Here is a 144,179-nt window from a genome sequence, read left to right as displayed (position 1 = left end):
CCCCCTCCTGTCATACATCGTCACAAAAGTCTGACAACCCCCCCCCCCAGGTGCGTGACGTCATTTATGGACGGCCCCTTTGAGCATTTAAATCACTTAATGACCACTCAGCGATTGATGAGAGGGGGGGGGGCTTCCTGATAATCCCCAAGGGGCTTAGTGCCGTTCGCGTGCACCTATAGAGGCCGGCACGGCACACATGGTGGTCTGGCCCGCACCACGCCTGCCTGCCGTTGTTTCCCCAACACTGATGTTTACACTTCAGTGTGACCCATGTCCTGGTTTAAATAATCGTTGCTGGTATTGGCCGTTGAGTGGACATTTCCCAGTTTGCAGCTTAGTGTGCGAACCACACCGCCACCATTCTCCCATTAAACTCCTCTTCCCAGACTGCGCTAACCACTACACTATCGCAACACACACACACTTACTCAAAACACCAGTGTGTCTGCACGGCCGCCGCTGGCTCTGTAAGATGCAATATTATATGCAAACACGGTTACGTTTCTGCAATAGAAGTCACCGAGCCTCAATGGGGCCTGTTGTGACCGCTGGGAGGCCCCATTACCAACACGTTGGATCGAGTTTCAGTGCGGCCCTTTAAGGGCCACAGCGACACACACACACATACATATATCTCGGGCACACAAGAGAGCCCTGTTAGCCCAACAGTGATGGGGTTACAAGTCAGTGGGCGGTAGAGGCATAATTCAATCTCCATTCATTGGTCCCAACGTTTCATTTTGCCATTTTAAAGATAGCTTGTGCATGGAAGCAAAACAAAAAAGTTACGTAGAGACAAGATTACTATTTATTTTATTTTTTTTGGGGGGGGGGCAGATAACTTGGTGGACTTATTGGAGTATGAATTGGGATGATTCCACAGTCTCTGATGTTTGCTTTAATAAGGCTTACGTTGGCATCAACGGGCAGTGCAGCTAAATCTATTGTTGTCCTGTACTATGGGTCCGTCCATAAATTACGTCACGCGATTTTGGACGATTTTGGATGATTTTTGACCCCCCCCCCCTCGTCACACGGCGTCACAAAAAGTCAGACCCCCCCTCAAATATGACGTCACAAAGCTCTCCCCCCACCCCATAAAACATGCTTCAAATCGCATTAAACGATTGTCATTGTAGTGCGTATTTAATGTGGCGCTGCACTCTGATATTGTAGGAATTTTTTTATTATTAAAAAGTGTATTTAATTAAGTAGAACGTGTTGTCTATATTTATTTAAAGCTGCGCATTTTGATGTGACGTCACATTTCTCAAACCCCCCCCCCCCCTCGTCACACATCGTCACAAATGTCTGACCCCCCCACCCCCCTAGGGGCGTGACGTCATTTATGGACTGCCCCTAAGGCCCACTGAGCTACAGGGCTCTTTTTCAGAAGCGAACTGGCCACAAACGACAGCTAAACGAAGTGGCTTATCGTGTGGACATTTATAGCAGCCAAATACTCAAAACACGTGATGTTGATTTTAAATGCAGAGGAGAAAAAAAAGTAGAACGTGTCTGACCCCATCCCCCCCCCCCTAGGTGCGTGACGTCATTTATGGACGGCCCCCATGCTACAACGTTCTACGCCTCCCCTGCCTTCGACAACCTGCACAGACAATCGTAGTGAAGTGTTGTCATATAACCTCAAGGACCTGCACAGGTCCTCATCCAGCGGTGGATTTCCTCGTGGGATTCTGGGATTCATCGGGCCTTGTATTATTTGACTGTCAATTTTACTCTTCATTGTTGTTGCCAAAAAAATAATCATTTTACAATTTGCACAAATTCATCCGCGCGCTATGATATCCACAGGATACTTTGATTAGCTCCACATTACAAAGCCCCAGAGGTGGGACAAAGTCATTGTTATGCAAGTCCAAGTCGAGTCTGAAGTCATCAAATTCATGACTCGAGTCTGACTCGAGTCCAAGTCACATGACTCGAGTCCACACCTCAGAGGTGGGACAAAGTCATTGTTATGCAAGTCCAAGTCGAGTCTGAAGTCATCAAATTCATGACTCGAGTCTGACTCGAGTCCAAGTCACATGACTCGAGTCCACACCTCAGAGGTGGGACAAAGTCATTGTTATGCAAGTCCAAGTCGAGTCTGAAGTCATCAAATTCATGACTCGAGTCTGACTCGAGTCCAAGTCACATGACTCGAGTCCACACCTCTGCAAAGCCCTCACTGAAATGTCACGTGCAATGTCTAGCCCGTTTGTCAATCCACTGTAAGGATGAAGGCTGCCCGCTTCGTGTCAATCGTCGGGTTTTATTTGACCATACTTCACCACGCTGGTCGTCGGTAGCTGGGAGTGATTCGCTGGAGGAACGTCGTGGACTTTAGCTGCACCGCTCTCTGCTGCCCACAAAGCCTCGTGGTTGTTGTTGGTTGTTTGACTTGCATCCCACTGGGATTTTTGCACACAGCGTTGTTGTACGGTGATTTTTTTCTTTTCTCGGATTTTCTGTTTGCACTTAGTCACATATTCACTTTGAGATGTTTTTTGTTCATGCTTTAGTTTTTTGTTTGTTGCGGTTGCACCCGATTCAAGAGCCGAATGGCTCACAGGGCTATACCTAATTAATTAACTTGAACTTGAGTTGTTTTTATTGTCGCTTTGGTGGGTCGCTCGCTCGTTCGAGCACAGTCTGGGCTCAACTCGGCTAAAGCAGAGTGATATTCTTCTTGGTTCTTTCGGTAAAGTCACGTAGAAGGGAAATAATCAAATAATAAAAATACAATTATTCTCACGACGTTTCGACCACAACGCAAGCAGCCGTCCTCAGGTGAAGAACAGGTCTGTCGGAGAGACAGAGTCTGATATTGTGAACACGGACATTAAAGTGTCACGCGAATGGCAATGTATCAGGGCTATTAACGTGACATTGTGACAATATCGCAGATGGTGATTGAAGTGGCTTTGTTGCGCGTGAAAGCTGCACGTTCATTAAAGAAGACGCGACGACTATCTCGTCTGCCATCTCGTGGCCCAGGGAGAGAATGTGGTCAATTCATAATAATAATAAAGGCGGTTTTATAGGGGGTTAGGTCGCGTAAATGTGTCGTTAACGACACATTTATATTTACGCGATCTAACCTAAAAAAATAAACATTTTATTACGAATTATATTGGTTGCGAAAACCTACATGGAAAATGTGGTTCATGAAGATCATTAAAAAAGACGTGAGAACAATTTGCGTCCAGTGCTCTGTGTCGTGACCTCGTGGGTGTGGGGAGGGGAGGAAAGAAAGAAAGCCAAGTTCATTACCACGAAGGGCCAGATGCACGTGATACGAATTCCGTGCAATTCGTTTGAATGCCGCGTGCGAGTCATTCGATTTAATTGTGCAATCGATTTGACAACGTGACAAAATAGATGTTGGCCACAAGTGGTTTTAAAAATTATGATTTAAAGCTTTCGTGACTGCAGGGATTCATCTTCTTGATTCTTTCGGTAAAGTCACGTAGAAGGGAAATAATAAAATAATAAAAATAAAACATAATAAAATACTATTCTCACGACGTTTCGGCCACAAGGCAAGCAGCCGTCCTCAGGTGAAGAACAGGTCTGTCGGAAAGACAGCGTCTTTATGATTATTATTATTTCCCTTCTACGTGACTTTACCGAAAGAACCAAGAAGAAGGTTTTAAAAACTTTACTAAAGCACCCACCATTCGTTTGACAAAATCTTATCTGGCCCATATTTTAAAGCACACAGCACGATAATATATCACTTCCCATAGGTCCGCGTAATGCACTACTGGATTAGCACAAAAGATTGTTTTAGCTCTGCAGACAAAGCAAACGGTCGCTGGGCGTTTGGTGGCTGTGTCCACACAACATCCGTGCTTAAACAGGGCATGAAAACAAACCATAAGCTCTGATATTTGAGAGTCCAAAGTATAACTTTAAGTACAGTAGGTTGAATCTGAATCACACATCAATTTCCCACTATATTAGCACAAGGTATTTTTTTTTACACGAAATAGAATAAGATTGTATATATGTATATATTAAACAACGATTGTGTAACAAATTTCCGAAATGTGCATGATCAAAGCAACATTTGCTCCTCAGTATACATTATTCACAGTCCATATGCGTGTTTTGTGAAGTTGCCGACTGCAATTTAGGTACCGTATTTAAATGCTTTCTTATTGCGTGATTAAAGTACTCAACCTTGGCACTGTCGCAACTCAAGATAAATACGAGCGTCGTTGTGGAGAACATAAGTAACACATTCATTAAGCGGACAATTTGCCTCCTTAATTCGCATATCTGTCCCTTCGCGTATCATAAAAAACATATTTTTGTTACACATCACATCAACCACACTGTCTTCTGGGAGCGCATCATTTCAACACAAGCAACTCCACCCCCCGGACCGATTTCGATATTCAGTGTCTCATCGACAGTCAAGACAACCATTATTGCACCCCAAGGGATAACAACTGATAATGCAGTCCCATTGGACACAAAAAGAAAATCCACAGCCAGGAAAATCATCCCCCCCCCCCGTCTCCCCTTAATAATAATGGCACCCTGATCAAAGCAGTCCACCTCGGTGGACATGTGCCTGTAGAGGGCCCAAGTAAAACGTGGAATGTTGGGCCAACGTAGGGCCAACGTTGGTTCAAGGGTCCCAACCACATGCCAATATTAGCTCAACGTTGGCAGGTTTACTGGTAGGTTCGTGCTGTTATTAGCCACGCTGTAATCAAAAATGAAAACCAGAGACACGTATTACCCAATCAACATTCCGACGTTGGCCCAACATTGGCATTTGGTTGGAACCATAGGTCCATTGTGGTCCAAAGGTTTCATATTCACCCAATATATACAGTATATATATCTTATTTTAAGGCTACGGTTTTATTGACACGGAATGTATTGTGGAGGGTTTTTTTTGTTGTTACACAAATAATTTGTGTTTGTACACCACTGCGAACGAAGCAGCAGCAGCGGCAACAGCAAGGCCCTCAATGGGTTAGCCCCACAATATTTACAGGAACTGATCCATCCTTAAACTCCAACGTGGTCCCTGAGATCTTAGGATCACCCATTTCTAAGTACTCCGAGGAGTACGTCTAAGCACTACTGTGGTGATCGGGATTTGCCACTGAACAGCTCCCAATCTTTCGAACGCTGTGCCTTTCCTAATAAGACGATCATAATCGTTAGAGAGATATTCAAGTCTGTCTTGAAATCTCACATGCTTAAACTGGCCTTTATCCCCCACCTATTTCTGGCTGTTTACCCAGCTGCTTCTGAGCGAGGGGGAGAGTGAGCGGGGAAAGTGAATTGGAGAGTGGATGAGTGAGTGGATGAGTGAATGGGTGGATAAATTGGTGAATGGGTGAGCGAATGGGTCGGTGGGTAAATTGGTGAGTGGATGAGTGAGCAAGTGTGTGAGTGAGTGAGAGAGTGGGTGAGTGAGTGGGTGGGTAAATTGGTGAGTGAGTGAGCGAGTGCGTGAGTGGATCGGTAAATTGGTGAGTGGATGAGTGAGCAAGTGGGTGAGTGAGTGGGTGGGTAAATTGGTGAGTGAGTGAGCGAGTGCGTGAGTGGATCGGTAAATTGGTAAGTGGATGAGTGAGCAAGTGGGTGAGTGAGTGGGTGGGTAAATTGGTGAGTGAGTGAGCGAGTGAGTGCGTGAGTGGTTGGGTAAATTGGTGAGTGGATGAGTGAGCAAGTGGGTGAGTGAGTGGGTGGGTAAATTGGTGAGTGAGTGAGCGAGTGCGTGAGTGGATCGGTAAATTGGTGAGTGGATGAGTGAGCAAGTGGGTGAGTGAGTGGGTGGGTAAATTGGTGAGTGAGTGAGCGAGTGCGTGAGTGGATCGGTAAATTGGTGAGTGGATGAGTGAGCAAGTGGGTGAGTGAGTGGGTGGGTAAATTGGTGAGTGAGTGAGCGAGTGAGTGCGTGAGTGGTTGGGTAAATTGGTGAGTGGATGAGTGAGCAAGTGGGTGAGTGAGTGGGTGGGTAAATTGGTGAGTGAGTGAGCGAGTGAGTGCGTAATTGGGTGGGTAAATTGGTGAGTGGATGAGTGAGCAAGTGGGTGAGTGAGTGGGTAAATTGGTGAGTGAGTGAGCGAGTGAGTGCGTAATTGGGTGGGTAAATTGGTGAGTGGATGAGTGAGCAAGTGGGTGGGTAAATTGGTGAGTGGGTGAGCGAGCGAGTGAGAGGGAGGGTAAATTGATTATTGTTTTATATATAAAAAATATATAAAACAATAATCAATTCTCACGTGATAATTGTTATTTTTATTATTTTATTATTTCCCTTCTACGTGACTTTACCGAAAGAACCAAGAATATGAATCCCTGCAGTCACGAAAGCTTCAAATAAAAAAAAAATTAACCCATAAAAACAAAGTTTTTCACTATAAATCCTTTATATGCGTGGCATCGGTTTTATTTTATTATTCATTTCTGTTTTTCTTGGGTAAGAGTTTCATTTTTATCACATTGGTATTTTAAATTAAATATGAAAATTTTTTTTCCTAAAAAGTAACACATTTTGGAAAAAATTTTTCACGAAAATAAATTGTCACGCACAACGAGTCTGTGTGCAAAATGTCAGCTCGATCGGATCACGGGAAGTGGGTTAAAAAACGACCGAAAGATTTGCACGGTCCTAAGCAAGCAAGCAAGCACGCAAGTGAACTTAATATAAAGGATTAAAAAAATAAAAATTAAGGTTTGTAACCCGTTAAAGGGCCGGCGCCGTTGCTATGGCTGCCGCCGCCGCGTCGTCGCCATGGCAACGACGCGGCGGCGGCCCCGTCCGCTGCGCAATGGCGGCGGAGGAGGTGGCGGTGGTGCGTGCGGGCGAGCCCCGAGCAGCGACTTTGTTGACGGTTCTTCAAGAGCGGCTCAGACCATTGAACCAGGTCCGTGAAGGTCAACTCGAACTGTACAGGATACACACACACACACGCGCACCACTCTCACTCACACCCGGTCGATCAGATCGCACGAACACACGCACACACACACACAACGCACACGCACGCGGCCCCCAACAAGATACACACATCTTCTTGGTTCTTTCGGTAAAGTCACGTAGAATGGAAATAATAAAATAATAAAAATAAAACATAATTAAAATAATAGAATGGAAATAATAAAATAATAAAAATAAAACATAATAAAATAATACATTTATTATTTTATAATGTTTTATTATTATTTTATTATTTCCATTCTACGTGACTTTACCGAAAGAACCAAGAAGATGAATCCCTGCAGTCACGAAAGCTTTAAAGCAAAAGATACACACACACACATCGATGATTGCTACGCATCAATGTCCTCTATTCTCTTTCCCGTAGTTCTCGTGCCGGGAAGCAAACACCGCCGTCGTCTCGTGTTCACCATCACTGCATTTCGGCTTCATGAACTATTTAAAGCTTTCGTGACTGCAGGGATTCATCTTCTTGGTTCTTTCGGTAAAGTCACGTAGAATGGAAAGAATAAAAGAATACAATTTTATTGTTTTCTTTTTATTATTTTATTATTTTCATTCTTCTTCTTGGTTCTTTCGGTAAAGTCACGTAGAGTGGAAATAATAATAAAATAATAATAAAATAATGATATTTTATTATGTTTTCTTTTTATTACTGTATTATTTTCATTCTACGTGACTTTACCGGAAAGAGCCAAGAAGATGAACTATTGAGTGTTTTTTTTATCACCGAATTCGCATTCCGGTCAGCCTAACTGAGCTGTGTACATCGGTCCACGAGGGGAGGGGGGGGGGATGTGGGTGTCTTACTCTTTGTTTTAAATCGCGTCTTTAAAATATAACTCGCCCGGTTTGACAACAGGCTTGCTAACCCTCACTTAAGGGGCTTGCGTGTTAAGCGCTCCGAGGCTTTGTGCGAATTCCGAGATTGAACACCGAGTTTATGCAAACCTGTCATTGCCTTATCAGTGCCCTACTTTATTACAGACCAATTCAGACCTTATTGGTCATCCCGTGCCCCTTATACATCTCAACGTGTATCCTACAAAGTCCCATCACAAGGGAGAAACACAAACAAATAGACAATGTTTTTTTGCCCGTATTAAAACGGCCGTATGGACTTGAAAACTAAATTTCCCTGTACAAGAATACGGCTAAACCGTATGGGTTGACAGGTTTTAATTCGGAATAACAAAAATGTCTCTTCTTGTTATTTTGGTGTCAACCCCTGACCGAGGCTTATTGAGAAATATGTCCCGGTTGGTTTGTGGGAAAAGTGTCAACCCTAGCACTCTCTCACCCACTCATCCACTCCATGCATCCACTGATTCACTCACCCACTCAATCATCCACCACGAAAGGTTGCCACCCGTCCGGGATTGACCCGGATAGCTGGCCATTGATTTTATCTGTGGCCGGTATTTGAAACTCAGGTCACCGCGTCCATTATTATTATTGTTACTCTGATCCTTTAAACAGGAAAGCCTCACTGAGTCTCATTGATTTCTTTCTGGTGAGTCCTGTCAGGTCTTAGCAGGAGGGGACAACGATTATTGCTCTTTAATCCCAATTCAGTAACCTGCGGCTATTTTTTTTACTAAGCAAATTTGAACCATGACTCCGACATACAAAGGCCTACTCTTGCGAACGACGCCATTAGGATCATTAATGTCCACTGTGAAACAGACGGCTCCTATACTGCACGAGAAATATATATTCTCTGGTCACCTAATAAAGCCGCAGTATTAACCAGGGGGGCCGCTGGAAGAAAAACCGTGAGCCCCTGTGAACCAGCGGCCAATGCACTATCTCTGTTCCACGTGACCACCCACATTTGCGGTGCGCTAACCACGGCGCCACCGCTCTACCCCTCAACGCTGTTCTGCATTTGGAGAAAATGGACCAAAATTGCCTTTCTCTAAACTTGGCCGGTGATGATTATTATCAAGCCCTATTAATCCACCGGGCTATCTTGAGTCGCCGTTGAACAACGTGTTTACTCTGGGGAGGTCGCGTGTAAACACACATCAGCGGGAGGGAAAGAAAACGAAGAGTAGGAAAAACAAACCACGCATGTGAGTCACGTACTCCACGCACGTAATGACCGTACCGTTCTCTCTGATGTGCGTGACCGACGTTTCGCTCGTCTTCCGAGATCTGTTGACGAGATAGGGGGCACGTTCAGGGTGGTGGGAGGTGGGGTGCAGCGAAACGTCAGACATCACGCCGAACACAACTTTGGTACAAGCCAAAATAACACATGGATGGGTTAGTTGCAAGGACTGCAAAAACGCCAACACATACGCAGTGATAATGCCCTTAACCAAGAATCAGGATCAGAATATGTATTTATACTGGAGGAATCGATGAGCAATAAAAATCTCTTTTTCACAGACGTTCAGTATTTCACAGATGTCCAGGAAAGCCTCATGGAGTCCTGCGACTTTATCTCAGGTGTCTCCTGCTGCTGCTACCCCTGTAAACGTGGAACGTTGGGCCAACGTCAGGCCCAACGTTGCACGTTTCGTGGCACATTTGCATGTTTTCCCAATTACGTGAATTGTAGTTTGGTTTCACGTGGCAGGAAACTGGAGGGCTTGGGAGAAAACCCACCGCACACAACACGCACTGAAAGTTCCGCACAGATCAATTCACTAATTTTCTCTATTAACATCTGCCCATCTTGCAGTCCAAGCCTACAATCCCTGTTCTAATCAGGCGAGATCTCCCTTGGAAGTAATTAAGCAGGCTCAACTTTTGCTCGTGTTCCAAGTTATGGCAAGGCATGGAGAGCGCATTGAGGATTATCTGGGCGCAGGCCAAATATAATAATTGAGCGGTTAGTTAATAAAGGCTAAAGAAGGGAGGCGATGGGAGTATTAGCACTGGTTTATACGCATGCCAGACCATCTGTGCCAGCAAATATACACACAAAGACAAAGTTTCCCCCTATAGCCTTAACATACTGTTGGGGTAATTGCTGTGAGCGAGCGCCTATGAACGACGGAATGGTACACAAGAGGATGGTGTAGCCAGCACTACATCTGACCGCCTTTTTCTCCCCAGTGGTGATGTTTAGATTTCGCACCAGATACTCATTTGAGGCTGAGTCGACCTAGGGGAGGCCCAGGACCGGTTCAGATAATCGCCACTGATGTTGGCCGTGAGCAGGATCGAATTCGGGTCCCCTGGGTTTGTAGCGCATTGCGCTAACCGCTGCACTACCACTCACATACACACTACATATAGTTTGTTTAACACGGTTTTTGAGTTAGATCGTGTACATATAAATGTGTCGTTAAACCTGCCACCACCATACACATCCAATTAAGGTTTGTCACGTAAACAAAGGGTGATAATTAGTTACTACTTCAGCACACCGGTGTGTTGGAGAGTAAACCCACAACATTTACAATTTGAGTTTGGCGTTTCACTTGTTACAACCAGCTTCATCTGATTGGCAAATCGCTTAAATGTTGTGGGTTTACTTTCCAACACACCGGTGTGCTGTAATCGTATCGAATTGTCACGTTTTATTTACGTGACAAACCTTATTAATTGAACGTGTCGGGTGGTGGCGGGTTTAACGACACATTTATATTCACGCGATCTAACCCCTAAAAAATAATCTCTTATTGACACTACAAATATACACAACACACCTGCACAGTCAAGAGCACACCGGCAGGCACTCGAGGTAGTCCGCTCTTCTGTGTGACCGTTGTGCCGCATGAAAGCCCAAGCTCAACCCACACAAGCCCTGCCAAGCGGTCACTATGTACCACAGACACACACACACACAGGTGGTGGCGGCGGCCTTTGTTTGCACGGTTAACGAAACAAAAAACGGGGGCTGCTGGTCCCCAACTCAGTCAGGTCTCATTACACGAAAGTCGGCGACTTGGAATTGACACGCACGGCAGTGTTAAGTTGAAGTTACACGATCCAACTTCCCCCCCCCCCCCGCATCCCGATAAGGCGATAGGGTTTTTTGTTGTTGTTGCTTTAATCCGCATTGCTCCATTCATTTTGAGGGTGCAACACCCGTGGGAATAAAGTTGTGCGTGGGTCGGGCAACTCGAAGCAACTGTTTTCGGAGTCAACAAACCCTCATTGAAGAGTTTGTGGTCGGCTGTACGGTTGGAAGCGACTTCAGTTCTGCATGCACGCACGCTTACAAGAAGGACTTTACAAAAACGAGCCTTCCTCCTGCTGATCATCATCATCATCCTCCTGCTCCTCCACTGTCACCGTCCGTCACATGCCGGCCACCGCCATGGCTCACAAGCCGACGAAGCCGCCACAGCGGGACCACCACGCCGCCCCTGTGGCCCCAGCGGCGCCCAGGGGTAACCTGTACGAGCGACTATTGGAACGGCGTGCCCTCCGGGCTCAAGGCAACGAGGCGGTGTGCGAGCAGCCTGCCCCAACACCACCACCGCCGCCGCCACCACCACCACCACCACCGCCCGCTTTGTAAAACTTCTCTATAGTTCAGCTTGAGTTCTCTGCTCATTGGCAGAGAACTAAAGATCTTTGGCTCGGTTTACCTCCTTGTCACTCTTCTAAGGCTACTGCCACGGCGACTCTGCTTCTATTCACCCGTTTTGATGAAGTTTGTCTGCCAGACTTGCTCCCTGTCACCTCGAGCGAAGTCGACCACCGCACTGCCCTTCTCTTCCTGCCTCTTCCCCTCGCGCTGCTCGACGTTGGAGTTCCCTTCCCATCGTCTCTGCTTCGCCAGTTCTTATAGCAACATCGCTCGAATCAAGGAACGTATGAAGACTTGTCTCTTGCAACTTCAAGAGTGACGTTTGCTGTTGGCCACGTGGCATTTTAGGGAACTGCGCTCAGCAACTGTGATATAAGAAAAAACTCACTCGACGCTGTCCGATCTTGAGCCTCCTCCTTCATTTCACTGTACGTCTCCCTTCTTTCAAGTCTTTAAACGGCCTCAAACTTTCTCTGCCTATGGCCTCCTTCCCAACCGCCTCCCTTCCAGAACGTCCTTCGTCGAGCTTCCCTCTCAGACAATGTCGTCCAGTCCACATATTCAGATTTTTTTTCCATTCTAAATGAAGCATTTCTCCTCCCCAACCTGCTCTCCATCTCTAACACCGCGACGGTTTTCAATTTCTCGCTAAGCGTTCGCCGTGGAAAGTCGTGACGTGTAGCCACAGTCGTAAGGAGAGGTATGTGTATGCGGTGTGATGTCTTGGGTGTGGAATTATTTTCCCAAGTCGTTAACCCGGCTGAAATGATGCCCTGGTACCACAGTACGAGTACTGAGAGTCGCGCGTGTCTTTTCGGCTGAGTGTTGTCAGTAGCACTTAGATTTCCAAATCACCTTTGGAATGCGCCCAATCTCGACGGATCTTGGAAGCAAGTAGGGTTTAAGCCTAGTTATCACTCGGCTGTGAGATATTCCTGGGAATGCTAGGTGTTGTAGGTTTAGGGTGGTCATGTACAACAATGGGATTTTGAATCTGTGGAAAGCTTTTAAAAGTGTTACCTCCCCATATGTGTGTGCGTGCGCTGCGAACCCGGCGACCCGAGTTCCATTTCCACTCACGACCAACACCAGTGACGATTACCTGAACCTGTTCTGGACCTCCCCTAGGTCGACTGACTTAAATTAGCACCTGGTTCGGTGTGTGTAAACATCATCACTGGGCAGACAAAGGCGGTCAGGCGTGGTGCTGCCCCCCCCCCCCTCCCGTGTGCCATTCCGGCTTTAATAGGTGCTCGCTAACACCACTTTCCCCAACAGTCTGTTAAACGCTATATGGGGGATTTTTATCTACGTAATTGTCTCGGGATACTCCTCCCACACAACGTCAAACACTCATTAATGGGATTATACAAACTTTGCGATGTGGCTGGACCCTCCTGAGAAAAACTTTGGAGTCTTTAAGGATTTCCTGCACACATATACTTCAATGTATTGTACAGCTATAGTACATTCTCATCTTATGATTCGGAAATATTATAGTTAAACACTTTCACTCTTGATGGATTAATCCGGCTTTGTTCACATAAGGAAGAGCATTTGCACGTTATACTGCCACGCTTTTCCTTAAAAGCCATCATCTACGGCCGACAATTCCCGATCAGCGTAACAAGTGGCGCCACAGTGGCAAGATGTTCACTACCTCACCTGGTATGCAGGAGGTCGTGGGTTCGATCCGAACCCTGACACCTGCACATTTAGAAACATACGTTTAGAGTGTTTGGCTGTTACACGTTTCCACGTGATAAGCCAATTCGTTGAGCTATCATTTGTGGCCGAGTCACTACTGAGAAAGAGCTACGTATCTCATTGGGCCTTACCTGGTAAAATAAAAATTGTTTTCAGTTTTAAGTGGCTTTTGGAATCACACTTTTAATACTTTAATGGCCATTATTTGAAACAGATGTGCAATTCAAATGCCAGTGTAATTGCAGGGCCCACACACATTTTTTCACAAAGCATCGTCTGTGTGTCCGTGTTTTAATCGTAGATCATAAATAAAAATCGTGATTTTTATTTTGTATCTTCACCCTGTTTGTTTTGGCAGAAGTCGCTGCTGCACCGCTTGATATATGTGGGACAGCTCCACCCAGATCTGGCGGACAAGCGGGAGCTTGCAGGTACACTCAGCGCCCTGCTCACGGTGGGCAGGCAGCAAGTGGGGAGGAAATTGGGGGGGGGGTCGGAGAGGAAAGCCGGGGGCACGCAGGCTGCGGTATGGATATCGTGCAGGAGAAATGTATGCATGTTGAACTTCTTTCGCACAGTACGTAGCCAACCGTGCTAATCGGAGGTGCACGGGGGGAGGGGTTAACGTCCGTTGCGATGACAAAACTAATACACATTGTGACGCAAATGCCTTGCGAACACCACACGCAAATACACAACATGGCACAAATGCCGAACACAAAACACCGATACATGACATTGCCCACACGATTTACTAACACCACATAGACCTGAGGAGTGGAAGTTTGATCTCTCTCTGTATTGTGACCTCTGGAGGGGGTGGAGGGGGGGGAGAGGAATGGGGGGGGGGGACCAGTGGCCTTGCTTGAGAGGCCGCGATACTAAATGTGTTGAGAACCACTGGATTACGTAAGTACGTATATATGTTGAACTTCTTTCGCACCGTACGTAGCCAACTGTGCTAATCAGAGGTGCGGGATTAAACAAAGGTCAAGAGGTCATGATGGCCAGGTGCCAGTGACGTCACCTTTGCAATTGCTTCTTTGTGCGGCATCCCGCAGCTGTTACAAAACCCGGCTGCAAATGAAGATGCCACCCGGCAGACAAAGTAGCCCTCGTAGGCACGTGCCTGGTCTGGGTGTCACGAATTGTGCGGCACGAGTTTGATTCGGAAGTGAAAAGCCATGCGGGAGGCCGCGTGGCACAGTTTGGCGCCAGCTATCACAGAGTGCGGCGGTCGTGTCACCACGGTTCTCTGCGGTGAGCACGGCGTCTTTAAAAACAGCGGCGCTACGCCTCTCTAAACAAAATTTACGCTGAGCCGTTTGCGCATTCCGAGATTCAGGGGTGAACGGGACACCCACCCTGCAACTTACAGGCGTCTCGGAACGGTGAAGGGTTAATGTTTTGCTTAGTCTGGCCTACATAGAGTCGTAGGGACAGTGCTACTGGATCATGTACTACTTCCCGCACCTCCGATTAGCACGGTTGGCTACGTATAGTGTGAAAGATATTCAACATACATACATTAATTATTAGAGTCCGCCCGAATTTTTTGCTTAAGAAACTTGGAGAATACAGTCAGAGTACTTTAAACTTGACATGGGCTTCGCCTATTTGAACTTAATCTTAAATTAATGCCCGGTCTTATAGCACCGGGAATATGGTAACCGTTCAAGTTTCAACACACACACACAAAACACCAACAACAACAACCGCTTGCGAAATTGAACAAAACTTTGGAGACTTAAATTTGCAGCGTTTGTAAAAGAAACACAATTCTCAAAAAGTGCCTCACTTTATGGTCGTCGTTAAACCGCCGTAAACACGCTCCGCCTCGGAGGTGACCTGAAAGAGGGCATTGCCTCAAACAGTCGGCTCACAACTCGTATCAAGGCATTTTTTACTAATACGGTAATCGCGATGCAAGTAAATCACTCTCAAATGTTGGATCTTCTGCAGGGAAATATTTGGCAGCGCTGAAGCAAACACCCAGATGTCCTGTAAAAAAATACATTATGTTCATAAAACTCGATATTGTAAAATAGGAATGTAGACAATTGTGCGCACAAAACATTATATTAATCCATTGGAAGATGTCCACCAACATTGTGATGAAATATGAAATGTTCAGAAAACAATGCCTTTAGAAATTGGCAGTAAAGGATTTTATGGTTAAACTGCAACTTACAAACCCAATACAACATGGAACCTGCATTCCCCATGGTATAATTACCATGCATTGACCTTAACAGGGAGTATGCTGTGTGCCTGCCTACGATGCAGACTGTTATTAATATTAATAGGTTGCTTATGTTGGAGTTCGCTAAGGCGGTATTCACTCATGCGGTGGTGTTAATTACAATGTCTGGGACCAGTTTCCAGACATTCATGGCAAGTTTGCGTGCTAATTATTTTGACAGTGCATTGCGAAAGCCATGCTCGTACTTATGAAACATAAAATAATAACTCACAGCCCTTTGTCAATCTGCTGTTGGATGAAGCCTCCCTTACACCATGTCAGTCATAGGGGTGGTTTGACCATACGTCACCACGCTGGTCATCGTGTGTTCGTGAAGGGGGAGCTGCAGGACTGGTTCAGATGTAACTCTCCTCTGTTGTGCGTCGTGGCCTTGAAATCGAACGCCGATCGCCGGGTTCACAGTGCAGTGCGCGAACCACTGCGCCCACCGCTCCCCCATGCTTCGAATTATCTGTCACCAGTTGGAGCTCTTTGCGCTAAAGAACAACGGAGCGACACCCTCTGTTGACGGCTCTGAGACGGTGGTGGAAATTCCATCGGTAGACACAACGTTATCCATAGGGCAGCCACTGTTTATACAATTTTGGGAGGAAATCGCCGACGCACCAATGTGAGGGGCCAACGCTCTATCCCACACAGAAGGGACGGATAATATTGATCCCCACTTTGCTGCACGGCCTTCTCCCGGCGAGCCAGGGTACGTACGGCGCGTCCCCGACGTCCACAGGGAGTTTCACAACATTTGTTACCTTGATCCACCAACGCACGCTGCTGCCTCCACCGTGCTGGATAGCAGGGCACGTGCAGCAGCACAGCCAACACCGCCCCCCGGGATGATCATAAGGCAGTTTTTTTTTGTGGCATAACCATCTCCGCCCGATTTTAGTCTTTTTGGACCACTCGATGAGCCTCTGGCTGGTATCAAGTTTCAAAGTGGTGAGGATGCAAAATTGATGTCCTTAAATGGTGGCATAAAACGTTCTCTCAGAATTCTGTGCTTCAGGCATTCAGTTGGTGCAACAGAACCCATGAGACAAATACATTATGAACATAAAACAAGAGAAATATCTTGGAAAAATAGGATTCGCGTGACATCATAGAGTTTGTGTGTATCTAAGTTGAACTTAATTCGCACCGTATGTAGCCAACCGTGCAAATCGGTGTTGCGGGAGAAGGACAATAAACTAAACACAAAAATCAGTTCTAAAGAAGGTATTTTTCATTTCGATTATTTAAAAGTGCATAGCTCCAGCGACTTCCTATTATCGGAAGGAAGAGCGTTCCAGACGGCCGCAGAAACGCATCTGAAAGCGCGTGATGCAGTGGCCGTCTTTATTCGAGTTTGCGAACGCAGTCTGGGCCGTGCATCGATGCATTCCTCTCCCTGGCCGTTTAACATCCCGTCGACTATGACTGCGCACATGTTTGTTTACATTTTATTACTATTATGATTTGTAAATGCATTGTACATGTGCACAAAGTGATCGCAGCGCGCTAAATTGCGATAACCCAATACGTCTCCGCGATCTTAAGCCGAAGTCTGCACCGAGAGCCTTCGAGAGAGGTGGAATACCTCAACGCAAATGCGCGTTTTGGCCAGATTGAAGCATTTAACTTGCGTGAAGACAAAGAGCCCCCGTATAGCCTGAACAGACTGTCGGAGCAAGTGGTGCTAGTGAGCCGGAACAGCACATGAGGGTATGGGAGTGGATTTCCAGCATCACGCTCAGCCGCCTTTGTCTCTGGAGGGGTGATGTTTACACACCAGACCAGGTACTTATTTAAGGCTGAGTCGACCTAAGGAAGGCCCAGGAACCGGTTCAGATAATCGTCACTTGATTTCGCCGTGAGCGGGAATCAAACTCGGGTCGCCGGGTTCGTAGCGCAGCGCGCTAACCGCTACACCACTTTTACCACCACCACCCACAACTCTGAAAGGTTAACGCACCATGGAACTCGATGACAATTACGCTGTGCCGAGAGCGAGCTGTTTCTCTCTTTCTGCGTGTACCGCAATGGCCTCCCTCCCTCCCGTGTGTCTCTCCTTCTCTGGGGCCAGAGTATTACGAGCGGCTGTTTGCTCGACTGCACAAGCACCACCAGGGCGAGGCGGCCTATGGCCTGCTTCTCATCTACCCGACGGCCGTCATCCACACCGTCGAGGTCAGAGCCCCTTGCGGCGCCGTGAGAAAAATATTTGTCCCGGGCCGTGCGGCGAGCGCTCACGAGGCCGACAAAATTGTGAGCGGGGGGGGGGGGGGGAGTAGTGAGAGTGCTGGGATGGGGGGCCTCTAGCAAGCGGGTGATGATTCAGCACTACGCTGACTGCCCCTGTGCGGCTCTTTCCTGCAATATTAGATGAAGACGCAACTCCCCTCCGAATACTGCTCCCCTCTCGCCCAGGGCATTCCAGTGTTGTCTGTCGCAAGATTGACCGCCGCATAAAATGCTTTAAAGTCAGAATTGGCCACGCGGATCTAGCGCTACAGTAGTGGCACTGCAATGTTACTACCGTGCGTTTTAAACTGCCCGCTTACGAGAGCACTGCGATGGGGTAACTGATTGTGAATTGAGAGTCGGTTCATTTCCCTTGTTAACAAAGATTACATTTGCACAGCCCCGGACACATGGCCTTCGGTGTGCACCTAGAAGACGCGGGCGATGTATTTTGCTGCGTTGCGCCTTCCTTTTAAGGAATAAAACCAGAGGCGGGTAAGCCCCCGGAAGGCTGCCGCATCGTTAAGGAAAAAAACAATTGCTCACCGATGTCTTTTCGTGTCGTGCCACGGGTTCTTCGGCACAAGCTCCGACCTTTTGCTCCAAGTGCTGGGAGCTACTTTAAGAAACCGAATGGAGCAGCTCAATTTCTCCCGACGATACGAGCGTTGCTTGCTTGCTGCTGTTGGTGTTGGCGTTGCCGGTTCAGCTCGAACGCGGGCTGCTCATTGCTACTGCTGAAGAAGCTCACAGTGCATGGAGTAAAACGTCGGACGTCTTGCCGAACAACGCACCGTACGACCCAAAGACGCATCGGCGAGCCGTGCAGGGCAACCACAATAAAAAAAAATCCTGCTTACGCAATAATTAAGGTTAACGATTGCTTCTTAAAGCAGGACCCTAAATCGTAACGATTAATCGACTCGCCGTTGGGCTTAATCATTCCGCTCTCACACAGCATACAGCTTGCTCCCCCCCCGCTATTCTATACGTTGACAGTAATTGACGGCAGCTTCCTGCACTGTCCTCAATGGTCCCATGCCAATTTAGGGGGGAATTGTTGGGAGTAGAACATTCGGGGAACAAAACACAGGGAAATGCTGGCGGTGTGCGTGACCGGCCGTGGCCGTGGGCATCCCGGCCCTCTGCTGATCTTGCTGCTCGTGTTTTTTGCGTGTTTTGATTTGGTTTTCAAATCGTCCTCCGTCTGTCGAGCGGTGCAGTGTGGGAGCGAGTCCATCTACGCCATCCTCAGGGACCTCAGGGACATGGAGCAGAGAGAGGAGAGGTAGGGGACGGGGCAGCGACGGAGAGAGAGAGTGCACGGCGCGCGGGCATCGACGCGGCGGCGGCGGTGGTGGCAGTGGAGCCGACTTCACGGCCTCACGGCCTCAACGTCCGCAGAATTAAATGCACGCCGGGTTTGCACTCCGAGCGGATGAAGTTGCCTTCCCCCCCCCCTCCCACTTTGACTAACCGCGTCACTGGCTTTTGTGAAACATGAATGAATAAGATGGGTTACAATGTTGAGTGAAGAAAAAAATATAAATATTTTGAATGCCTCTGCGCTGAAGTGAGAATTGGGCAACGCTCTTCTCTGTTGGTGATCCCCAAGAGGTGGCAGAGCCTCAGCATTCCTCACACGGGGAGCAGCAGTCTCTCCGTTCGATGACTGTTTCTTTTACAGAGCGGTACTCGCAGCAACCCACCTCAGACGGATGATATGGCTGGGTATTCTCCTGGCCAGGATTTGAACATGCTGAGGTGTTTTTTCCTACGATTGTGTAACCAAATGCGCCGACTGCAATCACTGGCGCCGAAAAGTAAAGTGTTGAAGCAGCTGGCGGGGGCAGTGGCGTCATGATATTTGGTTCCCGACCATGGCTAGCCTTGGTGACTTCTGAAACTGGCCATGTAGCCCCCCCCCCCCCCCCCCCCCCACTTATCGGCAACCTGTGCCAACCACCGCAGGTCGTGAAGTACTGCACGCTCAAACAACACAGCTTGGGGGAGGCTTTCATCCAGCAGTGGATTGACAATGGAGCCTTACTTATATACATAAATAACCATTGTGATTTACTGTTCTTGGTTCTTTCGGTAAAGTCACGTAGAAGGGAAGTAATAAAATAATAAAAGTAAAAAACATAATAAAATATTATTTTTTATTATTTTATTATTTCCCTTCTACGTGACTTTACCGAAAGAACCAAGAAGATGAATCCCTGCAATCACGAAAGCTTTAAATCGAAATTTACTGTTCTGTTTTAATAACGTGTCGATTAATGCGTCGCTTTCCGATGGAGGGTAGCACTGCCAAATTCTCGTTTGGGAGCGCATGGGCACTTCGGCTCCGCCGGTTCTGCCGCTGACTTTGACCGTCTGGCTTCGTGTCACGTCCGTCAGGAGCGTTGCAATGCATTACTGTTGCGCAACCCCCCTTCACTTCTCATCCAGGGCATTGCTGCAAGGAGTCAAGATTGTGGTGGTGTCACATGACCTCCCCAACAGGCTCTTTCAGCAGTGGTTCTGGCAGGTATGGGCGTTACGTACGGTGCGAAAGAAGTTCAACATACATACATACATACGCTTGTGTGAGCAGGGAGAAATTGGCTTGAATGTCTAAAAGGTCAATAGCCCCCCCTCTCCCCCCCAATCAAGACCACTGGTCCCAGCGCCCCCCTTTCCCCACCTCTGCGCTACCCCCCCCAAGGTTAGTAATCAATTTAACACGTAGTAGGTTTTCGCGACCAATATTATTCATAATATAGGTTTTTTGGTGAGATCGCGTTATTTATAAATGTGTCGTAACCCTCCTCACGTTTTTCAAAGGACAAAATAATTCACTTTTTTAGCCCACCGGTGTGTTGAAGAGAGAATCAACAGCACTTTTAAATTTGAGTACGACGTTTCGCTGATAATTACAATCAGCTTCATCGGGCAAGAATGGTGAAGCTCTCCTGTTGCTTCCGGTCTTAAATAGCAGCAGGGTGACATCATCATTTAATTCAATTATCAGCGAAACGTCGTACTACTCAAATTTTAAAATGCTGTTGATTCTCTCTTCAACACACCGGTGGGCTAAAGAAGTTAATTATTTTGTCCTTTGAAAAACGTGACACATTTTTTACTGTTTGGCCGTGTCGGGTGGTGGAGGGTTACGACACATTTATAAATAACGCGATCTGACCCAAAAACCTTTATTATGAAAGGTTAGTCATGCAAGGATACACATATCACATGGTCATGCCTCTTGTCGACACTGTTTTACCTGCCGTGCCATGAGATCAAAACGACAACATTTGAATTGCAAGTGTGCTGTGCTAAACATTAACAGCACTGTGGTAGCATACCTGAAAATTGGAACCGATGGATTCTTAAGCGTGTCAAAATTAACATCATTACAACTTATTTATCCAGAGAAGCCCCACTTGAATTTAAAGACTTCTTTTCAGGAGGGTTCTACATTGGGATCCTTGGCCAATTCCAATTCAAAGAGAGCGTTTGCTTTTGAGAGGAACCTGGAATGCGCAGAGATATCTCACACGTTCGAGGAAATAGCGCACAAAGATCCGCACAGATGCGTTCGTAAATCCACCTGATGTGCTGCCGTCTGTTGGCCACCGTGTTGTCCAGTGGCTTTTGCGAGTTTCTCATATCCCTGTGGTCAACTTACCCTCCTCGCCTCCGCACCGCTGGTTCACAGGCGAGCGCTAACATTCCTGGCTTATTAATAAATTAACGAATTAATAAAAGGACATTCAGTGTACGGAGAGATTGATGTAGCAGTGATGTAGGAAAATACTAGCCTACTCGTGACATTGGTGAGGTTCACTGCTGGGTTCCACCGTCCGCTTCATATATTTATAGAGAGCACGTACGGAAAGAAAAACACATCTGCAGTGAACTTATACACACGTCCGTACAATTTTTTCAAAGTCAATGAATGGAAAAGAAAATGTTTCCAGTTGGAGACCTGCTGTCAGAATACGGCGTTCACAATGGGGGCTCAGAATTCCCTCGGGCTACCTGCACGAGCCCATGATCGAATCACCCGGAATGCGCCCGATTGCATTGCCTCTCGGCAGCGAAGCAACGCTCCGGCCTGGATAGGCCTTGGACGGGCGACAACCACGCATAAAATAGCTGTTGCAGGCTGCGGGCCTACGTGATGGGCAGCGGAGGGCGGTGCGGCGAAAAGCCATAGTTGTACCGTACTTATATGCCCTCGCATCTATGCGCGCTGTCTTCACCAACTCGCTGGCGCCAAACTGTTCCGCACGCCCTCCCGCTAGGCCTTGTGGAAGCCTCGGTACGTCTTCCAACCTGAAGATGGACCGATAAAGTTATTTTAGTTTTTATTCCGATTCCCTTCCGGTGACGTAAGTGTACGTCCGTTCCGATGATGTAAGTGTACGTCATCGGAACGGAATCGGAAGGATTAAAACTGACGACGTACACGTACGTCCTCGGAATGGGAAAGGGTTAATAGGTCCTCACCGACAGTGCTTGTGCCCCTGACAGCCTGGGACACTAAACGGGGAGATGGTGTCCCTGTGCTCGCGTGAAGGTGCTGAATCTCCCTGCCACGCGACTGGAGGGAGACGGGGGAGCCACTGAGTCCACCGTGAATTTGGCGTCGGAGGCCATCACTCACGTGCTCAAGCTGGGACTGCACTTGCTCCATTCCCCTAAGGTTTGTGGTGGTTTCTAAGGCTGGGTGGGGGGGGGGGGGGGGTGCAGGGGGGGGGGGGTAAGAAAAGCAAACTTCAAAGCTAAAATACACAACACCAAAATAATACCGTGGGGACGCAGAGAGAGAGGGGGGGGGGGAGCGACAGGGAGGAAGAGGACAAACGTATTAAAAATTGGAAGTTGGAGAAGGTTCAAGGGTAAAGTTTGTAGGGGAGATTAGAGACTTGAGGCAGCTGCTTGGGAAACTGGACATGATGGAGGGGAAGTCTTTCAAACGACGCTGTGAAAAATGGTGACGGCTCGGTCAGCGCCTCGGTTCCCACGATCTTGCGCGTTCCCGTTTTGAAATCGTCAGTGACATGCGGACCATCGGGTACTTTGTGTAATTTGCAGAAAAAATGTTCACGACGGTGCTTGCAGCTTCTGAGGGCTTTTTAAGCAAGAGTTACATTTTCCCCCTCAACGACCGTGACTTAGAGGGCAATACATGCGTGTGTGTGTGTATAGTGCACCGGTTCACGCGGTGTCCTACAAACCCAGGACGCCGATTTCCACTCACGACCAACACCAGTGACGATTATCTGAACGGGTTCTGGGCCTGCCCTAGGTCGACTAAGCTTCAAATGGTGCGGTCTGTAAACATCACCACTCGGGAGACAAAGGCGGCCAAGCGGTGGTGCTGGCCACACACCCACTTGTGTGCCGTGCCGGCCTTCATAGGTGCTGCTCGCTAACAGCACTTGTCCCCAAAAGCCTGTTAAAGGCTGTGCGGGGGATCTCTGTCTTTTATATGTGTCGTGTATTTATATTTCGCGTAGCCGTATGTGCACAGCCGTTATTGCCAGGCCGTAAGCAAGCGCTGTTGATGGAGGGCAGGTTTTCCGAAGTCGATAACAAAAACACACGTGGCATCGAGAAAAAAAAATCGTATTTTCACAATCACGCGTTGACATTTCGGGTGGACAGATCGCTTCCCTGTGCGTTTGCCTCGTCATGTCGCCGGCTGTTTTATTTGTTTGCGGCTTTCGGTGGAGCTTCATGATGCGAGGAATGAGCAGGAGCCAGAGCTAAAGTCGGTACAGTTTGGCGTGACTTCGACAGGAAGCAGTGGCCCGGGTCTTCCAAAAATATGTTAAACTTTGCCAAAAACATGTCAGCGACAAAAAATTCGTCCGTAAAAAAAAAAGATGAAATCTTTGCAAAAATTATGCGGACCCCAGTATTTAAAGCACGCGTTACTAAATTTTCGGTTTCCTCTGCATCATTGAGACAGTGTGACTTCTAAAACAACTCGTAAAAAGACTAAAAATCGCTTCGCGAAAAGAGCATGAGACACCTTAGTTGTCATTTTTTCCGACGACTTAAACAAAACTCCCGAGTAATAAAACAAGACTCAGTTCATCACCATCATCGGCTGTCATCTATCCACTGCTGGATGAAGAAGGCCTCTTTCCATGACTATTGCAGTCGCCAACCCCTCGGAGTGTCACGACGACTGTCTCCTGCTCACGAGCCTGATCTAGAAAAAATATTCTAGAACTCACTTTGTGCACCACATTGTTCCCTCTTTCCCGCGAAAATAACTGACGTCGTCCACTGACCACTGTGACGCTGAAACGGCCAATGGCAAGTGCTCATACCCACTTGTGAAAAACACTTCGAGCCCATCGGGAATGACCTCTCTCCTGCTCCTGGCACGCGGAGGCAAACCAATCACCTTTGTTTTGCGTGCGCCAAATGTTACGTGGAAATCTTGGCACGTGCGCGTGTGTAACGTCGGTGGCGAAAAGACGGCTGGCTTTTCGACTTGCCCATTCGTTTTTCGCCGTGAGGCAATTTTGGACGACTCATTATCATCTTCTCACGAAAGTCATCGCCGGCCCGTCACATTGGCAGCCGCTACGTCTTCACCCGTCTAGCTAATTCTTCTGTGCGCAGTTCTGGCCCGCAGACTTTTGCTGGGCAGTGTAATTTGTGCACACTTTCCCGGTGCACAGCGGTGATTCCCCCATCATTCATCTCTCGTCTCCAGGCCGTGAGAGCCCGGCTCGTGTTTTGGCAGGGGGCCAAATTGTGTCCAAATAGTCAACGAATATCGGTTGAGAGCTTTGACGTCACGTCGCGGTCAAATCGCACGAACGCCTTACTCGTGTATGTACGCATGTTGAACTTCTTTCGCACCGTACATAGCCAACCGTGCTAATCGGAGGTGCAGGAGGCATGGATGTGATCTGTGTATCCTTGCATTACTAACCTTGGGGGTGAGGGGGGGGCACCAGGAGCAGCAGTAGGAGGAGGGAGGGCTGCTCTAACAAAAATGTCGAGCCAATTTCTCCCTGCTCACACAAGCATATGTATGTTGAACTTTTTTCGCACCGTGCCTAGCCAACCACGCTTTTCACAGGTGCTGAGTGGTGCTGTAGTGCACAATACCCCCAATTGAAAGACCCAACCCTATCACTAACCCCAATCATATCTGGCCCCAATTCCAGAGTTATGACTACGCCGATCTCCACGTTAATTACCGCCCTGTAAACTCCAACGCGAATTCTGATCGTCCGCAGCAGTGATATTGATAACGCATCCACTTATGGTTTGCTACATTAATAGTTTTAATTTCACCAACCTCACGGGGATGATGGGCGGATTTGACCCCTGACCGATATTTTAAACTCGTGACCTTCCACTGCTGGGTTGAGGGGTCTGCCACTGCACCGGTGATTTTGGCCGAGCGTTGTCAAGATTGGCACGGGCATCCCAACTCCCCCCTCCGCAGACACGTCGCATTCTGTCGAGAGGGTCGGAATTCTGCCGTGCGTATCAGACAGCGTGCCTCGGCTTATGACGCTTCACCACCACCACCACAACCATTACAACAACAGAGCAGATTGTATCCCAGACGCTCAGAGTTGAGTTAAAAAGTAAGGCAACTGCAAAGTATTGTGCAGACTTGACAAATGAGCGTGGAGCGCACCGATGAAAGAATGTTAATTCTAAACTTGGTGCCGCTAATGAGAGCACTCAAGTCGTTTTATTTAGATTTTGATATATATCTTACTGTCCAAATCTTTGAAACTTCAACGTAAATTAGGGCAGGATGGGTCCCAAGTTAAAATCCAAGTTTGAGTGGGGAGGGACAAACTCAGCCCATCATCATCATCATCAACACCATCATCATCATCAACACCATCATCATCATCATTAACACCATCATCATCATCATTAACACCATCATCATCATCAACACCATCATCATCATCAACACCATCTTCATCATCAACACCATCATCATCATCAACACCATCATCATCATCAACACCATCATCATCATCAACACCATCATCATCCGTCCCAGACCGATAAAATTGATCACTGCTTTTTTTTTTGGAAGCCCCATATCCACAGCGATTGTCTCCTGCCCCCCAGAAGTAGAAATTCTGACATTTTCACCACGGGCTCAGGGTCCCCCAATGGGGGAGAAGCAGCAGCGCTTTCCTCTCGATGGAGCGAGCAAGGGCAGGGGTAAGAGACGGCGCTTCAACTCAGAAGGCCGCACTCGCCCCCCCGGCCCGCGCGACCGCTCGCGATAAACTTTCTTCTCGGGAAAGGCAGGGGGGGGGGGGGTTGTGTGATGAATCGGCCGCCGAAATGAAATCTGCCGCGCTTGTGAATGTGGACGTGGCGCGAGAACCTCTCGCTCCCACGGGACGGACTCACTGCGCCACATCTGTTGGACGTAACGAAACGAGCGGGGCGGAGCGACATCGAACCGCGGGGTTCCGCTGGTGCTATGCATCCGGTCGGTCGGTCGGTCGCACGGACGAACGGACGGCCGCTCATTAAGCTCAAGCGCCGCATGTGGCAGCAATTACTATTTTCGCCGATCGTTAATATTCGTACAGACGAATGGGGGATGGGGCCATTGCCCGAAACGTTGCACAGGTTATAAAGGGTTAATTTTTATTTTTTATTTATCTTTTTGAGGCAATGCTCAATAGTGTTGTTGTTGATGGCATAGAGTTTATTCTTGTGTTATTCGTACTTGCGAGCCGCTACCAACGCGGCAGCAGCGTCAACAAATACATTATTAATACGAATATCATCGTTCCGTGACGCTCGCTCTAAGGTTTCACTTCGGGAGCCAGGATCCTTTATTTAACTCGGAGATAGAAGAAAAATACACCGATTGAGATGCCGCGTAAAACAAAGCCTCCTTAGCAAAGGCGACCCGGGTTACATGCCGCGTCGTTTTAGGTGCACAACATACTTTTAAAACATTCCTAAATTCAAGATCTAACTTAGGGGACGTTACTGAGTAGAGGCTGGTGAAATCCACAATTCTCAAGTGAGCATAAGCTAGCAAACAAGTGATTGCATGCTCGAAATTATATATATAAATAAAGACTTTAGCAACCCTTCCAAAATTGGCTGGAGCCCAGCATGTGGTGGTGGCGGTGGTGGGGTCTGTGACAAAATAAGGAACGCATATTACGTTGCTCTCGCAAATTAAAATCATTAATACGAGCCAAACGAGATTACACCACTTAAGAGTGAATTTGTGAAATAAGCACATTTAATTTTCGATTTAAAGCTTTTGTGACTGCAGGGATTAATCTTCTTGGTTCTTTCGGTAAAGTCACGTAGAAGGGAAATAATAAAATAATACAAATAAAACATAATAAAAAAACAATTCTAACGACGTTTCGGCCACAACGCAAGCAGCCGTCCTCAGGTGAAGAACAGGTCTGTCGGCTGTCGGACGCTGTCTTTCCGACAGACCTGTTCGTCACCTGAGGACGGCTGCTTGCGTTGTGGCCGAAACGTCGTTAGAATTATTTTATTATGTTTTATTTCAATTATTTTATTATTTCCCTTATACGTGACTTTACCGAAAGAACCAAGAAGAAGCACATTTAAGTTATATATACACACACCATCAAACGTGACTAATATGTACGTTTTGTGTAAAATGCGTCGTGGAGGAGAACGGCACCAAGATGCACACGGGACCCAGCGTGCTCATTTGGGGCATTGTCTGCCGTCTGCTTTGCGTGCGTTCGCGTGTGCGTGCGTTCGCGTGCACGTGCGTGCGTTGGCGTGCGTTCGCGTGCAAGCGAGCGCGCGTGCGAGCGTGCGTGCGTGCGAGCGCGCTTTGCGGTCGGGTGGAGGGGTACGGTTACGGAGACCACGTTGGCATTGTTGGCAAACACGGGCACCGTAGCCCCGACGACGGCGCTGCTTACGCGGTGCCTCGCACCGCGGGCTCATAGCCGCCCTGCGATCGTAGCGATTGACCCGGCGTCAAGAACGTTCGTCCCGTGGCATAGCTGTCGGGCGTCCCGGCGGTCAAACTGCACCGGGGGTGGCGTTCAAGTAACTGCTTTTAAATTGCTCACAGAATCATAATAATGTAAAATTTTTCCTGGAGGAATCTGATGAGCTATAAAGCTCTTTTTCACACATGTCCAGTTGGTGCTCACGGCTTTTTAAATTCAATTATAATAGCCTGGTTGCGCACTGGAACAGTGTCCCATTGATGAGATTTTAAGTAAAAAAAGTTCTTTGAATTATTATTTTTTATAGTATGTATGTTGTTTGTCTCTTCAGTGTGGTTCTGTAATATGTGAGCGTTAGTTTTAATGTTATGTCAGAAACACTTAGTTTGTGCTCTTCAGTTGCCAGGGTGAAAAGTGGGATATTCCTGGCCAGCTGGATCCAAAACGTGATAAACAAACACACGCCGCTGAATTCGCGCGGTATTCGTGACGGGTCACACTTTGTTCAATGCCAACAGTGGTTGATCTATGGATAAACTGGGCCCCTGCCATGAAAACGTGGAATTGCTTGCATCGGCATTCCGACCAGAATCTCGTTTGAGCAAGAAGAAGACACCCTGATGTAACGTTGAATTCCTTCGAAGTAGTACCAATTTTATCCATCCCCGAAGGGAAGATGGGCTAAGTCGATGCTCCAAGCGGGAGTTGAGCAGTCTGCCTGCCACAGCATCGTGTGGCCGAATTGCTCGTGTTTCGTGTCGTTCGTATTTTATTTCGGATTGTTATAAAACCTGATAGGCTGGAGCGGTTCGTAGAGAGTGCGCGACTTTGCGATCGAAAGGTTCGGAAATTAAATCCCATTCAGGGGGTCAATTCAGCTCCTCTTCCCTCGGGGTTGATAAAAATGATTACCGCGTTGTGGGAAGCGAATCGTAATTATCCTGCAGAGAGACTGGCCCCTTACCCTCAAGAATGTGGGCCCCGGGGCGACTAACGGAATTGGAGCACCGCTCCAATTCTCATTCAAGCAGCCGGCGCTGACTTTGAATTTAACGGTTCTCCTGCAGTTTAAGAGCAGAATGCTGCAAGCGGAGTGTTTTCCCCTGCTCCCCCTCCCCATTATAATGGCGCAATGTGAATGTAGCAACAAGAATACTGACCCTGACATTGATATTACTCTCGTCCAATCTGAGCTATTCCACGGATTGCGTTGGCCCCCGGTGTGATTTCACCGACACGCTCACCGCACGCTCAGCCACATCTGCACACACTCACCCGTGTTCTAACCGATGCACTCACCCACAACATTGCATGTACGCTCACCTCCGCAAACTTACACTGAGCCCATGACGTAACTTATGTACTCGACGATTACAACAACAAAATCCATTCATTCGCCACTGAGTGACGGTGACATCACCGCAGTGCACGTGCCAGGCTAGGTGCAGTCTAGACTGGCACAGTGAAGTGTCGGAGGCCCGCTGGCAGATGATGGGACAAGCGCAGGTAATATGGGTTGATTGACAGAGATGACTGGCAGATGCGCCACCTGTGCTCCCCACTGTGCTAACTCGCTGTGTTTCAGTCACCCGGTGCCCCACTCGTTGTTGTGTGCGTCACTCCTCCGCCCTCCGTTGTGGCTGGAGGGTGATCGACTTTCAACTACACACTCACTCCAAGCGCACACTCACCCATGCGCTCAGTCACTCATCATTGTTCATTTCATACGGCGAGAGTGCACTCACTCTTTGGCTGACCCGGGACTCTATCGGCAACTATGTGCTGATGTGCATTGTGTACGTGCCAGTGGTAGTGCAGGAGTTAAGCACAACCGCACTACGAACCCGGCGACCCGAGTTCGATTCCCGCTCACGATCAACAACAGCGGCGAACATTTGAACCAGACCTGGGCCTCCTCTAGGTCGACTCACCCACCGTCTTCGTGTGCCGTGTCGGCCTTCATAAGTGCTCGCTAACGGCAGTTTGTGGGCGGGGGCGGTACTTTGTTTTTTGCCTCTGTGCACGTGCCAGGTGAGCATGCGTCAGGCACTGGAGAGCGTGCGGGAGAGACACCCGGATCTTCTGCTGCCGCAAGACACGCTGGCACACCTACTCAGCTGTCACGGGCTGCTCACCCCAGCGGAATTCCTCACCGCCTACGATCGCCCCTTCCATCTCACCCTGGACTCTGGTAACAGTCCATGCCACGCTCTCGCTCTCCGTTTCTCTCTCTCTGGCTGCTACGGACTCCTCACCTCGACCGAATTCCTCACCATCTACGATTGGCCCTTACACCACTCCACGCTCTCTCCGACTCTCCGCTGTCTCCGTCTCCAACTCTCTCTGTCTGCACCAACAGGGAATTAATGGATGAGATTTATCAAAGTTGAGAAGTCACCCAAAGTTTACTCAATCGAGATTGTACGTGGCAATCATCGCGCACCCCGCTACTGCGAGAACAGGGCAGGACTCTCCGGAAAAAGAGTCATAAGACTCAGTGAGGCTTTCCTGGACAAACAAGTGGACTTACTTAATAATCATCATGACAGTTCGGCAATTGGCTGATATACAGGAATAAAGAAACGCAGATGGTATGTATGTAATTTAAACATCTTTCGCACCGTACGTAGCCAACCGTGATAATAGGAGGTACAGATGTCCAGTTGTCGTCGCTGTAAACGCGCTGGTGGTCAATTAACGACACATCTCTCTTGATCCATTGCCCTGTCCTTGGCCCACTCAGTAGCTCAGTCTAATTCCCCACCCCACTCAGTCCTCCATTGCCCCCGTGTACCAGAAGGTGACGACCAGGCATGTAACAATTAGTAAATTAAATCAACACAAAATGGGATTGTTGTGCCGTATCAGACTGTGAGTGGCGTGGCAACTGGGCAGTGGTGGATCTGCACGTTGCCTGTAAACCAGCACCGTGGAGGCAGCGAGGGTTGGTAGATCGCACGAAAGTTGTGAAACTCCCTTCCCGTGGGCGTCGAGGAGGAGCCGTACCCTGACTCACCAGGAAAAGGCGGGACAGCAAGTGGACTAATCGCCACCTGTTTACATCTGTACGGGGATCGAGTGTTGCACCCTTGCACGTGTGGGTTTTCATCGGGGGCGGGCCTCTGATTTCCTCCCACTTGGATAAACACTCATCGTTAATTGGCTGAAAACGTCTTGAAAGTGTAAAAGACCCAATGCGAGGACCCGCATGAAAAACATTCCTACGACTTGGTGTAGACTCTCCCGGACAGCCAGTGAATGGGTACGAAACAATTTCGTTCATATTTACACGTTGACATTGTGAAACTCATAATGCGTGCTTGTCCATCAGGCGAACCGTCTGAATGAACGAGACCAGCCGAGAGGGTTACAAACGAGGCAAAGCAGACGGTGCAACTTGAACGGACACCATAGAGTGGACACGCGATACACACAGCATGGGGCCCCAGGCAGTGCAGAACGAATCGGTGGACAGAACAGAAACGCGGATAGTACGAATTAGACGGAACAAACGAGGCGAATTTATGATTAAATTCAATTCAAAATCCGATTGGGACAGTTCATGATGCCGCATCAGGAATCACTTATTGTGCGCCTTTCAGCGAGCGGGGGGTGGCTCATGTGCCAAGCGGAGAGCCCCTTTCCCGTTTACTCGCTACTGGGGGACGACGTGGCGGTGATGCCGGCGTGGTGGTGGGGACGGGGTGGCGGTGGTGGCGGTGGTGGCGGTGGGGATGGGGTGGCGGTGGTGGCGGTGGTGGTGGTGATGCCGGCGTGGCGGTGGGGACGGGGTGGCGGTGGTGGCGGTGGTGGTGGTGATGCCGGCGTGGTGGTGGGGATGGGGTGGCGGTGGTGGCGGTGGTGGTGGTGATGCCGGCGTGGTGGTGGGGACGGGGTGGCGGTGGTGGCGGTGGTGGCGGTGGGGATGGGGTGGCGGTGGTGGCGGTGGTGGTGGTGATGCCGGCGTGGCGGTGGGGACGGGGTGGCGGTGGTGGCGGTGGTGGTGGTGATGCCGGCGTGGTGGTGGGGACGGGGTGGCGGTGGTGGCGGTGGTGGTGGTGATGCCGGCGTGGTGGTGGGGACGGGGTGGCGGTGGTGGCGGTGGTGGCGGTGGGGATGGGGTGGCGGTGGTGGCGGTGGTGGTGGTGATGCCGGCGTGGCGGTGGGGACGGGGTGGCGGTGGTGGCGGTGGTGGCGGTGGGGATGGGGTGGCGGTGGTGGCGGTGGTGGTGGTGATGCCGGCGTGGCGGTGGGGACGGGGTGGCGGTGGTGGCGGTGGTGGCGGTGGGGATGGGGTGGCGGTGGTGGCGGTGGTGGTGGTGATGCCGGCGTGGTGGTGGGGACGGGGTGGCGGTGGTGGCGGTGGTGGCGGTGGGGATGGGGTGGCGGTGGTGGCGGTGGTGGTGGTGATGCCGGCGTGGTGGTGGGGACGGGGTGGCGGTGGTGGCGGTGGTGGCGGTGGGGATGGGGTGGCGGTGGTGGCGGTGGTGGTGGTGATGCCGGCGTGGCGGTGGGGACGGGGTGGCGGTGGGGGCGACCTCTCTTATACAAACACGAGCTGGGGGCGTTGTTAAACTGTGAAATGCTTCACAAAGTTTCGGGCTCATTTCTCTAAATGTAAAAAAAAAAATTACACGTATATATGTGAACTATAATTTGTTTTTTTACGGAAAAAGCCCAATTTTTTTTAAGTTTAAAAATATATAGTTGATATGATTGGCCGGGCTAAGAGCAGTGACGGGTGCAGTCGTCCGTGCGCTTTGCTGTGAACCCGTTGACTTGAGTTTGATTCTTGGCCATGGCTAACATCAGTGACGCACGATATCCGATCCGCTTCTTGGCACCCTTCTCTCTTCTGGCGGAATGGGCCACATTCACCGAGTAAAGGAAAAATAATTGGCCGCAAGTTACTCGATTGCAAAAAAATTATTAATCCTCCTGATGAAGAGTCAGTGAATTATGATGCGGCGGTGGCATCACCGCCACAACGATGTCACTGGAGTGCTACGGCCGCGCGCTTGACAATGATTTTAAAGTTCTTCTTTTCTTTCGTCTCATCCTTCGTCTTCTCCTTCATCCTTCATCTTCTTCGTCTTCTCCTTCATTCCCTCCTTCGTCTCCTCCTTCGTCTCCTCCTTCGTCTCCTTCAGCAGCCCAGAGCACGCAGCCTGTGCGCATGTCTACGAGAAAAGGGCCACTTGATTTTTCTTCAGGATCACGTTTTCTTTTTAAACGGATAGAGGTGGCGTATCGGGGAGCAGCGCACTCACCTGCTGACCCGGCCCCCTCACTGGAGGTCTGTGAAAAAGAGCTTCATAGCTCATCGGATTCCTCCTGCAGTCTGAGTAAAGATTCTGATCCTGGACTTAAATCTCCCTGCGTGCCAGTTGAAACGATGGGGGGCAGGCGTCTTAAACCCCCCCTCCCCACATTCCCCACTCCCCCTCCATCCCCCATCCACCGCCCCTCCCACAGAGTTGGTGTGGCCGGCGCCACAGAGCATGACATCGACGATGGAAATCAACGAGGGCCAGGAAGGAGAAACTTTAAACAGCTGAGCGAGCCGTGCGGTGGTTTGCACCTGCCCCCACCAACCCCGCCGGTGTGAAACGCGCGCACGCACACTCGCGCACACGTGCACACGCACCCAACCCACGCATTACACAAAAAGATCCCCTGTGTAGCCTTAACAGACTGTTGGGGCAAGTGCTGTTAGCGAGCACCTATGAAGACCGGCACGGCACACGAGGGGGTGGCTGGCCAGCACCACGCCCGACCGCCTTTGTCTCCCCAGTGGCGATGTTTACACACCGCACCAGGTGCTCATTTGAGGCTGAGTCGACCGAGGGGGGGGCCCAGGACCGGTTCAGATAATCGTCACCGGTGTCGGCCGTGAGCGGAAATCAAACTCGGGTCGTCGGGTTCGTCGCGCAGCGCGCTAACCGTTACACTGCCGCTTCCCACGCGCACGCACACTTACACACGTGCGCACGCACACACACCCAACCCACGCATAACGCACACAGACACACACACACACACTTGGCCTAATTTTTCCAGGCTTCAGACTGAGCAAGTGAGGTTCCAAAAAAAAGAAATACTTTATTTCCGTCGCTGGGAATGCACGCAAAGGAATTTTTTGATGTCAATGTTTGTGCGCCTCTTCGAATCTTTTTTTCTTGTTTTCCCCGCCAACGTGCGAGGCAAATAAAAAGCGGCCCACATTCCTTCTTCGGGCTTCATTAGAAGCAGCCCAACGTGAATTGATGGCTTCACAGTGTCAAATTGCGATATCTCATTTCGCATCGAGTCGCCGGGGCAGATTAATTGGAGTGTTTTCATTCATTTAGATTTTAAGCGGGAGGGGTGGCTCATGAGCCGGGGGGGGGGGGGGAGTCGTGGGGGGGAATGGTGAGAGGAGGGGGGGCCACTGGACCGCTGCGTCGCTTTCTCAGAGCGAACGTCGATGGCCTGAGCAGGAGCACGGCACTCTGGGAGACCGGCTTCGCCGTCGCGTTGGCATTTCGCCGCGCAGACATTTCGGGCGTGATGTAGGATCGTCGTGAACAGGCTGTGGATGGGAGGATAAGATGCTGAGGTGGGGGGAGGGGGGGTGCAGTGTAGCGTTGTGACATCAGCCAGGATGCGAGTGTCGGGAGGGCTGAAGCAAGGCGAGTGCTGGGAGGGGAGATTCAATGAAGCGTATAGAAACATAGAAACGTTGCCACCCGCACAGAGAGACGTCGACACAGAGAAGCGTGTCTCTATAGGTAAACGCGTACAGAGAAACGGTGAGAAGGACGCAAAGGAACATAGATGGATAGATACGCGCGGAGAAACGGAGCGGTAAGAATCACAGAGAAACATAGACGGAGCCAAAAAGACACGCGCAGAGAATGCGCCGGCATGCGCGTAGGAGACAGACACAGACAGAGTCGTGGTTGAACGTCCAGCGGACGTCGGGGCCGGCCCAACTGGGCGGGCGGCGTAGACGAACCGAGCAGCACCATTGCCGCTGACGATCTCCAAACGAGGCCGAGCTCGGCAGGGCATCACCACGATGTCACGTGTGTTGTGTGCTTGTTTTGTGTTGTCGTCTCATCTGCTGCGTGCATCGTAGGGTGGATGCTTCCAGCACCCGCGCCACCACCAGCAGCACCGGAGGTCTCTGCAGCTGGGATTTCCCTCTTCAGTCACCGGCCAGCCAAACCCTGCCCTCAGCCTCCCCACAGCCTACCCTCAGCCTAACCAAATCTTGCCCTTAGTCTGCCCATAGCCTACCCTCAGTCTGGCGATGGATCTTGCATGGTTCATAGAGGCTGGGTGCTCTGTACACGTGTCCATGTTGTTGGAAACTAACGTTTTTTTTCCGGCCTGCGGTCTTATTCCGTTACAGGGGTGGTTGGGGGGTCCTCTCATTGTTTGACGACTGCCCTCAGCCTGCCCCCCCACGTGATAGCGTGACATCACAGACCCCGCCAGCCTGGGAACAGGCGCCCACTCTCCCAGAGGAGTGACCACCCAGAGGCGGCTGTCTGCTCCACGTGTGGGGGGGGTTGGTTTGGCAGAGATGGGCAGTGTCTCTGAATTACGTGTGACTCAAACAATGTCACTTTAATTATACTTGTAATTTTTCAATCGCTTTCGAAATTACCTCAGAGTAATTTGTAATCTGCATCTAAACTAATTGGTAATTTGTATTACGTGAACATTTAATGACATTTCCTCTGGTAATGTGTAATTTGAATGTATTCTGCCCATCTAAGGGTTATGTGAACATGGCTATAGGGACAGAAACCAACCGTGCCCCCTCCCTTCCTGCTGGAGATGCCGAGAGTCCATGGGCCAGAGCAGAAATTGGTACCACCTCAAGTAGCGGAACGCACGTAGTCGCGATGCGATTGGACAGCGAGCGGTTGGAACCTGCGAAAGCTACGCCACATCGGGTGGTCACCACATGGAACATGACCAGGGCTGTGGCTCATGGACGAGAAGGGGCACACAAACTAGAGATGATTTGTATTGCACCAGGTAAAGCCCACTGAGCTGCATAGCTGTTGTTCAGATGCGACCTGGCCACAAATGATAGTTCAACGGAGTGGAAATGTATAGCCGCCAAATGCGCTAACCCCGTATGTCTAAATGTGGAGGGGAAAACTAGAGGAAAACCCGAAGAGAAAAACATCCAGGCGACCACGGCGAGAGAGAAATGCAAACTCCAAAAGTGTCGGGGTTGGGATCAAACCCACGACCTCCTGTATACCGGGTGAAGTAGTTAACATCTCGCCACCACGGCACCCCAAACGCTTGCCCTGTGCACCGTGTACGTGCATGCTGGTACCACTGCACACACGCACACACGCGTTGTAGTAAAGAGTTATAATTGAATAACAACAGAGCTATAACTTAGAGGGGGGCGGTAGCTGGCCAACAAAAACAATGTGGGGGTGGTTGGGGGGGGGGTCCAGGAAGGGCAGAGGGGGGTCCTATTGTGGGTTCAACTATTTTACGCTCCGTCGCCTTTGCTCCTTAATGACTTTAAAAACAATAAAAGTACGTAAATTTACAAAAGTATAATAGTCCTCTGTTTCCAGACGAAAGCCTCGCTGAGTCCCAAGACTGTTTTTTGGAGAGTTCTTGAATTTTCTGCACGAACAAATTAATGTTTAAGACTGAACATACATGATGCACACATTGCTTTTCTAACCCCTATACGCATGCGTACGTACAAACTAAAAATATGTATGAATACCCACCACATTTATATAAACGGGAAATGTTATCGTATTCATAAGAGACACAGACCACTGACAGTCCGTTTTTTTACAATTCTAAAAGAACTTTACATCATATTGGTTATCAATGAACATCAGGCACTCATCCATTTTCGGGTCATTAAAATGAATACCATATTTTGGAAAGATAACAGTGGCCGTCCTACGTATAAACTGGTTCCCGTCGTGGGCACGTGGCGTTTCCACCGCATGGCAACCACCCTCTGCCCACGTTCTTGCTTTTTGTTAAATTACTAATCGACGGCCACGTACCGGCGGACACTTTGAGTGGGCCGAACGCCAGCGGGAAAATCACGCCGAGCCCTTGAACTATGGCTATTGGTCGCGAAAACCTACAGCGTGTTAAACTGACGTGTTCGTATTTCAAACAAACAAAAAACACACCAACCAACCCCACGTATTATCCGTGATTCGCCATCTCGAGCCGTTCACTCTCTCGTCTTCTGGGTCGTAAGTTTCCGCAATCAAACGCCGTTTCCACAGGTCCGCCCTTTAAACAAAACCAAATCGGCGGAACGTGCGACGCGATGTGTGTCCGCCACGAGGGCTTGATGTCGTCCCCCGGCGCGTGGCGAGCCGGCGCGTGATGCTCCCTTTCATGTTGGTCTACAAGCCTCCGGCGAAGTGGCGCAGAGACCGCCTTGCCGTCCTTTCAACTTAGCAGGGCAACGTTCATTCACCACACCACCACCACACCACCACCACCCCCCTAACAGCGAGGATAAAGGAGCGGCCCTGCAATGGCGCATCCCGCGCCACTTGTTGGCGGAAGATGGGTCTTCCACTCGGGGGCAGCCTTCTTCAAAGAGAGCACATTTCTAGCAGAAAACTTGGCCTACCTTGAACTCGCTGGCCAGATGCCTAGCCGGGCGGTGATGGCTATTGCACCTGGCCCGTAATCCGGCACGGGTGGAGGTGAGGGTTGGTGGACCGGACAGATGGTTGTGAAACTCCCTTCCCGTGGGCTGGAGAGGGGGTGACGGGGCCCTCATCCACGTGGTGGTTTTCTGCGCGCTGCTTCGGTTTCCTCCCACGTGAATAATGAGCGCACGTTCAACAACTGCTGAGAAAGAGTCGCGCGACTCAGCGTGGCGTTCCTCGGTGGGGGTGGATTTAAGAAACCCGCAAGCCCAATGTGTCGTCTGTCACGCCGGGAGTTCGAATTGAATGCGGCCGACCTCTGGATCGGAGGCCACAGTCGCTGCTGCTGTTGCTCTTCGCCGTCCGCTCCCGACAGGGAGAGCGGACGGCGCGTGGGTGGAGTGCGCTGCCCTGCGCGTGGCCGTGCCGACACCGTCACTCCATGGGATTACGATTCACACGCAGACACGCAGAGAGAAACAAAGAAACAAGCATCCGTGGGGAGAGTGCGGAGAGATGTACGCCCGGGATTACGCTGAGAGACGGAGAGAGTAACACCGGTTCGAGAAGTCAAACACAACGAACTCTATCTGCCGGGTTCATAGCGCAGCGCGCTAACCGCTACACTACCACTCCCCGAGGTCAAACACACACACACACTTACCCTGTTATACATACACTCACTTGAAACTCTTGAGAAACGTGAGTGGGCTTGGGCAGGACAAGTCGCTGGAAACGATGATGGCCAAGGAATGGAATGTGTCCAAGAGGGCATCCACCGAGGAGATGGAGCGATGAAATCAGCTCTTGTACAGGTGCCGAGCGGCTTGTTAGATCACAGGGCCCTGAGATGTGATGCTGACTTAGAGGGGCCTTCATCCAGCAGTGAGTTGACCATGGCTGACGACGTCAAGGACAGTGTCTCCTTGCTTAAACGAGCATTGAGTGGCGCTCGTTGTCATTTGTGACCCTGAGCCGTTGGTGGCATTCCGCATTCCTGTGGCAGAGGCCAGGCCCTCCATAGAACAACCACTGATGAGGATCCCACAAAGTGGTAGCCTATTTTATGGCCTCTGGAGAGATGATGGGTTGATTCAACCCCCGACCAAGGGTAGAACTTGTAACGTTCTGACAGGTAGATTGAAAACTCATTTCTTAACAATTATTTTTGTGTTCAGCCGATTAGCGCGGTTGGTGACGTACGGTGCGAAATAAGTCCACCGTACGTACATATTCTTAGGTTTTTTAGGTAAAGTCACGTAGGTAAAAAAATTTAAATGAAAATTAATAAAAGTTAAAATTCATTTATTTTTTATTTTACTTTTACTAATTTTAATTTTTTTTACCTACGTGACTTTACCGAAAAAAACCTAAGAATATGAATCTTTGCAGTCACGAAAGCTTCAAATCTAGAAATACGTACGTACATAGTCAATTGCTCAGCCACTGTGCATATACAGCTGTGGTATTGTTGGTATTATTGTGCAGCCCTTAGTCAATCCACGGTAATGGCAGCGCAGAGCCGGACCCACGCAACTTTTAACACGGACATCATTTAGACTTTTATAGTCTCCAAGCATTCCAGAATGGCAATGAAACCCAGTTCATTGCCGTGGTTCATATACCTGCATTAAAGCCATCCGCGTTTTATCAGCCGTGATCTATCCACTGCTGGACGAATGCCTCTCCCCCCCCCTCTCCACTTTGCGCCAGAGCGCAGAAGCGTGGTCACCACATCTACGCCTCTATGTAAGGAACGACACAGGTGGACTTCTCTACAAATTTGGCTGTCGCCTGATGAAGCTGGTTGTAATTACTGGCGAAACGTCGTACTCCTCAGAGTGTAAACGTTGTGGCTTGGCTCTCCAACACACCGGTGATGCTGTACTAGTATACTACACTATACACTACACTACTATACACTACACTATACACTACACTACTATGCACTACACTACTATACACTACTATACACTACACTATACACTACTATACACTACACTATACACTACACTACTATACACTATACATTAGTGCTGTACTAGTAACGAATTGGCCACGTTCTGTTTACGTGACAACCCTTACTAGTTGGCTGTGTCGGGTGGTGGCGGGTTTAACGACACATTTATATATTTACGCGATCGAACCCCCAAAAATACCTCTATTATGGATGGTGGGTTGCTTGACTATACTTCCCCAAGCTGGTTGGTGAACGGGGACACACGACCGGTCCAGATATGACTTGCCACGAGAGTTGCCACCTGTGCTGGTCTTTACGGGATCGTCCTCTCTTTGAGGTTAGCCGTTCCGGGAAATCTGTAAGTCCTCCCTGGATATTAAAAGTCATGGTGTTTGTGAGTTTATTAATAATAATAATGACGACAAATTACCACTCAAGACGAAGCATCTCCATGCAAGATTCTCCTGTATTCCAGTATTGTGACGATATTCTCCGTATTCTAAGGTTTTCGGTAAAGTCACGTAGGTAAAAATTTTAAATTAATAAAAGTAAAATAAAAATAAAAATCACGACGTTTCGGAGGCAACACAAGCTTCCGTCTTCAGGTGAAACCGTCACAGCACGATAGCTGTATCAAGTAAGAGAAATTCCAAGAAAACAGTCCTTGTATATATACTGGTTGATTAATTTTTATTTTATTTTTTATTTTACTTTTATTAATTTAACATTTTTACCTACGTGACTTTACCGAAAAACTTATAATATGAATCCTTGCAGTCACGAAAGCTTCAAATCTAGAATTAATATTCTCCGTAGTGGCAACCCTCTCTCTCTCTCTCTACTCGACGCGAGCGATGGCTTGGAATCCAACTCAAGGAAGTCGGTATTCATAGCCCAGCAAGCTATATCGACGGCACCACCCCAAATATTATTATTACATGCAGTATAAACACATACACACACACAAATATATAAACAAGCACATTCATCTTTAGGGAGCTCATTAAGTGCCTTATTCCACGCACTTTGGCTTTGTTTGGGAAATGTAAAAGCTGATCTTCTCAGTCTGCCACTGTTCGTACGGTGCCATTAAATCAGCCCAAGTGATTTTTACGACCTCGTTTGGTTTCAGTGCTTTTCCTTTTTTCCCTGCGCCGGAGGCAATGACAAACCAAACGATAACAAAAAATATAACAACTGAAACTTTGTTCGAATATTGCTGCCAGCGAGAATGACAACGTTGGAATATTTAAGTGATCGTGGAATAGGTCACTCCACCCCCCCCCCCCTCTATGGTGTAGAGGGATATTCACAACTGGTGTTGGCCGTGGCTCGGAATCGAACCCAGGTCACCATGAATAGGAAGATTCCCCGTATAGCCTGAACAGACTGTTGGGGCAAGTGCTGTTAGCGAAAACCTTTTCACGCCGAAACAGCACACGAGGGGCTGGGTGGCCATCACCACGCCCGGCCGGATTTGTCTCCCCAGTGGTGATGTTTACACACCGCAACAGATACTCATTTTAAGGCTGAGTCGACCTAGAGGAGGCCCAGAACCGGTATAGACATTCGTCACAGGTGTTTGCTTCGGCGGTAATAGAACTCGGGTTCTCCGGGTTCGTAAACCATTGTGCCACCGCTCCCCATCGAAGACACGCACTCGCAGGCAAATACGTGCACACACGTGACGAAACACGTGAGCACGCGTACGCGAATGCACACACGTGACAACACACGTGATCACAGGTTCACCCCACCGTCCGTCACGTCCACCCAGGGCCAGATTTAGATTGTGTAGGCCCCTGGAATACAGGTACTGTTGAGGCAACCCCCCAGTAATATTTTCAAAAGGAAAACAAAGTTAAAGAAAAAATAAAATTTGATTTTTTTTACAAGGCTAACAACAAATAAAATTCAACATTCGCAAATGAAATAACTTTTCACTTCATCTCTGGAGGCACTCCAGCTGGCTGAGGCCCTCTGTGCTGTAGCCCCTAAAGCCCCCGTGCCTTAATACGGCCCTGTGCACACCGTGTATCGTTTCGTTGCAAGGAGAGCCCTGCCTGCATTCCTCTGGAACACCGGCGGTGTGCCGGTCAAGCTGTCTATAGCTTGACCTGATCCTTCTTGAGTTCACGTGAACTCCGCACAAACACAGCAAGCACAACAACACCACAGCTCGTCGCGCCATCCTCATCACCAAACACCATCATCATCATCAGCGTCCTCATAGAAGTCGGGTCAACATTCCAGGCGGGCAACGGCACTTTTCTTGACAGCGGGAAGATGAAATTCGTCAGCCGCACGAGGTGGTTCCGAGTATGGGACGCTAAAGATCATAACATCATCATCGTCGTCATCATCGTCATCATCATCATCGTCGTCATCATCATCATCGTCATCATTGTCATCATCATCGTCGTCATCATCCTCATTGTCATCATCCTCATCATCATCATCGTCGCCATCATCATCGTCGTCATCATCATCATCGTCATCATCATCATCATCGTCGTCATTATCGTCATCATTATCATCGTCATCATCATTATCATCGCCGTCATCATCCTCATTGTCATCATCCTCATCATCATCGTCATCATTATCATCGTCATCATCGTCGTCATCATCCCCTGTTAACAAAGAGACACCCGCGCGGCGTGGCTCTCCCCCGAGCCGTCTCCTCTACCACCCGGCGAGATGCACACAGAGATAGCAACAGCAACAGCAAGTCGGAGATCCTTCATCTTTTGGGGGGGGGGGCAGGTGGCACACGCTGAATCGGGACGACAAGACGCTGGCTGAATGAAACACGGAGATGAAATCATTGTAGCCGCCACCACCCCCACCCCTCACCACCACCACTCCACCGCGGGCAATTGTTGCGGTGAAAGAAGGAAAGAAAGAAACAAATAATGAAGCCTGCAACAACGAAAAAAGAGGAAAGAACACTGAGAGTATGTGCGTGCAGATCCTAATAGGGAACACTTGTGTTGGATGTGCGTTGGTCTGAAACGGTACAGGCAACGGCTTCTCGACCTCCGTGCCAGCTGGTGAAGAAAACAGCGATAAAAGAAAATAAAAATATTTAAGATGAAAAAAATGTGCCCGGCCCGTGTTGGCCAAGCGGTTGGGGGTCATCCTCCTCTCAGGTAGGGTGGAGGCAGTGGCCGGATCGAGGCGTGGGGGCTTCAGCCAGCTGGGAGGCCTCCAGAGATTGAAGTGGAAAGTTGTTTCATTTGTGGATGCTGAATTTAATTTGTTGTTAGCCTTGAATTTTTTTTTTTCACTTTGTTTTCTATTTTGAAAATATTACTGGGGGACTCAACATTACCTGTAGCCCCAGGGGCATACAACATCTGAATCCGGCCCTGGTGGTGCTGAGTGGAGGGCATGCGAGCAGCAGCAGCAGCATCAGCAGCGAGACTGAGCGCAGAGGGAGATACAGACGGACAGAAATCAATCTTAATTTTGGAGCTTTCGTGACTGCAGGAATTATTCTTTGGTTCTTTCGGTAAAGTCACGTATAAAGATAAAATAATAAATGAGATAATAGCATACTACGACGTTTCGATTGCAACACAAGCAATCATCATCAGGTATTAAAGAAATAGCAACAAAAATCTAACCAGAAAACTATAGACAGACATATAAGCAGACAGACAGCACAAAGACACACAGAGAGAGAACACGTATCGGCACAAAGAGAGAGGTCGTCTCTGTGACGAGGCCTTAAATATAGAGACAGAAATCACTGCCACTGAACCTCACCCCGGCGGCGGCGCAAAGAATTCCGCCAGAGGCACCGACCACGTGAATTTAGCGCTCGGAAGAGGCTCGTGATTTTGTAGCAGAGGTGGGACAAAGTCATTGTTATGCAAGTCCAAGTCGAGTTGCAAGTCTTTGTACATTTTGCCGAGTCGAGTCTGAAATCATCAAATTCATGACTCGAGTCTGACTCGAGTCCAAGTCACATGACTCGAGTCCACACCTCAGAGGTGGGACAAAGTCATTGTTATGCAAGTCCAAGTCGAGTTGCAAGTCTTTGTACATTTTGCCGAGTCGAGTCTGAAGTCATCAAATTCATGACTCGAGTCTGACTCGAGTCCAAGTCACATGACTCGAGTCCACACCTCTAGTTTGTAGTGATAATAACAACAACAAGAACAACACAACAATGGAGACATGTATTCATTGAGAATGTTGGACGCCCATAAAATGTCGAGGACGAGGTGGGGGGGGGGGCCTTTCTAATTGCGACGGAGAAGCCAAATGTAGTCGCGCCTCTACAAATTCTGCAGTGCGATGCATGAAAGTTCTTCGCCGCTTCTGTCCCTGCAACGCGCCAACGCACGCGAGGCAACCCGCGCAATCTGTAGAAGAACATTAAAAACTAAACTACGTTTCATTTCTATAATATAGGGGGCGGTGGGGGGGAGTGGTTTGGGGGGTTAGATCGCGTAAATATATTAATGTTGTTTCGTTAAACCCGCCACCACCCGACACGGCCAATCGGTAAGGTTTGTCGCGTAAGCAGAACAGGCCGTCCATAAATGATGTCACGCACCTAGGGGGGGGGGGGGGGGTCAGACATTTGTGACGATGTGTGACGAGGGGGGGGGGGTTTGAGAAATGTGACGTCACATCAAAATGCGCAACTTTAAATAAATATAGACAACACGTTCTACTTAATTAAATAGACTTTTAATAAATGTTTTCTCCTACAACATCAGAGTGCAGCGCCACATTAAATACGCACTACAATGACAATAGTTGAAAGCGATTTGAAGCATGTTTTATTTGGGGGGGGGGGGGGCAGAGCTTTGTGACGTCATATATTAAGGGGGGGGGGGGGAATCTGACTTTTTGTGACGCCGTGTGACGAGGGGGGAGAGGGGGGGGGGGTCAAAAATCGTCCAAAATCGCGTGACGTCATTTATGGACGGCCCCTAAGCCACACTGGCGGGGCCCGTGGGGTGGCTACGCTGCTGCACGTGGCTTGGGGTAGGGCTCCCTCCTCGTCGATCACGGCAAGGGAGTTCCACACACCGCGTGTGTGGTGATACACCAACCCCTCGCTGCTGCTGCTGCTGTCTCCGCGGTCCTGGACTGCAGCCGTGCGTGGCGGTGCCATGCTTAGTACCCTCGACGTGCGGATCCATTCAAAGGGTTCGATCTCCCGGCGTGGCAGTTGAGACGCCAAGGGACGTTCAGTGCCTTTGAAGTCCACCTGCCACAGACGATCGGCAGAATCGCGTGCGGTGGCGTAAACGCGCGGGGGAAGAACAGCACCTCTGCCAAGACGCGTGGTCAGCGTGGAAGAGTAGGCCAAAAACAAACACCCCTCTCAGAGAGGATCTCTAGTGCTCCCTGGAGATGTGGAGACTATTCCCCCAGACAGAGGCATGAGCATGCAAATAGGACGATGGCTGCTTGTTCCAAAGCGTTATAAAAGTCACTGCGAGACTCACCACACGCGTATCAGCGACACCGCTGTCAATGTTTTTCGAGTTACCGGCTCCATATTTTGAGTGGAAATGCTTTCTGAGAAGGAATTTTTTTTTTCCGTCGTAAAATCAGCTTGGTCTTGTTGCGCTTGCGCGCAAGATGCACGTTGGCGAGTCAACGTGCAAGTTGGCGAAGACCCCCACTACGCGAAACGAACCCAGCGACCCGAGTTCGATTCCAGCTCACGACCCAACAACGGTGAATAATTGAACCGGTCTTGGTCCTCCCTCCTCCTCCGTGAGCTTCGATTCGCGTGGGTGGCTACGTACGGTGCGAAAGAAGTTCCACGCACAAAGACAAAGATCCCCCGTGAGGCCTTAACAGACTGTTGGGGCAAGTGCTGTTAGTGAGCAGCTATGAAGGCCGGAACAGCGCACGAGGGGGTGGGTTGCCAGCACCACGCCCGGCCGCCTTTGTCTCCCCAGTGGCGATGTTTACTACACACCGCACCGGATACTCATTTTATGGCTGAGTCGACCTCGGGGAGGCCCAGGACCGGTTCGGATAATCGTCACCGGTGTTGGCCGCGAGCGGGAATCTAACTCGGGTCGCCTGGTTCCGTAGCGCGGCACGCTCACCGCTACACCACCGCTCCCCAACATACACACAACAACAACCGCTATTCGCCACTAAGTGGCGGTGACGTCACCACGACGCTTGTGCCAGGCCATGTGCACCTTGAGGCCACGTGAAGTGTCGAACGCCCGCTGGCAGGAGGTCACGGGGCAGACCCAGGTGCCAAGGGTCGACTGACCGAGATGACCGAGATGACTGGCTGATGCACCACCTGTGCCCCCTACTGTGCCAACTTGCTGTGCTTTAGCCACCCGGCGCTCCGCTCGTTGTTGTGAGCGTCGCTCCTCCGCCCTCCGTTGTTGTTGGAGGGCGACTGCCTCCAACTGCCCAGTAGCGTCCTTCACGAGCCTCCTCCACTGAGGCCGATCTTGACACCGCTGGTACCATGCACACACACACGTACACACACACACACACTTCACACACGTGTACACACATGTGTACACTCACACACACGGACGAGCATTCCGGTGCAGTGTTTGTTTCATAATACGCCGCTCCTTTCGGAAGTTAAAGCATATTTCGTAAACAAACAAAAAATGTTGTTTTAGCAAATCTGCTTTATATTCGCTGCGATAGAATCTATCGATGAATTATGAGAAATGTAGCAATGATTGCTGATAGCGTGGGGGGGGTAGTGAAAATTCGTTGCATTCAAGTTCAGCAAAAACATTTTTTTTAAAGAGTTGGGGCCGCGTTGGGCAGAGACAATCAGATTTTAACAACGAATGGAAAACTGATGTGCGGTTGAGTTGTATCCAAAATTTGTTCTGTGTATGGCAACAACCACCCCCCCCCCCATCTTCTTGGTTCTTTCGGTAAAGTCACGTAGAAGAGAAGTAATAAAATAATAAAAATAAAACATAATATATTATTATTTTATTTTTATTATTTTATTACTTCTCTTCTACGTGACTTTACCGAAAGAACCAAGAAGATGAAATATATTATTATTTTTATTAAAACATAATATATTATTATATTATTTTTTATTTTATTACTTCCCTTCTACGTGACTTTACCGAAAGAACCAAGAAGATGAAATAAAATAATAAAAATAAAACATAATATATTATTATGTTTTATTTTTATAATTGTATTACTTCCCTTCTACGTGACTTTACCGAAAGAACCAAGAAGATGAATCCCTGCAGTCACGAAAGCTTTAAATCGAAACCAACCCCACTCTCAATCTTCAGATGCCTGCCCGGGACGTGACGATTGCATCAGACGGTCGTCAGCAGCTGGGGGGCGTTTACCTGTAGAGGGCCTCCACTGCGATCCAGCAGTGGATGGACCACGGCTGACGAACACATAGTCCGTGAATCTTGACCTAAAGCTTTCGTGACTTCAGGAATTAATTTCCTTTGGTTCATATTCTTTAGGAATGTATAGTGTAGTAGTGTACAGTGTCGCGGTGTAGTAGTATATGGTGTAGCAGTGTATAGTGTAGTAGTGTTTAGTGTAGTAGTGTATAGTAGTGTATAGTGTAGTAGTGTATAGTAGTGTATAGTGTAGTATAGTAGTGTATAGTAGTGTATAGTGTAGTATAGTAGTGTATAGTGTAGTGTATAGTGTAGTAGTATATAGTGTAGTCGTGTATAGTAGTGTATTGTGTAGTGTAGTAGTCTTCTTGGTTCTTTCGGTAAAGTCACGTAGAAGGGAAGTAATAAAATAATAAAAATAAAACATAATAAAACAATTCTCACGACGTTTCGGCCACAACGCAAGCAGCCGTCCTCAGGTGAAAACCAGGTCCGTCGAGGCGACAGAGTCTGAATGAAACAGCACACGGGCTTAGAGCATATATATAAGCTGGGCGCATTGACAAAGGAATTTGCATATCAACAGGAATTTAGCATATTTATGGGAAATGCAGGAATGTAATTAGTACTGCATATGCATGTGCATTATGCAGGATTAACAGCATCAAAGGGAGCTGCAGTTACTGCTGCTGTAGAAGTTGCTGCTGCTGCTGCAGTTTCTGCTGCTGCTGTAGTTACTGCTGCTGCTGCAGTTGCTGCTGCTGCTGCACTTGCTGCTGCTGCTGCACTTGCTGCTGCTGCTGCACTTGCTGCTGCTGCTGCAGTTGCTGCCTTATCCATTTTAATATAACACTATGTATTATTCTACCCACCCTAATGTGTATCATACTGCTATATGTTTACTGTACAATTACGACACCATACATTACTCTGCACACTGCACCATGCCAGTGAGTGGAACGCGGTCTGAAAGTCACCGTTAACGTGAACACAATCAGTTAAGATCCGAAATGGTTTATTACGTCCTTCCAATGATTGCTAAGCCAGAATCCATCTTCTCGGTTGAAATTGTCTCTGTGTTTGTATATGTGGATCGCCTCATGAACGAATCTCTCATGATAGCCAGATGGCTTGCAGAGAACCTCTGTCTTGGAGAAGTCAATGTCATGTGAGCCCACTGAATTGTAACAGTGATCTGCCACGGCTGAGGTGTTTGTCCTACCGTGTTTCAGGTCTGCCTTATGTTCACGGATGCGGTCCGAGACATGTCGTTTGGTTTCTCCAATGTAACTGCTACCACAGAGGCAACTTAGTTTGTAGACGCCAGGGTACTGTATGTCTGGAACCACATCTTTTACAGACGGGACCAGATCACGGATTTTATGTACTGTGTTGAATCGGACCTGGATCTTGTGTTTAATCAGGATTTTGGAGATCTTTTTTGTGACCCCAGCAATGTAGGGTAAGGTGATGGTCTTGAAAGGCTCCTCAACAGGATCCTTCTTGATGGTTGGAGTGATGGCTTTGCGGATTGTGTAGTCGGAGTAACCATTAGCCTTAAGAGCTTGGCGTACGTGTTTGAGTTCACTGGAAATGTGTTCATGGTCGGAGATGCATTGGGCTCTATGATATAGAGTCTTGATGAGGGAATTCTTCTGGGATGGATGGTGGTGGGAATCCGGTTTTAGATAAGCATCCGTGTGGGTGGCTTTCCTGTAGACAGAGTGGCTCATTGAACCATCAGGTCTCCTTTTGATTAGGACATCCAAAAAGGGTAGCTTGCCATCATTTTCGACTTCCATGGTGAATCTGATGGCTGGGTGTATGGAATTGATGTGGTCGAGAAATTGGTCTAGAGCAGGCCGGCCATGTGGCCAGATGACAAAAGTGTCGTCTACGTACCTCGTCCCCAGACGCCCTGTCCCCAGACGACCTGCTTGTCAGTTTTGATGTGGTTTCCTTGTTCACCAAGGTGCCTGTGCCTGACACCATCGCAATCATTGAAGACTTGGTTCATCAAGGACTGAATGCTGGGGTACTCCCCCTGCTGAGACACTGCTTAACCAATACATACTTCACCTGGAATGGAACCTTCTACAAGCAAATTGAGGGCACCCCAATGGGCTCCCCCCTATCTCCGGTTGTAGCCAACATCTTCATGGAGAAATTTGAGACGGACGCCATCCAGACTGCCACTCTACGCCCGACCTTATGGAAGAGGTACGTAGACGACACTTTTGTCATCTGGCCACATGGCCGGCCTGCTCTAGACCAATTTCTCGACCACATCAATTCCATACACCCAGCCATCAGATTCACCATGGAAGTCGAAAATGATGGCAAGCTACCCTTTTTGGATGTCCTAATCAAAAGGAGACCTGATGGTTCAATGAGCCACTCTGTCTACAGGAAAGCCACCCACACGGATGCTTATCTAAAACCGGATTCCCACCACCATCCATCCCAGAAGAATTCCCTCATCAAGACTCTATATCATAGAGCCCAATGCATCTCCGACCATGAACACATTTCCAGTGAACTCAAACACGTACGCCAAGCTCTTAAGGCTAATGGTTACTCCGACTACACAATCCGCAAAGCCATCACTCCAACCATCAAGAAGGATCCTGTTGAGGAGCCTTTCAAGACCATCACCTTACCCTACATTGCTGGGGTCACAAAAAAGATCTCCAAAATCCTGATTAAACACAAGATCCAGGTCCGATTCAACACAGTACATAAAATCCGTGATCTGGTCCCGTCTGTAAAAGATGTGGTTCCAGACATACAGTACCCTGGCGTCTACAAACTAAGTTGCCTCTGTGGTAGCAGTTACATTGGAGAAACCAAACGACATGTCTCGGACCGCATCCGTGAACATAAGGCAGACCTGAAACACGGTAGGACAAACACCTCAGCCGTGGCAGATCACTGTTACAATTCAGTGGGCTCACATGACATTGACTTCTCCAAGACAGAGGTTCTCTGCAAGCCATCTGGCTATCATGAGAGATTCGTTCATGAGGCGATCCACATATACAAACACAGAGACAATTTCAACCGAGAAGATGGATTCTGGCTTAGCAATCATTGGAAGGACGTAATAAACCATTTCGGATCTTAACTGATTGTGTTCACGTTAACGGTGACTTTCAGACCGCGTTCCACTCACTGGCATGGTGCAGTGTGCAGAGTAATGTATGGTGTCGTAATTGTACAGTAAACATATAGCAGTATGATACACATTAGGGTGGGTAGAATAATACATAGTGTTATATTAAAATGGATAAGGCAGCAACTGCAGCAGCAGCAGCAAGTGCAGCAGCAGCAGCAAGTGCAGCAGCAGCAGCAAGTGCAGCAGCAGCAGCAACTGCAGCAGCAGCAGTAACTACAGCAGCAGCAGAAACTGCAGCAGCAGCAGCAACTTCTACAGCAGCAGTAACTGCAGCTCCCTTTGATGCTGTTAATCCTGCATAATGCACATGCATATGCAGTACTAATTACATTCCTGCATTTCCCATACATATGCTAAATTCCTGTTGATATGCAAATTCCTTTGTCAATGCGCCCAGCTTATATATATGCTCTAAGCCCGTGTGCTGTTTCATTCAGACTCTGTCGCCTCGACGGACCTGGTTTTCACCTGAGGACGGCTGCTTGCGTTGTGGCCGAAACGTCGTGAGAATTGTTTTATTATGTTTTATTTTTATTATTTTATTACTTCCCTTCTACGTGACTTTACCGAAAGAACCAAGAAGATGAATCCCTGCAGTCACGAAAGCTTTAAATCGAAATTTAGTGTAGTAGTGTATATTATAGTGTAGTATAGTAGTGTATAGTGTAGTGTAATAGTGTATAGTGTAGTAGTGCTGGAGTCTGTCGCCAGGGAGAGGGAGGTGTGGACCGCTACGACTCAACACGCTGCCGCCGCGACCCTCACCAGGACAAGCGGATTGCGAAACGAACAGACTAAGGCACATGTATTTACATCTATTGTATCGTGCTCTGTGTTTCCCCGCTTAGCCCACTGCACGGTGCGGCCAGCGATGAAATATTTGATGACGCTAGGTCACTCCCCCCCTCCTTCTAGCACCAGCCACCCCCCCCCCTCAAATAAATAAACAAACAGACAAAAAACATCTCAACTCGTGCCTTGAAATGGTTTGATATCGTAAGAGGAAATGTTTCCGGTAACCGGCAAATTTTTATTAAACATTCTGAACGAAGATAACAAAATTTTTTTGCCAATCCTAATCATGAACACGAGTTTGTAGCACGCGCAGATTTCGCAAACCGGATGCTGTGTTCGATCGAGGTCTCGGAGGCGCGAAGGCAGAGGTCAAACTTCCTCGTATTTCGGCCTGGACAGGTGAGAGACTGAACCAGGTGAGAGTCTAGACAGGTGAGAGACTGGACAGGTCAGAGACAGAACCAGGTGAGAGTCTGGACAGGTGAGAGACTGGACCCGGTGAGGGTCTGAACCAGGTGAGAGACTGAACCAGGTGAGAGACTGAACCAGGTGAGAGACTGAACCAGGTGAGAGTCTGGATAGGTGAGAGACTGAACCAGGTGAGAGTCTGGGTAGGTGAGAGACTGAACCAGGTGAGACACTGAACAGGTGAGAGTCTGAACCAGGTGAGAGACTGAACCAGGTGAGAGTCTGAACCAGGTGAGAGACTGAACCAGGTGAGAGAGTGAACAGGTGAGAGTCTGAACCAGGTGAGAGCCTGAACCAGGTGAGAGACTGAACCAGGTGAAAGACTGAACCAAGTGAGAGACTAAACCAGGTGAGAGGCTGAACCAGGTGAGAGACTGAATCAGGTGAGAGACTGAACCAGGTGAGAGACTGAACCAGGTGAGAGTCTGAACCAGTTGAGAGACTGAACCAGGTGAGAGACTGAACCAGGTGAGAAACTGAACCAGGTGAGAGCCTGAACCAGGTGAGAGTCTGAACCAGGTGAGAGACTGAACCAGGTGAGAGTTTGGACAGGTGAGAGACTGAACCAGGTGAGAGTTTGGACAGGTGAGAGACTGAGCCAGGTGAGTGTCTTGACAGGTGAGCCAAATACTAAATGTGCGATCACGGGGAGAGAGACACACAATCTCAAAATATACAGCAGGCGTCAGGGTTGGGATCGAACCCACGACCTCCTGTATACCAGGCAAGGTAGTTAATGTCTCTCCACCGTGGCGCATGATGATACGTCAGGGACTGGAACCACCACGTGGGACACGTGCTGCTCTGGTGGTACACCCGCTTCGTGCTGCGGGGAGAGAAGGCGATGCGCGTCTGTGTGTGCGTTAGGTCGACTCAGCCTCAAATGAGTACCTGGTGCGGTGTGCAAACATCACCGCCAGAGATTCAAAGGTGGTGATTGCTGGTCACCCATCCGCTGCACGTGCGTTACCGGCCTTCATAGGTGCTACTCGCTAACAGCACTTACCCCAACAGTCTGTTAAGGCCATACGGGGGGTCTTTGTTTTTGGGGAGCAGTGGCGCAGTGGTTAGCGCACTGCTGGAGGATTCTGCGGTAACACTGCAAGGTGTTGACGCGCATTCCCGCTCACCGATAACTTTAAGCCGGGGGTGTCGGAAACCAAAATAACAACGAGAGACATTTTTTAATAATTCGGTAACAAAAATCCCTCAGTATTTCAAGAGGCCGCAATGCACTGTGTGGTGAATATGAGACACGGTGGTGGTCCTTGATGAATGACATCACGAAGTGGTCCTTAAAGTATCACGTGGTGGCTCCGGAGCCGCGGATTGCCGACTCCTTCCCATGGTAAACTGGATTCCCATGGTAAACCGGACTTCCATGATGAACTGGATTCCTATGGTAAACTGAATTTCCATGATGAACTGGACTTCCATGGTAAACTGAATTTCCATGATGAACTGGACTTCCATGGTGAACTTGAACCACATGGTAAACTGGACTCCCATGGTAAACTGGACTCCCATAGCAAACTGGACTTCCATGGTGAACTGAATTTCCATGATGAACTGGACTTCCATGGTGAACTTGAACCACATGGTAAACTGGACTCCCATGGTAAACTGGACTCCCATGGTAAACTGGACTCCCATGGTGAACTGGATTCCCATGGTAAACGTGATTTACATGCTGAACTAGACTTCCATGGTAAACTGGACTTCCATGGTGAACTGGACTCCCATGGTGAACTGGATTCCATGGTGAACTGAACTCCCATGGTCAGGCGTCTGCAACCAAAATAACAAGAAAAGCCATTTTTGTTTCTAATTTGTAAAAAAAGAAAAGCCTTTCAATATTTCAAGAGCCGCAATGCAGTCCTTAAAGAGCCGCCACTGATTGCCGACTCCTGCTCCAAGCGAATGTCGTCTGACTTTGCTTACAACCATGGGATTTCCATAAACATTCATCCTCACCACGGAGAAAGATAAACCCTGGGATTATTATATATATTTTTTCCAACTGTTTATTTTATAAGTTCATGATTTATACCGGTGCCAATGTTCTCCTTTTAATTCGTGTTTATTTTAGTTTTTTGAAGCACATTCGCAAAATGAATTGCACCGGTTGGCAAATCGCTCATCTAACGATGCAAATCGATGTTCATCACTCTTGCTAATGAATGCCGAGGAGATGGAGCAGTGAAACCAGCTCACGTGCAGGTGCTATGTAAATAATAACCTCACAGGATCGTGAGATGATGAACAAGGCTGCTGCTGCTGATGATGATGATGTTGATCAATCATCATAATTATCAGGGTCAGTAAAATACGTATCACATAAGCGATAATACATCGCTTGCTGGGAAAGTCCAGACCCGCCATAGGAATATGGAATTTCCAGAGATCACCGATTAAAACATGAGCACGTGTCTCAATTCCTGCCCCCGCCTCTGTCCACCCGGCCGCCGCCTTATAAACAGCAGTCGCCTTATAAACGGGGTCCATTGACGTTGGCAGATGGGCGTCAAGGTCACGTGTGGTGGAGTAAAATATGGGTAACTCCCGCCTCTTGCAAGACGTCTGGACAGCGTGAATCAGAAAATGTATTCATACTGGGAGAAATCCGATTAGCTACAGAGCTCTTTACCCACAGATCAATAGGCCGTCAAGAAGGGTTTCTCTCGACGCGTCTTAGGGCTTCCTCTTCGCCCGCAGTGGCCGCGAGCAAGCACTTGCAAGGCTGCCCTGTTTTTTTGCCGACAAAGATGAGCAGCGGCCAACGTTGGGACAGACTTCCCACGCCACGTGGTCAACACACGTGGTAACCCGAGCTCGCGAGCGGGAGAGGCGCGCAGGGATGAGAGAGGATGCCTGGGGCCCATGAGATGGTTTGTTAACGCTACCCCGTGCATCTTTGTGGCGTGGCTCCAAACCTTACGAAACTATTTTTGGAGTCAGAAATTTCACAGATTTCGTGCGAGTTTATTAGAAATTACTTCACCAATCCTGGTTGAGCGGTCAGAGGGGGGGTTGACTCAGCCCATCATCCTTCCGGGGTCGATACAATGAGTACCACTTTGTCGGGGAAGTCAACAAGCGGACGTCCTATAGAGAAACTCTCCTCCCCCTCCTCCCGCCATAGGAACGTGGAAATGCCACGACTGGCTCAGGATGGCTGGTAACACAGTGAATGAGCACCAACAATGCCTCAATGCTCATTCGAGCAGGACGTCACTTTAGCACGTTTGATTGTGCGCCACTGTGGCTAGAAGATGTTAACTACCTCGCCTGATATACAGGAGGTCGTGGGTTCGATCCCGACCCTGCCGATGCCTGCTGCTGTATGTTTGTAGTTTGCGTGTCTCTCTCATCATCATCATCACGGTGGCTAGGAGATGTTAACTACCTCGCCTGGTATGCAGGAAGTCGTGGGTTCGATTCCGACCCTGATGGCTGTATATTTCGAGTTTGTATCTCTCTCTCCCTGTGGCCTCTGGGTCCTCCGGTTTTTCCCTCCACATCTCGAATCAACCTGTGTTTAGAGCATTTGACTGCTGAAAAAGAGCGATATAGTTCAGTGGTAAAAAAATATATTCGTTTATTTAGCTCCTCGTACTGACCAGCGTGGTGAAGGGAAGATCTCAACGATGGGGCATGCTTGTGTCCAGCCCTTTAAAGGATCTCCTCATCACAATCCAGGCTGGTTGAACCCAGCCAGCATGGATCGTAGACGGATCAGCCGGAATGTTTCAAAACCGCGCCGATCTTCCTTTTAAGGGCAATCCACGTTTCGCAAGCATCGATGAGGGAGGGCGTAACTCTTGGTCGAGAAGACCCGAAGCTTTGTACGGAGCGATAGAGCAGGTCGCTTCCACACGGCGTTACACAACCGATGGAATGGTAATCCCACTCGACCGATTCGGAGTGAGACCTCTGCTTGCCAAAACCGGCACTCGTTGTGAGCACATTGCCCAAGTATGGGAACTCCTCCACTCTCTCCATAACTGCCCCGTCACTCGTGGGGAGGTGAGTGTTGGATGACATCAAATACCCAGGCAGGTACTTTTTTTTTGCAAACATAGTACCCTACTCACAACCCCACTAAGTGGCGGTGATGTCTGGCAAAAACAACCCCCTACCTCCTCGTAGTGCCGGACGGCAACGCTGTGGTGGGCAGTGCCGTGGGGGGAGGGCCAATTTAGATTGACCATTCCCCCAACACACACACACACTATTGGACAAACAGCGAAGCGATGTCAGGCCGAATGTTGTACGGACAGCTTGCCCAAGGCTGCTTGACGACAATTACATTTGCCCAGTAATCGTGCCGAGTTTACACCCCTTTGTGAATCCACTGATAGAGGACGACCTCCTCTCGCCGTGTCGGCCATGAAGTTCCCTTGGCCATGCTCGAAATCATCATTCGGGTCGTTGTAGACAATATAAATAACGAGATAAACAAGCTTGCACTAACGCATCCTTTGGAGTTAACATCTCGCCACGGTGGCGAGGAGATGTTAACTACCTCGCCTGGTATACAGGAGGTCCGTGGGTTCGATCCCGACCCTGACGCCTGTTGATTATTTGGAGTGTCCGTGTCTCTCTTTCCCCGTGGTCGCGTGGATTTTTCTCCAGGTCCTCCGGGTTTCCCCTCCACGTTTAGAAACAACATCACCACGCGTTCGGAGTGTTTGGCCGCTGCTATAAATGTGCACGTGATAAGCCTCTTTCGTTGAGCTGTCATTTGTGGCCCAACCGCTTCTGAAAAGGAGCTCCACATCTCAGTGGGGCCTTACCTGATAAAATACAGAAAAAAGCATAGCTTACAGTGTTCAAAGAGTGTGTAGTTTATTGTGTCAATTCCTCTACACATCGGCCCCACGGCCTTCTCCGAGTGAATAATTTCAGCAACATTGATTCAGTACAAGCAAAACGCCTGGAGCGATTTCAACATTCGAGTGTGGAAACATTGCGGGCCGGTGCAATGACGTTAGCCCAATCTTCACGTTCTTGGTTCTCCAATGAAGAAGAAGTAACGAACAACACAAACCTCAACGCATTCGCGAATAACACCGTGGCTCTGCAAAGTAAACGCCATGGCCCTTTTGTGTTAAGGGTAGATGATGTTGATGATAATGGTGATGATGATCGTGATGATGATCATGGTGGTGATGATGATAATGGTGATGATAATGATGGTGATGATGCTGATGATAATGGTGATGATGGTGGTGATGATGATCATGGTGGTGATAATGATAATGGTGGTGATGATGCTGATGATAATGGTGATGATGGTGGTGATGATAATGGTGATCGTGATTATGATAATGGTGATGATGGTCAAGGTTGATGATCGTGGTGATGAGGAAAATGGTGATGATGATGGTGATGATCGTGATGATGATAATGGTGGTGATGATGATAATGATGGTAGTGATAATGGTGGTGATGATGATGGTGATGATAATGGTGATGATGATAATGGTGATGATGATGGTGATTAATGATGATGATAATCGTGATTATTGATTGAAATCAGGCTCGCAATGAAAAACAAAAGATAAATTGCCCGAAACGTCGCCTGTTAAAAAAAGAAACTCTTCTAGATTTGAAGCTTTCGTGACTGCAAGGATTCATACTCTTAGTTCTTTCGGTAAAGTCACGTAGGTAAAAAATGAAATTAAAATTAATAAAAATAAACCAATAAAAATCACGACGTTTCGGAGGCAACACAAGTCTCCGTCATCTAGCTGTGACGGTCCCACCTGATGACGGAGACTTGTGTTGCCTCCGAAACGTCGTGATTTTTATTGGTTTACCGAAAGAACTAAGAGTAAGAAACTCTTCCTTTAAAAGTCGCGGCGGCAATGCTGTTTGCTGCGAGGTTTTTGTCGCTGTTTTGCGCTCATGGCACTACCGACTCCGAACACGAATCTTCACCAGCAGCAGCTTCCACTGACTACATCCCGACTGGCCTTGCTCGCCTGGCAGAGAGTGATCATTGCGCGAGCATGGCTTTATTTTGGTGATTTCGAAAAGTGTATTGGTTTAGCCATGTTTGTTGTAGTACAGAGACTGGTGGCTTTAATCTAAGTTGTCTTATGGTTGTTGTTGTTGTTGTTTGACTTGCATCCCACTGGGATTTTTGCACACAGCGTTGTTGTACGGTGTTTTTTTCTGCAATATTTTGCTGTCTTTTCTTGGATTTTCTGTTTGCACTTAGTCACATATTCACTTTAAGATGTTTTTTGTTCATGTTTTTTTGTTTGTTGCGGTTGCACCCGATTCAAGAGCCGAATGGCTCACAGGGCTATACCTAATACATGAACTTGAACTTGATCATTGCGTGAGCATGGCAGAGAGTGAGCGGGCGAGCGAGAAGACTCCACGGACTTCGGTGGCGATGCGGCGTTACAAAGGCCACACGCTGCATCGCACTATTTTAGTGGGACGTCTACAAATGGATCGCCCTGTACATCTGCTGAAATGACTACTTACAGTAGTTTAAAAAAAAAAATCAGATGTATATGCACACACACGTATATAAATACAGCGCGTGCTTTCTTTACACACGTTTTAGCAATTACTCTCTGACAAGTCAGTGTACTCTGTGATTTATAGTGTGAGGATGGTCTTGTGCCTGCAATCATCGTCGTGGTCAGTCGCAAGCGTGCACACCCTAACTCGTATGATCGTGCCCGAGTCTGTACGCACGCACACGCGTGCAATGTACACGCAGCGCATCCGTACACGTGCGTCACGTCTACGCACGCGCACGCACACGCGCCTGCATATCCACGTTCATTACAGACACTGCATGTACCCTGACACTCATAACAAAAACACACAGAGACAAAGGTCTCCCGCATAGCCTTGAACAAGTGTTGGGGCAAGTGCTGTTAGCGAGTAGCGCCTATGAAGGCCGGCACGGCACACGAGGGGGTAGGTGGCCAGCAACCAACGCCCGGCCGCCTTTGTCTCCCCAGTGGCGATGTTTACTACACACCGCAACCAGGTACTAATTTGCGGCTGAGTCGACCTAGGGGGAGGCCCATGACCGGTTCAGAGAACCGTAGCTCGCGTTGGTAGTGGCCGTGAGCTGTGAATCGAACTCGGGTCGCCGGGTTCGGAGCCAAACGTCCCAACCACCTCGCCACCGCTCCCCACCCACAGGCACACACTCAAAGCTCCTATGATTACTGTTGTTGTTTTTATAGATTAATTTTGGTAATTTCAAAAACATGGTTAAGCCATGTGTCTTGCGGAAGTGCGGAGTTGGCCTGATAAATTTTATCTAAATTGTCTTATGGTTGTTGTTGTTTGACTTGCATCAACACTGGGATTTTTTCACACAGCGTTGTAACACGGTGTGTGTTTTTTCTTGGAAGATTTGCTGGTTTATCCAGGATGTTTTTGTTGCGCGTCGTCGCTTTAAGATCTTCTCTGTTCATATTTTGTTTGTTGCGGTTGCAGCGGACTCAAGAGCCGCATGGCTCACAGGGTTATACCTAAGACATGAAACTTGGAACACACCGAACACACACACACAACCCAGCAATGTAAGTACACAAATGCACACATGCTCACACACACACACACACAGATACATTCTCACATAGGAACAACGTACACCTACGAGTACGCGATTGTGATATAATATATCGAATAACCACTACTACGGACTGGACTAACATTGCCGACAACAGCATAAGAATAGCCACTGAATATTCTTGGTTCTTTCGATAAAGTCACGTAGAAGGGAAATTAAAAAAAATATATAAAACAATAAAATTTCTCACGACGTTTCGATTGCAACACAAGCAATCATCATGAGGTGTGAAATCCACAGCAAGAATTTTTTAAAAAAGTGTGGATTTCACACCTGATGATGATTGTTTGTGTTGCAGTCGAAACGTCGTGAGAAATTTTATTGTTTTATATTTTCATTATTTTATTATTTCCCTTCTACGTGACTTTACCGAAAGAACCAAGAATATGAATCCCTGCAGTCACGAAAGCTTTAAATCGAAATCAGCCACTGTGGTTGTGGAGGCTAAATCTATAGGCGTGCCTTTGTCCCTGCTAAGTTGTGCCGCGTGCTGTTGCTGAGTTGTGTTGCGTGTTGCTGTTGAGTTGTGTTGCGTGTTGCTGTTGAGTTGAGTTGCGTGTTGCTGCTGAGTTGTGTTGCGTGTTGCTGTTGAGTTGTGTTGCGTGTTGCTGCTAAGTTGTGTTGCGTGCTGTTGCTGAGTTGTGTTGCGTGTTGCTGCTGAGTTGTGTTGCGTGTTGCTGCTAAGTTGTGTTGCGTGTTACTGTTGAGTTGTGTTGCGTGTTGCTGCTAAGTTGTGTTGCGTGTTGCTGTTGAGTTGTGTTGCGTGTTGCTGCTGAGTTGTGTTGCGTGTTACTGTTGAGTTGTGTTGCGTGTTGCTGCTGAGTTGTGTTGCGTGTTGCTGCTGAGTTGTGTTGCGTGTTGCTGCTGAGTTGTGTTGCGTGTTGCTGCTAAGTTGTGTTGCGTGTTGCTGTTGAGTTGTGTTGCGTGTTGCTGCTGAGTTGTGTTGCGTGTTGCTGCTGAGTTGTGTTGCGTGTTGCTGCTGAGTTGTGTTGCGTGTTGCTGCTAAGTTGTGTTGCGTGTTGCTGTTGAGTTGTGTTGCGTGTTGCTGTTGAGTTGTGTTGCGTGTTGCTGCTGAGTTGTGTTGCGTGTTGCTGCTGAGTTGTGTTGCGTGTTGCTGCTGAGTTGTGTTGCGTGTTGCTGTTGAGTTGTGTTGCGTGTTGCTGCTGAGTTGTGTTGCGTGTTGCTGTTGAGTTGTGTTGCGTGTTGCTGCTGAGTTGTGTTGCGTGTTGCTGCTGAGTTGTGTTGCGTGTTGCTGCTAAGTTGTGTTGCGTGTTACTGTTGAGTTGTATTGCGTGTTGCTGCTAAGTTGTGTTGCGTGTTGATGTTGAGTTGTGTTGCGTGTTGCTGCTGAGTTGTGTTGCGTGTTACTGTTGAGTTGTGTTGCGTGTTGCTGCTGAGTTGTGTTGCGTGTTGCTGCTGAGTTGTGTTGCGTGTTGCTGCTGAGTTGTGTTGCGTGTTGCTGTTGAGTTGTGTTGCGTGTTGCTGTTGAGTTGTGTTGCGTGTTGCTGCTGAGTTGTGTTGCGTGTTGCTGCTAAGTTGTGTTGCGTGTTGCTGCTAAGTTGTGTTGCGTGTTGCTGCTGAGTTGTGTTGCGTGTTGCTGCTAAGTTGTGTTGCGTGTTGCTGTTGAGTTGTGTTGCGTGTTGCTGTTGAGTTGTGTTGCGTGTTGCTGCTGAGTTGTGTTGCGTGTTGCTGCTGAGTTGTGTTGCGTGTTGCTGCTAAGTTGTGTTGCGTGTTGCTGCTAAGTTGTGTTGCGTGTTGCTGTTGAGTTGTGTTGCGTGTTGCTGCTGAGTTGTGTTGCGTGTTGCTGCTAAGCTGTGTTGCGTGTTGCTGCTGAGTTGTGTTGCGTGTTGCTGCTGAGTTGTGTTGCGTGTTGCTGTTGAGTTGTGTTGCGTGTTGCTGCTGAGTTGTGTTGCGTGTTGCTGTTGAGTTGTGTTGCGTGTTGCTGTTGAGTTGTGTTGCGTGTTGCTGCTGAGTTGTGTTGCGTGTTGCTGTTGAGTTGAGTTGCGTGTTGCTGCTGAGTTGTGTTGCGTGTTGCTGCTGAGTTGTGTTGCGTGTTGCTGCTGAGTTGTGTTGCGTGTTGCTGTTGAATTGTGTTGCGTGTTGCTGCTGAGTTGTGTTGTGGTGTTGCTGTTGAGTTGTGTTGCGTGTTGCTGTTGAGTTGAGTTGCGTGTTGCTGCTGAGTTGTGTTGCGTGTTGCTGCTGAGTTGTGTTGCGTGTTGCTGCTGAGTTGTGTTGCGTGTTGCTGTTGAGTTGTGTTGCGTGTTGCTGCTGAGTTGTGTTGCGTGTTGCTGTTGAGTTGTGTTGCGTGTTGCTGCTAAGTTGTGTTGCGTGTTGCTGTTGAGTTGTGTTGCGTGTTGCTGTTGAGTTGTGTTGCGTGTTGCTGCTGAGTTGTGTTGCGTGTTGCTGCTAAGTTGTGTTGCTGTTAAGTTGTACCAGTTGTTGTGACATCCCGTCCGACTCTATTAACTATTTATATAGATTTTGTTTTAATACGCGTCGCTTTTCACGACCAATATGATTCAGAGTTCGTTTCTTTTTGGTTAGATCATCGTGCAAGCGGAATGTAACTTTTGTTTTGTATCACTATCACCCTTCAATTTCACTGTCTCTGTCGGGCAGCGGAGGGCTTTAGATAAAATAAACTAATGAATCTTTGTGTCAACCAAGGCTGTAGCCATGGAGTCTACATTAGGGGGGGGGACCAAATCTTCCAGGGGGTCTGGGGTCCCCCCCCCCAGAAAAAAAAATCTAAATTTGAAAACGAATTTCCTGCCTAAAATATAAAAAAATTCACTAACACATGGGAGGGTCTTTTTAGTTATTTTTTACAATAATGTCTAAAAGTGTATTGCATTACATTGCTCTGTTTTTTTTTTACCTTTTCTTGTTTCATTGTATGTAATGGCAGAGATTAGGGATTCATAAAGTACAAGCATAACCACAATCATATAAACAGAAATCTATGCGTTGTTATATGAAGACAAGTCCAGATATTGTGGCCACGGTTTAGCAAATTGTTGTTTTTATTTACATAGCATCGCAATTATAATTTTTTAAAGTATTTTTATAGGAATATATTGGGGGGGGGGGGGACATTTTGAGCATATTTGAATATTATAATTACGGCCTTGGTATCAAATATTGCAACGACAAAAATTAGCCCGTGCTGGTACGTGGACAGTGGTGCACAAGCAGCAAAGATAACATTGTACGCATTCCGTGTCAACAACACTACCAACAACAACACTCTGACCTCGAAAATAAAACAAGTACATAACGTTTCGGGCAATGGTCCTTCGCAGCGAGGTAGAGTGTCATGACAAACCTATTCTTATTGTTTCATACTTTGACGCCGGCAAAAAGGTCCCATTCGGTAGAGTGACCTCAATATGTTGTCCTCAAGAAGGGACATTGTCCGAAACGTCACCTATTTTATATTTACATTATTTTCAGGCCACAGTGCTATTAACACGGAATGTGTTGTTGCTGTTGTTGTAACAACTCGTCTTTCACGACTTTAATTCGTTGCTTAACGCGTAAGCTTAAGTAAGTCCGTTTAAAACGTCGGCTTTCGCGACCAATATTATTCATAATCAGCGTTTTTGGGTTTAGATCGCGTTATTTATAAATGTGTCGTAATTCTGGCGAATTGCCCGATGTTGCTGGATGCAATTACTAGCGAAACGTCGTACTCAAATTGTAAATGTTGTGGTTTCACGCTTCAACACACCGGTGGGCTAAAGCAGTGAACTATTTGTCTTTTGTCAACGTGACACTTTTTTACTGATTGGCCGTGTCGGGTGGTGGAGGGTTACGACACATTTATAAATAACGCGATCTAAACTCAAAAACGTTGATTATGAACTTAAGTAAGTCGTCAACATTTACGTGCGTGTTTGGCCACGTGGCCTAGCCAAACGTGCGAACCCTCAAATACAAAGACAAAGATCCCCCGTGTAGCAAAGTGCGGTTAGTGAGCACCTTTGCAGGCCGGGTGGGTGGCAAGCACCACGCCCGGCCGCCTTTGTCTCCGCAGTGGCGATGTTTACTACACACAACGCCAGTTAGTCATTTGAGGCTGAGTCGACCTAGGGGAGGCCCATGACCGGTTCAAATAACCGTCACCGGTGTTGGTGGCCGTGAGCGGGAATCGAACTCTGGTCGCCGGGTTCGGCCACACACACACACAACACACAAACAACGCACACACACAACACACGCAACACACACACAACACACACAACACACACAACACACACAACACACACAACACACACACAACACACATAACACACACACAACACACACACAACACACACAACACACACAACAAACACACACACAACACACACACACAACACACACAACACACACAAGACACGAAACACACACACACAACACACACAACACACATAACACATACAACACACATAACACACACAACACATACACAGCACACGCAACACAAACACGCAACACAACACACACAACACACACACACCACACGTGTGTGTCGCGAGCCGGCTTGGCGGTTTGGATCACTGGATCTGTGCGCTCGTGCAACGGCGATAATAACGAAAATAAACTAAATTCTGCTCAAACAGTTGCACCGAAAAAAATCGAGCGAAACGTCGGACATCATGCCGAACAACACGCCGCTTCAAACCCGAAGAGCCAGAAAGCGCACACGTGGCTTGTATCGATCGAGGAAGACAAAGGCGCGTGCGGGATCCGTGCGTGATCAGAGTCGTGGCTATCCCAGGGGTCGTGGTGCCGAGTCGCGAATCTTCGGCGGGGGACAGAGACACGCGGACACTTTGGGGCTCACGTTGTAACGAACGTTCAGAATCAGAATGTTTATTTATACTGGAGGAATCCGATGAGCTATGAAGCTCTATTTTTTTACAGATGCCACAGACGTCCCGGACACGCAGCGATGCTGATGATGGCCCTCCTGAGCATGAGAATACAGAACAATGATGACGGCTTGACACTTAATCTGGACTGCCGTAGAAGTGATTGCTGGTACGTATGTGGAACTTCTTTCGCGCCGTACGTAGCCAACCGTGCTAATCGGAGGTGCTGGTGAACGACATAAAAATAAACACAAAAAGCAGTTCTAAAGAAATGAGCTGACCATGATGATTTTGATGATGTTGATGATGTTAAGGATGATGGTGATGTTGGTGATGATGTTGATGTCTTAGCGCCGTAACGGGAATGCCGTAAGAGTGATTTTTGACGACGATGATGATGTTGGATGTGATGTCAACACACCGGTCTTGTTGTGATATCGTGGATGAGAACACATTAACGATGTTGCTACAACAGCGATTGGTGTTGATGTTGATGATGTGGACGGGCGGCATTACTGTACCAATGATTAATGTTGATGTAGACGATATTGATGAATGAATATGTTGATGATGTTGATGATAACATGGATGTTGACAATAAATATGTTGATGATGATGTGGATAATGGATGTGTTGATGATGTTGATGATAACATCGATGTTGATGTAGACAATCAATATGTTGATGATGATGTGGATAATGGATGTGTTGATGATGTTGATCATAACATTGATGTTGATGTAGACAATCAATATGCTGATGATGATGTGGATAATGGATGTGTTGATGATGTTGATTTAGATAATGAATGTGTTGATGATGATATCGATTTAGATAATTAATATGTTGATGATGATGATTATGTTGATTTAGATAATGTATATGTTGATGATTTTGAATTCGATTATTAATATGTTGGTAATAATGTTGATAATGAATATGTTGATGATGATGGACACAGTCAGATTTTGAAAGCGTTGACTCAACATAAACCACTAACACAGTCGCCTCTTATAAAACCCGTCAACATCCCTATCTCTCTCTCCACACACACAACAATAACCACAACCACATTTAACACCGAACGCATAGACGATGACACGACACGAGTCAGTACATTCGCCCAAATTTAAACAAAGCTAAATATTCACCGCAAATGCACTCGGGGTTTGGGATCACATATTTTAAATGTATCTTGTAATTTTATTCTTTGTTGCGGTTGCACCCGAATCAAGAGCCGAATGGCTCACAGGGTTATTCCAAATAAATGAAACTGAAATATTGAAACACACAGCTGCAGCAGCAGCAACAATCATCTTTAACTTCCCTCTACAGCGAAAACTTGACAGCACCCTCCTCCGCCTCCTCCCAAACACGAGACTCTGTGAGGCTTTCCTATTTTGACGAATGCGTCCTAACACATCCTGACCCATCATCTTCCCACTCTTCTCCCTCCCCCTCTCTCTCGCCTGGCGTTCGAGACACACGGAACGCTGCTCGGCGCCTCGAAGCTGCCGATCGTTTGCGATGTCCGTGAAATATTGTTCGCGTAAAAAAAAACATAGCATCGTTACTATTATTAGTAGTATTAACTTGAGCGCAACGACGGCATTGATACAATGTCATTTCGTGATGATAATGGTGGTGGTGGTGTTGATAAGACGTGCTGCTGGTGATGAATATAACGGTTGTCAATCTTGAGCAGTGTTTGTACGTTGAACTTCTTTCGCGCCGTACGTATCTGACCGTGCTCAACGGAGGTGCGGGAGAGAGCAACGGACTAAGCACTAAAAGCAAAAACTGCCGCTGGCCACCGTGACGCTTTATTTCTCTGGATTTAGAAATCTTCGCGCTCGAGACGTGTCTCTCGGCATTAGGTCATGTAAGCACGCGTCATTGAGATGTCACGCAAGCTTCGGATGTCCTCTGACCTTTGAGATAAAACAATAAACTACAACGATGTGTTTTTATTTCACCAGGTGTAAGGTCCACTAAGCTGTGTACCTGTTTTTTCAGAAGCGACCTGGCCACAAATGATAGCTCAACTCAGTGGCCTAACATGTGCAAATTTATCGCAAGCAAATCCTCTAAACGCGTGTTTATTCTAAATGTGGAGGGAAAACCGGAGGATCCGGAGAAAAATCCACGCTACCACGGGGAGAACATGCAAACTCCAAATATACAGCAGGAGGCGTCAGGGTCGGGATCGAACCCACGACCTCCTGTATACCAGGCGAGGTAGTTAACATCTCACCACCGTGGTGCTGACATTCATTCGATCCGCTGACTCGACATGACCTGCATTCATGTGTCCTCTGACCTCACCGCGTCTTCCGACTTGAGAAATCCTCTGGCTCGCGATGTCTCCCTTCCTCTCTGGCTCCAGATGTCTCTCTCTGTCGCTTCAAATGTCTCTCTCTCTGTCGCTCCAAATGTCTCTCTCTGTCGCTCCAAATGTCTCTCTCTGTCGCTTCAAATGTCTCTCTCTGTCGCTTCAAATGTCTCTCTCTCTGTCGCCAAATCTCTCTCTCTGTCGCTCCAAATGTCTCTCTCTCTCTGTCGCTCGAGATGCCCCCCTCTCTCAAGCCGAGATCCTCTAAGCGCTCGTCATCGTAGAGCGCCGCGAGGAGATGCGCACGTTCCTGCAGGGCGCGTCGTGCGACGAGGTGGAGCCCCTGGAGCCTCCGAGCGCCCTGCCCGCGCCGGCAGCACCACGCGGCGTCCTCCTGCGAGCCAGGTACTCCTTGTACTTCTTGGTGAGCAGCGTGTAGAGGAACGGGTTCACGCAGCTGTTGCCGTACGTGAGGCACGTGACCGCGTGGTTGATGTACGAGACGGCCTTCCGCGAGATGCCCAGGCGGTCTCGGAAGTAGAGGTTGGCCAGCTGCCAGGCCCAGAAAGGCAGGAAGCAGGCCCAGAAGACCACCACGATGGCGAGGATCATGTAGAGCACCTTGACCCTCGGGGAGCGCGTGGAGGCCACGGCGGTGGCGGTCTGCGAGCGCCAGTACTTGACGGCGAGTCGCACGTAGAGGCAGCCGATGATGAGTCCCGGCGCCACGACGCTCGTCACGAACAGCACGGTGATGTAGCAGCGGAACGCGCCGGGGCTCCAGCTGGGCACGCAGATGCGCGCCATGCCGCCGCCGCGCAGTCTCAGCTCGCCGAGGTTGACCATCACCATGTTGGGCGCGGCAGCGGCCAGCGACAGGACCCAGACGAAGAGCGCCACGGCCCAGCCGCGTCGAGACGACGCCGCGTTGCAGCGGCCCCCCGTGTAGTGGCGGAGGGGCCGCGCGACCGCCGCGTAGCGCTCTGCGCTCATCGCCGTGAGCAGGAAGATGATGGCGTGCATGGTGACGAGGTCGACGCCGAAGAGGAGGCGGCAGCCCGCGTCGCCGAAGAACCAGGTGCGCGCCACGTTGGTGCACACCACGAAGGGGACCGTGCAGAGGTAGGCGAGGTCGGCGAGCGCCAGGTTGAGCACGAAGCAGTAGACAGAGTCCGCGGTGGTGCCGGAGGACCCCACTCCGCCGCGGCAGCCCGAGGCGCGGCGGCTGCTGCGGCGACGCGAGAGGAGACGCAGCACGAGGAGGGTGTAGACGTTGCCGCTCACGCCGAGGACGCAGAGCAGCGACAGCACCGTGGCCATCACCGCCGTGGCGACGGCGTCGGAGGAGGATGGCGTCGATGAGGATGATGATGAGGAGGTTGATGAAGCGTCCGGAGTTGCGGTGCTCGACCAGTTGAGGAGGGTGGTGAGGTCGTGAGCGGGTGACCAGAAGTTGTTGTTGATGGTGGTGGTTGTTGTGGTGGTGGTTGTGAAGGAGTTGTTGTTGAGAATGTCCCACATGTTGGAGCGCGGTGGGGTTGATTGATTGATGAGTGGCGATGCGCTTTGAGTTGCAGATGTTTTAGACCCACAGATGCCCTTCGCCGAGGTTGATCTGCGGTGCGCACGGGCTGATCGGTGACTCGATTCTCCTGTGTGTCGTGTGTGTGTGGTGTGTGTAGTGTGTGTGTCGTGGGTGTAGTGTGTGTGTGTGATATACACACTCACACACTCCGCAGAGCCACCACGCCCACTTCGTCAATCTTCTACTGAGCGATGGTGGAAGCCTAATTACAATTAAGTGTTGGACGTTTGCCAAATGGGAAGGTCTGGAAAAGTCTAATTATAGTGTGGTTACGTTCTGTAGATGTATCACATAGCGTTGGAAGCGGTGTTACAAAGGATGCCGCTGCCAAGGCCGTATTGCCCCAGTGGGTATTGCACAAATACAAAGATCCCCCGTGTAGCCTTAACAGACTGTTGGGGCAAGTGCTGTTAGCGAGTAGCACCTATGAAGGCCGGTACGGCACACGAGGGGGTGGGTGGGTGACCAGCACCACGCCCGGCCGCCTTTGTCTCCCGAGTAGCGATGTTTTACACACTACCGTTCCGGCTACTCATTTGAGGCTGAGTCGACTTAGGGGGAGGCCCAGGACCGGTTCATATAATCGTCAGCGGTGTTGGTGGCCGTGAACGGGAATCGAACTCGGGTCGCAAGCTTCGTAGCGCGGTGCGCTTTGACCGCTATGAGCGACAATGTCAAGTGAAATGACCTTCCGAATGGATTCGAGAGGTAAACACTCTGACACACACACACATTTAGTGCATATAAGATGATTATCCGATCAGCATTCTTTACAACTTAGTAAAATCCGAAAGCCGATGATTATTATTTATTTTTTTCAAAATAAAAAAAATGTGATCGCGAAAAAATTCGGAGAGCGGATGTTGATTTGTGTCCATCATAATTAAAATACTAATCGCATCAACAACATCAATAATAATACAAATATAATCAGCTTGCAATCGGCACGATCTCGGTGCAGCAGTGAACCGAGTGCGACGCTCAAGCGGCCAGACGTCAAGCTGGGACCAGCTCCATCAAGCACGACGACTGCCCCATGCTGTGTGTGTCTGTGCACGGCTCGAGATACGCATGCGTTGCTCGTCTGTGCTCTAGCACTGGGAGTGGATCTGTGTATTATCTGCAGACGGAGGGGGGTCTACGCTGTGCGCCACGTGCCGGCTCCGACAAGGAAAGGGACCGCCGTCGAAAATCTCAGTCGGAGTTGCGAGGAGAAACTTTAGCGGGCAACACGGCAGGTGGAGGTAACATCTGTCATTAGTGACGCACTCGACAGCACCGCCATCATCATCGTCGTCATAATCGTCAGTGGTGTCATCAGTGGTGTCAGCATCCGTGGTCGATGATGATGATGGTGGTGGTGATGAAGATGACGAATGCTGTAAGGGTATTTGCTAGAGCGACAATTGGACAATGATAATAATGACGGTGGTGACAGTGATGATGACAGTGATGATGATGATGATGGTGGTGTTGTTGGTGATGATGATGATGGTGGTGACAGTGATGATGATGGTTCGAACACAAGCGCGATATTGCCGGGGCGATTTGGTGATGGTTATGATTTCATTCGGTCATAATTGTGCTTAAAACCCCCACTGAAGATGATGACGACGGTGATTATAGTGGTAGTGATGATGTTGATGGTTATAGTGGTAGTGATGATGGTTATAGTGGTGATGTTGATTGTTATAGTGGTGATGATGATGGTTATAGCGGTGATGTTGATGGTTATAGTGGTGATGATGATGATGGTTATAGTGGTGATGATGATGCTTATAGTGGTAGTGATGATGGTTATAGTGGTGATGTTGATTGTTATAGTGGTGATGATGATGGTTATAGCGGTGATGTTGATGGTTATAGCGGTGATGTTGATGATGGTGTGATGGTGATGATGCTTATAGTGGTGATGATGATGGTTATAGTGATGATGATGCTTATAGTGGTAGTGATGATGGTTATAGCGGTGATGTTGATGGTTATAGCGGTGATGTTGATGATGGTGTGATGGCAATGTGTTTTATCGTCTCCGCATGAACCTCCGTTTACTGAGTCGAGGTTGCTGGCTGCAACAACAACAACAACCACCACCACTACAAGTTGTGCCACTGTGGTCGGCCTTGTTGCTGCTGCTGTCTATTCCAACGTTCTTGCTGCCTCAATGTTGTTGTTGTTGGTGGTGTCCCGCTGTTGTTGATGTTACTGTTGTTGTTATTGTCTCGGTGTCATTGCTGCTGCAACTGCTGTTGTATGTAGAACTTCTTTCGCACCGTACGTAGCCAACCGTGCTAATCGGAGCTGCTGTTGCTGTTGTTGGTTGCAGTGGAGGCACGTGAGAGACTTCTCTGTGACTCGGGGTAACCCACGGCCGATGTCGTTGAGCAGAGACGCGGTTCTTAGAGCAGCCAAAGCGCCAGCTGCAGACAGAGACACGGGGAAGACGACTTAGACAACTTAGACAACTTACTTAGACAACTTACTTAGACAACTTACTCAGACAACTTAGACGACTTAGACAACTTAGACAACTTACTTAGACAACTTACTTAGACGACTTAGACAACTTAGACAACTTACTTAGACAACTTAGACGACTTAGACGACTTAGACAACTTAGACGACTTAGACAAGTGGTCCAAGGGACAAGGTGAGACGATAAACACGCCGGGGAGAAACGCGACAAAGACAACGATCCCCCGTGTAGCCTTGACAGACTGTCGGGGCAAGTGCTGTTAACGAGCACCTATGAAGGCCGGCACGGCACACGAGGGGGTGGGTGGCCAGCACCGCGCCCGGCCGCCTTTGTCTCCCTAGTTGTGATGTTTACACACTGCACCAGATACTCATTTGAAGCTGAGTCGACCTAGGGGAGGCCCATCACCGGTTCAGATAACCGTCAACGGTGTTGGCCGTAAGCGGGAATCGAACTCGGGTCACCGGGTTCGCAGTGCAGCATAGCGCTAACCGCTTCGCCACCGCTCCCCGAGACAGACACAGAGGCACGGGGAGATGCGGCGAACGATGCAGAAAGACACGAAGATGTAGAGACGCGGAGAGGGAGACACGCAGAGAGACACGGAGAGAGACGCGGAGAGAGACACGGGGAGAGACACGGAGAGAGACGCGCAGAGAGACACGCAGAGAGACACGCAGAGAGACACGGTGAGAGATACAGTGAGAGAGACACGGAGAGAGACACGGAGAGAGACACGCAGAGAGACACGGAGGGAGACACGCAGAGAGACACGGAGAGAGACACGGAGAGAGACGCGGAGAGGGAGACACGCAGAGAGACACGGAGAGAGACGCGGAGAGAGACACGGAGAGAGACGCGGAGAGAGACACGGAGAGAGACACGCAGAGAGACACGGAGGGAGACAAGGAGAGAGACACGGTGAGAGACACGGAGGGAGACACGCAGAGACACGGAGAGAGACACGGAGAAAGACGTGGAGAAAGGCGTGGAGAGAGACACGCAGAGAGACACGGAGAGAGACACGGAGGGAGACACGGAGAGAGACTGGAGAGAGACACGCAGGGAGACACGAAGAGAGACGCGGAGAGAGACACGGTGAGAGACACGGTGAGAGACACGGAGAGAGACAAGGAGAGAGACACGGAGGGAGACACGGGAAGAGACACGGAGAGAGACGTGGAGAGAGACGTGGAGAGAGACACGCAGAGAGCACGGAGAGAGACACGGAGGGAGACATGGAGAGAGACGTGGAGAGAGACACGGGGAGAGACACGGAGGGAGACACGCAGAGAGACACGGTGAGAGACACGAAGAGAGACACGGTGAGAGACACGGAGAGAGACACGGTGAGAGACACGGTGAGAGACACGGGGAGACGCAAGGAACGACAGAGTATGCGAGGTAGACAGACGCAGGGGAGAGCTTTCGAGAGACGCAGAGAGACACGGAGGGAGACACGCAGAGAGACACGGAGAGAGACACGGTGAGAGACACGGAGAGAGACACGGTGAGAGACACGGAGAGAGACACGGAGAGAGACGCGGTGAGACGCAAGGAACGACAGAGTGTGCGAGGTAGACAGACGCAGGGGAGAGCATTCGAGAGACGCAGAGAGACAGAATGAAGAGAGGGACAGAGACACGGAGGGGAGCACGTGAGGAGATACAGACACGGTGAGAGACACGCACACAGATACCGAGACACAGGGGGACACGAGGAGACACAGATACAGACAGGGAGACACGAGGAGACACACAGAGACAGACAGGGAGACAACAGAGAGACAAACAGGGAGACAGAGAGACAGACAGTGAGACACAAGGAGACACAGGGAGACAGACAGGGAGACACAGAGAGACAGGGAGACAGAGACACACAGAGACAGACAGGGAGACAACAGAGAGACAGACAGGGAGACACAGAGAGACAGACAGGGAGACACAAGGAGACACAGGGAGACAGACAGGGATACACAGAGACAAACAGGGAGACACAGACAGGGAGACACAGAGAGACAGACAGGGAGACACAGATAGACAGACAGGGAGACACAGAGAGACAGACAGGGAGACACAGAGACAGACAGGGAGACACAGACAGGGAGACACAGAGAGACAGACAGGGAGACACAGATAGACAGACAGGGAGACACAGAGAGACAGACAGGGAGACACAGAGAGACAGACAGGGAGACAGAGAGGGAGACACGAGGAGACACAGAGAGACACGGAGGGAGACACGGGGAGACACAGAGAGACACGGAGGGAGATACAGAGAGACACGAGGAGAGACAGAGACGAGCCCCAACCTCTCGAGGACAGCGCCCCTCCGGCTCGCAGGGCACGTCTCGTGTCGTCCGCAGCATCAGCAGCAGCAAGAGAAGTAACGGTGGCGGCAGTAGGGATGATAAATAAATAATCGTGGGACTGAAATCCGCCTCCCCCCCCCGTGTCACGGGGGACGGGGCGGGATCCGGGAGGCTCCGCGTGCAGGAGGAGGCGGAGTGGCGCTGAGAGAACTAGTGCCGAGCGAGAGCAGCGTCCAGACGACCTCGAGGCGTCTCCTCCCTCCTCCCTTCCTTCCGTTCTGCATCGAGGCGAAGGCAGAGACGCGTAGACACGGGGGTGAGTGCTGGGTGAGTGGATGGGTGAGTGGATCAGTGAGTAGGTGGGTGAGCGCTGGGTGAGTGGGATGAGTGGGTGGGTGAGTGGGTGGGTGAGTGAGTGAGTGAGTGAGTGGGTGGTGAGTGAGTGGGTGAGTGAGTGGGTGAGTGGGTGGGTAAGTGGGTGGGTGAGTGCTGGGTGGGTGAGTGAGTGGGTGAGTGGGTGGGTGAGTGCTGGGTGAGTGGGTGGTGAGTGGATCAGTGAGTGGGTAGGTGAGTGGGTGGGTGAGTGCTGGGTGAGTGGGTGGGTGGGTGAGTGGGTGGGTGAGTGCTGGGTGGGTGGGTGAGTGGATCAGTGAGTAGGTGGGTGAGTAGGTGGGTGAGTGAGTGGGTGGGTGAGTGAGTGGGTGGGTGAGTGGGTGGGTGAGTGGGTGGGTGAGTGAGTGAGTGGATGAGTGAGTAGGTGGGTGAGTAGGTGGGTGAGTGAGTGGGTGGGTGGGTGGGTGAGTGAGTGGGTGGGTGAGTGGGTGGGTGAGTGGGTGAGTGAGTGAGTGCTGAGTGACTGCTGGGTCCATGCGGAGCTCCGTGCTCCCCACGCGGAGCTCCGTGCTCCCCACGCGGAGCTCTGCGTCACGGCCACTCGCAGTCCATGCGCTCTGCCGGGACTCGTGTTGGTCATTGCGCTCCTGTAGTAACATCGATATGAGACGCGAGTCAGATGAACACGTGGGCTTTCGCTTTCGCGGATTTACCCTCCAACACACCGGTTAGTGCTGTACTAATAACGAATTGGCATCTTCTGTTTACGTGACAAACCTTACCAATTGGCTGCGTCGGGTGGTGGCGGGTTTAACGACACAACATTTATACATTTTCTCGCCTGATGACGGAGGCTCGTGTTGCCTCCGAAACGTCGTGATTTATTTTATTTTAGTTCTTTCTACGTGACTTTACCGAGAGAACAGAAGAGTTCAACATGTATATATTTACGAAATCTAATCCAACAAACCCAACCCCCCTTCTATCATGGATAATATAAACACGATCATTATCTCTAGATTTGAAGCTTTCGTGACTGCAAGGATTCATATTCTTAGGTTTTTTTCGGTAAAGTCACGTAGGTAAAAATTTAAATTAATAAAAGTAAAATAAAACAAACGATCATTATCACCGTTATTTTATTACGAGGCTTGCTTATCCACGAAAGCATCGGTGAGTCTCAAGACTATCTTTCAAGAGGGTCCTGCCAACACTCATTCGTTTCGCCTGCGTCGTTTCGTCTATCGGGCAGGGAACTTGATATTGTTCGTGACGTTATTTTATTTTATTAAGGACCCATTCACCCACCGCCGTGTCTCGTATTCATCACCGCAGCGCATTGCGGCCTCTTGAAATATTGAGCGTTTATTTGTTTTTAAACGAATTAGACAAAACTAATTTCTCTTCTTGTTATTTTGCTTTGCCCCCACCCCTGTAATCTTTACAAATGTAAACCGTGCACGGTATTTGAACGACTCGTAAATAATCGATCGTGGGTTTTTTTCCCCCCACGAACGATTGTTTATACGTCTGTGTGTATATATACAGATGTTAACGGTGAGGATCGAGGCCGCTGGTTGTTCAGGGTGGCATTCACGGGAGCCAGGCCCACCAATCGGCCAAAATCGATCAATCGACGAAAACATTGTCCTGTAATCCACTGCTTCCTGTGGTCGATGGCTCGGGTTTCCTTTAAACAACAACAACAACCAACAACAACACGACATCCCGCCTCCCGAAGGCGGGAAACCCCCCCCCCACCCCATAAAAGCCACGCCCATCCACCTCCAGTCCAGCGGCACACGCGGGAATGTGCTATCCAATTGATCAGTTCGAGTATTTGAACCGATAGCCGACAGAGGAATCGATTCCAGTACGTAAGATAACCGTAATATTTCATACCTTCGTATTTAAAAAAAACTAGTATTTAAAAAAAAACTAGGTTTTTAAAAATACATTTTATTTCAGCGGGTTTAAGGCCACTTGAGCTACGTAGCTCTTCCTCTGAAGCGGCCTGGCCACGAATGGTAGCTGAACGGAGTGGCTCGCCATCACGTGGACATTTGAAGCGGCCACACACTCTAAACGGATGCCGTTAATTCTAAATGTGCATGGGGAAAACTCCGAGTACCCGGATAAAAATCCACGCGACCACGGGAGAGAAAGAGAGAGACACGCAAAACTCCAAATATACAACCGGTATCAGGGTCGGGATCGAACCCACAACCTCCTGTGTACCAGGCGAGGTAGTTAATGTCTCACCACCGTGGCGCATGATGATACGTCAGGGACTGGAACCACCACGTGGGACACGTGCTGTTCCCCGGTGTTCTCTGTGCCCGAGATAGGAATTCACACAACCCCTGGAGACGTTGACACTCTTACGTGGCGTGCCTGTGGATGCTTTGCTCATTTAATGAACTTCTCATATGCTGTTTCTCTTGGAACATCAACCCGCCCGGTTCCCCCTGATTAGGTTCGGCTAAGCGTGACCGCCGCATGTGGTAATGACGTGCACATTATTATTATTATTAAACGGGGCTCTAACTGCACGTAATTAAAGGTTGATGTGTCCGGTGGGAGATTGTTTTTTTAAAGTTTCAATTATTTGGTATAGCTCTGTGAGCCATTCGGCTCTTGAGTCGGGTGCGACCGCAACAAACAAAAAACTAAAACATGAACAAGAAAACATCTTAAAGTGACTATGCGCAAACAGAAAAATCCAGGAAAAAACTGCAAAGTCTTCCAGAAAAAACACCGTACACCAACGCTGTGCAAAAGTCCCAGTGGGATGCAAGTCAAACAACAACAACCACAAGACAACTTAGATTAAAGTCATCATTCTAACTCTGTACGACAACAAACAAACATGGCCAAACCAAAAAACTTTTCGAAATCACCAAAATAAAGCCATAAAAGCAATGTAACAGTGATCATAGGAACTGTGACCGAAATTTCACAATAAACGACATAAACAACATGTACCACCAAACCCTGCAGCCATAGCTGGCTGCATGAGTCACTCTACAACAGCTAGAGCATCAGTCGGAGTATCAATTTTTTTCAAATGCACCTTTAAAGATCAGCACACTAAATCAAAACACAAGATTATACATTTGATTTTAGGCCGCTGAACAGCAGTGGCAGCTAGGGGTGTACAACTCTTCTAGAGCAGTTTTGAGTGAAGATCTCATAGGTAGTGATTCAAGTTGCAGTTTATTGGCAATTGCATTCCAGACCCTGGGGGGCTCAATAGCAAAGGCCCTTCCTCCAGTATTTGTACGGCAATAGGGAATGTGAAGCTGGTAAATGAGCGAAGAGTCGGGTGTGGAGTTGTAGCCGGGCGTGGAGTGGTGGCGCAGCGATCAGCACACCGCGTAAGCTATGAACCCGACGAACCCGAGTTCGATTCCCGCTCACGGCCAACTAACAACACCAGTGGCGATCATCGGAACCGGTCCTGTGGTCCTCCCCTAGGTTGACTCAACCGCCAATGAGTAGCTGCTGCGATGTGTTATCACAGTCGCGAGGGAAACACAGGCGGCCTTCATAGGTGATGGACTCACCAACAGCACATGCCCCAAACAGCCCTTTTGAGGCTATGCGGGGGATATTTTTTTGTGTTCGGGTGGGTGGGTGGAGCGGTGGCGCAGCGGTGAGCGCAGTGCGCGGTTACGAAACCCGACGAGCCGAGATCGATTTCCCGGCCATCATTGGCGAGTGATAATAACCGAACCGGCCCTGGGTGCGCCCCTATAAGGCCGACTCGGCCATAAATGAGTCCTGTGCTGGACTTGCTGCCGCGTGTAAAACATTAGCACTAGAGAAAGACAAAGGCGGCCGGGCGTGGCGCTGGACGTAACACACCCACCGAGCACCTTACTCCATCGCAGCACTTGCCCCAACAGTCGACAACGTCACACACTGCTTCGCCTGGGGAAGTTTGTCGGGACCGGGGCTCATTCCGCGTGATTCGGTCAGAGTCCACAAAATATCAAAGTCACAGTCACCATTTCCCATTTACAGCCCTGAGACAGCAGTGGAAATTCCACATTCCCATGGCGTGGGCTAGACCTCGCCCATTGTACAACCGCTGATGACTTCCACACGCGAAGGGGTGGTGTGGCCAGCACCACGCCCCGTGCCTCCCTTGTCTCTCCAGGTTACAGTACTCGTTTAAGGCTGAGTCGACCTAGGCGATGCCCGGCACCGGTTCAAATATTCGCCGCTGTTGTTGGCCGCGTGCCAGGAAATCGTGGTCGGCTCCCCCGGGTTCGTAGCAGAGGTCGCAAATGGGTTTTGATTCCTTACCCGTACCCGTACCCGGCCGCACCAGGGTCGCAAATGGGTACCCGTACCCGTACCCGGCCGGGTACGGGTAGCCGGGTATCGGGTAGGGTACGGGTATCGGGTACCCGGTTGCGACCTCTGGTTCGTAGCGCGGCGCATGAGCCACTTGAGGGTTCCAAACTTCAAATCACGATTTCGCTTCAGGGTTATTTGGCCGCCACTCTGACGTTGGTCAGACCCCTCGGGAAGTAACTGGTACTTTTTTTTTATTCTAGATTTGAAGCTTTCGTGACTACAATGATTCATAACTCTTAGGTTTTTTTTCGGTAAAGTCACGTAGGTAAAAAAAAAAGTAATAGAAATAAAATAATAAATCACGACGTTTCGGAGGCAACACAAGTCTCAGGTGGGACCGTCACAGCTAGATTTACTGTATCAAGTGAGGAAAAATCCAAGAGACAAGCTCTTATATACAAGTTAAGGGGGAGGGGGGGGAGGGGCTTATCTGAATGTGGTAGCCAATGAATGGAACGGTGGGGGTGGGGGGGGCTAAAAGAGAACAATCGGTGCACCTCAACTCGGGGTTGCGGCCGGTGTTGGCTGACAATCCAAATACAAAATGGCAGTGCTGTTAAACGCTGGGGATGTCAACACTCGGTAAAGTAGAATAGTACCTGTCAAATAAGATGGTACAAATATGTGTGGTTAACTCGTACTTTAGTTCAAGGTGCAGCCAGCCAGCAGTGTCCAGTCACTCTGCATGTAACGCGGGTTTCGCTTAAACCGCGGTGCTTTCTCCGGAGGGCGTCGAACCGCGTTAAACGAGGAATGGCTGCAGACCGCTGGGTGGGTTGAGACAAATCGAACGGCCACTCACTTGCAGCTTACCACCACAACACGGCAGCCCGGTGCCCAACGTAAGCCGAAATCTGCCAGTAATGACGATTACATAAAATAACGGAGTTCATCAGACGCCTGGCACATGGCGACCTTTAAATGCAAGCGCCACTCCGTTGGGAAATTGAAAAATATTACCGCGCGCACGCGAACAACGCACGCGCGGTATGTATCAAACATAAAACATGTGTGTACGTCGCTAGGGGAGTGGGGGGTGAAGGAAGCCTTCATGCAGCAGTGGATAGATCATGGCTGATGAGTAGGAGACACATTTTGTACCATGTCGCCGTCCTGCGTTGTGTTACAGCAGCAGGCCCCAGAGCTGATTGCCCAGCAACGTCTGGCGACACACCGGGTCGCCGAAGCGTGCCGCTGCTGCTGATGTCTCGCGAGATGTCAAACAAATCAGCCCCAAAGTCACTTTGCAGATGTGACGAATGGAACGGGAGAGGCGGTTGCAGAGGTCTCCCAACCTGACGTTCCGCAACTTGGGAGGCCCACCTCAGATACGTTAAGCCAGTCTCAAGACAATCTTGATGTGAAGCTTTCGTGATTGCAGGAATCCAAACCCTTTGGTTATTTCCGTAAAGTCACGTCGGTAGAAAACCAACACAAGCGATCGTCATCAGGTGTAACCGATACAGCAGGAGAAGGAGTCAGCGAAAAAAAAAGTTGTATTGTTCATGTTTTTGTTTTTTGTTTGTTGCGGTTGCACCCGATTCAAGAGCCGAATGGCTCACAGGGCTATACCTAATAAATGAACTTGAACTTGAGCAGTTCTCCTGCTGTATCAGTTCCACCTGATGACGGTCGCTTGTGTTGCGATCGAAACGTCGCGATTGATTTAATTTGAGACCTACGTGACTTTACCGAAAGAACCAAAGAGGAGTCTCAAGACTCTTTCTCGGGCAGCGCTCTTCATCGCAAGGCCCTGCGGGTCACTGGCGGCCCCTGGTGGCCTTTAGTGTGGCCCCTGGTGGTCTTTAGTGTGGTCCCTGGTGGCCTTTAGTGCGGCCCATGGTGGCCTTTAGTCTGGCCCCCTGGTGGCCTTTAGTGCGGCCCCTAGTGACCTTTAATGTGGCCCCTGGTGGCCTTTAGTGTGGCCCCTGGTGGCGTTTAGTGAGGCCCCTGGTAGCCTGTAGTGTGGCCCCTGGTGGTCTGTAGTGTGGCCCCTGGTGGCCTGTAGTGTGGCCCCTGGTGGCCTTTAGTGTGGCCCCTGGTGGCCTTTAGTGTGGCCCCTGGTGGCCTGTAGTGTGGCCCCTGGTGGCCTTTAGTGTGGTCCCTGGTGGCCTTTAGTGTGGCCCCTAGTGACCTTTAATGTGGTCCCTGGTGGCCTTTAGTGTGGCCCCTGGTGGCGTTTAGTGAGGCCCCTGGTGGCCTGTAGTGTGGCCCCTGGTGGCCTGTAGTGTGGCCCCTGGTGGCCTTTAGTGTGGTCCCTGGTGGCCTTTAGTGTGGCCCCTGGTGACCTTTAGTGTGGCCCCTGGTGGCCTGTAGTGTGGCCCCTGGTGGCCTGTAGTGTGGCCCCTGGTGGCCTTTAGTGCGGCCCCTGGTGGCCTTTAGCGTGGCCCCTGGTGGCCTTTAGTGTGGCCCCTGGTTGCCTTTAGTGTGGCCCCTGGTTGCCTTTAGTGTGGCCCCTGGTGGCCTTTAGTGTGGTCCCTGGTGGCCTTTAGTCTGGCCCCCTGGTGGCCTTTAGTGCGGCCCCTAGTGACCTTTAATGTGGCCCCTGGTGGCCTTTAGTGTGGCCCCTGGTGGCCTTTAGTGAGGCCCCTGGTGGCCTTTAGTGTGGCCCCTGGTGGCCTTCAGTGTGGCCCCTGGTGGCCTTCAGTGTGGCCCCTGGTGGCCTTTAGTGTGGCCCCTGGTGGCCTTTAGTGAGGCCCCTGGTGGCCTGTAGTGTGGCCCCTGGTGGCCTTTAGTGAGGCCCCTGGTGGCCTGTAGTGTGGCCCCTGGTGGCCTTTAGTGTGGCCCCTGGTGGCCTTTAGTGTGGCCCCTGGTGGCCTGTAGTGTGGCCCCTGGTGGCCTTCAGTGTGGCCCCTGGTGGCCTTCAGTGTGGCCCCTGGTGGCCTTTAGTGTGGCCCCTGGTGGCCTTTAGTGAGGCCCCTGGTGGCCTTTAGTGTGGCCCCTGGTGGCCTTTAGTATGGCCCCCGGTGGCCTTTAGTGTAGCCCCCGGTGGCCTTCAGTGTGGCCCCTGGTGGCCTTCAGTGTGGCCCCTGGTGGCCTTTAGTATGGCCCCTGGTGGTACTTTAGTGTGGCCCCTGGTGGTCCTTCAGTGTGGCCCCTGGTGGCCTTTAGTATGGCCCCTGGTGGCCTTTAGTGTGGCCCCTGGTGGTCCTTTAGTGTGGCCCCTGGTGGCCTTTAGTGTGGCCCCTGGTGGCCTGTAGTGTGGCCCCTGGTGGCCTTTAGTGTGGTCCCTGGTGGCCTTTAGTGTGGCCCCTGGTGACCTTTAGTGCGGCCCCTGGTGGCCTTTAGCGTGGCCCCTGGTGACCTTTAGTGTGGCCCCTGGTGACCTTTAGTGTGGACCCTGGTGGCCTTTAGTGTGGCCCCTGGTGGCCTTTAGTGTGGCCCCTGGTGGCCTTTAGTGTGGCCCCTGGTGACCTTTAGTGTGGACCCTGGTGGCCTTTAGTGTGGCCCCTGGTGACCTTTAGTGTGGCCCCTGGTGACCTTTAGTGTGGACCCTGGTGGCCTTTAGTGTGGCCCCTGGTGGCCTTTAGTGAGACCCCTAGGTGGCCTTTAGTGTGGCCCCTGGTGACCTTTAGTGAGACCCCTGGTGACCTTTAGTGTGGCCCCTGGTGACCTTTAGTGAGACCCCTGGTGGCCTTTAGTGTGGCCCCTGGTGACCTTTAGTGTGGCCCCTGGTGACCTTTAGTGAGACCCCTGGTGGCCTTTAGTGTGGCCCCTGGTGGCTTTTAGTGTGGCCCCTGGTGGCCTTTAGTGTGGCCCCCTGGTGACCTTTAGTGTGGCCCCTGGTGGCCTTTAGTGTGGCCCCTGGTGGCCTTTAGTGTGGCCCCTGGTGGCCTTTAGTGTGGCCCCTGGTGGCCTTTAGTGTGGCCCCTGGTGGCCTTTAGTGTGGCCCCTGGTGGCCTTTAGTGAGACCCCTGGTGGCCTTTAGTGTGGCCCCTGGTGGCCTTTAGTGTGGCCCCTGGTGGCCTTTAGTGAGACCCCTGGTGGCCTTTAGTGTGGCCCCTGGTGGCCTTTAGTGTGGCCCCTGGTGGCCTTTAGTGTGGCCCCTGGTGACCTTTAGTGAGACCCCTGGTGGCCTTTAGTGTGGCCCCTGGTGGCCTTTAGTGAGACCCCTGGTGGCCTTTAGTGTGGCCTCTGGTGGCCTTTAGTGCGGCCCCTGGTGGCCTTTAGTGTGGCCCCTGGTGGCCTTTAGTGCGGCCCCTGGTGACCTTTAGTGTGGCCCCTGGTGGCCTTTAGTGTGGCCCCTGGTGACCTTTAGTGAGACCCCTGGTGGCCTTTAGTGTGGCCCCTGGTGGCTTTTAGTGTGGCCCCTGGTGGCCTTTAGTGTGGCCCCCTGGTGACCTTTAGTGTGGCCCCTGGTGGCCTTTAGTGGGGCCCCTGGTGGCCTTTAGTGTGGCCCCCTGGTGACCTTTAGCGCGGCCCCTGGTGGCCTTTAGTGTGGCCCCTGGTGGCCTTTAGTGCGGCCCCTGGTGACCTTTAGTGAGGCCCCCGGTGGCCTTCAGTGTGGCCTCTGGTGACCTTTAGTGTGGACCCTGGTGGCCTTTAGTGTGGCCCCTGGTGACCTTTTGTGCGGCCCCCTGGTGGGGCATTTAGTGCGGCGCCGGACAATCGACAAATCGTGAAAACACCGCCCCGTCATCACCATCATCATCGTCGTCGTGCCACTGCCAACCCCAACAATGGTTTAAAATGTGTGGCGGAGCCTCACACTGCTGATGTCTTGTCGCGTAAAAAATTAGTTCAGAACACTGCTGTACAGGGAGTCTTGCGTTGATATGTTTGGCCAGTTCCGTTAGAGCCGAATGCCCACGCGTACACAATAATACTTCTACTACTTGCTGATGTAGATGCAGAGCAACGACTACAATCTCACATTCAGGTGGTGGTGAAAGCCGGAGAACCGAGTCAGGAGCAGCGGAGTTGTATCGCTGCGATGTCGTATTTGTGGATCGGGCAATATGTCACAACGCTTCTCTGTACTTGCCGTATTCTCCGGATCGTACGATGCTCCGGAAAGTAAAACGCACGCTAAACTTGTCCCCCAGCGTCAATGAAGTTTTACAAACCTGATCTCGCACGCACAAAGATCCCCCCCGTATGGTCTTAACAGACTGTTGGGGCAAGTGCTGTTAGCGAGTAGCACCTATGAAGGCCAGAACGGTCTCGCATTACGCCCGGCCGCCTTTGTCTCCCCAGTGTCGATGTTTACACAACGCACCGGGTACTCATTTGAGGCCGAGTCAACCTAGGGGGGATGCCCAGGACCGGTTCAGATTGTCGCCACTGATGTTGGCCGTGAGCGGGAATCGAACTCGGGTCGCCGGGTTCGTATTGCAGCGCGCTAACAGCTCCACCACCCTCCTCCTACGCATGCTCGCACGAACGCGGCTGTCTGTGGTGTCGTCTCACGCCTACCGAGTGATCCTCTCTCTCTGTGACAGTGATCGCATGCGGCTGCGCGTGACAAGTTGACATGATTATGATTATTCATTGCGATTACGAGAAGCACGGCACAACAGGGCCGATATGAAGACATCCAAAGAAGACGGTCACTGTGTGTACAACGTTGAGTATTTTTTTTATTTAAGTTTCTAATGCATCAGGCGACAACCCAGTATCATCATCATCATCATTCGCCGTCGACATGTTCTTATTATTACATCGGTTACCATAAACTCGCTGGGATCGGCGTTACTAAAGAGTTCCATACCACAGTGAATTCGATGTTCATAAAAGTAGCAAAATAAAATTAAAACCGAAGTGAAAATAATAACAAAAAAACCGGCTGTTGTATCTTTGTCGATCTGCATTGACGATGACATTCACGACGGCTTCAAAGACAACGCTATCTATGCTTGTTCATTTACCTTCCCGTTTGTTATAATTATCGTTTAAAGTAAAACATTTTTTTAATGAAAGTAAACCCCGTGAATGGATCCAAATGCAATCTCACCGCTGTTGGTGTGTGGCGCGTGTTAGCAATAATAATGTAAGAGTTCATCTTCTTGGTTCTTTCGGCAAAGTCACGTAGAAGGAAAATGATAAAATAATAAAAATAAAAATAATAAAATAATTCTCACGACGTTACGGCCACAACGCAAGCAGAAACGCCGTGAGAATTATTTAATTATCTTTTATTTTTATTATTTTATTATTTCCCTTCTACGTGACTTTACCGAAAGAACCAAGAAGATGAATCCCTGCAGTCACGAAAGCTTTAAATCGAAATGTAAGAGTTATTATTGTTGCAACATAAGCAAGGTTACATAGTATTTACATACGCGTTGACAATGTTTAAAAAAATATCTTCACTGCCTTCAGGGTCTCCGCGGCGGCTGTGTGCGAGTGTGTTCGTTGCGGGCACGTGTGCACATTTACCTACGTTTCAAATTGGTTCAGGATGCAAAAGTTTAAACGAGAGAAAATATACAGCGCAGAAACGCATCCATTACGTACAGCATGGGGATTCGCGTTTCTCATAAAAAAAAAGGGTTAAAACGGGGACAGACTTTCTTCACCATCATCACAATCCACTGCTGGATGAAGGCCTCTCACTCAGTGCGATACAATCAATAACCTACCTAGCACCTGCAGAGAGCTAATTTCATCTGCTCCGTCCCATCGATGGACCCCCCGTCCCATCGCTTGGCTGGATGTACTCGTACACAATACAAGACCACCCTTTCATGCCCAGATGTCTTCACCAAGGAAGGCAGTGAACGGGACAGACGGATGCGCCAATGTGCGCGTGATCTACGCCCTCTCGTGCGGTAGCTTCGAAGGCGAACGAACCCATCGACCGCCGCGTGAACGGCGTGCCCACCAGCCCACGTGTGACCACCACCAGCCAGAGGTCGCAAACGGGTTTTGATTCCTTACCCGTACCCGGCCGCACCAGGGTCGCAAATGGGTACCCGTACCCGGCCGGATACGGGTGCCCGTTCACTACCCGAAATGAGTACGGGTATCGGGTACCCGGTTGCGACCGCTGCCACCCGCAGGCAGGAGGCGAACCGGTGCCGTCTGTGTCCACAAGGGGGCGCGCTCTGGCCACGGCGGTGGGCACCGGCTCGTTCGTGATGGTTGTTTGGTTCGCCGCGAGGTTTCTTGCCCCCCCCCACCTCTCGCATGGCACACACACACCGCGGTACGGCCGTCAGCGTGAACCAGTCGTCGTCATCGTCGTCGCTCGAATTCATAGTCACACGCACGCACGAAAAGCCACTCATTCGTCACGAATACTGTGGCCTTAAATGGGAGGGGGGAATAGCTGACGTTTCGGGCAAGTGGCCTTTCTTCTGGTGTGCTATAGAGAAGGGTCATTGTACCATGCACCGCTTCGGAACGCCGACGAGGCCGATGCGCGCATTTCACTCATAACTGGGGCCACGCAACCCAAACTCTGGCGCAGACAAACTCCACGGAACTCTGCCGAAGCCCTCTTGTGGGGAAGCAGACCTCGACGTTGGCATTGTAGCTCATTGAACGTATCGCCATCATACGCAATCATTGCCCGACACGTCACGCGTTATATTCTTTGTATTGTGCTCGTTACACACACGCACGCAGCCAACGCAGCATTACCAAATTTTTCTTTTGAATTCACGTTAAAAGTCATCACGTGCTAAAATGCACACCCCCCCTCAAGTGGGCGCCTAGAGAGCCAACGATTCAATTGGAGAGATTTCGTTAAAATAAAATTAATGACGGTGCCCTTCAATTTGAATCGGCACCCGGGTCGCCTCGGACACGAATAACACAATCATGGGAGCCGTGCAGCGCGTGCAGATGACGATGTGAAACAATTCTAGATTTGAAGTTTTCGTGACTGCAAGGATCCATACTTTTTGTTTTTTTCGGTAAAGTCACGTAGGTGAAAAAATAAAATATAAATAAAAAAATTTAAAATGAAAAACTAAATTAAATCACGTTTCGGGCGCAACACAAGCGTCCGTCTTCAGGTGACAGACAGCGAAATAACAACCGCCTAAGTCTGCCTTAGTTGTTTTTTATTTTTTTACCTACGTGACTTTACCGAAAAATCAAAAAGTATTGATGTGAAACAAGCCTGGTAAACCCGGAGCGGTGGGTGGACCGCGAGCTGACGGCGTTTTTTGGCAAAAAAACATTTTGAGTCAATGAGCTACGGAGCAGATGCAGCGCGCGGCCAACCACACAAAGGGTGGCAACGCTCACAAAATACAGCGGTCAATCCCACTGCTGGCTGACCGCCTACCCAGCTTGTTTGACCAGCCCAGGAGGTTTTATTGTCGTTTGGTTTCTTACATCGCTCGCCCCGCCGCGCTGGAAGCTGCGGCCAGGAATCGAAACTCAGCTGGGGCCCGGGTCCACAATGCAGTGCGTCACCACGCGTATCAATTTCTTTATGATTTTTAATAAAAGTCAACATGTCACAACATTACCAAGTCGTCATCGTCGTCATCATCATCACCATCATCATCAGTTATGCAACAATCCATCCGGCTCCTTGCGTGAGCTGATCTCACGCTGCTCCGCGGTGGGGTTCCGCTGGAAGGTGGTCGTGGTGCAAACGGTGTTTGGTCATCACGTTAAAATACCTCTTCGTTTTTGCCACTTGAAGCACTACTAGCGAGTGAAATATCTGCGCCGGGCCCCGATGCTAAGTGGTGCCACTCGTCTGTGATGGTCGTATGCATCTGTCCGCCACATTTAATGACCACACTCAAAAAACGTGTGCTTCCCCACCATAGGAATGTGGAGTGGCTCGAGACTGCCGACGGAGTTGAGCACCGTCCTAACGCTTGTGGCGACGGGTCGGGAGACAGACGCCCTCATTCCAATAAACTTGAGTGTGAGCGCAACTCCATTCCCTTTCATACACGGTTATGAAAACGGCAGGACGACTTGTAGGACCGAATCTTAAAAAGTCATCTGCGGCAACCTGTTGGGTGTACTTGTCAGCGTCATCCCCCTCGTACGGTGCAGGTTTTCCTCCTGCGGCACTTCCCAAGTTTCCTCCAACGTGCAAAATACTGTAAGGAATTGGCCAAACATGTGACTCCACACTCGCTTGGGGACGAGGGGGGGGGGCGGTCACACAAGACTTGGTGAGGCATTCAGTTGACGTGGGTGCAAACATTGGCGCCTCGTGGTTGCGCGCTCGTGCGATACAGGTCGGGCCAGGTCAATGCAAGCGAGCAGGCGGTCCGCTCACGGGGCGAAAACCTCACGAACATTCGAAAAAAGAAAGTTAATGGCATTTGGTGATGTCGCTTAAACAAGATTTCGCGCCAACCGCTGATCCACCACCGCACGCGGCGGTCACCCGGAACAGCAGTGGGTCCACACCCACGCGTGTCCAAGTGCGCAAAGCAACGAGCGAACAACTCAAAGTGTAGCGATGGAGGGGGTGGTACTGGTTGAGCGCGGTGCGCGCGTTCAAACGACCCACGAGGGTCGTGGTGCCGTCCAGCAGACGGAGAGGGTAGACCCCGACAAGACCCAGCGCCAATTCGTCTCGCCACCAAGTGGTTGGCAGAGAGTGTTTTGAGATACGGGAGGACGTCTCTTGTTTTTCTTTGCTCACTAACGCTCATGCGTGCGCGCACACGGACGCAAATGACACGGGGATAAGATCCAACGCTTAGAAAAAAAAAATGAAAGATTACAGTAAAACGATTTCGTGATCACACAAATTTACAGGTGAAGCATAGAAAACAAACCACTCGGTAATTTGCCAAAATTCCCTTCTGAAATAAATGTTTTTCGTCACTAAAACTCGGTGAGGCTCTCCTGGGCAAAGGCGTATTAATGGTAGCTATTTATATAAAACCAAACAACCAAAAAATAACTAAACGCAACTGGATTACCCTTCTTCACGTTGCTGTATTCCCACGGGAGCCGATGGGTCCCGTGCAATTTTGGCACGATCCCCAACCCCACTGCCACCCAGCGTCGACACCGTTGCGTGCAACTCGTCGCTCGCCCATCAGCCGGCTGATAACAGATGGCAAAAGCGTCCACGTTGTCGACTGTGGACTCATCAACAGCTGTGTGTGTGTACAGTCCAATCGCCTGGGTCAACTTGCACTGGGATCCAATTCCATCAAGAACACGATTCCTGTTCAACACCCACCCCCCTGTTCCCACTGGTGCGATCCGGACCAGACCACGGGGTCATCCGTCGCGCTGTAACATGCCCTGCGGTGGTAGCCGATGTCTTAAACTGAGCAAAGAAGCAAAAAGAAAACCACTTAACAACACTCCGAACACTCTCTTTACACCCACTTTTTCCAGCAACCTATTGGCATAACGTTTATACAGAAGCATTTATATTAATGTGTACATACACGGAATTGCAAAATGTGGTATGAAATTCCTTTTTTCTTTCCAGAAAGCCATTCGCACAAACCTCGACCCGCCGCCGGTCCTGGCTATTACTAACGTTTTTAAAATGGCACTAATGTGGAGTTCGTTAACGGTGGTAACCGACCGACGGTAGGTCAACAGTGGTTTATGCAAATACAGTCGAGTGGACGGAGCGGCCGACGGAGGACACGTGAACGTTTCAGAGGGTCGCTGCGCAGACGAAGCGGCGGCCTCGGGCGTGACGCTGCGGCAGACGGAGACGCGGGTACTGTGTGCGTTGAGAAATACAGTCACCACATGCAGGGATGATACACAATAAATTATAATAGAAGATAAATATTCAACTGCTAAAACCAGGAAAAATCCGGGCGGAGAACGCCTCACCTTTAAAGGAAAAATGAGCATGGGGCAAAAAAAAATAAACATGTAGGAAATAAGCCCAGTACTGTATCATCAGAAGTTAGTCGTTTTGCAAAATATAATTATAGTTTTTTTTTTTACAATTTAAAAAAACCATGAATATTAAAAATCCCATTAATAATGATAACAGCGGTGGAATAATAATAACTACGCACTCCCACAAAATAAAATGTTTTAAACGAAACCTACACCGGCCAATGAAGAGTGGTAAAGTACAGCCGCCTAACGTTACTGCACAAATTGTACCTCGACGCAAAGGTTCGCCACCACGGTTCCCGTGCAGCCCCTACACACCAACCACAGCTACTGCCACCACCGCCACTCGCATTAACATCCATTGCATTTACCGTTGCAATAGAGCGGGCGGGCACTGCAGTCAGTGTGCTGCTTTAAGTTGCCAGAAAACGCACCAAACCCCGCTCTCTCTCGTTCACTCACCGACTTGCCGGCCGACGAGCGAGCGAGCGAGCAAACGGAGAGAAATCAACGTAGTGTGGGGGGGTGGGTGGGGGGGAAACCGGAGCAGCTGCCTTCACAGCGCCGAGGGTCGAGTGTTCCTCTTCGTGGCACTCGGAAGCCACCGAGTCCGCGAGCATTGTCGAGAGGCTCCGGCAGAACAGCCCCCCCCCCCGCCCCCCCGTTGCGTGCCGCAGTCGCGTCAGTTACGTCTAGGCTGGGGGGGGCCAGGGGACGGGGGCCACGGCGGGGTCCATCCGCTCGTTGGCGCGACACGCAAGAGTCCCACTCGCGAGTCGCCACGTGCGGACAAAACCCCAACCGCCAGCGCCCTTCCTTTGCCCGCCGCCGCCGCCACCGCCACCGCCGCACCACGGCCCTCACAAAAGGAAGGGGTTGTTGGTGCCGCCGGGCTGGCCAGACTGCGCCGACGAGACGTCGCCGGCCCACGCCAGCGGCTGCGGGGGCAACGTCCCCATGACGCCGGGGATGGAGAGGGGCATGTTTCCCATCATGCCCGGCGGCATCATGGGCAGGGCGCCGCCGGGCATGCCCGGCATCACGGGCATCACGGGCATGCCGATGGGCATCGGGCCCATGCCGATGACGCCCAGCGGCGGGCCGCCCACGAGGGGCATGGGCGCGAGGGGAACGGCGCCGCCCGCAAACGCCTGCGCGGGCAGCCCCGGGCTGGAGCGCAGCTGATTGAGCGTGAGCGACGGCGGCTGGTTCAGCTGGAACGGGTTGGTGGCCGACGGGGTGGACGAGGCGGACGGTGCCGGAGCCGGCGCCACCCCTGCAAGCGCGCGCGGTCGGACGGGTGCACAGGCGGATGAGCGAGAGCATGGGCGAGCGAGTGGGCGAAGATGTGGGTGGCGAGTGTGTAAGAACGTGCGTGAGTGGGCGACGGTGTTGACGAGTGTGCGTGGGTGAACGAACATAGGTCAGGAGGAGCGTGGGTGTACTCGTTGGCGAGCACGAGCAAGTTGGTGCGAGAGGGTGAGTATATTGGTGGGTATGTAGGTGGGGATGACTTGGTGAAGTGGTGGGTGAGTGCATGGGCGGGCGCGTGGGCGAGTGCGACGGTTAGGATACCGATTGTGTGGACAAGTGCTAAGAGAGCACGTGGGTGAGTACATGCATAGACAAGTGAACGTGTTATTTTTTACGAAAAAATCGTAATCGTCAGTTCAACTGGACGAACACCATCAGAATCGGCGTCAGCATCTACCTGTTCAAACAGGCAATAGCGGCAGGATTAATCTACAACCGTAGCCTTCAGCCAGTGGCGGAAAATTGCACGTTTGAGCCATCCCACAACCGCCGCCTACGACCTTTCCAAAACAGTCACTACCCGCCCGCCCGAAGCCCGCCCGCTGAAGCCAGCGCGCCCGCCCGCCCGCCCAAGCGAGCCCGAACGCCCGCCAACCCGAGCGAGCCCACCACGTACCCAAGAAGGGGTTCTTGGCCTGCGGGACTGGCGGCGGCGGCGCCGACTTGCTGACGAGCGAGTCCAGGTTGACCGAGCGCCGCGTTAGGGCCCGAGGAACGACTCGGGGGTCTTGCGGCTACGACGGCGTCGCCATCATGCCTTGCTGCGACAGCGAGTTCGACAGCCCCGACAGCTCAAAGGCGTCCGGGCTCCGGCTGCCCGAGTCGTCCCCACCCAGCAGGTCCATGCCGCCTGCTCCAGACGAGAGATACGCGCGTGGTCAGCCCTCTCCACCGCTGCAAACGATGCATGCTGCGTTCCCCCCTACCAACCATCTCCCCCATCTCCCCCACCCACCGCCCACCTTCTCCCCCCACCTTACCAAGCAGGCCGTGCGATACCCACCACTTGGTCTGCCCGCTGCTGCTTGAGGAGGGTCCCCCCTTGCACTACTCGCTACCGGAAGGACATTTGATTTGGGTGGACGGATACACGAAAATTTAAAAAGAACCGCACCCAATAAAGCACGCGAGACACGGTCGTCACTGCCATCGCCATGGCGCTGATGGTGGACAGAGCTGGAACGGTGAGTGGATCAAGTCGGTTTAGTTGACTAAGAGTTGTAATCGACTACTTCATTGTGGTCTGATACTCGGACAACTGACTCATCTCATAGAGCTTGAGATAACGTTACTAGAATAAGTGTTTAAAAATAATCTTAACAGCTCGTGGGAGCAAAGAGATTAGTTCACGTGCAAGGAGTGATATGGATGCTAAAAGTACTGGACAATGAAAGATGGTGACAGGTGTGTGGGCAGGTTCTTCATTCAGCAGGCGTAAGACAATGGCTGACGATGACGATGACAACAATAACGATGATGACAGCGTTGAATGGCTGTATCACACAGCTTATTTTGTCTTCTTCTGAACGTGCAGGAATTCTACAGAGCACATTTAGTGTCCCAGACTGAAAGTAGCTGCACTATAATCTACACTTGCTTTTTTATCTGCTGACATTACTGCCTAATAATGTCATTCCAACAAATACGCCGTGTTGCATTCCCATGCCACACTGGACGCACGTTAACTCTTAAATATGTTACGCATTGTTGCACGACTCGCAGTCTGGAAAAGCTTGCTCCTGGCAGCGAGTGCCATGCGGGCAAAAACAAACGCCATGGCATAACGAATGTTGCATTCCTCTAGAACAGTGGTTCTTAACCTTTTTGCAGGTACTGAACCCCACCAGTTTCATATGCGCATTCACCGAACCCATATTAATTGGATAAATAAAATATTATTTTTTCAAATTCAAAACATAGGTATATGTTTTACTGGTGCACAATCATACGAGTCGGGTGTGTGTCTTAACCTCCGCCGAACCCCTGAGACTGACTCACCGAACCCCTGGGGTTCGATCGAACCCAGGTTAAGAACCACTGCTCTAGAACGTCACCTCACTCCTGAGCACGAGATGCACACGTTAAATTGACGTCACGTCTAACCTGATCAAAGGAGCGGACCCAACTCTGCTGCTGTCAGAATGGCAATTTCGTGCACTTACATTCAGGCACATTAACAGCAGACACCCCCCCCTTGCATGAGTTTGGTATTTTTCTTGTAAAACTGTTATGGGGTAAGTAATATTTATATTCGTTGGCTTAACTCCATGAGAAATGTTTTATTTTTTCAAATGTACGAGCTTTTTAAACACGCACGCAGTTAGTCACCAAGGCCTTTAGCGTGCATTAGGCATTATGAAGCTTTACATCATAATGGGGGGGGGGGGCGAGCGGCATAAGCTACAGCCTGTAAGTTTTTAATGAATGAATGAACCGTCCCATAACTTTTCCAATAAAAAATCAACTAGAACGCACTTCGCCAGAAACACAACCGTAACACAACATCGGGACTCGGTGGGAACGACTAAAGGTGACGCAAGCGTCTAATTTGTCAATCTTTTCCAAAAACAAACCTTAAATGAAAGACCGAGCTGACAAAGCACACCGTGCATCATGCACACACAACAGCATGTGGGGAAGCACCCCTGTCAATTTCAACCCTCGTCTGTTTATCAATCAATTACACGCCAACTTCTGAACTCAATAACAAAAAAAATCAGGTTACTTATTTATTGACATGTGACAACGCCGATACAAAACAGTGAGAAAAAGAATAACCTCCTAAAGGGTTTACCGCTGCCCAATTATCTGCATTTTACATAAATAATAAACACTTAAGCTCTATGCCACCCACTGCGTACTCCCTGCGCCCCAGCTAATGACCTACCTTGCCAACGCTAACGAGTCATCTGCAGTGCTCGCGTTTCCTGGCAACTGGACGCCCGCTGAGTCCCGAAAGGTTTTTGTTATTTTTGTTTTATTCTGAAACCGGGAGGCGGTCAGGAAGCTCCGGAGGTCAGAGCGCGAAACTGACACCGCCGAGATCCTGGGACAACATCCAGGTTTCAGCCGCCCCGAGATCAACTCGTGTTCGCAAGTGTGGGGAGTTGATGGTCCCAGTCCGGTCATCCATCACCGTGTGTAAAAAAAAAAAAAAATCAGTACGTAAAGTTTTGGCTCTGCACTGGATTTGGCTAAACTTGCAACTTAAAAAAAAAAATCACTACGTAAAGTTTTGGCTCTGCACTGGATTTGGCTAAACTTCCAACTTAAAAAAAAAAAAAAATCAGTACGTAAAGTTTTGGCTCTGCACTGGATTTGGCTAAACTTGCAACTTAAAAAAAAAAATCAGTACGTAAAGTTTTGGCTCTGCACTGGATTTGGCTAAACTTCCAACTTAAAAAAAAAAAAATCAGTACGTAAAGTTTTGGCTCTGCACTGGATTTGGCTAAACTTGCAACTAAAAAAAAAAAAATCAGTACGTAAAGTTTTGGCTCTGCACTGGATTTGGCTAAACTTGCAACTAAAAAAAAAAAAATCAGTACGTAAAGTTTTGGCTCTGCACTGGATTTGGCTAAACTTGCAACTAAAAAAAAAAAAAATCAGTACGTAAAGTTTTGGCTCTGCACTGGATTTGGCTAAACTTGCAACTTAAAAAAAAAAAATCAGTACGTAAAGTTTTGGCTCTGCACTGGATTTGGCTAAACTTGCAACTAAAAAAAAAATAATCAGTACGTAAAGTTTTGGCTCTGCACTGGATTTGGCTAAACTTGCAACTAAAAAAAAAAAAAATCAGTACGTAAAGTTTTGGCTCTGCACTGGATTTGGCTAAACTTGCAACTAAAAAAAAAATCAGTACGTAAAGTTTTGGCTCTGCACTGGATTTGGCTAAACTTGCAACTTAAAAAAAAAAAATCAGTACGTAAAGTTTTGGCTCTGCACTGGATTTGGCTAAACTTGCAACTTAAAAAAAAAAAATCAGTACGTAAAGTTTTGGCTCTGCACTGGATTTGGCTAAACTTGCAACTTAAAAAAAAAAAAATCAGTACGTAAAGTTTTGGCTCTGCACTGGATTTGGCTAAACTTGCAACTAAAAAAAAAAAAAATCAGTACGTAAAGTTTTGGCTCTGCACTGGATTTGGCTAAACTTGCAACTAAAAAAAAAAAAAATCAGTACGTAAAGTTTTGGCTCTGCACTGGATTTGGCTAAACTTGCAACTAAAAAAAAATCAGTACGTAAAGTTTTGGCTCTGCACTGGATTTGGCTAAACTTGCAACTTAAAAAAAAAAAATCAGTACGTAAAGTTTTGGCTCTGCACTGGATTTGGCTAAACTTGCAACTAAAAAAAAAAATAATCAGTACGTAAAGTTTTGGCTCTGCACTGGATTTGGCTAAACTTGCAACTAAAAAAAAAAAAAATCAGTACGTAAAGTTTTGGCTCTGCACTGGATTTGGCTAAACTTGCAACTAAAAAAAAATCAGTACGTAAAGTTTTGGCTCTGCACTGGATTTGGCTAAACTTGCAACTTAAAAAAAAAAAATCAGTACGTAAAGTTTTGGCTCTGCACTGGATTTGGCTAAACTTGCAACTTAAAAAAAAAAATCAGTACGTAAAGTTTTGGCTCTGCACTGGATTTGGCTAAACTTGCAACTAAAAAAAAAAAAAATCAGTACGTAAAGTTTTGGCTCTGCACTGGATTTGGCTAAACTTGCAACTAAAAAAAAAAAAAATCAGTACGTAAAGTTTTGGCTCTGCACTGGATTTGGCTAAACTTGCAACTAAAAAAAAATCAGTACGTAAAGTTTTGGCTCTGCACTGGATTTGGCTAAACTTCCAACTTAAAAAAAAAATTGGTTTTGACTCCTGTCACAATACTCTGTGGGAAAGTTCCACGCCTTAGCGTCACCTGAAGGAATCTCAGGTGGAGCCCTGTGATATCCGCTTCTGTGGGCCGCTACCTAACACGTACGGGATTGCACTGCTCAATAGAACCGTCATCACATGACGCGGACAACAATAGCATGATTGGAGTGAAATTGAGAAAAAAATAATTATTACGTCAGAGAATGATTTAAAGTCACTTCAAATCGGTCTCCTTTAACCCAACGCTGAACATTAAAGTTACGTGAAGTGTACGATAATCAAACTGAAAGTTTTATTCCTCAAAGTTGGAAATATTAAAAAAAAAACTTAGAAAAACTAAAAAGACAGTCATCGGTGACAAGACTGAATCCATCAACTCACTACAACGCACCTCCGATTAGCACGCTTGGCTACGTAAAGTGCAAAGGATGATTAAAATGTACAGAAATACAACACACGCACCCAGGCCACCTTGGCTGTATTGCATCTCGACTGTCCCTTGAGCCAATACCTGACATTCACCGCCAAGTGACGGTGACCACGGCGCCTTGTGCCAGGCAAGGTGCACTGAGGCCACGTGAAGTTTCGAAGGCTTGCCGACAGGGGGTCACGGGACAGACCCAGCAGGCGCCATGAGTCGGCTGACTGAGATGGCCGGCAGATTCACCAGCTGTGCTCCCCCTACTGTGCCAACTTGAACCAACCTCGGTTGAACATGCGCGGCCCCCATCAACGGGGAAAAGTGCTAACACTCGCCAGAGGCTGCCGGTAACCCGCACGCCCGACACGCACGCGGCGCCACGACATCGCGAGCGCTCAGCGCCCACCTGCCATGCCGCGGTGTCCTCGCGACGACGAGCGGATGCTGTCGAATTCCGAGAGGTCGTCCCCAGCCGAGCCGTTCACCCCTGTGAAAGGGTCAAAGGCACCTGCGTGACACAAAGACAGAGATACCCCACCCACCTATAGCCGTGTAAAGAGTAATGGGGGGGGTAGGTGTGGTCAGTGAGCATCTATCAACGCCGGCGGGGGCATCCAGAGGGCGGTGTCGTCGTCAGCACCACACGCCCCGGCCAGCTTTATGCTAAGACAATTCAAAAGGATGAGTTGACCAAGGAGAGACCCAGGATCGGTTCAGATGATCGCCACCGATGTAAGCCGTAGCCGGGAATGGAATTCGGGTCGCCGGTTTTTTGGTAGCGCAGTGCAACTAAACCAAGCTCACCATGCGTAGTGTTTGTGTCATGATGCTCGTTAAAGACAAGTCGACCGTGTAAAAAGAGAACACCTAAAAGCCAGGTGTCGGTGGCGATGATGGCAAAATTGTGAATGGTTCTTGAGTGTCAACTCAATGCGATGCCGTAAGAGCGATCCTTGACAAATTAGTTGGCAACTTAACGAGGGGAAGACTTACTGGCGGTGATGAGACAGCTTGGAATAGCAGTCTGTATGTGGAACTTCCTTCGCGCCGTACGTAGTCAACCGTGCTAATTGGACTTATTCCACATGTAAGCTATGTTTCCTAAAACTATAACCAAGTGGTCGCCCGACATGTGGAACTGCCCATGCTGCGACCACCAGCACCTTCACGAACTCTCCGCCAACACTCGAGCGCCACTCGCCTGATTGTGACGACGCGGGGGAGTGCATCGACCCCCACGGGTCGGCCGGCTTCGCCTGCGACGGAGTGCCCCCCCCGCTCCCCCCCCACGGGTCCGCAGCAGCCAAGGGCTTGGAGGGCGGGGGTCCCCAGGGGTCGGAGTGCGCCGAGCGCGTGGGCGAGGGCCCTCCGATGCCGATGCCGGCGCCGGCGCCGCCGCCTGTTGCGCTCCACGGGTCGGCGGCCTTGGGCTGGGACGTGAGCCAAGGGTCCGGCGCCGACACGGCCTGGACGCCGCCTCTGCCTGCGCTCACCCCGAGACAGCGACGGGGTTTACACGCGCACGTACGTCACCGACGTCGTCGCCAGCCAGGAGCAATGCACTGCTGGTGCGCGCCGCTTCCGAACATCGATGGGGCGTCCTACCGCGCAACAGCCCGCCGTGTGAACGCGGGGACCAGGAGACGGTGGTGCACATCGTCTCCGGGTGCGAAGTGCGTCAGGTCAGGGCGTGCCGGGCAGGCTGGTTGCCCTGTGCGTGCTGGAGGAGGAGGCAGTCTTGGGGCTGTGCGGCTACGTGGGCTTGCGTCCACTCGCATAACATCGAGATGGAGGTGAATTTATTTAATTACATATATTTTCTTACGTGTCCGGTGCTCTGTGTGAAAGTAAAAGCGTTCGCGAAATAAGTAACACACTGCTGGATGAAAGCCTCCCCCGCCCCCCCCCCCCCCCCCAAAGCTATCAATCCACTGCCGGTGAAGGCCACTATGGCCGCAGCGGCTTCAAAGCAACCTGTCGCAAGATGTCTGGGGCATTAGGCACGGTCATATGGCTTCCATTCCTTCGCCGAAAACTATGCACCGTTCAGACACCGCGCTTCCGAGCTCCGTCGCCATCTAACGTGCCCGATTTACGCGAAGCACGCACGGCGCTATAAATTGCGCTTATTATTTTCATACGTATTTCTCAGCCAGGATGAAAGCGAAAAAACGTTCAAATTACAATAAATCCCACACAAAGGTGCAAAGTATTTCCTGGGAGCCATCCCAAAGCTACGTCCTTCGTGGCAGCAGACGAGAATCGTGGTCACGTGGGGTACGCTCGCAACTTTTTTTTTGTTCACAGGTGGCGCCCGATATCTGTGAAAAAGAGCTCTATAGCTCATCGGAATCGTCCAGTATAAAAAAAAAGACCCAAAGCAGATGATACCTGAGTTTGATCTTCCCCGCCCTAAACCGCATCGCACAACCATGTTAGATGGGGATACCTGATGCACAAATGGAAAATGTTAAACTCTCCAGGAGTAGTGTGCGACTGCGGTCAATCAGAACAGACCTACCATTATTAACGATGCCAATACTTGATCGACAAATATGGAAGTAATGCTGCTGATGGTCACAACGCGTGGAGTGATTCACCAAACTCCTTTGCAAGTCAATAAACTGCCTGGACTTGGGGTATAATTTTTATCGCACTGTTGGTACCATCTGTCGGTACTACCCGTGTCTCTTCGTCTAGTCTGTAGGGTTTCTTACAGTCTCGTCGACACTCTCGTGTTGATTGTACGTCTAATCCGTAATGTTTATCTTGTACCGACTCATGCCTAATTTCATCCGTACTGTTTATCTTGTATCGAATCACGCCTAATTTCATCCGTACTGTTTATCTTGTACCGACTCATGCCTAATTTCATCCGTACTGTTTATCTTGTATCGAATCACGCCTAGTTTCATCCGTACTGTTTATCTTGTACCGACTCATGCCTAGTTTCATCCGTACTGTTTATCTTGTACTGACTCATGACTAGTTTCATCCGTACTGTTTATCTTGTACCGACTCATGCCTAGTTTCATCCGTACTGTTTATCTTGTACCGACTCATGCCTAGTTTCATCCGTACTGTCTGTACTGTGTGCGCCTCTGTACTGTGCATCTCAAACACATTAGAGAGTGTTGTCAGTACTCTTAGGTTCTTTCAGTAAAGTCACGTAGGTAAAATAATAATAGAATAAAATATTAATAAAAGAGAAGAACTAAATTAAATCACGACGTTTCGGAAGCAACACAAGTCTCCGTCATCAGGTGTAACTGCTCCAGTAAAATTACTGTAGCTTGCAGTCACGAAAGCTTCAAATCTAGAATTAAGTGTTGTCAGTAGTCTCGTTTGTCACGTCTTGTTTGTACTCCGATGTAACCAGCGTCTCCTTTGTTTTCTCTCGTCCGTGTGTGTCTAATTTGTAGTTGATCACGTTTGTACCGTCTCGTTTGTTCCATTTCATCCCGAATGTCTTTTTCATTTGAACTGTCCGCCATCTCTCGATTGTGCCATCCCATTAGTACCACCTCACGTGTACACTCATCGCACCCGTGAGCCTAACTAAAGTTAAGTTGCTGACAAAAACTACGAAACATGATTAATCTATACACACATGCACAATCCTAGTAGGTACGAATGCATTTTGGTCGATTAATCAGGAATCAATCGCAGAGCCCAACACCAACATTTGAACTTCCGCCACCGCAACATATGCAAGCGACGCGTTAAGTTCGCATGGAAACGATCGACCGATTCCTGTTAACACGGCCCGGTGTTTTTCACGGGGAATTACCGTGATCACCAAAGGTGCCCACAATGATCGTGAGCAAGTGATATCATCGTCATCATCATCATCATTCGCTGTGCGCTGGTATTGATGACTATTACTGAATCATAATTTTTTTCATTAAATACAAAATTGCCATTTCAGATATCTATGAACAAAAGCTCACCCTCTTAAGCCTCACCTTACCATATGAATAAAAAGTGTGCTGTATTTGGCCCTTACCCCCCCCCCCCTCTTCTCCAACCATTATATAAACGGAGTGGTAGCTCCTGCAATCTCTCATTTACTTGATACAGCTGTCGTGGCTGTGACGGTACCACCTGAAGATGGAAGCTTGTGTTGCCTCCGAAACGTCGTGATTTTTTATTTGATTTTACTTTTCTTAATTTTAATGTTTTATCTACGTGACTTTACCGAAAAAACCTAAGAATATGAATCCTTGCAGTCACGAAAGCTTCAAATCTAGAATCTATGATCTCTCCGGGTTTTTTTTCAACTACCAAGATACAGGACCTCTGTATATAAGTTGCCGTCTAATTTGTGTGTTTTTTCCAACACTGACAGCAAAGTTTTTGGCATTTTCTTGGCAATAGACATAAGCGAAAGAGTGTGCCTGCCCAAACCAACAATGGGCCGCGTGAATTGAGCAAGGCTCGCTGGCAGGAGGTCAAGGGGCAGACCTCGGTCGTACAGCTTAACCGAGAAGACTGGCAGATGCACCACCTGTACTCCCCACTGTGCCAATTTGCTGCGTTTTAGCCACATGGCGCTCTGCTCATTGTTGAGCGTCGCTCACTTGTCCCCTCCCAACTGCCCAGTAGCGTCCTCCACTAGCCTCCTCCACAGAGGCCGAGTTTGACACTGGCTGATAACAGTCATCGGGAAAGTTCAATCCATACACAAACGTCCTCCGTATAGACTTAACAGACTGTAGGAGCAAGTGCTGTTGACTAGCATCTATGAAGGCCGGCATGGTATACCCCACCAGGTACTCATTTGAGACTGGGTCGACCTCGGGGTGGCCTAAGACCGGTTCAGATAACCATCACCGGTGTTGGCCAATAGAAATCGAACTCAGGGTTTGAAGTGTGACACGCAAACCGCTATACCACTGCTCCACCCAATTAATACACGCTCACCCTCTCACACACAAACACATACGCACCCGCGATGGTTGGCCAGGGGTCAGCCTGGGCGCCCCCGGCAGCAGCCGCCGCCCCCCACGGATCGGCCTGGGCCGGTGGGGGAGGAGTAGCGCCCCACGGATCAGCGCTGGGCTGAGGGACGGTCGGCCTAAACGCGTCCACCAGGTCCAGGAGGGAGCTCTGCCGGCAGAGGAGGTGACGGGAAACACAATAAAACGTCTTTTTCCCAAATCTCGTTACACGTGGGCTGTCCCTCTTTTTGCGGTCGGTTAAAATAGTTTTGCCAATGCAGCACAGCGGACACTACGCGACGGTCGGGGTTCACGCAGATTTGTAAAAACCTTGAGGGCGCTGCGCGCTATCATGTACCGCCGGAGGACCTTGGACTTGGGAGTGATCGGGCAGCCAACAGGGCACATCAACAACGCCTCTGTCACTTTGCATGAACTAGAGATGGGATATCCAATGAAGTTATTTATTACTCTATCGATTATCAGTTCGATTATTCAACTTAATCAACTAACAAACACAGATGTAGAATAAACGCCGTCCATGCATTGCAGATTCCAAGTGAAGTTGCAGTGTTGTCAGCATTATTATCATTGTCATAATCATCATAGATGTCTGCAAGCTAAGTGTGCAGATCGTGGCGAGTCTTAATGACCCAAACATTGTGTACATACGCATGTTAAACTTCTTTCCCACCGTACGTAGCCAACCGTGCTCATCGGGGGTGCGGGGAAGGACAACAAACTAAACACAAAAAGCAGTTATAAATAAGTGAGTTTTAAATCGAGATTTAAAAGTGCATAGCTCCAGTGGCTTCCTAATATCAAAAGGATGAGCGTTCCAGACGGCCGCAGAAGCGCATCTAAACGCGTGCAATGTGGTGGCAAGTGTTTTCTCGACGGTTAGCTAAAAGCCGCTGCTGCGAAGATGACCGGAGTTCGTGTGATGGTTTATGTTCTTTGGCAAGAACGGCAAGATATTGTGTTTCATTTGTGGCGTGCACGTTGTGTGCAATGAGCACGACCTGACAATGCATTCGTTCGGCAACCGGAAGCCAACGAGGAAAATTGGCTTGCGTCACACACGATGTCAATGCATTGTGCACAACGATAGCCAGCACACCGCGATTACACGGTGTCACCGCGATCGTCCACACGCCTCTCTGGACCCGTTAATCGTGTGCGACAATGGCAGGCACAGTTCTGCCTCCGCAGCGGATGGGATGGGGGGAAAAAAAACCTGCGGCCTGCCGAGTATTGCCGGGCGGCTTGAGGTTGCACAGTGAAAACGAGGCACGAGAGGCCGACGAAGAAAAATGCGTGTTACGGGCACGTCGTTTTTTTTGTTTTAGATCCCTCGCTCGCAATCCTTGCAGTTCGGCTCGCGACGGCGCGACGCCGTCGTGCAGTTAACGTCTCACCCTTCGCACGCCTGGAGCGCGGTTTATACTGCTCGCCGTCAACTTTGCCCCCGGGCCCCTTGCGAAAGACTCGCTGCTGAATCTCAACAGATTCCCCGCCTGCTTCGACGAGACAACCAACTTAAAGATGCAACCGAAAAAGCAAACCGGCTTCCATTTTGCAGATCTTTACCCAGGCTGTGTGTGTTGCAGGGTGGTCAACCTGGGATTGAAGGTTTGATAACGAGAACATGACAGGATTTAAGTTTGATTTAAGAAGCATTCTCCAGTGACATCACCCTAATGGCATAGTAAGGATCACACTCAATTATTTAAAAAGTTGTTTCTGGCTGGCTGACAGTCTGAAGCGTGGGCGGGCAAGTGCGCGGTGGTGACGTCACCGGCCGTCACGCAGGGTTAGGCCGGGTCCGTGCGTCGCGCTGACGGTGGGAATTTATTTTATAAAGAGCAAGAGGCAGTCGGTCATAGGCGCAGGAAAAAATGGAGTCTTAAGATTTTACTTGAACAGGGGCAGAGAGTCAACGGCCCGGATGGCTGAGGGAAGGGAGTCCCCAGTTTATGGAGGCAAAAGAGGAAAATGAGCGAGAATGGAACATGGGGTAATTTGCCAGCACGCATTTCAGCTTTTCTCACAGACAGTGGCGCTGGGTAAATTTGATTTAAAGCTTTCGTGACTGCAGGGATTCATTGTCTTCATTCTTTCGGTAAAGTCACGTAGAAGGGAAATAATACAAATAAAACATAATAAAATCCACTGAGGACGGCTGCTTGCGTTGTGGCCAAAACGTCGTGAGAATTGGATTTTATTATGTTTTATTTTTATTATTTTATTATTTCCCTTCTACGCCACTTTACCGAAAGAACCAAGAAAGTGGCGCTGGGTGTGAACGCGGCGCGTGCAGCGAGAGTGGCGACAAGCGCAGACCTCCTCCTTCTTGGCGGCGAGCTTGGCCCTCTTGCTCTCCTCAAGCGCCATCTGCAAGCGCAGGTCGTCCCCACGTCGCATCCGCTCCTCCTGGTGCCAAAAGCGTGGATATACGTGTGGACACGGACACGCAGATACACACACACATTATACATACACGCACATCAACACACGCGCGCAGATACATGCACAAGCGCACACCCCGACGTGTATATGAATGTATACAAACGGCACGCTCGCACAAGTCACACGCGCGCACAACGCACACACAATTAAGGCATACACACGCATAGGAGACACACGGACAGACACACACACGCGCACACCCGCGGACAGCGCACACGTACCAACAACGCACGCACAGACCGCGCGCACACGTATGCACAACGTGAACAAACACACGCACAACGGCACTTCGGACACGTAAAGAGCTGGCACAGAGAGGCCGCATAACCGCACGATTTGACAAATCTGTCGCCAAGCCGTACCGGGAAATACTATGAAACGACACTGACATATTATGGACCGAGTTAACCATAGGCTGTACAGAGCAGAATCATGAGCAAGTCATTTCAACGGTCGCTGCAGCTGCACATTCGTTTCATTGCAGAGAACCCGCAGGAGAAAGAGGATGACATCCCGAGGATGGAAGTGTTAATCTCAATTGGCGTTCATTAGTGGTGGGTTTTATTATTATTTTTTTGCGCAGAGGAAGGGCGGGGATTGTTTTCATTATTCTGCTTCCCGACAACGATCACAAGTGAGAAACGGGTGTCGGTGAGAAACGGCACGTGTGGCAGATCCCAAAGTCGACCGAGTTGTTGAACAGCTGCGAGGGCGTTTGGAAGTGTGCTCCGTTGTCATCGTTCATTCCTTCCTTTTAACCCGCTTAACAAAAAGGCAGAACACGACACAGAACATCGACGTGACCCCGAGGGGAGGAAGAAAAGGTTGCAATTTTTGTTTTGCTATGCTCGTTCGTTCATTGGGGTTGACCCGTGAGATCGCTTGTCCTTCACACTTTAGATCCCCGATTTGAGAATTAATGGTGCGAAACGTTGAAGCAGGTAATAATCAATTGATTATCAGTCAATCGAGTGAAGTTAGAAGAGTCATGAGGTAATCAATCAGCAGCCTTGCAACCAGCCTTTACAACAGCTCCAGAACTTGCCAGGAAACCAGGGTCCATTTCATCACCACCACCACCGCCGCCACCGCCACCGCTTTCACATTGGACAGTCTACGCGGAAACAAACCTCCGCATGCTAGTATGGCGGCATCCTGGCAGAGAACCAAGCTATTCTCTGTTTGGCCCAAATCATAAAACAAGGTCTACTTGGCTTCAGTTACTTTAACGGTATATTTATGGGGTCAAAAATAAAACCACGGCTGTGCCATTGGCGTTCTGACCACACCTCACATGGTCAAATATATTAGCAGGAGATTTTTGTTGATGCGCAAAACTGGTGGTCACATTTCAGTGGACTTTCATCATTCAAAATTTTATTCACATGTTTGTTTTAAAAAGACCAGCGAACGAGGTGATATGTTACTGCGAGCCATAAATTCACAGTGTGGACAACTGCTTTGATTTGCCTGTCGACGGGACGGCCAACAACAAATCCACCGCGGCAAAATAAACAAAGAACAACGAATCAGCGGTGCGGTTTATTTTCTGTCCCTGGTTTCCCAGCGTTCAAAGCTGCACAAAGCGCCGCCAACCAAATTTTCGAAAATCAAAATTGCCAAGAGTGAGGTCAGTATTAGTTCGTGGCGGAGGGTCAAAAGGATCAGTCAGCAGGTTAAGCCCCCGCGTTCTACCTTGTCATGCTCTTCTTTGCTCATACTCAGCGCAAGCTGCAGCTGTAGCTCTTCATCGTTGGCGGGAGGGGCCCGCGGGGCCGTCGGCTACAGTGCAGAGTATTAGAGAGGGTGTTAGCGCGCGCGCACGCACGCGCGCGGACGCATGCACGCCCGCCCGCTCGCCGGCCGGCCCGCCCGCCCCGCCTGTTGGCTCACTCACTCACTCGCTCGCTCACTCACTCACTCGGCTGCCCTCCCCGGGCACTGTGGACACACCAGGCGAGTTCAGAAGCGGCAGCAGAACCGCACGCGGAGCCGGCGCTGTAGTCGGAAATACCGCTGCTCTGCAAAACAGTGCTTAGGGCTGATCGGCAGGTCTGGCCCTAACCCGAACCACAACGCTTCCCCCCCATCTCCCTTTCCCATACATCTAATGTAGCACCAATTACCACCGCACCCAGTGGGCCTTAAACTAACTCTGATTGGCAGCAGCGGCAGTATTTTTCAGAGCAGCGGCATTTTGCACGACGGCGCCAGCATGCGTCCGTGTTAGGGGGCCGTAACGACTCACTGGTTAAAAAACATTTACATTTTTTACGCTCATAATGCGAGAATCAAATAAGTGTACGGCCAGAATTATTATTGTTGATCGATACAAGTTAAAAGTGTTCTTTTGTCTTACCCACTACACATTATAAATGCAACGCACGGCACTGTTGACAATTGAATTGCGGCTCCAAACCTTTGCCAATCGAACCACGAAGGGGGTATTTCGTTACTTCCCGACCAAGTTTAGCCAGGCGAGGGAAGGAGGGGGGGGGAAAACGAGGCAAGAGTACGACGGACAAACAACGTGGCGTTTGCTTTCATAAATCGGCGCCAAAAGACAATGAGTAATTATAAACAAAGCCGTCAGTAAACATTCTAGAGGTGGCAGTTGTTACATCACCAAAAGGGCGTGCCTGTGAAAATGCACATCACTAAAAAAAACAACAACAACAACCGCTTGCACACTGCATACATACGTGGTCAACTACAGAGTCACGGAATTAAGGCCACGGGATATAGATTCCCATTGTGTTGCAATTGGATGATCGATGTGGAATGGTGTTTAACAGTGTCGCACCGTGCTTTGATAGAAAAGTTGAAAATCCTCTTTATGTGACATCGCAGACGTGGCAATTCCATAAAACACAGAATTGCTGATATAAAACACACGAACCGAAGACAAGGAGCGCCACCGGGCCTTGTAAACTGTCAGGCAAGTACTATTAGTGAGCACCTATTAAGGCCAGCGCACAGCAGGGGATGTTAGGGCCACAGCACCATGCATATGCCTGACTGCAATTGATTTTTAGGCCACGTCAACTCTGGGGGAGTCCCAAGCCTGGTTCAGATATCAGCTTCCACTGGAGTTGCACAATTTGGGGAATTAAACCTCAGCCCACTGGGATAGCAGAGCATTGTGCGAACCATTATGCCGCCATTCAGTAGCCTATATACACAAAGATCCCCCCGTATAGCCTTACCAGACTGATGGGGCAAATTTTGTTAGCGAGCGCCTATGAAGGCCAGCAGAGTACACGAGGGGGGTGGGTGGCCGGCCAGAATCATGCCCGGCTGCCTTTGTCTCCCGAGTGGTGATGTTTACACATCGCACGAGGTACTCATTTGCGGCTAGGATAACCTAGGGCAGGCGCATAACTGGTACACAGATAATTGTCACCGGTGTTGACCGTGAGTGGAAATCGAACTCGGGTCGCTGGGTTCACAAGGCAGTGCGCGCACTAACTGCTGCACTAGGACGCTGGGTTCGTAACCACTGCGCCACCGTGTCCCGTCGAAGACACACACAGACAGGCGAATAATAATCAACTCCCACAGGGACGATTATATTTACGTGTTTGCGTGGATAATAATAGATTTCATCGATCAATTTACAAATTATGTACATGCCTACACATTATGTAGTTGTTTCATCGTTTGCAACTCGTGCTTGTAAACAATATATATATTTTAACACGATTATATACATGTACAGTGTAGATGTAAGAACATAGTAACGTAGGATGGGAACAAAGCAAAAACATCACCCACCCCACCAACCCAACCCCACCCCCTCCCAGCCGCCCCCACCCCCCTGGGGTGATCCCATCCTGCCAGCTTGGCTCACACATTCACATGGGATCAGTTTACGAGCGCAACACCAGAAGTCTTTAGAGCACTGGGTGGCAGTAAGGGGGGCGAGGTGGGGGGTATGGGGGTTTCCTGTTAAAAAAAAAACCCAAAAGGCACGAGGGGGGTGGGCAGGGTGGGTCAGGGAGCAGGAGGGGGGGGGGCAGCTGCCAGACCAGACGTTCTCGCCGAGACGACATCCGACGCCAAATTATGCCTTCTTCTCGCGGACGCTCAAATCGGCGGCACGTGGAGCCAGGTACACACTCTCGCGTCTCGGGAAATCAATCGGCCGCTCGAATCTTCGAGTATTCGACGCGCCTCTCTCTCTCTCCCCCTCTCGTTGTGTTTCGGAAGCCATTAAGGCCCCCCCCCCCCCCCCCGCGTGAGTGTTTTGTTTCGGCTGTGTGTAATAAACCTAAAAGGGCACTTCGAGACGGGACGGGCCAGGCAAAGCCCACCTACCAAGATGCCGGCGGGCATTCTTGGTCAAAACGGGTTTTCTAACGCCGATAAAAAAACGTCTTTCGGTAAAGATAACAATGCGAGGCCCTCGCGGGTATGTCACGCATTTGAATGTTACCCTCGGCGGAGCAATGACTGAACATCTCTACGTGAATTGTACCCAGTACACCGCACAGTTCGAGCCCACTTCACACTCAGTGCCTTGGCGAGCTTAGCGACTTCCTCACCAGTAGTGTCCCCTCGAGTCTGGTTCAAACATTGGTGCAATCTCCGAGTTATGGCAGCGAGTAATAAAATTAGTGTTTTTTTACACACGTAAATTGCTTAACCACTGTCAAACTCGCAGCAATCGTACGTTTCACGAACATCATTGCATGTACAATGTCCGAGATAACAGACCCATGCTTTGCGCTTGTTTCAGAAGGGATGTGGTCAGCCATAATGCGTCAATGGTAGACCAAAGTGACGTGTTTTACTGGTAGGAACCTCCTGGTTACACCAGCCCACAGGGGATTATTGTGTCCGTCCGTCCGTCGTGCAGGGAGGGGCTGAGTGGGGCGGGAGGGGAGGGGCTGGGTGGGGAGGGTGGGGCTGGGTGGGGAGGGGCTGGGTGGGGAGGGTGGGGAAGGGCTGGGTGGGGAGGGTGGGGCTGGGTGGGGGGTGGGTGGGGCTGGGTGGGGAGGGGCTGGTCACCCCGTGGTGCCCTAATAAAACTCCACGTTTAACCTACTCACGCCGGCTTGTGCCCGCCCTCACAGTCGGGCATATTTGCGGAATACACCACGCCGCCGTAGACTCTGGCCATTGACTGAGCAACCCAACGTTCCTACCAGTTCCCTCCGCAGGAATGTGTTTCATTGACTTAGTCATAACCACCCAAGGGTGAACTGTGTGGTGACGGGACGGGGCACGTACAAGACAACGAGCGGCTCATTTGCTGCCAGCGCGACACCAGCGCAGGTCGCCCAGCGTGTGACTCACGAGCCAGATTACGCAAGCTAGTGTAAGGCGTACTCACCACCCCACACGTCACGCCGCAAATAAGACCTCCTCACTCAATGCATCTCTCCGATCCCTCCGTTCAGGACATTGTTACGAGATGGCCAGAGTACATGATCTGGGATTCTAGGTTTGTTCCTCACAACCCAGTGGCCAAATACTTCAGAAAGCATTGCCCTCTAGGGGGTCACAATGCATCGATTAATACCGACAGGTGAAGCTCACCATTCACACATCGAATTGTTTGTTTAAGAATAAATGTTGTTCAACTTGCATCACGTGGCCCTTGCAGCTGTTGAGATAGTTATATTCACAAAAACATTTTATATCAGCTATTCAATCAAATCGTGACCCTGAATCGTGACACTCCATGGAATCGTCAGGAAGCCAATCCTTACACCCTTAATGCCCAAACCTTGACTAGACTAACCTCTTGCCCAATCTCCCCCTCGCGCCAGAAAGCACAGACGTAAACGCTACGCCAAACGCTCTTTGCACATCTGCACCGTTATTGCATCACCTAGTAATTACGAAAAGCACCACGTGCAACAGCTAACACTTGAAAGCAGTGACAATTCATTAGGAGGGGGCCCCGTTACTCTCCGAATGAACACCAATGTCCCCCCCTCCCCGTGTGCCTATCCATTCATCAAGGGCACCTCTTGGTGGTGGCTTGGGACACACCAAGGGTCAACGAGGGCAATTCCCATTGATGTCACCACACCAACGCTTCCTCCCTTCTGCCAGATCCCGCGGTGGTTGCAGTCAACGCCTAACCTCCAAGGTCTGCTCTTACAGTTCCCCCCATCACACTCAGGATGTTTTACATTGAGAGTGAGATTACAGGTTTCATTTGGGCAAGGCAGCCCCGGGCTTGCTGACCCATACGCTCTTCACCAATTCCTGGAATCACTGCTATTAAAGGGACACCGCTGTGCTATTTCACACGAGGGTCATTGTTTTGTGGAGTTTTTCCAAGGCCTTCGGTGCACACACTCTGGAATTAAGCTCAATTTCACATCTCCCCATCCCCCCTGGGTAAGCAAACCGAGCCAGGCGAGGTTTTTTCTGAGAGCGTATATGTCAGCACGGCCATGACACGCTTGCCAATGTTATACATGCAGCTTTCTGTGCATGCACCGCAAGTGAGCGGCGAAGATCATAGACTGCACATTATTCAACAAGTTGCTGTACTCCCGACGAAAGTGTCAGACTATCGAGCAAAACAGCTCAAAATGTGAATTACTTTTGTAAAATGTGCTACAGCCAAATGCACTCATGTTATTACGAAGGAGGTGAATGAGGTTTTTCAGAGCAACGGCTGAAAGTGAAAGCACGTCGATGTATGTATGCAGAAAGTTACGCCACGTGTGCACATCTATGCCTATGCAGCTACCTTGACCGAGTATTATGGGTGCACTGATGCATTTATCCATCAATATTGATTCTTCAGTACATGCATCCATGGAATCGTTTTGAGCGTTCAAGCAAACAATGGAAGGTTGCGAATTTGTGTGCGTCAACTCTGGCCATCACTCTACAGTGGTTAGTCGACAGTGATGAGTCATTCCTTTAAATAGGAACATGGAATTTCCACCACTGGCCACAAAAGAGATAAGTGGTGACCAATGCTTGTTTGAGCGTGGACTTTGCTCGGTGAGTAAACTGACCCAGGAGCCTCATGCAGTAGCAGTGATGATCATTTACACTGCTCAACCTTGTGCATGTTAGCGTTAAAGGTGCACCCATTCGCAACCCTGACAACTTGCCGAACATTCAAAACATAAACACTGTCCTTTGCAAGATAAGAAAAGGTTTACTGTCGAATGCGTTTTCGTGTTGTACCACGGTGTTGTCTGGAAGCGTAGTCAGGAGCGCAATTCAATTCAATTCAGTGAATTGAATTCAGTGAAGGCTCGACGCTCCACTCTCGCAATTCAACTCGCCGAATTTCACTTCCTAAAGAAGTTCTCCGCACGCGGAGCGACAACAGACATCGCGCGAATGACACACGGCGCCCGCCGAAAACGCACACCGCAGAATTGTACAACATAATCGTGAAAACGTAGCACAATATTACGCGCAAAGATGACTCTACTGCTCGCACAACCGCGTGTGCAATGAGTGCCCGACTCTCAGCGGTTGGCAGAACTGCCCGTCCACCCACCCACTAACTGGTGCATGCCAACGTGGCCCCAAGGGAATAAATGCCAACATTCAGGGTTAACCAGCAAGTGCGTCAAGGCAACCCCATCTGACCAGACACCCCAGAAAAACCTCGCCTCCCACTACTTTTAAATCACCAGTGTCAAATCAGTGCACCTCACACTTGATGGGTGTGAGGGGATTAACTGTCAATTCACGGTTGCATCAACGGGTGCATCAATGTCCTTTGCTGTTGATGTTTTTTTCACTGGGCAAATCAATGATTGTTGGGTGAAAACAGGTGATATTTAAATGAAATTGTAACGCAAATAAGAAATAAATGTATCTTGTAACTGAATTCATCCATGAATATTTGCACAGGCAATGATTCCCCCTTAATATTTGATAAACTACTCACAATTTGATTCAATAATACACACTTTTTTCACTGTGAACACAGTACAAAAAATACCAATTAAAATAATTGGTATTCAATATAATGTACTGCAAGCACAAGAAATAGATTTTAGTAGATGAAATTTAAGCATTTTAGCATGCCTAAAGTGGCTACAAAATTCACAAATCTGGCACCCGGCTGATGATTAGAATATTTAGCGTTCAAATTTGTGGTCAAATCCGCCTATTATCTTTCCAGGATTGATAAAACTAGCACAAAATTGTGGGAGGTGGTTATATCCTACGAAACAATTTGGCATCCTCCATAATAACATGGAATTTCCACAACTGGTTCAGAGCCATTGACGCCCACCCCCATAACCTCCGTTTGCGCAGGGGAGACACTCTTTGACTTTTGACTTTGAATGAACAATTAACAGATAAGTATCAGAAACGAATGCGCGCAAAAAGTGCTGCCCTCACCCTTCCCAGAAAACCGATCAAGCTTTGCCCAATGGGCACAAGGTGAACCTGCTCCAGAGAGATTGCGTGCCCGGGCCCCCGGGTGTACACACAGCATCAACACCCCGCTGCCTCCCACAAGGTTAGGCCCATTGCCAAACAGCCCCAAGAGCAAGGATGGACTTTGTTTTTGGTCTGCCTCGCAAACCGTCGCCATCACGATCACTCAAAAAAATACAATTAAACTAAGTTGCTCAACTTTTTGGTTTTCATGAATGAGGGCCTGGCATTAAGTTTCTTGTTAATTATCAGTTGCAAAGCAGAGGCCTATTTTCCTACAAATGCTGCTCGGGAAATAACAAAGAGCTAGCGGCCATGAACAAAGTGTACGGCTAAATGTCTCCCAACGGTGAACAAACTCATGTTACGCAAGGGGTCGCAGATAAATCCAACTAGAGCACCGACCGACTGATTCGACCAGACATCCAAACAGGGCAAATGTTCTTTCAGAGGTTTACAGCACGATGTGTATTCGCGAGGCCAAACAAAATCACAAACCTCCAAATGCGTTTCATCCCGTGGGTGTGTGTCAATGCTACTGCAGCAGAACTATTAAGTAGGGTTGCCACAACATAATTTTTCAAAGTACAATGTTAATATTAACTATTTGATATGATTATCACAATTCAGTTTCCTGTAGATTTGTAAGTGAATTTCCACAATTTTATCGTATTCGATTTGTGCTTTGCTGGACTCCAGCACAAAATAAGGATTTGTACTTCAACGACAGTTGACTCGGTATATGCCTGCCATAAGTAATTGAATATCTGCAACATCACAACCTATAATGCTTATCACTCACGTTCTGTTAGTTATACAAGGCCTAATTAAATAACTAAATGAACTAGGGAAGCAATGAGGTAACAGCCATCACACATCAGTTACTCTGGAAAACATTTTGCGAAGCACTCGTTTATAACGGACAATAACAATGTATTTCGAAGTTTAATTATTGTGATTTTGTCATTTGTGAAATATTGTCTCAGGATATAAAATATGAATTAAAATATGAGCAAAGATAATAAGACATTTCTCCTTAAACTCCGTTTTTTTTTCCTAAACACATTTTTTTTTAAAGGAATTGCTCAATACATTTAAAGTAAAAACCTGAAGAAAATATCGGCCCTCTGTCTTATTTTCCCAAAGCAAAGAACAAATCGTACACACATCTAAATCACCATCTTTCACCAAAGTATTACCTTGCAACACAAGAATTATAACGGATTGGGAAAAAAAGTGGAAATGTATTCTTTTTAGTTTTGTTGTTCGGCTGGATTTAATGCGCATGTAATTATTTTTCGATATAAAGCTTTCGTGACTGCAGGGATTCATCTTCTTGGTTCTTTCGGTAAAGTCACGTAGAATGGAATAATAAAATAATAAAAATAAAAATTCAGGTGCTGTCTCCCCGACAGACCTGGTCTTCACCTGAGGACGGCTGCTTGCGTTGTGGCCGAAACGTCGTGAGAATTATTTTATTATGTTTTATTTTTATTATTTTATTATTTCCCTTCTACGTGACATTACCAAAAGAACCAAGAAGATGTAATAATTTATCGTTGAATGTATGTACTGCTGAACTTTCCGTACTGCTGAAATGGAAGTATTAATTATTGAGTGATGCTACGATAATGCTACAATGGGTGCGAAGTTCCACAGATACATTGTACTCACCGGAGCATTATGGGAGGACAAGGCACTGTTGTATGCATTGGTGTGTGAACGTGACCTCAAAGTTATACCTAGCCTGGTACAAGAGGCTAAGACATCAACAGAAAATGGGTCAATAAATTTTTAGTATGTATGTTTGTGTGCATTGCACTGCGCATGTCTGAGTGCGGGCCTACATGTGTACGTGTCACGCATGTCTGTGTGTGTGGATGCATGTGGTGCTGTGTGTGTGTGGATAGCAAATGCTTGTTTACGTGTACACGTGTGTGTACATGTGAGGACGCGTCTGCCTGTGTAGGTGGCAGCACATGTGTACTATGCGCGTAGATGTCTAAAATTATTTGTTGTTCGTGTGCTTTAGAGCTGGGACGATTAATAGACTAAGTCGATTAATCAACAACAAAAACATAATCAACTCTGTTCACAGTTTACTCAGGACTCTTTAAAATGGAACCCCCCCACACCCCCTCCCTACATTCTGCCACCTGAAGGCAGGAAACCCCACCAAGACGCATGCATCATGAGCTTAAGAATCGATACGAAGCAATGAATCGGTGAACAGCTATACCCGATGTCTGCGCGCACGCCTGTGTACGTAAACAGATCTGTGGCTATGTATTTGTGTTTCCGTGTGTACACACGGCCGCCTGCGTCTGCACGCAGAGCGCGCGCGCATGCACGCGCGAGTCCACGTGACTCCAAGTTTGTCAGAGCTGCGACTGCCACCGGACGATTGAAGCAATAGATCCAACTATCGATTATTCCATTGAATCATCGACCAGATAGGTTCGGAAAAAGCACCTACTCATTTTGATACACGCACAGGGATCAAAACGTGGCATTGGGCGGGGGTTGATGACGTCATCATGCTGAGTGTGCTCTTCGGCCGTTGTCACCGCGTCACGATGGGCGCACACTGTGGTTTTGGGAGGCCGGATGCCCATAGCTGCCCATTTGTCATTTAAAAATGGGGGGTGCGTAAATTTATTCTAAAATAAAATTATAATCAGCTATTGTTAAAACCAGCTAATCGACCCAATCTATTCATCGTCTCAGCACTACACGCTTGTGCCCTCCTAGGCGCTGGCACTAACCTGTTCGGCCTCCTCTCGGCTCATGGCGAGCGCCAGCTGCAACTGGAGCTCCTCTTCGCCGCTCGTCTGAGGTCGGGCTTGCTCCAGGTCTGAAGGTATGCGCGATGTGGCTGCACACGCACGCACACACACACCACATACACCGACACACGACGCACGACACGCACAGACACGCACAGACACATTCTCGCAGACGCGCGCATACACAAACCCACACAGGCAGACACACAGACACGCACAAAGACAGACGAGCGCACACAAATGATCAATTTAGCCTAACAGACCTGATGGGAAAAGCTCTGTGAATGAGCGTACACTAAAGCCGGCGCAGTGGTGTGGCCAAAACCTCGCCTCGCAGCCTGTTTCCCCAGTGCTGTTATTTATACACCACTCTGGGTACTCATCTAAAGGCAGAGTTCACCATACCGCACGCCACTGTTGTGCATGGCTGGAAATTGACCCGAGGACGCTGCAGCTACCGTGCAGTGTGTGAACCAGCCACAGCACTCCCCGCACGCATCATCCATGTTTGCCTTGTACACGAGGATTAAGTGTCCGCAGTGAGCAACTATCAACGTTTACACACAAGAACATATGGCGAAACCAGCTTACCAGGCCACCTTTTTTCTACCCAGATTAAGTAATGGAGACCACAGTCCATCACACCGGATGCTCATTTTGAGGCCAAGCCAACCCAGAGTAGACATAACCAGGTATGGATAATACATTTCACAAACGGTGACGCGGACATGTGAGCAATGATTTAACCCATGACTGAGCTCATAGGACACCATTGAGCGCACACAAGAGAAGGGCAAAAGTAGATACAATGGCATTGGAAAACAGAGGGCATAGTGGAATAGTCATTCACTTTATCAAATACATATAGTTAAGTGCATTTTATTACACACAAGTCAGTTCAATGTTCGTTTCACTCGGTGACAGCAGATTGACAGCGAGTCAACATCCTTTACTGTTTGAGAGCTCAATGACGAAAGGATTGTTGGCAACAGGGCACTGCAAGATTATCATTCTATAGCATAACCATTGATGTAATACACATTTCAAAATTAAAACGTCTTACCTAAAATGAGTATGGGATGTTGCTCACCTCCACTAACGGTCTTGGTGGAAAAACCATATTCCTAATGAAGGGCCTTTCTCACTTTAGAACAACCAGTGGTGCTTATTTTATTGACCGATGGGCTGAGATGGCGCTAGAGAAGCTATGCGCTGTGCCACAACACACTTCCCAACAGATAACGATGTTTGCTAGCGTACACATTAAACTAAAACTAAATTTCGATTTAAAGCTTTCGTGACTGCAGGGATTCATCATCTTGGTTCATTCGGTAAAGTCACGTAGAATGGAAATAATAAAATAATAAAAATACAACATAATAAAATTATTCTCACGTTTCGGCTACAATGCAAGCAGCCGTCCTCAGGTGGAGAGCAGGTCTGCCCTCTGTTAATTTTTATTATTTTATTATTTCCATTCTACGTGACTTTACCGAAAGAACCAAGAAGATGAAACTAAAACTAGTTTAAAACTACTATAATGGCCTAATATCATGTCTGTGTACAGCCAAATCCACTGCTGTCTGTGTACAGCCAAATCCACTGCTGGTTAAGGGCCATTCCACGCCATGCAGACAATATGTGACCAGACTTCACCACTTGATACAGCTATCGTGCTGTGACTATTCCACCTGAAGACGGAAGCTTGTGTTGCCTCCTAAGCGTCGTGATTTTTTTTTATTAATTACAATTTTTTACCTACGTGACTTTACCGGCAAAACCTAAGAATATAGACTTCACCACGCTGGTCAGTGCTTTTTGGTAAAACAGTGAACAAAGATGCGGGGACATAGAAGTACAGCACAATAATTGACATCTCCACACTCCTATCAACTGTCCACCGTGTGGCCTCACAGCCACAAAACAAATAGTTATTGCATGGCGATCGCCCATCCAAACACTATTCAGGTCTGCAACCTGCTTAGCTTCCAGGATTGGGCACATTCTGGTTGAACTGGCCAAGGGAAATAATTGCACAAATATAAATGAGAAAATAAGCAAATATATTTATTATAAAGCTTTACCTGGATAATCCCTCAGGTGCAATATCGCTCCTACGCGTAGCCGTAGAATCAAGTGACATATGCAGAGGAGAATTTAAAAGAGTAACCAGGTTTGTTTAACAATCACTGAAAGAGGCCAGTTGCCAGACATTGGATGGAATACATTCTGTTGACTACATCAACTTCTTATTTCCTCTCAGTGACAGCAAAAAAATATATTTGCTACTATTTTTAACATTCCCAACTGTTTCGGGTTCACTGACGCAGCTCAACTGTGTAGATTACAAACATGTTATTTTGAAAAACAATAAAATGAGAAAATGTAATTAAGCCAAAATGCCTGACGGCCATTATTCCCGACAAACGACTGCTGTTGAAATGTTGTCACATAAAGTGTGCATCGTAATAAAATTGCCTTTAATACTCCATCTGAAGCCACATGAACAGTCCAACGTACTTTGTGGCATCTTATCCATTACTATAAATTGCAACTGAAAGCTATACAGTACGAGCTGATGTATATCACCTCTGTAAAAAAACACCATACGTTATAGCAATGCATTGCAACCGTGGGTGTAGGTTTCATTTCGCAGGTTTCAAATAAACGACAAAAATAACAGATTTCGATTTAAAGCTTTCGTGACTGCAGGGATTCATCTTCTTGGTTCTTTCGGTAAAGTCACGTAGAAGGGAAGTAATATAAGTATTACTTCCCTTCTACGTGACTTTACCAAAAATAACAGAGGTGAAAAAAGAATCGATTCATGTCGGGTAATGTAAAATAAAAAAATGTTGTTTATTCGGTTTGCCATTGAGAGAAACTGCACAAAACCGGATTGAAACTGGGGACTTCTCTGTCGAATTTCTCTGTTTTCCTCACGAATTCACTGCTCATGTATTTGCCCACTCAATATATGAAAACACCCGGTGGCTTCAAATACAAATGGCCCCTGAGTAAAGAAAATAAAACAACACACTTTGGCAGCGCTCATAGGATAAATACCGCTATCGCTACGTAAACATGTTAATGTTATATTTTTTACGCCAGCTTATTGCCATCAAGAGGTTGAGTAGATTTTTCCCAGTGCTAGGGACGAGTTTGTCCAGATTCTGGCACTGGTATTCATAATGCTGTGTGGCACTAGCAGGGCCGCACAGAGATTGCCAGAGGCCCGAGGCAAAATGTTACGTGGGCCCCCCTTATTCGTCAGTGAAAAAACAACATGTCCCATTGAGGGCCCTTCTTTGTGCAAGGCCTGGAGCAAATGTTCCCTGTTGCTCCTCCACCGCTGCTCTGGGTGGCCCAGAGGACTAGTCTCACCATTGAGAGGTTAAGAGTTAAAATCAAAGTCTGAGATTCATTCGGCCCAACACTAACCAGTTCGTGTATGAGGCCAATAAAATGAGTACCACTTTGGGCAATTCAACCGTGGTTGTTCCTCAAGGAATGTGAAATTGCACCACGGGCTCAAGGTCACCAATGGAGAGAGAAGTTCCACCACACTGCTCTTTGAACAGGAAGGCACTTCGACTCTTACGTCGAGCAAATAAACACAGGCCAAGATCTCAGATTATTCCACACTAAGCACACGTACAGTGACAAAACATCTTTCCAATTGACTTTGCCGCCTTATCTGTGGCCTCCGAGTTAGCCTTTTAAATTGCCTCGGACTGGTACCAGCAAACTTAAAACAGCGTGCCACTGTGCCACTCGCGCCCAACGCAACGACAAGGTTGCACCTCGTGATGCGCACTCCACAACAGAGATGAGAACAAAACAAAGTCCTTTCACAAACACACACACGCCATCACGTAAAAGCAGAACAGTGCGTGGAAAGTACCCTTCACGGTTTCAGTTATTTGGGGGCCGAGCAGCATTCTTTGACCCGCGTGGAGGGAACATTTGGAACAGGCTCTGCTGCACTCCGATACGCGTGGTGGAGCCGATCATCAGATGGCAACGTCAGGCTTGGGTGCGTGGTACAGTCCCCGTGCCGTAGAATTATCTCAAGCACTCATTCCCCCCCCCCACCCCAAAACAGGGGGGCAGACCGGACCACGCGGTTTGTGCACTGCTTGCACACAAACAGTTCGCAAACAAATCACAGTACGGTTTGTTGTTTTGAGGGTTACACACCTGGGGAATTTAGATAATTAAGTATTTATTTTGACGGCCAAAAATAGCCTGCCTGTGTGGTTCTATTCTGTTGAATGATGCCTGTTCAAAAGTCGTATCTCACAAAACATGCATGTGGAAACTATGCTGAATGTAATCAAGTGCATTCCCAGCCACTTAAACATTCAGTTATTTATTTTAAATGCCTCCCTTTTTTTTATCCGCCTGTTCAAAAAGCTCAGGTTCTCTGCAAAGCGGCAGGCAACCAGTGCCGGGAGAAGAAGCTATAATCTTGGATGACGTCGGCACCTACGCAGTACGAAGGAAAACATTGAGTTGATCCTGTTAAATTCCTATGTTTCATTCAACAGCACTACTGCGGTAAAGAAAGTCATGACATTACAAAAATTCATTCGGATCAAAGGGACTACAAATGTCTATCGAAAGAAAAAATAAAACGGTTGAGAAAAAATATATAAACTTCACATGTCGGGCCATTTCCACGGCCGCCTTCCCCCCATAAAGCTGCACTCTGACTCAACCCAGCCTGGTAAATGGTTGTAAAGCTTAACCGGCGGCGCTGCTTGCGCATTGAGGCGGCGATGGCGTGAGGGGGGCTTCTGCCCACCCAAATGTTGGCCAATCCCCCGCCGATGAAATGCATCGGCGGCGAGCGGCTGAGTGCCCCCGGTCAGGCGACGGGAGCAGAGCCTCAACCACTTCAGCTGTGCAAGGTCACGGGCGTTCGGGCTGTGGGAACAAGTTGAAGCGTCACGCTGCTACCCCTCGACCACGACAAGCACGGAACGGTTCGGCCTCCACGATGCTGCGATTCCATGAATTGTCGCAAGTCGGGGGATGTAATGATACATTTTTAATAGAATCTCTTGTTCTCGGATTTTCATCATCCATTTTGTACGGAAGTTTCTCACCTTTTTTCATCTCATTTGTATCATTGGTTTGCTCCATTCGCCCCAATGTAGCATTAGCAAACAATTGCATACGGTATACATATCGCAAGCACAATATTCAATATATGCATTGTAAACATAACAATTGATGAAATAAAATCGATGGAATCATTAAATGCCGCGTGCAGGTCAAAATCCAAGAGCCTCTCCACTGCAATGACCAATGGGATGAGGCTCATTACCATCTGTGACTCAACATCGGAATTTGGAATACGTTTTTGTGCACAGAATAAAGTCAAAGCGTCCCCCTGCTCAAATCAGCATGGGATGGAACTCATTTCCATTGGGGCCCAGCGCCAGTGGTAGAAATTCCACATTGCCATTCGTGGAACCAGTCTCTCTCCTCTGGACGGCCAATGTTGACATGTCGCAAAATGCTTTTCATCGACTTTGAAGCAATGATGGGCAGAGCTGTCCCTTGGCCAAAACTTGAACTCTGCCTTTCGGGCAAACCGGAACACAGCGTCCACTGTTTCAGGATCCGAGATTTTGTGGGCGATTCCAAAAGAGACCACAACTAGAGTTTTCGTGCCACTTCCGCGTATCGCACAGAGTTGGATTTTTGTTCGGTCATGTTACCAGACTTGTTCGGTTCATTAAGCAACATCTGCCCATGGATTTAATCACATGGCTGTGTTTACTAAAAGGAGTGCCTCTGAGCACAACTTTGCAACCTTGGTAGGGCTGGATTTATCGTTAAGGTGAAAAAACAGAGGCTACATGCCAAAGAGGACACCTGCCCGGAGATACGGCAATGAGATCGGCTCACGCAGAAGAGCGAGACGGACTGCGGCATCGTAAGACCGAGAGGGTGGCGTCAGCATGGAGAAAACTACATCCAACAGTGGAGAGAATGGCTGACTTGAGATGCCAATGACGAAGGTGGTTTGTAAAAAGGAGAAATAAATAAGTAAGCTTATATAGGGATTTTTGACTGTAATCACTTCATATGAATAAGTGGATTTTCACTGCATAATACTGGTTAATTTCACATTAAAAAATTACCAGGATTTATCCAAACATCAAAGTCGGTGCGATGACTCAGTGAAGCCTGCTTTTACTTGGGTAGACAAAAAAAACCCTAGAAAATTATCTCACTTCTCTGGTAGACAAAAAAGTGTCTTCAAACACAACTCCATTAATCCGAACACATAGCTTAAGGGCATTTAAAGATGCATGAACCGCAACAGCACTTCGTTTACAGCTGACGGCATCTGCTGAACAGCCTCATTTCGGAATGGCAGGAATGGCGCGACCATAACGTGTCGCCATCCACCGCCCAACCCCCATGACGCACAGACATTGGCGTTCCCTTAACCCCAACAGTTAGGCTCCCCCGTACGCAGTCACAGTGCCGTCACGGCTGAGAACAGCCCAGTGTGACTACGCGGCGAGCCGTCTGCGTGCCACGTAGGTGCATGCGAGGGGAGGGGGTGCAGGTTGGGGTGAACCACCCTATCTTCTTCTCATTCTGCCCCTCCTTAGCAGTGGGGAGAGAGCAATCATCGCTTGTGTCCGAGGAGTTTCTATGTTTATAAGGCGCGTGTTTAAAAACAGGTCCGACCACACCTGCCTGCAAGGGGTGGCTCAGCAGACAGCAGTGCGCTCACCAGCACCGTATGCCATGGTGGGCATGGCAACAGAGCTCACGATCCCTCTGGGGGATGAGCAGCCTCCTCCTCCTCCCCGGCACAGTGGGCTTTCACAAAATGAGTCAGCGCTGTCCTGCACCGCACACTCCGCCCTGAGATTAGGTCACGGTGTGGGATGCGTGTCGTCTTGCCGATGGACTAGCCACTGAAAAACGCAAACGTTTAGACCGAGAGAAGAGGTCCCTCGTGACCAACGGCCGTCTCGCTTAACCGACAGGGCCTGTTCGGAGAAAGAGGTGTGGTTGAGTGAGATTACTCTTCGACGAATGGAAATAAGAATGGAATACACTCAAAGTGACGGTGAAATCACCACAACGTTCGGGCCACGTTGAAGGCTCGCTAGCGGTAAGGACACATGACAGAAGTAGGTTAATTGTGTTATCCGACTGAAGATGGCAACACAAGCACACACAAACCACCAGACTCACGACACATAACACAGGGCTTCCCCTTGAACAATACCGGCCAGCCTAAAAAGAGCTACGCCCGACAATCAGAGAATGTGTCGCCATGCAGTCAGCAAGAACAGCAGCGGGGAATGGACTACGTGGAAACTACTGCGTTCCATCCTCTTGTGCACGAGGCACGAGCTGAAACGGTCATCGTCACATGCTGTCCCGTACACAGTGGGTCACATCGAACTTCCCCTGCAGCGTCTACCCCCGTAACATTTCCCCCTGCCCCCGCCGCCAAACAGCCCCCCCCACCACCAGCACCAAACCGAGAGTTGATCAACACTCCCCTACGTCTGCATGGCACCTGCCCTCCACTCGAGACTCAAGCAAAACTCAAATTTCCAGAACACGCCAAGCTGAGAAGCTGCACGGAAATCATTATCACCATAATTTGTCGTCATCATCATCATGTCGTGGTCTATCTACCGCCAAATGAAGTCCTTCCAAGTTGCTTTCATCCCTCACGCGATTGCTTATTCTTGCGCGTAAAATAATCTCATCGCCGCACCTCCACAGTGGTCATTCTCGCATGAAAATTCTCTACCTGTGGCTGTCGCACTGTCAACATTGATCAATGGCTATCATCCCTTTTAGTCATGTGCCTTGCCCAAGCCTAGTGATTCTGCTTGGCAGTCAATACGATGGCTCGTTTCCAAATGTTACCTGATCAATGTGCTTATTATGTCATCGCCGAGTGTAATTCCAAACGTGCACCATCCCCAATGCTTCTTTGTGCACTCCGAAGCTTTCGTTATATCTTGCTTGTCAGAGTGCGTATTTCCGATTCACACTTCACCTCTGCCTATGCACATGGTTTAAGCGAGCCTGTCTTACAAATCCAAGGTTACAATTTCAAACCCTGTTCTGGGGCTGACTTAGTCAATCATCCCTTTGTGGTCCATAAAATAAGTACTGTTGTAACTTAAAAGAGCGATTTTTCTATTAATAGACTGCTCTCGTCCATAGTAATATGGAATTTACACCAATGGCTCGGTGCCATCAAAGCCGATGAGGGATATCCCATTACTTGTTTGAACAAGGGGGTGACGCCCTGACGTTTTTACCTTATCTTTATTAGACTCATCCATACCAGTAGGAATGTGGAATTTCCAACAGTGCCTCAGACATGCCGCTTCCAACTTGGCTTTTTTGCTCAATATGGCGCATCATAAACCTTGGAGTGGTTGAGCGACGCAAACAGGCGCTGCGCATCGCCACTTATGAAGTGTCCACTACGAGAAAGCTTTTACAGGTCGGAACAACAGTTCCACACTGCCCACCAGGGATTATTTGTCTGTCTGTCTGTCGTGCATAGCCACACCCTCGATTTGTATTTCATAGAGCGCTTCGGGCGGGCTCAGCACCACGTGACGCACCGCCTCTTGCAGCTTGCGCCGCGTGACACGGATCGCACAAATGCGCTGTCCAACCAAGTTCCTACCTGCCCACTCCGAAGGAACGTGTTATCTACAGGCACAGTGACATCTGCGCTGCTTTTCGAGACCGAATTCGGGTTTTTAAACCACTGGACGGAGGCACGCCTCAAGCCACAGCTCATGGAAAGCACCAACGCTAAGGCCCTGCAGTCTCCTGTCACAGGCTGGTGTAACCAAAAGCCACAATTCGGGAAAGTGATATGGGTTTGCAGTAATGTGAAAAACATTGACCGTTAAAAGCCAAATTACCAGACATCGGTCTTGTGTGCATATTGCCTGACTCATACTCTCTGAAAAGTACGACTAAAAATTAAAAGCCACACAAACACAAAGCCAACCAACGTGTCCATGTCAACATAAAAATCCCAGCTCACTAGAAATGCTCCACACAAAGCCTCAAACTACTGCTGCGAATGTAATAATAATGACCAACCGCACCATCATAGGACTACTGGTAGCTAGGATTTTCCTGCTTGAATTTTACCGCAGGTCTGCTGAATCGAGGCTCTCAACTGGCTGCAACATGCCATACGTTGTGAAGTATCTACCAGCAGTGCTCAGAACCCCAGCTGTAACCTGGTGCCACCCATGTAAACAAGGCCCACGTCAAAGTAACCCTTCATTCGTTTCAGCAGCTCGTGGGCCTCACTGCTCACAGCAGAGTTAAATATCCCAACTATTGCCACCGATCAGCGCAAGACACATTTCCAAACGGCTCATAACTTACTCTACGATGGCAGGAAAGCCTGGGACTCGGATCAAACCGCCTTACATCTCCACTACAAAAAAAAACTAAACTAGTAATTTTATTTTATCAGGTATGGCCCACTGAGCTATCTAGCTCTTTTCAGAAGCGACCTGGCCACAAATGATAGCTCAAAGAAGTGGCTTATCACGTGGAAATTTACAACCAAACACTCAAAAACGCATGTTTATAAATGTAGAAAAAAACCAGAGCCCCCGGAGAAAAGTCAATACGATCACGGGGAGAGAGACATGAAAACTAAAACTATACAGGGTCGGGATCAAACCCATGACCTCCTGTATACCAGGCGAGGCAGTTAACATCTCACCACCGTGGCGCCCGTATATACACTTGTACCATCAGCCCCAGCTAGCTACACTGGCTTGGATCAAGTTCAAAAATGCACACTGGTGTGTCAATTTGGCACGATGCACTATTTGGTGTGTATGTGTCTGCCACCCCAACAACATGTGATGGAGGAACTGCCACAAGTCGTCCACGTGGTTGAGGGGCCACCCTGATGATGGCAGCTCGGAGGTTAGGGTGACAAGGTCGATTGGACTCGACAATGTGGAAATCAAGTGGTTGAGTGATTTGTATATCGACCCGTGATGGCCTGGTTGTAATTGCAACTGAAGAAGCCGATCGACTCGATAATAACGGAGATTAAACAGTGACACAACTAAAATCCACGAAATCGATGGTACAGCTGAACCGCGACGCTTTGGACAACGCCCCGGTGGGTTTGCACATGGAGTCTTGCCGTGTAAATGTTACGTGGGTATGGAATTACACAGTGGCCGGCACGTGCCGGCATGTCCCGGTGCAAGACCGACGCTCACCGGGACAGTGTTTACAGACTAATACGCGGCCCGATGGCAAGCTTGCCTCGTACACTGTGCGGATCCACTGGGTCACCCGAGCCTTGCTCGTTATCAGGAGACTTTCAATCACTGGGTCTTCAAGACACTTTGCTTATTTTTTGGTTTGTTTGAGGAGCGTTCTGCTTCAAATATTAGCTTGTCAAGTGCAGCGACTCCAAAACCAGTAGAACTGCGAGATGGGCAAGGTATACAACTATAGCAAAGTGCACCATTGGAACCTCATTTGCCAGAAGAAAAAATATGATCATTGGTTTTTTACCCTTTTATCTGGCAACAAAACTGACACCTTTTTTTTTAAACCAATTATCATATAGCAAAGTGGGCTCTCTAGTTGACATATCCATGCAGAATTGTGAGTGTTATTCCCTTGTACGCGTGGGTTCGCTCCAGATACTCTCATTTCTCTCCACATGGAAAACATTTGTTGAAAATAAAATGGTCAAACATTTGACATGCAAGACTTTCGGAGACGAGGAAATTGGGACTTGGCGATGCTTTTAGCTCAGTATAGATTTCACATTGCATACACCAGGATGTAGTCATAAGAAGTTGATGTAAACACACCTCACCATTGCGGTCTTCTTTTATAGTCAACACCTGACCTCAAGTTGCGCCTTTTAAGTCGTCAAGGCTAGCTGGTGGAAAACATCAATATCTTATTTCTTTTCAGTGACAGTTAAAGATTGTATTGGTTATTTTTCACCTACTTGCAATTCACTACACAGTTTCAAAAAGCAGCCAACTTTATATACCAGGTCTCACGGTATCCTACAATCCCGTTTTAGGGCCTACCCCTCAGGTCGCCGGGTTGGTATTCAGGGCGGCTGAGCCCTCTCTCCCCACTGCAGATGAATTGAGGACTCCCCGTGCCGCTGTGCAAAGCCTTGTCGCCACACACCCAGTCGCTCTATGCTTTCCTTTAATTTAGCAAACTCCTCCACTGCTGAGCAAAGTTGTCCTTGAAAAAAAAAGACGGAGACTGTTTTGTCTCTCGGCAGACCGGGAAGACATTGTGTGACACGCACATAGCGGTTAAATCTCCAGAGGTGCAGTGTGGAAACGTGATGGTACACTATGATCATAAATCATTTCACGCCCCATCCAAACTTTACAGTTTTGCTTTCACCGAAATTAGAAATGCATTTGTGGCTGCATTCACAACAAAGGAAATTGTCTTCAAAACCTGGCATTTGCAAGTGGCGCTGGCTTTTCTGAGTGTAGTCGACAAAGTCACATGTAAAGGCTCGTAAGTTTTGATGGCACACACACAAATTATTAATGCCGCCTACACGACCCACTGTGGCTTGGAAATGTAAACCAAATTGCAAACATTACTAGAGGACATGCGGACTAGGCAAGCATGTGGACTCTGAGCATCAAAAAGTGAAAATACAGGACCAGCAGCTTTCCATGCAAGCAGAAAAGATCACAGTTTCAAAATAAACGTCTAGGAAAATCTTGATTAAAAAAATCAACCATTTTCTTTCATAAAATACAGAAATGAAGAACAGGCAGGTTTTTAAATATATATCAGATTCGAAATGAGATTTTTTTTTTTAAAGCATGAGAAAGGCTGGCCATTGTCATATTCACATCTGTTTGAAACTCAATTAAAGGAAAACAAATATTATTAAATATTAAACGGTAATTGAGCTGTGGCCATGATCACGACAAGCTGAATCTCTGCGGAGAATACTGGGGAAACTGCTTTAATACTGGACATTTTGCTCTTCATTAACATAAAATAAATGACTACTGCCAACAACCATAATCAGAATTCAGAATGTGTTTGCTAACATAATAAAACCCAATACGCCACCACTCCCCCCCCCCCCCTCAAATGATTAAGTGGTAGAAATTCCACATTCCAAAAGGTGAGTGCCAGTCTCTCCACATAGCAAGCACCGTTGACCTCCCAAAGTATGGTACAACAGAGGCTGGTTATACGCACACACGCTGGGCGCAAGGCCAACCGTGCTTACATCGAAAAGTGTGATCGTACGAAAGTTTCCCTCTGCCTTCTGTGTATTGAAATTCATAATAAAGGTTTTTTTTTGGGTCAAAGCACGTAAATGTAAATGTGTCGTTAACACGCCACAAATTGTACAAATTGTAAATGTTGTGGATGTACTCTCCAACACACCGGTGTGCTGAAGTAGTACACTCATTGGCACGTTTTGTTTTCGTGACAAACCTTACTAATTGGCTGTGTCGGGTGGTGGTGGTGGGTTAACGACACATTTATATTTATGCAATCTAACACATAAAAACCTTTATTTATAATACTCTTTGGTTCTTTCGGTAAAGTCACGTAGGTAGAAAAAAATAATAGATCACGACGTTTCGATCGCCACACAAGCAATCATCTTCACCTGAAGACGCCACGGGCAGAAGACGATTGCTTGTGTGGCGATCGAAAAGTCGTGATCTATAATTTTTTCTACCTCCGTGACTTTACCGAAAGAACCAAAGAGTATGGATTCCTGCAGTCACGAAAGCTTCAAATCAAGATTGATTCACGTTTGTCGCGAAAACCTACGTGTTAATAAAGCGTATCGCAAGCATGCGTTGCTTATATCGAGAACTATGCTTGTATACGGCGTGCTCGTTATATATTCAGAGGCGTTTTCACTCACAGCCGTGGTACGACGCCGGAGATCCTCCCGCCTTGCCGTACTCGTCCGAGTAGCTCGTGGACAGGTTGGGCTGGCTCGATCCTCGGCCGAACGTCACCTTGTTGTTGCTGCCCATGCCCGTGGCGCCTTGCGCCAAGCGCTCCTTGGTCTTGAGCGCGTGCTCGCGCTCGCCCCGCAGCCGGTCCTCGTCGCGCAGCAGCGCCACCAGCTGCTTCGACTTCTCGCGCACGTTCACGCCCTGGTCCTTGCCGTCGCGGTCCACGTACTGGAAGTCCTTGAGCGTCTGGATGGCGAAGATGTTCTCCTTGCACTGCTGCGCCACGCGCTCCGAGCCCGTCTTGATCAGGTAGTCGAGCAGCGTCAGGGCCTGCGCGAGTCACGGAGGGCCCGACCCCAGTGGACACGGGGAGGGTTGAGGGGGGTGAGGAATTAACAGCTGTGGGTTTGTTGAGAGTGGGTGGTAAACACTCGGCAATTGGCCAAAAACTACTGAATATATGTGCCTCCGTGCAGCGGTATATAAAATGGCACAATATAAACACAAACTATTTTTAAGAACAGTTCAAAATCCGCACTCATTTCTGTAAACAATTATTGTATTATGCGAACAATCTGCGAGATCTGTCATCACGCCGAAAAAAAAGAATCGTGCTTAAAATATGCAGCTTCGGTTATACTGTAAGATTTCTATCTCTATTTGATACCATCGATGATGTGACACTTGTTTCTAAGTAATGCGAAAGCACGGAGGAGCAAGAGTGTTACCCCCGTGTGGCACGAGCGCTGGAGTTTAACACCGACATGGGATGTGCATTCTGTGCGATCGACCAATGCCTCGACCCCGTGCCAGCCAGTTGCAATAAAAGATAATACATTCAACGACACCAAGTTGTCTTTCGGTTTTACCTCCACATCCATAAGCATCTTCATTGAGCACACCCAAAATTTACACACACCACGCACTGAACGTGGCTTCAATTTGTTTGCCGCCTCAAGAGAGAGCAGCGGTGAACAGACAATAAAAATTGCCTGCTCGCGATGATCCGTCCACTCAGCCTTGCGCAGCCGACGTGACACCAAGGTTCAATTTACACGTGTCCCCCCCCCCAATCGAACCAGCTCGGATTTCCCACAAGTCTAACGAGGCCGATAAAGAGCCACGCTAATGGCTTGGACTTTACTCATGCAATGCCACGTTAAATCCATTGGCCACGCCCTGGCGTAATCGCTAGGTTGGGTGGCAGGAGGAGCGAGAGGAAAAAAACTAAGAAAAACATACAGCACGATTGACCACACCAAATTAATAATTCACGTCGTTGGTTTGTGTGCAATGTAATGGAAAATTATTTGCGACAAAGCCAAAAAGCGCAATGCCGACTCTCGGTCTTTGAGAGATCCTATTCAGCTTGGACAGAAGTGGCCAATGTACACAGAGTGGCAACGATCAAATCTCACACTCTGCTATGCTGATGACCACTAAAAGCAGTGAAATTTATACACGGACGTGATAGCCATTTCACTGCCAGAAATATCAATGTGAACCCAGCTTGAAAAGGCAATGTGACCTTACATGCCCGCTTGTGTGAATAGCTTTACAATCCCATGATCCCTTGTGGGAGCTATATAAGAATAATCCTTTCATTACCGAGGAAGGCCACAGAGCGGGTCTCCAGATTTTTTTCATAAGGGTTGCTGTCTGGAGATATCAGAAGTGAAAATTGGTTGATTAAACAGTCTGTGCGGATCATTGAGTGTTATCACCTTACAAGAAATTGATTTTCTAAAGATACTTTGGCCAACTCCCTATAAAGACTCATAAATGGCATTGGCTTAGTTGCATTCACATGCAAGACCATCTTGGAAATGTCTTGAGATTTAGTGAGCAGCTTCCTGGATAAATACATATTCTTAGGTTTTTTCGGTAAAGTCACGTAGGTAAAAAATTTAAATTAATAAAAGTAAAATAAATAAAAAATCACGTTTCGGAGGCAACACAAGCTTCCGAGGCAAGCTTGTGTTGCCTCCGAAACGTCGTGATTTTTATTTTATTTTTATTTTACTTTTAATAATTAAAAAATTTTACCTACGTGACTTTACCGAAAAAACCTAAGAATATGAATCCTTGCAGTCACGAAAGCTTCAAATCTAGAATGGATAAATACATTTTTAAAGGATGGCTAAACACTCCCAACTGCACACACGTACTATTGTAGGTCAACAACCTACTTGCTGTACCACCTTTTCCAGGCGCCCCCTCACAGCCCCGAAGGCTGGGTTTATCACATGTACACAGGCATCTATGTTGACCTTTCCTATACTTTAGACTTCTATTGTGTTTTCGTATTGTTTTTGTTGTAATGTTCTGACCCCGTGCCCCTACTGGACATGTGAAAAAGAGCTTTATAGTTCATCGGATTCCTCCAGTAATAAATATACTGATTCTTGAAGATTGCCGAATCTTGGGCGCTGCCAACAACATCGTGCCGTCGGCCTAGCCAAGGGCAATCTTTAAATTACCCAGGTTAACCAGGAACTTCCCCAAGAACACATTGCTCCGCTCTTCGCAAAACCCGCGCACGCTCCATTACCTTGTAGACGTGGCGCCAGTTCTTGCCGTGGTCGTTGAGGCGCTTCCAGATCATGCTCATGATCTCCGAGAAGGCCACCACGTTGTAGGTGAGGTCGGCGATCTCGGACATGAGCGAGCTCGAGGGGCCCCACGGGTCGTTAGACGTCGCCTCGCGCACCTTCACCTCGGCCTCCGAGAAGTTGTTGACGATGTTCTTCATCTGCCGCCGGAGCGAGGAGGTGGCCATTGCGCCGTCCGTTTTGAAAGCCGTACGAGTCAACCGGGGCTCAAAGAATTGTTGGATTAAGAGCAAAATGCTCACGGTTGTGTTTCGCTTTTTAACGGGGGAGGAAGGAGGAAGATTTCTGGGTCTGTGTTTTTTTTTTTACTATGTTGCGATTTTTTATGTTTTATTACAAGGCCGTTTAGGTTTAGGATCACTGGCGTTGTCCGAGCGTCAAAAGATCCCACGAATCTGCGCTAAACAGCAGCTGTAGAAAAAAGCATACAAACATAAAGTTCAGTTACAATTTAGAATTACGTGCATACAAACGTAACACACGCCATACTTCGTCCTGCACCTCCAATTAGCAAGGTTGGCTACGCACAATGAGAAAATAGTTACATTTCAAGAAAGATGTTCAAAAGGCAGCAGTAGTCATCCTATGAAGACTCTACCATGGGCATGGCCAAGTTCTAGCAAGAGAGGTGGTGGGCCACTGCCCTAATGCTTAGCTGCCACCTGTATTCAGGCTGTGCATCGTGTTTGTGTTGCACGATGTCCGATGTTTCACTCCCAGCATGTCATTGAGGAAGTTGCCAGCACGTGTGGTGCATCGTCGGATGTCATGCCGAAACATGCGGTACAACCGAAAAACGTATCCAAGAGGCACGAAGCAGAACCGTGTCAGCCGACGCAGTGGCACGCCACAACGTTCAATTGCACAAGAAATAAGACACCGACAAGACTTTTTTTAAATGCAGGCAACTTTCCAAGAATTTCAAGGCGAAACATCGTGCTTCGGTAAAAAAAAACAAGTCAAGGGGGAAACGTATCATAATGGAACGCAAACGCGATGCAAAAATAAAGTATTTCATTTACATTATGCCTTGTTTCCAGATCCCTGATAAACGCTTATATCGTTGATCCGTGTGAAGTCACGTTCCATCAGTAGTTTCACACCACGTGTTTATGAATAATGCAGCAATGCGGAACAAGTTTTTTTCTCTCGCTCCAGCACAGTTCTCTGACCCCACAACTCGCTGCTCAGCTCATTACCAAAGGGGACCGCGCACGTAACTACTTTACAACGAGTGATGTCACTGGTGAGGGCACAGCACTGTACTCTCAAGGACCAGTTCTGGCTCGCTGCAAAGCCCCCACGCCTCAAGTTTTCTGACCACACTCCACAAAGGAATAAAAATAAAATAAGTCTCCTGCAAAACACACCTCTGCAAAATATGAGGGTACTCAAAACGAAGAACGTCGCATAATTACCAGAGCTGCGCCAACTTCTGCAGGCATTTCTATACTAATACAGCACGATTACAGGTACATTCCCAGTCACTGGCCTTTATTTAAACAGTCCAGAGTCCGCTGACACACATTACCCCAGAAGACGTGGCTTAGCGTTGTACAAAGGTAGTGTTTAAGGCAATTTGTCTTGTAAATTTGTTGATAAAAGTCAGAAAGTTAAAGCCATCTTCCCCCATTGTTCAAATGCCGGTAGAGTGGTGCTCAGTTACCATTGCAGCACTGAGCCAGTTCTAGAAATTTGACATTCCTGTGACAGGAGCGCACCTCTCCTACACTACATCCTGCTAATGTGGTTTATGAATTGAATTAAGATTGGTTTAACACGAAGGCTTTCGTTTTGTTTACTTGACAAACCTTACTAATTGACTATGGTCGGGTGGTGGCGGGTTTAACGACACATTTATATTTACGCGATGGAACCTCTGTTAAGGACGAGTTAACATTACCTGTCAATGTTTTCGAGACACTGAGCTTTACTTGCGTCGCGCGTTCAAATACACACGCAGGCATGTGCAAGAAATCACCCAGGAAATGCCCGAGCCGTGAAACCTCAGAAGCTAGGCCGGTTTGAGCCTGGATAATGCTTAGATAAGATACTGCAATGCATACAAGTGTTGCAGGCTGCAAGGCTGGCTATGTGGTGGACAGAGGTCAGTGCAACAAATTCCATTGTCGTGTACTCCTTTGCTTTCCGCCTTCACCAACCTTCGTGAGCAACTTATTTCACACCGTACGTGAACAACTGTGCTAATCGAAGGTGCGGGGGTCCGATAACAAACGAAAACACAAAAAGCAGTTCTAAATAACCACCTCAAAACTCGCGTGGCGTGGCCCTCAATCCAGCGTGCATGCACATACTGTATCTGCATGCACATATTGTACCCGCATGCACATATTGTACCCGCATGCACACATATTGTACCCCCATGCACATATATTGTACCTGCACACTGCAGATTACCAAGATACACACATGCTCGAAGTAGCAGAATTTTTTTTTATACCGAGACAACGAAATCACAAGAACATTTGAGGACTGCCACCCCAAGAAGTACAGCGCACCGATACGGGACGCAAGCGAAAGTGTTATTTTTAGTTTCAGGGGACTTTGTCTCGTTATTTTTGGAGATGGAACCAAAGAAAAACAAATGACAAACCCATTCCGTTTAACATTAACGTCACAAACTTCAACGCATTTAGCAGTCTGCCAAAAAAAAAAAACCGTCAATCGACACTAAGTAGCAGTGACATAACCACGGCGCTTGTGCCAGGCTAGGTGCACTTTAAGGGGCACTTGAAGTGTCAAAGGCCCGCTGGCAGGCCACGGGACAGACCCAGGCACCATGGGTTGAGTGATTGAAATGACTATGAAAAAAACACACACACGTGGTTCCCAATCTTTATGGAAACACCGTAAACCCTAAAAAAACATGTAGGTGGACAACAAGCATAAAAAATATATATTGTTTTGTGAAAAATATCGGAAAGTTCTGCAGACCATTTCCAACCCGTGTGGTCACCAAACCACAGATTGGGAACCACTGCTACAGACTATGTTTCGCCAGCGTGCAATTGTGACCAAGCGTAAGTGGAAATCCAGCACTTTGAGACGTTTCGTAACTTTAAATAACGTGTTTAAAAAAGAACACAAACGTGTAAAAACCACACACAGGAACGAACCCCATAATCGGTGTTAGTCATCTGGGATGGGCTGCATATGTATTCCCCAGTCAAGCAATGTTCGTCTATACGTTTAAAAAATTCAATGAAATAAACGTTTCGAATTAACATGGCTAGGTGAAGTCTGTGAAACGGACACAGACGCGAAGCAACAGTTATGTATAAATGAAGGTACATGGTACTTTAATGACTTTATATATTTGTGGTGACAAGCACGAGCCACACCGAGGTTGTTATCCACCATATCGAAGAGGGAGGGTTCTGTCTGTGATTCTCAAGATGAACGAAAAGTTGTGACAACAATTACTGTCCAGACCACGCAAATCATCGCCTACCAGGTAGGCCTCGGCAAGGTAAGGTAATTTACCCTTTTTACCAGGTAAAAGGGTAAAGGTGTCGACCATACCAAGGGGTAAGGGTAGGATAAAGGTAGCGCGGAAGAATTACCCGGTAGGGTAAAGGTAGCGAAGTTTTACCCGGTAAAGACCCTGTTTTCCGCTCGCTAAAAGCTCCGTGGCGCAGTCCGTGGCCTCCATTTTAAATTGGAATCATTGATGTCGAACCAGATGGAAACGGACCACGTTCTTGAGGTAGAGGATGAGGTCGGGGATGCCAGCAACGGATCGCTGCGAACAGCAATCGAAAGAGGCAGCGGCATGCGTTCCCGTGGGAGTACACGCACGATTGGATGGAGGGTGATCCCCATGTACAGCAAGGAAAGTGGCAGTGAGTGCACTTCCGCAAGTGGTTTTCCTCCCACACGAACGCATCGGGGTGGAAAGCCCACCTCAAGAAATACGCCCCAGGCAGCGAGGTCGGGACGTCGGCGTCGGCGAGCCGCCTAATGCAGCAAACGCTGAGCTGGCCAGCAATCCCGGATCGCCTACTGATAAAGTTTGAGAACGCGGTGGTTGATTTTGTTATCCAAGGTGCAATCTCTTTACTAGCCGCCGCCAGCGACAAGTTCAAGACCTTGGTGCACACATTGACGCAGGGATACGAGGGCCCGTCGACCCGCACCATCATTCGCAGGATTGTCGAGCATCACGCCATCATGCTGCCCATCCGTCGGGGCGTTCTTCTCCAACCTGGACGTCGCCATCTCGCTCACCATAAACGGGTGGTCGAACTGCAACCTGAAGTGATTTTGGATGGTCACGGTGCACTGGATCGACACCAAATCTGGTGCGTCGAAATTCATGCTGCTGACGATCCTCAATGTGCAGTCCGGAAGGGGTGTCGGCAAGTGCATTGGCCCCACTCTGTTTGAGCACCTCTAAAGCTTCGGGCACAATATCTCGACCAAGCTGCTTGCTGTTACCAGCGACAATGGCTCCAATGCAATCAGTGCTGTCAAGACGTTGTTCGCCCTGGTCGACGCTGGATGAACAGTTGCGGGCTTGCCACCATATTCGCTGCGTGGATCACTCGGTCCAGATCAGCGTCGTCCAAGTTCTCAAACTGATCAAGTCGACCAACGCCAAACTGCGCAAGGCACTCGTCAATATCAGGCGCAGCAAGGTCGTCCGACAGTCGTACTGCCGCGAGACCGAGATCGCCAAGCTCGCCAGCAAGGAGCCGACGCACCAGGACTCACCGACCAGGTGGAATTCGACGTTTGACATGGGCGATGACGCCATCAAAAAGCGTGTCCCATTGGACATTATCATGGCGTGCTTAATCAAATCGACTCCAGTAATCATTTGTAACAGCTAAAGGAGAAAAATATGATATCGGTGACTCTTTGACAATAATCAGGCTTTAGTTAAATCTCTTGGCCACTAAAATACAAAGTCCTATGATTACACGGCGCTATGGCAGTCTCCGTACAGCATTAGCCAAAGAACGAGAGGCCTCAGCACATTTTAACTTGCGTTCAGTCGCTAGGCGTTGACATGAATCAACTAAGCGTATGACACAAACCTCGAGCAGTTGGATTGTAAAAGGGCTGCAAGTCACTAATAACGCAATATGAAATACTTTAAAACGCAAGTTTTCAACACAATAACGAGGCTTCGCCCATGGCCCAAAGTCACATTCCTCCATCTCCCTCTCTCCCTGAAGTTTCCGAGTGTCTTTACAGAAACACCAAGACAGATACAGACTATATCTCGCGCATTCGAAGCAACAAAGCTCACGCTCTCGAGCACGACAGGGGCCTTCGATATCTGTCCAGAGATATCCAAAGCGAATAAAACACACAAGTACACACACACACCACAATGTTGTCGTGCAACATACGTGGTGGACTGTGTGTGTCTCTCTCTCTCTGGGTCTCTGCGTCTCTCTCTCTCTGTGTCTCTCTCTCTGGGTCTGTCTCTCTCTGTGGGCCTCTGTCTCTCTCTGTGTCTCTCTCTGTGGGTCTCTGTCTCTCTCTGGGTCTCTGTCTCTCTCGTCTGTTCCAGTCTCACACTCGCAACATCGTCTGTTAAGTCTCACGAAGATTTTTTTTACGCGGTTCATGACGGCTGTTGCACGCAGCAACAACAACCCTCACACGCCCGGCTGTGTGTCAGTCTCACGCCCGGCTGTGTCAGTCTCACGCCCGGCTGTGTCAGTCTCACGCCCGGCTGTGTCGGTCTCACGCCCGGCTGTGTCGGCCTCACGCCCGGCTGTGTCAGTCTCACGCCCGGCTGTGTGTCAGTCTCACGCCCGGCTGTGTCAGTCTCACGCCCGGCTGTGTCAGTCTCACGCCCGGCTGTGTCAGTCTCACGCCCGGCTGTGTCAGTCTCACGCCCGGCTGTGTGTCAGTCTCACGCCCGGCTGTGTCAGCCTCACGCCCGGCTGTGTCAGCCTCACGCCCGGCTGTGTGTCAGTCTCACGCCCGGCTGTGTCAGTCTCACGCCCGGCTGTGTCAGTCTCACGCCCGGCTGTGTGTCAGTCTCACGCCCGGCTGTGTCAGTCTCACGCCCGGCTGTGTCAGTCTCACGCCCGGCTGTGTCAGTCTCACGCCCGGCTGTGTGTCAGTCTCACGCCCGGCTGTGTGTCAGTCTCACGCCCGGCTGTGTCAGTCTCACGCCCGGCTGTGTCAGTCTCACGCCCGGCTGTGTGTCAGTCTCACGCCCGGCTGTGTCAGCCTCACGCCCGGCTGTGTCAGTCTCACGCCCGGCTGTGTCCGCCTCATGCCCGGTTGTGTCAGTCTCACGCCCGGCTGTGTGTCAGCCTCACGCCCGGTTGTGTCAGTCTCACGCCCGGCTGTGTCAGTCTCATGCCCGGCTGTGTCAGCCTCAGGCCCGGCTGTGTCAGTCTCACGCCCGGCTGTGTCAGTCTCACGCCCGGCTGTGTCAGCCTCACGCCCGGCTGTGTCAGCCTCACGCCCGGCTGTGTCAGTCCTCACGCCCGGCTGTGTCAGTCTCACGCCCGGCTGTGTCAGCCTCAGGCCCGGCTGTGTCAGTCTCACGCCCGGCTGTGTCAGCCTCACGCCCGGCTGTGTGTCAGTCTCACGCCCGGCTGTGTCAGTCTCACGCCCGGCTGTGTCAGTCTCACGCCCGGCTGTGTGTCAGTCTCACGCCCGGCTGTGTCAGTCTCACGCCCGGCTGTGTCAGTCTCACGCCCGGCTGTGTCAGTCTCACGCCCGGCTGTGTCAGTCTCACGCCCGGCTGTATCAGTCTCACGCCCGGCTGTGTCAGTCTCACGCCCGGCTGTGTCAGTCTCACGCCCGGCTGTGTCAGTCTCACGCCCGGCTGTGTCAGCCTCACGCCCGGCTGTGTCAGCCTCACGCCCGGCTGTGTCAGTCTCACGCCCGGCTGTGTCAGTCTCACGCCCGGCTGTGTCAGCCTCACGCCCGGCTGTGTCAGCCTCACGCCCGGCTGTGTCAGTCTCACGCCCGGCTGTGTCAGTCCTCACGCCCGGCTGTGTCAGCCTCACGCCCGGCTGTGTCAGTCTCACGCCCGGCTGTGTCAGTCTCACGCCCGGCTGTGTCAGTCTCACTGCCCGGCTGTGTCAGTCTCACGCCCGGCTGTGTCAGTCCTCACGCCCGGCTGTGTCAGTCTCAGGCCCGGCTGTGTCAGTCTCACGCCCGGCTGTGTCAGTCTCACGCCCGGCTGTGTCAGTCTCACGCCCGGCTGTGTCAGTCTCACGCCCGGCTGTGTCAGTCTCACGCCCGGCTGTGTCAGTCTCACGCCCGGCTGTGTCAGCCTCACGCCCGGCTGTGTCAGTCTCATGCCCGGCTGTGTCAGTCTCACACCCGGCTGTGTCGGTCTCACGCCCAGCTGTGTCGGCCTCACGCCCGGCTGTGTCAGTCTCAGGCCCGGCTGTGTCAGTCTCACGCCCGGCTGTGTCAGTCTCACTCCCGGCTGTGTCAGTCTCACGCCCGGCTGCGTCAGCCTCACGCCCGGCTGTGTCAGCCTCACGCCCGGCTGTGTCAGTCTCATGCCCGGCTGTGTCAGTCTCACACCCGGTTGTGTCGGCCTCACGCCCGGCTGTGTCAGTCTCACGCCCGGCTGTGTCAGTCTCACGCCCGGCTGTGTCAGTCTCAGGCCCGGCTGTGTCAGTCTCACGCCCGGCTGTGTCAGCCTCACGCCCGGCTGTGTCAGTCTCACGCCCGGCTGTGTCAGCCTCACGCCCGGCTGTGTCAGCCTCACGCCCGGCTGTGTCAGTCTCACGCCCGGCTGTGTCAGTCTCACGCCCGGCTGCGTCAGCCTCACGCCCGGCTGCGTCAGCCTCACGCCCGGCTGTGTCAGCCTCACGCCCGGCTGTGTCAGCCTCACGCCCGGCTGTGTCAGTCTCATGCCCGGCTGTGTCAGTCTCACACCCGGTTGTGTCGGCCTCACGCCCGGCTGTGTCAGTCTCACGCCCGGCTGTGTCAGTCTCACGCCCGGCTGTGTCAGTCTCAGGCCCGGCTGTGTCAGTCTCACGCCCGGCTGTGTCAGCCTCACGCCCGGCTGTGTCAGTCTCATGCCCGGCTGTGTCAGTCTCACGCCCGGCTGTGTCAGTCTCACGCCCGGCTGTGTCAGTCTCACGCCCGGCTGTGTCAGTCTCACGCCCGGCTGTGTCAGCCTCACGCCCGGCTGTGTCAGTCTCAGGCCCGGCTGTGTCAGTCTCACGCCCGGCTGTGTCAGCCTCACGCCCGGCTGTGTCAGTCTCATGCCCGGCTGTGTCAGTCTCACGCCCGGCTGTGTCAGTCTCACGCCCGGCTGTGTCAGTCTCACGCCCGGCTGTGTCAGTCTCACGCCCGGCTGTGTCAGCCTCACGCCCGGCTGTGTCAGTCTCAGGCATTGAATCTCGCCGAGGCCCAAGGCGGCCCTCGACGCCACCGCCAGCAGCAGTCGTCACCCTCGCGGCACTCACAACAACGGATTAATAAGTGATCGGCAGTTGAAAGGCGATAAAGTGCGAGTTAGACATTTTGTTGTAAACCGAATAAACTCTCCGTGAGGGAGAGAAGGCCACCACCACCACCCCACACACACAAAAAAAATATAAAAAGCGCTCACCTCAACATTTTCACTCAGCGGCGTTACCCGTCGCCTCCGCCAGCAACTTTTAACGACGGCCAGCGAAGTGGTCGGATCAGTTAAAGTCGCTGTTGTTCGTGGCGTGTTTTTGTTGTGTTGTTGTTGTAAATGTTTTTCGTGGGGTTTTTTTTGTTTCTTAACGCGAACGTCGCAAGCCTCGAGCCGCCGAGTTCCCAGCGACAACCGATTAGCGGACAAGAGCCAAGATGGCGGGCGAGCGTTTCCGGTGTGGGCGAGCCCAAGTGCGCCACGATCAGAGGGGGGGGGGTGGAATCGACGATCTTACCACGCCCCTTTAATTTAACTAGTAACATTTGGTTAGTTGTTCAATAATAATCATAATAATCAATAAACCTGCTTCAGATGTGTTTTGTGAGTAAATTGAAGCCGGATTTTTTTTTATCGATTGCGGCAGTCGATGAAAGCCAGCTTAGAAGGGAGTTGTTCTTTTCCCCCCCCCTCCCCCCGGTTGGAATGGTAGAGGCCGCCGCCCGCAAATCCGGATCCAAGAGCGGTGGAGTTTGCGCGTCCGTGAGCGGAGTCCGTTCCGGCTTTTGCGGGTTTTCCGCTCCACCCGCACACACACACATACCAGGTGTGGCCGAGAGGGACACTCCATAACGCTACGTACAATTTCGATTTAAAGATTTCGTGATTGCAGGGATTATTATTTCTGGTTCTTTCGGTAAAGTCAAGTAGAAGGGAAATAATTAAATAATAAATGATTATTTTATTTTTGTTTTATTATTTCCCTTCTACGTGACTTTACCGAAAGAACCAAGAATATGAACGCTACGGAACACAATTTTTGCTCCTGGGTAATAAGCGTTATTTCGTAATTGCTTATGCCTAAAAAGTATAGATAATAGCTATTATTCCCCACAAACTTTGCTTTGTGACAAGGACAGTGATATGCGGTTGCAACCTGATTCAAGAGCCGAATGGCTGCACAGGGCTATACCAATTAAATGAAACTGAAAATGAAATGAAACTGATACTTAGAAATGTAACTATTTTCAATGATAAAACGGGCGAATGTGTGTCTTTTCGTTCACATAAAGTCAGAAAAAAACAACATATGAATCAAAATTAACATTTATACGAAAGTAATACATAATTTACTACAAAAGATTTAAAAGTGAGTAGTTTTTCGAGATCTGAGCACATAAAAGGGTAATTTCCTTAAACGTCGCCAAAAGGGCTGTGTTACTGACGAATGTTTTGCGTTTGTTATCGTTGACTGTGCTTGTGCACCGCAGCCAACGTAGCAGCATCACCGACATGGATGTGAACGATGGTCACGCATCGAAGCAATATCCAGGACCCAAAAAACTCTACTGAGATTCACAGATCTGACGAGTTCGGGCGCATCTTCTTGGTTCTTTCGGTAAAGTCACGTCGAATGGAAATAATAAAATGATAAAAATAAAACATAATAAAATAATTCTCACGACGTTTCGGCCACAACGCAAGCAGCCGTCCTCAGGTGGAGAACAGGTCTGTCGAGAAGACAGCGTCTGAACTCTGTCTTCTGAACTCTGTCTTCTCGACAGACCTGTTCTCCACCTGAGGACGGCTGCTTGCATTGTGGCCGAAACGTCGTGAGAATTATTTTATTATGTTTTATTTTTATCATTTTATTATTTCCATTCGACGTGACTTTACCGAAAGAACCAAGAAGATGAATCCCTGCAGTCACGAAAGCTTTAAATCGAGTCCGGGCGCCTTTCGACTGATTTGGTCATAACGTGATTGATATCACCTGGTCGTCAATAAGGATCTTACATACCATGACAGGACACAGTGAACGCTGCACAAGAGCTTTAACCCTGTCTCCCTCATAGCCAACGTGTGCTAAATTGTAAAAACAATTTTAATCTGTGGCATTTAAAAGCTCTGACCTCGTTCTTGGTTTCCGCCTGTTTCACAGCTTGCTCCAGCTGGGCAGAGGTGGCTTGGACCAGATATGGCTTTGAGTCTGGGCCTCTTAAAATAATACTCTTAGGTGCTGTCACGTCGACTATATTGTATGTGAATTCTCATCAACGACACGTGCTTTTAGATTATTTAGATTCATCTTCTTGGTTCTTTCGGTAAAGTCACGTAGAAGGGAAGTAATAAAATTATAAAAATAAAACATAATAAAATAATAATATAATACTTATTTTTAAATCCTTTATATTAAGTTCACTTGCTTGCGCGCTTACGACCGTGCAAATCTTTCGGTCGTTTTTTTAACCCACTTCCCGTGATCCAATCGAGTTGACATTTTGCACACAGACTCGTTGTGCGTGACAATTAATGTTCGTGAAAATTTTTTTCCAAAATTTTCCACTTTTTAGGAAAAATTAATTTTCATATTTGAATTTAAAATACCAATGTGATAAAAATGAAACTCTTACTCAAGAAAAACAGAAATGAATAATAAAATAAAACCGATGCCACGCATATAAAGGATTTATAGTGAAAAACTTTGTTTTTACGGGTTAATTTTTTATTATTTTATTACTTCCCTTCTACGTGACTTTACCGAAAGAACCAAGAAGATGAATCCCTGCAGTCACGAAAGCTTTAAATCGAAATTATTTAGATTATTATTTTTTTGCTGCTATAAATTTCCACGTGTTGATAAGCCACTTCGTTGAGCTGTCATCTATGGCCAGGTCGCTTCTGAAAATGAAGCTAATAGCTCAGTGGGCATTATCTGGTAATTCGTATATCTTTTTGAAAAGTTATTTGTTTACCTTTGCTGTAGTTTGCACTCCAATCATGACTTTGTAATTGGTTGTTATTGTAAAGTTCTTACCCGCCCCTATCAGACATCTGTGAAAAAGAGCTTTACAGCTCATCGGATTCCTCAGTATAAATAACTATTCAGATTTAATGTTAAACGTGCTTTTTGGTTTCGTTTCCGTTTCTTCATTCGTTTATAAAAAATATTATTTTGCTTGGTAGAAGGATTTCCGCGTGCTTGCTCGTGGCTGTATATGGAAATGTGGTCATTATATAGAATTAATGTACAGCGTTATGGGATGATATTAGCACTAATGACGCTGTATAAAATGAAATTATTATTATACGTTAATGTTGTGATAAAACACGCAGCGGAATAAGTAACGATATGATGATGATGTTTATCTATCGTGCATTCTGCTGCAGCTGTCGCCCCCTACACGTATTGCGAGGTAAGACTGTGAAGACACCCACATTTCCATTGTACTCTCATTTGTGCATTTGTCCTTAGCTCCCTCTGGCTACTGCAGACGGTTTGAGCGTCAGGGCACAGATCCCGCGAACGGAAGGAAGAAACGCGCAGGGGGTTATATTAGGAGCATAAACCATCATCACGCGAACTCCGTTTATTGTTAAATTCGAATCACACTTCCTATGATTACTGTTGTTACATTGTTTTTATAGCTTTATTTTGGTGATTCGAAAACATACGGTTAATCTAAATTGTCTCATGGTTTTTATTGTTGACTTGCACCACATTGGGATTTTTGGCACACAGCGTTTTAATACGTTTTTTTTATATTTGCTGGTTTATTCCAGGATGTTTCTGTTACGCGTCGTCGCTTTAAGATGTTCTGTTTGTTGCGGTTGCACCCGACTTAAGAGCCGCGTGGCTCACAGGGCTATACCTAATAAATGAAAAACTTGAATCATCGCTGCAGTGGCTTTCGGCTTAACCGTCGAACAAAGACGGCGGCGGATCAGCGCATCGCGCGGCACTTTCAGATGGCCGTCTGGAACGCTCTTCGTTCCGATAATAGGAAGCCACTGGCGGCTATGCGCTTTTAAATAATCTCGATTGAAAACTCATTTATTTAGAACTAATTTTTGTGTTCAGTTTGTTGTCCTTCCCCCGCATCTCCGATTGGCGCGGTTGGCTGCGTGCGGTGCGTTCGCCTAACGCGGCAAATAAAACATCAACAACACTACGCTGCTGATAAATAATTTCCGACCGAGAATGTTGAAGTCGGGGATAGAGGGGGGAGTTGCTGACCGTTCAGGCTAGAATTTAGAGTGGGAGGCTCAGAGAGCGGTTGGCTACGTACGGTGCGAAAGAAGTTCATCATACATCTATCACCCCTTCCCATCTATCCCGGTTGATGCTACGAGGCTGACTCAGTGGCCGGCATTACGGATGAGTAATGCAAAACTGCAGAGATGGGTAGCGGAGGAGGGGAGAAGGGGCACTCCATAACGGCGAACACATTTCACGGTTCAGAAGTGAATTCACGACCGGTGTGCGCGTGTGTGTGTGAAAGAGAAAAAACGCGCTTCGACTCAACGGGCTGACGTAACGGACCGCGTTGTGCTTTTAGTTGCTGCTGCTGCTGCTGCCGCTCTAACAATGAATCACTTTTTATTTTATCCGCCGAGTTAATTTTTTTTTATTTTGCACGTTAAATAACACACACGAACAAATCTCACCTCATATCACGTTTCCAAGAAAGAAAAAGTCAAACATTACATTTATGGGAAACCATATTTGCATGAGTTTTATGCGATTAAATTGTCACACTGCAATTGTGCTTCGCGGCTGCGTTTTAAGCGTTAGCAAGGACGTTGTTGGTTACACGATCGTTCTTTGTTACGAGCTTAACGTGTGTGTGTCTAAGCTAAATAATATCCGGAGATATACACAGCTCACGAACTAAACGGTTTTTACACTCTTTTACCAGTGGCAAAATATAGTAGTAGGTTGTGGTTATTGCAAACATGATGCCTTGTATAAAGGTGTCAGTTTTGTACCAGTTTAAACGGGTAAAAACCTACTACTATATTTTGCCACTGGTAAAAGAGATATCATAGTGTAAATGCTTACCCCGAGCTCTCAATACTCTGATATTGCACTGTGTTTGAGTTGTACGCCTTCTGGTGTCATCTGGTCCAACACCAATGGGGACTAGGCTCTAAAGAAAGCAGTCTCGGGTGTGGACCAATCAACTTCAAGGACAGGGCATATTATTATCATGATCAGAGTTGCTTCTTTTTGTTTGCATTGTTGACTACTTGTGTTGTGGTTATTGCAAACATGATGCCTTGTATAAAGGTGTCAGTTTTGTACCAGTTTAAAAGGGTAAAAACCTACTACTACTGAACTAAACGGTGTTTCACTTACATTTTGGCTGTACGGTGGCCTTAAGATGCAAGCATTGGTTCAGCGGTGAATAGTTGTTCTATGTTGGGATTGCTGAAATAATTCAGGTTGGAAAATCTCAATTATTACTACTACGACTACATTTGTTAACAATACGCAAACCCTTATAAACTATGACACGTGTAATAAGCTGACATTTCAAACCGAGCCAACTTCCTAGGAATGGATTTTTTTCCAAAAATGTCATATGATTAGATACTGCCCAGTAATTCATCGTTTAACGCGGTAGATGCGCTACTCAAAAATGTCACGTTAAACGGAAATAATTTCCCCATGATTAATGTAACGATACAGTTTGGCGAGATACGATGCACTACTACACACACCCCACACTTTTCGATTTAAAGCTTTCGTGACTGCAGGGATTCATATTCTTGGTTCTTTCGGTATTGTTTTATTATTTTATTATTTCCCTTCTACGTGACTTTACCGAAAGAACCAAGAATATAACACCCCACACTGATGTACCACCACATCGCTGCATCACACCGCTAAGCGGCGCAGCTCAAGAAAGTATTTGGTCGTCGAATGCTTTAAAACCGCGTTAGAACAGGGCGCGTTCCACGTTATAACAGCACGCATTATAGCGTTGAGCGAAAGGTATTCGCTCATGGAAGAACCGCGGTATAGCGAAAACGCGTTGCGTGAACACCGCACGCTCAGCGAGGACTTACCATATTGTTAATTTGCAGAGCCAGGTGCGTGTCTGGATTACAGTGTCGTGGGACGTCGTCGACCACATTTACTGGGATGCTGCCAGTGGCGAGCAGTTATGTTCATCTGTTTCTCTGCATCTGTCTCTATGTGCGTCTCCATGTTCTTGTCTCTTGCTCTCTGTCTTACCGTGATGTTGTTGATGTCCATCTCTCGCTGTGCCCTGTATCTCAATGTGGCTGTTCTCTCTTCAATGCGCCAATGTCTTTCTGTACATTCCTCTCCTTGACCTCCCCTGTATCCATGTGTCCTCTGGTTTCTCCACGCCTTTGCCACTCCCCTTACAATCTTCTTCTCAAAGTCTGTGTCGCTCATCTGTCTCTTCCCGTGCATTATCTCTCGCTCTGCCCCGTTGTTTGCGCATGGCTCGAGTCAAGCGTTGAGTTGCCTCCGAGTCCATGGGGGGGCGGGGGTCGCATATTTGTTGGAGGCCGCAGTTACGACTGGCGAGACGGATAGTGTGGTGTCAGCCAGCTCCAAGGGCAATGATGAATACATGGCGGAGTGTGTTTGTCTTCATGTTGAACTTCCTTCGCGCCGTATGTAGCCAACCGCGCTAATCGGAGGTGCGTGGGAAGGACAACAAACTAAACACAAAAAGCAGTTCTAAGTGACGAGTTTTCAAACTAGGTGATTTAAAAGTGCAGAAATCCAGTGGCTTCCGAATTCTCCTGGTAATCGGTAGCAGTTCTAGATTTGAAGCTTTCGTGACTGCAAGGATTAATACTCTTAGTTCTTTCGGTAAAGTCACGTCGGTAAAAAATGAAATTAAATTAATAAATAAAAATCACAAAATTGTACTAATAAAAAATAAATAAAAATCACAAAATTTTATTGTGATTTTATTGTTGTTATTTTTGTATTAATTTTTATTTCATTTTTTACCTACGTGACTTTACCGAAAGAACTAAGAGTACGAATCGGTAGCAGGCTGTTCTATCAACGTATTCGTGAAACCTCAGGGCAGGCAAGCGACTCGGTTGACTTATTGTGACGATGGTGTATTTATACGCGCTTAGAATGATACTTGGGCGCAGTGGTGGCATAGCTGTTACTGCCCTATAAGCCATGACCCAGTCGTGATCTACTGTCGCGTATTACATACATCACGTGATTTTTTTTAAACAAACCCCGTTTTACAAGACGTACATAGTAAAATACGTTTTATTGATACTGAAACAACGATTGGACTGCATTACAAGGCTTCTATCACAACATAAACGGTTTTATTAAAAACACACACACACACAGCTCACCGAAATAAACACGCGACGGGGCCACA

The 144,179-nt window shown here is 48.9% G+C and overlaps 3 protein-coding genes across 5 annotated transcripts; 1 reads left to right on the top strand and 2 right to left on the bottom strand.

Annotated features, from left to right (window-relative positions):
- Positions 1 to 6,776: 6,776 nt before the first annotated feature.
- TEX47 (testis expressed 47) lies at positions 6,777 to 36,075 on the top strand. Of its 3 annotated transcripts, none has more exons than XM_061558464.1 (9): positions 6,777 to 6,902; positions 13,534 to 13,606; positions 17,498 to 17,601; positions 18,879 to 18,943; positions 20,110 to 20,188; positions 22,223 to 22,348; positions 29,655 to 29,814; positions 33,099 to 33,225; positions 34,744 to 36,075. In XM_061558464.1, exons 1-8 carry the CDS (start codon positions 6,807 to 6,809, stop codon positions 33,179 to 33,181), a joined length of 786 nt encoding a protein of 261 aa, XP_061414448.1. In that variant the 5' UTR covers positions 6,777 to 6,806; the 3' UTR covers positions 33,182 to 33,225; positions 34,744 to 36,075. The 3 variants fall into 3 exon arrangements, with proteins under 3 accessions (XP_061414448.1, XP_061414440.1, XP_061414431.1); XM_061558447.1 differs by lacking the exon at positions 6,777 to 6,902 and adding an exon at positions 10,868 to 11,384; XM_061558456.1 differs by lacking the exons at positions 6,777 to 6,902; positions 34,744 to 36,075 and adding an exon at positions 10,866 to 11,384 and having other exon boundaries at positions 33,099 to 33,950.
- A 26,832-nt stretch (positions 36,076 to 62,907) lies between these two features.
- Positions 62,908 to 68,634, bottom strand: LOC133346665 (urotensin-2 receptor-like). The gene has a single exon (XM_061558432.1). The coding sequence runs from the start codon at positions 67,345 to 67,347 to the stop codon at positions 66,091 to 66,093; it is 1,257 nt and encodes a 418-aa protein (XP_061414416.1). The 5' UTR covers positions 67,348 to 68,634; the 3' UTR covers positions 62,908 to 66,090.
- A 13,821-nt stretch (positions 68,635 to 82,455) lies between these two features.
- On the bottom strand, positions 82,456 to 137,230 carry LOC133346661 (epsin-2-like). The gene is given in 13 exon segments (XM_061558418.1): positions 82,456 to 88,918; positions 89,573 to 89,657; positions 89,660 to 89,692; positions 89,694 to 89,806; positions 94,649 to 94,750; positions 95,444 to 95,725; positions 99,192 to 99,351; positions 101,526 to 101,615; positions 103,347 to 103,433; positions 112,796 to 112,905; positions 125,775 to 126,141; positions 128,363 to 128,834; positions 136,996 to 137,230. Coding segments are annotated over 12 exon segments (2,073 nt in total). The 5' UTR covers positions 128,591 to 128,834; positions 136,996 to 137,230; the 3' UTR covers positions 82,456 to 88,502.
- Positions 137,231 to 144,179: the final 6,949 nt, after the last annotated feature.

This window comes from Lethenteron reissneri, chromosome 3 (assembly GCF_015708825.2).
Source record: "Lethenteron reissneri isolate LAM-NWPU_2019-01 chromosome 3, ASM1570882v1, whole genome shotgun sequence".
Lineage (NCBI taxonomy): Eukaryota > Metazoa > Chordata > Hyperoartia > Petromyzontiformes > Petromyzontidae > Lethenteron > Lethenteron reissneri.
Note: the sequence above shows the minus strand (reverse complement) of the source record. Positions and strands in the feature narration are given on the sequence as shown.

Coding starts and splice junctions, on each gene's coding strand:
- TEX47 (XM_061558447.1), top strand. CDS start 11,238: ATGCCGGCCACCGCCATGGCTCACAAGCCGACGAAGCCGCCACAGCGG. Junction 20,189..22,222: donor TTCAGCAGTGGTTCTGGCAG/GTATGGGCGTTA, acceptor GCTCGCGTGAAG/GTGCTGAATCTCCCTGCCAC. Junction 22,349..29,654: donor ACTTGCTCCATTCCCCTAAG/GTTTGTGGTGGT, acceptor TGCACGTGCCAG/GTGAGCATGCGTCAGGCACT.
- LOC133346665 (XM_061558432.1), bottom strand. CDS start 67,347: ATGTGGGACATTCTCAACAACAACTCCTTCACAACCACCACCACAACA.